This window comes from Sarcophilus harrisii, chromosome 1 (genome assembly GCF_902635505.1).
Source record: "Sarcophilus harrisii chromosome 1, mSarHar1.11, whole genome shotgun sequence".
Lineage (NCBI taxonomy): Eukaryota > Metazoa > Chordata > Mammalia > Dasyuromorphia > Dasyuridae > Sarcophilus > Sarcophilus harrisii.
In genome coordinates this window covers 56345054-56452491 of record NC_045426.1, presented here as the reverse complement: position 1 = coordinate 56452491, position 107438 = coordinate 56345054, and the positions used below count along the sequence as shown (strand labels likewise).

The 107438-nt window shown below is 38.0% G+C and overlaps 1 protein-coding gene across 1 annotated transcript; it reads right to left on the bottom strand.

Annotated features, from left to right (window-relative positions):
* Window positions 1-18320: 18320 nt before the first annotated feature.
* ALDH1L1 (aldehyde dehydrogenase 1 family member L1) lies at window positions 18321-87776 on the bottom strand. Its single transcript, XM_023498227.2, has 23 exons — window positions 87563-87776; window positions 74013-74155; window positions 73202-73436; window positions 71937-72102; window positions 69254-69355; window positions 67573-67662; window positions 66453-66590; window positions 64860-64985; window positions 63067-63158; window positions 57681-57828; window positions 55401-55520; window positions 54249-54376; window positions 48377-48527; window positions 46984-47054; window positions 45370-45475; window positions 42449-42536; window positions 37057-37150; window positions 31503-31602; window positions 27814-27912; window positions 24461-24626; window positions 23501-23606; window positions 22367-22566; window positions 18321-20102 (listed from the first exon to the last, which is right to left on the bottom strand). The coding sequence occupies exons 2-23, from the start codon at window positions 74137-74139 to the stop codon at window positions 20047-20049; spliced, it is 2709 nt and encodes a 902-aa protein (XP_023353995.1). The 5' UTR covers window positions 74140-74155; window positions 87563-87776; the 3' UTR covers window positions 18321-20046.
* Between the last annotated feature and the right edge of the window lie 19662 nt (window positions 87777-107438).

The window sequence follows — 107438 nt, the reverse complement described above, 5'->3', positions numbered from 1 at the left end:
GTATAATATTGATGTTGTGGTGTACAATGATCTCCTGGCTCTGCTCATTTTACTCAGTATCAGTTCATGTAAGTCTCTCTAGGCCCCTCTAAAATCATCTTCCTGGTCATTTCTTATAGAACAGTAATATTCCATAACATTCCTATACCATAACTTATTCAGCCATTCCCCAACTGATGGGCATCCACTCAGTTTCTAGTTTCTTGCCACTATGGAAAGGCTTCAGGCCAGTTCTAATAGACTTGTGATGAAGAGAGCCATCTGCACCTAAAGAGAGGACTATGGGGACTGAGTGTGCATCACAAGACAGCATTTTCACCTTTTTTGTTGTTTGCTTGCTTTTTGTTTTCTTTCTCATTTTTTTCCTTTCTGATCTGATTTTTTCTTGTGCAGCGTGATAAATGTGGAAATATATATAGAAAAATTACACATGTTTGATATCTATTGGATTACTTGTCAAGGGGAGGAGGTAGGGGAAAGAAGGGAGAAAAAAATTGGAACACAAGGTTTTGCAAGCGTGAATATTGAAAACTATCATTGCAAATGTTTTGAAAATAAAAAGCTATTATTTAAAAAAAAGTATCCATTAAGCACGTATATATTTGAGTTATTAAGTATTAAACTTGATTTTCCCATTTTGTAAAAGGCACATTAAAGATTTGGGCAAAAGCCTTATAAATAAGATTGAATTATGAGAGTTGGAGCTAGAGAGGACTTGAGTGATAATTTCATCAGACCCTCTAATTTTACAAATTAGAAAACTGAGACTTCTTGAGCCACAGTAACTTGTATAGAATCACATATGTTGTAAATGCTAGAATCAGGGATGCATTGATAATTTTTGTGTGCTTAGAACAAATTTATCTTTTGCATAGAAATGAACTTTTACAGCCTACTATATGGAAGCTGTTGTTTGGTTACTGCCTGACTCTTTAAAGCACCATATAGTATCTTAGCAGATACTAAAGTGGTTTACCATTTCCTTCTCCAGATCTTTTGCAGATGAGGAAACTGAGACAAATAATGACTTGTCCAGATCACACAACTAATAAGTGCCGGAAGCCAAATTTGAACTCACAGAGGTGAATCTTCCTGACTCCAGGTACAAGCAGTCTATCCATTGTGCTACCTAACTGCCTCATGGAAGAACCAAAACACTGTTTCCTACACTGATTTCAATAAAATGTTTCAGGTCTTAATACAACCAATAGTCAATGTCTTTTACCACTGGAGCATCTTGAGGTTCTCACCATCTTGGGGATCATAGATGCCTTGGAGCACTGGAGTTTTTAAAGCACCTACTATGTGCTAGACCCTACTAGGAATATAAAGACAAAAATCATGCTGTAATTGGCTAAAAGAAGCTTACATTCTTCTGGGAGAAAACAATATATATTCAGTTGGCTAGCTACAGAATATTTGCAGAATAAATACAATATCATTTGGGGGACAGAGTGTTGTCTATCTGAGAGATCAGTGAAGGCCTCCACTAGGAAATGACATCTGAATTGCATTCTGTAGAGGATGGAGAGAGATTTATCATATTTTAGGCATGAGAATAGCTCCCATAGAGAAGGGAGATGAGATATTGTGTTTGGGAGATAGATTGTAAATGCATTTTCTTGGAATGTAAGGTATGTGAAGGAGAGTTGGTTTGGAGCTGGATTAATAAAAGGGCCTAAAAAAGCTAAACAGTAGTTTATACAGTAAGCCCCAAAAGACTTAGTGCTGGTTTAATTGCTTAAAACAGCACTAATATTTTTGTCTTTTACTGTAAAAACAATAATCAGACTAACCCTTTAGGAATATAAGTTATTACTTTTCTCATTCTTTTCCTTTTCTCCTTTCCTTTGACTGCTCCCATATTCCTCCCCTACCCTTCCTACCCCCACAGGTGAGAGGGGAATTCTAAGGACATATTAGAAAAGGAAAGCCAATCAGGAATTCAGCTGTGTATGAATTTCCCCAACTTCCTGTCTGACTTCAACAATACCATTGGCTGACTATGGGAGCTAAAACCATTTGTTAAGCATTATTTAGCATTTCTTTAGATGTAAAATAGAAAAGCCTTAGAAGTTATTATTCTGGTTATTTATAGTCCAATGTCTAGTTATTCCTGAAATTGTAAAAGAAAAAAGGTCAAACAGATCTGACAAATCAGGGCCATGAAATGGTATGGAAAGATGCACATTTGCCTCACATTTAGTGGAAAGATTATCTGGAGTCAGAAGGTCTTGTTTTGAAATCTTGGCTCTGTTTCCGATTAGATATGTGATTTTAGGCTAGTCAGTTTCCTCCTTTGTGAAATAAAGTATTTGCATGAGATAATCTCCAAGGTTCCTTCTAGTCTGAAATTTTATTATCCTATGGAGCATAAGATGTGGAATTATTTTTGGAACCCTGACTTGTGCTGGCAGATGGGGTCTCAAGTGCTCAGCTCCTAATTATCCCTTCAGTCTAGAAGCAGCTCAGGGGGTGGTATTTTCTTGTTCTCTAGTTCATAAATGTGCCTTCCTCTTTGATTACGAGTGATATCTATTAGCCTGATTTAAATCATTTTTAGAAATGGATATTTACTATAGTACTATATTTAGTTATCTCTCCCATCCCCCCAAGCTTGTATCGTATAGAATCCAGGGGAAAGTGGGTCCAAGATTGGAGTACTTTATGGCAAAGGGATGATTCAAAGCTTTCTCCTTGCTAGATGCCCTTTCTCTCCTTTGTGGGCTTCTTATGAAACTCCCTTTACATATGGCATGGCTTCTGTCAGACCCCTTATTGAGTTGTGAAGATGCCCTTTTTCAGTGTCTCATTTGTCCCTGATCCTGTTCTGATACAGTCACTGATGCAAGCCACTGCTGTTCCGAAGTGCGGATGCTAAAAAGTCCAATTCTCTTGCCTTCTGAAGTTTATGAAATATATGAGGGATGCAGAGGGAGCTAAGGGTGAAACTTTCTGCTACTTTTCCATGCATCCTTCCCCCAAATTGATGCATCCTTGGGACTTGGCCAGGAGGTTTCTCACCCACATACATATGATAGAATCCTGGCTTTCACATCCTGTCCTACTATGTTACCCACAGAATGTTACCATTCTCCTCAGCGGATCCAAAAATCTTATTTGTTGTCATTTCATAAAATCCAATAATCATTCAGCACAGTTCCTATTGCATAGTAGATGCTTAACAAATGTTTATTGACTGACTGATTCACTGACTCCTTCCAAATTGATCAAGAAATTTGTCCTCTATCTTGTGTAAAACCTTTGATTAATTCATTAATGAACTTTAGGCCATATTTGTACCTAGTTCACATCTTTGATTTGAGCCATGCAACTGATATATATTCTTACTTATTAAAAAAAAAAAAGACTTAAATGCGGTACAATGATTAATTCAATCAACACCCCCCTACAAGACTTTTAGTCTCAAATCATCACATTATCTTTGGTGTTTTAAATTTTAAATAAAAGAACAATAAACTTTTAAGGGTTTGGGTTTTTTTTTTTTTGGTGAAAGTGATGGATAAAAGGCATTTTACTCTGTGGATGATTTATTTTCATTAGTTTAAGACTTATAGGAACTTGGTTACTTATTAACTCCTGGAGTTCAATTTAGTCTTCTGTAAAATGGAGTTCAGGCTTTTCCTATAAGCCTCACCTAGCTATTGTGAGATAATAGAGGCCTCAGTGACTCCCTAATTCCTATTGATTGAATTAATTATATAAATCCTTATCCCTTGCCTTTATTAAATCTTTTATCACCTCCTAAATCATCATTATTTTTTGAAATTCTAGCCCTTCCTAAATGATTCAAAACCCAAACCCTTTTTCTTTTTTACCAGTTTAATTAAACTTTTACTAAGCAATGACTGTTTGCAAGGCACTGTGTTGAATTAAATTATGAGAGAAGTATAACATGTAGATGCCACATTCAAGGCTCTTCCAGAATTTATATTCTGTTAGGAGGAGATGGAACATAGAAAATAATTATGAAAAACAGTCCATGAATCGCAAGCTAGTTAAGTGCTATTGCCCAAGACTGGGGCAAGAGGTACTTAACATTAACAAGGGCCCATGTTAGGTGACAGCAATGGAATCATTAATAGCTAGTATGGATATAGCATTATAAGGATTTTAATGCACTTTAGATATTATTTCAGTTGATCTTTACAACAATTATGTGAAGTAGGTGTTATTATTACTCCAATTTTACAAATGAGGAAACTAAGGCTGAGAGAAATTAAGTGATTTATCCAGAGTTACACAATTCACAAATATCTAAACCAGGATTTGAATTCATGTCTTCCTGACTCCAAATCTAGGACTTTAGTATCTTATTGTACAGCCTAAATCTCCTAATTTGGGTGGGGGGGGGGCAGGAGGGACATGGATTTGAGAGATCCTAGTTTTAGAATTGGTAGGACTTTCCTCATTAACTGAATATAGGAGTGGAAAGAACCAAAACTAATAGCCAAAGTTTTGAAGACTGTAACCCAAGCCAATGGTGCTGCTGCTGCTGCTGGAGACACAGTCAACTGAAGAAGACTTTTTGGAAAAATATAACAAACTCCTAGTATCTCTCTGCCTTAGTATGCCCCCTATTTCCCTATATTTCCCTGATTGTTCCCCCAAACATAAGTTGTGGGATCAAGGACAAAGAAGTAAGGATATTTCTTCTCACAGAGAAGAATTCACATCTACATCTGACAGCTACAAAAAAACCCTCATTTTCTCTTAGTTGTTTTCTTCTCAAGATTATTTCTCTTCAATGGGATCATAGATTTAGAACTTGGAGAAGACTTAAATATTCCTTCATCCAGTGTTCTCATTTTACAGTTGAAAACACTGAGACCAGTGATATTTGTCCAAGGTCACTTAAGTCAGAAGCAGAAGAGCTGAAATTTATTATTAATTATTAATTAACATTAATTATTATTAATTAAGGACCCAAAGTCCTTAGATTCTCCATTGCTCCATCTAGGAATATCATTTAAACTAATTTAGGAAAAACTTATTCCCTGTGTTTATTTTCACCAGTTTATCAACAGTGCATATGTTTTTCTGAGGGTCAAAAAGTCCTTCTTTTCCTTAGGGCAAGTTTCTTTTTCATGTCAAAAATAATATGAATGAATGGATCTTGATGCTCATTGGAATCATAGCTATGTGGCTATCAGGAATATCAGAAACCATGTAACGCAATCTCTCTCATATTATGAAGAGATTGAACCTCAGATAAAGGGATCTGTCAAAGTCATATATGTAGCAAATGGCATTGAGAGGATTTGAATTCAGGTCCTCAAATTTGAAGCAATGTTCTTTCTCCTTTATAACTCTCTTTCTTCACCTCCTGGATTATTTCAGTAGGCTTTTAGTCATTAATATTGCTTTTATAGACTAACTCTTCAAACAGAAGATGCCTTGAAATTTCTGATAGTAAAACCTTAGAAACTATATGTAACTGGGGTGCCTCAAGGGACATCTACAAAGCTTCAGCTGCACAAATGATGCCAGAAAGCACCAAAAAGTCATTGTGGGAGGGGTTGAAATGAGCTTAGAGGGAAGTTAGAGGGGCAAAGAGAGACACAATAGCCATTGGCACAGAAGGTAGGTATTTTAATGTGAGAAGATTAAAACAGTGAGAAGGTATTTAGCAGCCAGAATCATTCACAGACGCCAAGCAGTTATTAAGTATCTACTATGTGCTAAGTAAATTTGACTCTGAGAGTATAAAGACAAAAATTGATATAGTCCCTACCTTTGAAGAATTTACGTTCTTTTGGAAGTAGAAGATAACCTAGGATCTGGACTAATCAATCAACATTTATTAAGTACCTGTAGTGTTCCAGACACTGGACAATGCATCCAAGCTGGGACCAGAGTTGAAGAGCAATGTGGAAAGCAAGCTGTTCTTTGTGTCAATGATTATTTTTTCTTTCTTTTCTTTTCTTTTCTTTTCTTTTCTTTTCTTTTCTTTTCTTTTCTTTTCTTTTCTTTTCTTTTCTTTTCTTTTCTTTTCTTTTCTTTTCTTTCTTTCTTTCTTTCTTTCTTTCTTTCTTTCTTTCTTTCTTTCTTTCTTTCTTTCTTTCTTTCTTTCTTTCTTTCTTGTTTTCCTTTGGACAAGCTCCAATTGTGAGTGGAATTCTTCCTCACTCCTCAACTCCAGAGGTCATGTTTGGCTAGATTTCATATTTTTGTAGAAGGGACTTGTCAAGTGGACTAACCTGAAAGATTCACCTAGTTTTCCACTCTTCATTCCTCATACTATCTGGTGTCTCCTGAGTTTCCATGGCAACACAGGACCAATTTGCTGCTGTGCAGGTAAGCTCCAGAGAAGAGAATGAAACTCAGGAGATTTTAGATAGTATGCAGAAATGAGAACAGGGATATTGTTTCATAGATTGAAAAGGTAATCTTTGGCTAGGAGGATGGCTCAGGGAATCAGGAATAAATATTCTTGTTCTGCATCAAATAAGTCCCTTCTGTGGGTGGTCTGAGGGTGGGAGAAATAAAAAGAGAGGAATAGTGGGAGAAAATATAAGGAGAAACAGCAGAGCAATGGAATCCAAAGAAGCTTATGAAGTCTTTGAAAATGATTGCACCTGTCATTTGAATATGTAGAGACAGCATTTAGTTAAGGTTTTTAAGTAGTAGAAAGAGTAATTATTATTCCTGGTGAATGTAAGACTAGCAATAAACCTGTAATCTTTGGACAAAATTGATTTAGTAGAAGAGAGGGGACTAACCCAAATAATGGCACATGGAAAAGGACACAGCTGCAGTTATCTTAAATTATAGACTTATAGTTCTTACAACTAAAAGAGGCTTCTTAATCTGAAGTCCATGAATTTAAAAAAAAATTTTATTGATTATTTCCCTTGTAACTTTGTGCAATTTATTTTATGTAAATAAACGTTTTATCCTGAGAAAGGATCCATAAGCTTTATTAGATTGCCAAAAAGGTCCAGAACACATAAAAAGGTTAAGAACCTCCAATCTAGTCCACTTTTCTGTTATATATGAAGACACTGAGGTACGAAACAAGGGAGACTTGAATAAGATCCCAGAGCCTTTGCCAGTGACCAGGGAAAGCAGCTACCAAGGGCTATCGTGTCTCTATATTTCTTCCTCTTCCAGATATCATTTGGATTATGACTGGGATTGGTGCTTGCTCTGGGGCACAGAGTTGCCTCACTTTCAGTATACTTGTTCATCTATCAAAGTAGTTTTCCACCTGAGCTTTTTTTTTTTTTTTTTAATGCATATTTGTGCACAATAACCTTTGCTTCTGGTTTTTTCCTTGTTTATTTTCAGGGACTGGAAATGACTCAATAGTTTTCAAAGTTTCATTTGCATCACTCTGTCTGTGGTGAACAGAATTGCTCAATGTGTAAATAATGGGAAATTAGACCACAGTTGATTCATGTGTGTATTCATTGTCCCACTGTCCATGTCAAACATGAGGAGAGTCAATAAGAATATTTTGATATTTAAATGGATGAAGCAGGGCAACTTTCCAGTTCCTTCCCAGGAATTCAATTCAACAAACAAGTTGTCTATCTTTCAATTTATTTATAACATTTAATTTTTTTATATTTTGAATTCCAAATTCTCTCTCTTTAATCCTTTCTCACCCACTGAGAAGGCAAGAATATGATATCAATTATACATATAAAGTCATGCAAAACATTTCCATATTATTCAACAAACATCTTCTAAAAGTTTTTTAAAAACAGAGTTGCTGAACATGTGTAACCTATATCAAATTACTGATTGTCTAAGGGTGGGGGAAGGTGAGGGGAATGATAGAATTTTGAATTCAAAATGTTAAAAAATAATAAACAAATGTTAAAAAATATTTCAACATATAATTGGGGGAAAAAAAAAAACCAAAACAAAGTTGTTGTTGTTCATTTGTGCCTGACTGTTTGTGACCTCATTTGGTGTTTTCTTGGCAAAGATAGCAGAGTTGTTTGGTATTAACTTCTCCAGCTCATTAAAAAGTTTTAAAAAATATTTTTATTTAAAATTTTCTATTCCAAATTCTAGCCCTCCCTCTCCTCTTCTTCCCTGAGACGGTAAACAATCAGATATAAGTTATACATGTGCAGTTCTATAAGACATTTCCATAGAGTCATTTTATATAAGAAAAATGAAAGAAAATGAAAAATAGCATTGTTCAGTCTATATTCAATCAGTATCAGTTCTTTGGAGGTAGATGTTGTTTGTCTTTTGTTCTCCAAGAAGACCATGACATCAAGGAGGTGATATCATGACATGCAAATGAGTTGGATTTAAATGAAGGAGTACTGTGTAAAGTCATCTGCCTCACTTTCCCCTTCAGAGCCATCTGGGTCCAGTGGCCTGATATAAATCAAGACTACTGGAGATAACCATGGATGCAATGGGAGAAGTTTGCTATTTTAAGCTGAAGTCTTCAACAGTCTCAGTTTGACTGAAGCTGCACCCGTTCAGTAATTAGGGCTAGGTAGCCAATGAGGCAAAAAATTTCCTCTTTCACCTGGTTTTCCCCTGCACTCCCCCCTCCCCCCCAAAAAAAATAACTCTAAAAATAAATAAATCTGGAAGGGGAAGATCCTTAGGGTTTCTGGCCAAAGCAGAAATGATAGCTATTTACATTCAATCTGAGTTAATCAAGACCCAAAAAATGACCAAACGGGGCTTGATCCTAGGATCTATTGATGGCTAATGAGAATCAGATTGGTTTTGGTTTAAGGCCTGGTCCATAAGAAAGATATCTAGCTAAACTTCCCATGTATGATGCTATGATTCCAAATATATCCTACTAGTCTCCCAGTTTTGCAACTGCCTCAGAATCATCCTTAGCTCTTCACTTTCACTACACCCCCTCTTCTCATTTCTGATCAATCAATAAACATTTATTAAGTGTCTACCATGTGCTAGACACTGTGTTAAGGGCTAGAGATGTAAAATGAGGCAAAAGGAAGTCTCTGCCAAGGAGCTTAAAGTCTAATGGGGAAGACAACATGCAAGCAAATATATACAAAGCAAGGTATAGACAGGATAAATAAGACATAATGAACAAGAGAAGGCACTAGAATTAAGAGGCAGATAATATGCTTCATCATTAGTCCTTTAGGATTTTCTTAGATCATTATATTGCTGAGAAGAGTCAATAATTCATAGGTTTTTATTGAACATGTGTACATAGACCCAACTGTATATACTATATACTCCTGGTTCTATTCACTTCCCTATTCACCAGTTCATATAAGTCTTTCTAGGTTTTTCTGAAATCATTTTGTCTGTCATTTCTTTTAGCACAATAATATTCCACTACAATCATATACCACAGCTTGTTTAGTCATGCCCCAATTAATGGGCATCTTTTTGATTTCCAATTTTTAGTCCACAAAAAGAGCTGTTATAAATATTTTTGTATAGATAGGTTCTTTTCCTTTTTTGGATGTCTTTGGGATATAGACTTAGTATTATTGAATCAAAGCATAATCACAGTTTTATAACCCTTTGGGCAAAGAATAGTTCTCCAAAATGACTGAGTCAGTTCACAACTCTGCCAAGAGTATATTAGTGTTCCATTTTTCCTACATTCCCTCCAATATCCAACATTTTCTTTTTCAGTCATATTATCCTCTGATAGATATAAGGTGATAACCTGAGAATAGTTTTAATTTGTATTTTTCTTATCAATAATGATTTATAGCATTTTTATGTAACTATAACTTTGACTTTTTCATTTGAAAAATGCCTGTTCATATCCTTCAAACATTTATCAATTTATCAAATTATAAATTTGATTCAGTTCTCTATATATTTGAGAAATGAAGCCTTTATACTTGTTGCAAATTCTACTCTGACCCTGTTTTCAGGTTTCTTTATAATTTTAGTTGCATTAGTTTTGTTTGTGCAAAAACTTTTTAGTTTTATATAGTCAGAATTATCTATTTTACATTTTGTAATGCTTTCTATATCTTCATTGGTCCCAGATTCTTACCTTATCCATAAATCTGACAGATAAACTATTTCATGCTTTCTTAATTTGCTTATGGTATAACTTTTTATGTATAAATCATGCACCCATTTTAATTTTTTCTAGGTATATAGTATGAGATATTGGTCTATACCTAGTTTCTGCCATCCTGTTTTCCAGTTTTCCCAGAAGTTTTTGTCAAATAATGAGTTTTTGTTCAAGGCTTGGATCTTTGGATTTATCATATATTATTGTAGATATTATACTATATCAATGATATATACTATATATTATATAATACATATTATATATGCTATATGATATGCTGTCATATAGTATACTATATATATTAGAGTACATATATTATATATAATATAAACTATATCATATATAACTATTATATTACTATGATGTAATTTGTAGCTAATCTAATCCACTGATCCACCATTCTATTTCTTAGCCAGTATCAGTTTATATTACCACTTTATAATAGAGTTTGAGATCTGATATAGCTAGACTATCTTCTTTTGCATTTTTTTCATTGATTCCTTTGATATCCTTGAGCTTTTGTTCTTCTAGATATTTCTCTAGCTCTATAAAATGATATGATAGTGTGTTTGGTATGATACTGAATAAATAGATTCATTTATGTAGAATTGTCATTTTTATTATATTGGCTCAGTTCACCCATGAGCAATTAATATTTTTTAATTGTTTAGATGTGACTTTATTTGTGCAAAAAGTGATTTTTGGTTGTGTTGTGTTCATATAGTTCCTGGGTTTGTCTCAGCAGCTGGACTTTCACATAGTTTTATTGTCTATAGTTATTTTAAAATGAATTTCCTTTTCTATCTCTTGCTGCTGGATTTTGCTGATGACGTGGGTTTATTTTGTACCTTGCAACTTTGCCAAAGTTGCTTATAATTTCAATTAGTTTTTAGTTGAATCTCTAGGATTTTCTAAGTATGCCATCATATCATCTGCCTATTCTAATTTCTTCCATTCCCTTTTCTTCTCTTATTCCTATAGTTAATTTCTAGTATAATATTAAACATTTCTAGTATAATATTAAATAATAGAAGTGATGATGGGGATTCTTGCTTTACCTCAGATTATTACAAATAATGTTTGCTGATGGTTTTAGATAAATATTATTTATCATTTTATGGTAAGCTCCATATATTCCAATTCTTCTAGCATTTTTTAAAAAATAGTAATGGGTGCTGTATTTTGTCAAAGGCTTTTTCTGCATCTGTTTAGATAATCATAGGATTTCTATTGGTATTGTTATTGATATGGTCAGTAATGCTTATAATTTTCCTAAAATTGAACCAATTCCTGGTATAAATCTTACCTGGTCATAGTTTATTACCATGGTGATATATTGATGTAATCTCTTTGCTAGTTTTTTATTTAAACTTTTTGCATCAGTATTCATTAAGGAAATTGATCTATAATTTTCTTCCTCCATTTTGGCTCTTCCTGGTTTGGGTATCAACACCATATTTGTGTTGTGAAAGGATTTTGACAGGACTCCACTTATTTTTCTGAATAGTTTATATTGTATTGGGATTAATTGTTCTTTAAATATTTGGTAGAATTCGCTTATGAATCCATCTGGTCCTGGGGATTTTTTCTTAGGAAGTTCATTGATGGCTTGTTTAATTTATTTTTTCTAAGATTGAGTTATTTAACATTTTGTTTCTTTTTAATGTTAATCTGGATAATTTATATTTTTGTAGATATTCATCCACTTAGATTGCCAAGTTTATTGGTATATAATTGGTATATAATAAGTAATTCCTAACAATTGTTTTAACTTCCTCTTCATTGGTGGTGAGTTTACCCCTTTCATTTTTGGTACTGAATATTCAGTTTTCTTCTTTTCTTTTAAAAATCAAATTAGCCAATAGTTTATCTATTTTTTTGGTATTTTCATAAAACCAGTTTCTAGTTTTATTTATTAGTTCAATGGTTTTCTTATTTTTTATTTTATTAATTTCTCCTTGATTTTTTAGGATTTCCAATATGATTTTTAATTGGGGATTGTAAATTTGGTCTTTTTCTAGGCTTTTTTTTTTTTTTAGTTAATTATGCAATTCAATTTCACTGATCTGCTTTTTCTCTATTTTCTTGAAGCAATCAGAAATATAAAAAATTTCCCTAAGTACCACTTTGGCTGCATACCGTAGATTTTGATATTTTGTCTCATTGTTATCATTTTCTTTAATGAAGTTATTATTTATTTCTTTGATTTTTTTCCCCTTGGCCCACTTTTGTTAGGATTAGATATTTATTTTCTAATTAATTTTAACCTCTCTTTACGTTGCCCAATACTAAATATAGTTTTCATTGCATTATGATCTGAAAAGGATGCATTTGCTATTTCTGTTTTTCTGCATTTGATTGTAAGGTTTTTAATGTCCTTGAATGTCCTAATGTATGGTCAATTTTTTGTATAGGTTCCATGGACTACTGATTTCAAGATTAGCACTTTATCCATGGTGCCAGCCTTTCTTGCTAATATTAATTCTTATTGTTCTTATATTTGAAACATTAAGTCTGGAATAAGAGAACCTGACTTGAAATCTTGGATCTGCCATTTGCTAATCACATGATTTTAGAAAACCGCTTTGATTTTCTGGATGCTTGTTTTATAATCTGTTAAAGAGGGGTTATAAGTACTTGTCTTATTTACAAAGGCTTTGGTGAGGTACTACTAAAACAATGCACATAAAAATTTTTGTAGACTTCATTCTTCTTTCTTTTTTTAAAAAAACATTCAATTTTATTAATCTCCTTTGATTTTCAGGATTTCCAATTTGGTTTTTAATTGGGGATTTTTAATTTTTTGCCAGTTTTTTTAGTTACATGACCAATTCATTGATCTGCTATTGCATTTTTTATTAATGTAAGCAATTACAGATATAAATTTTCCTTTAAGTACCACTTTGGCTGTATCCCATAAATTTTGGTATCTTGTCTAATTTAAAGAGCTATCTACATGTGAGTGATTATATTGATCTTCTTTTCAATGTTGAATAATCTTTGCCCATGTACAGCGTAAGTAGACTTCTTCAATTTGAACATATTTGTATGACATAAATATGAGGTAGTAGATGGGGAGGTGGCTTCAAAGTCAAGAAGAACTGGGTTCAAGTCTTATCTCTGAAACATAGCCATGTAATCCTAGGTAAGGCACTTCACCATCTCATCCAGTGATGTCCAAATCAAATGAAAATAATAATTCACATCAGGAATCCTGCCGGCCTTACTCAGAAAGGCACATATTAATATTATTTATATTCTATTATAGTTTTATTATTTTATTAAATCATTATTATAAACGTTTTGGTCATGTATATTTATTGTGTATCTAATTTATATTTTAATATATTTAACATCTACTGGTCATCCTGCCATCTAGGGGAGGGGGTGGGGGGGTAAGAGGTGAAAAATTGGAACAAGAGGTTTGGCAATTGTTAATGCTGTAAAGTTACCCATGCATATATCCTGTAAATAAAAGGCTATTTAAAAAAATCATTATTATAATTGAATAATATATCAATATAAGCCCAAAATTAATTGTTGTTGTATTTTTATTATTTCATCAGATATTTCTCAATTTTATTTTAATCTGGTCTGGGCCTTACTCAGGAGTAGGTAGTTGCAGGTCATGGCCTCTGCTCTACACAGAAGGGAACTGGCAGAGGGAATTACTTTATCCAAGGAATTCCCCTATAGCAATGATATCACAGACCTAGCCCCTATCCCTTTAAGTGTAATAATAAATGTAATAAAGTGTACTTTAATGACTATATTATGTAAGTATGGCTCATCTAGTGAACATAATTTTCTTTTTGACTTATAATATTTCCTGACATCAAGATTAGAGTTTGAAGTGTTTCATAAACTATATTAGGGAATACTTCTCATAATAGGTGGGAATATCTTGTAAAATATGGACAGGATCAGGCCTCTTGGGATAGATCTCATTTTCTCCTATGGTTCTCTGGTCCTGGAGTTTTCTTTGGGAGGGTTATTTTAACTTCTTTATATTCTAGAGAAGCATTGAGCTACTTCATGGGTCAGTGGTCAGCTCTGGATCAGTTGCATGGATCCAGAAAAGTGTTTTAGCAGTGGCTATCCAGCCATCTGCTTGAATAAGGAGAAAGGCTGGATTTTTAATAGTCCTTTCAGCTCTGTGATTCTGACATTCAAAAACAAAACAAAACAAAACAAAACAAAACAAACCCCTTGCTATTTCACATTTTATTGAATATATGTCTATATATATATATACACATTTTATATACATATATGTGTATGCACATGTCCATGGAGATTTTGAAAACTGAAAAATTTTATTCTTGTGATATTTTTATTTTTGATTTATTGATAATTTTTATTTTTATGTATGGGAAATTTTTATGTATTGGAAATGTCCTGATTCTGCCATTAATTCATTGTATGACATTGGGCAAATTCTTTCTTCTCTTTTAGCCTCAGTTTCTCTATTTGTACAATGAGAGTAGTCTACTTGGTACAATGAAAAGTGCTAGATTTGAATCAGAGAACTAGGGTTCAAAGGATGCTTGTGATGCTATTTGTGTTACTTGGGAAAATGACTTAGTATCTTAGGTCTTTATTTCTTTTTCTTGTAAAAATGAGATTTAATTCAATGACTTCTAAGGCCTTCTTCAGCTTTCAGTCTAGACCCTATGATTCTAAAAATAATAATCATTTATTAAGGATCAGTAAGGGTCCTTCTGAGCAGCTACAGGACATCATAGTGCATAGAGCTCTGGACTTGGAGTCAAGAGAACTCCTTTTCTTGAGTTCAAATTTAGCCTCAGACACTTTCTAGGCTGTGTGACCCTGGACAAGTCACTTCACTCTGTCTAAGTTTTTTCATCTATAAAATGAGCTGGAAAGGAAATTGCAAGCCACTTCAGTATCTTTGCCAAGAAAATCCCAAAATTTTTGGATCAACAAAGAATCAGACAGGACTGAAAAACAATTGAAAACAATAAGAAGCATCCTTTTAGCTTTGCCATTTTCTGAGATTGTGTACTTTCAAAGTTGGTTTGGCTAAAGAATGATTTTCTTCACTTTTCCTAAGACCCAGTTTTTGTTTTTGATAATGTTGATTAGCTAGTTCCCTTTCTTGTTCTAGTTACGTTATTTTCCCCTGATTTGAGAACTATTTTCATTTTTGATGATTTTATTTCTAAATCTAAAAGTTGGAAGAAATGTTAACAGTTTTGCTTAATAGTCTTTGTTTTTCCCTGTGTTTCTACCTGTTAAATGTATAACCATAAGTTTGGGCTTATTTGTGTCTACATGAACACATAAGTTTGTGTGTAACACTTGACTTTGGGTGTATACATGCACATGGGTGTATACATGCTATTGTTGTTAACTTAGAGATCATTCCTTACCAGAAATTCTTTCAGTGTCTTGTTTAATTTATGTCACTCAGTTGTTGTTTTCTGAGTTCCTAGGTAGACTGGCAATAGTAGCACTCTGCATTGTAGTGTAGATATAGTTGCTTTCAATGCCTAGTTAGACCCAAAGATGCACATTCTGGTTCTGCTGCTTACTCTATAACTCTGGGCAAGTCACTTAGTTTCTCCAAGTTTCAGCTTCCTCTTCTGTAAAATCAGGGATTAGACCAAATGGTTTCTAAGGAGTTGCTCAGCTCTAAAAACTAACATTTATTGTGTTGTAGGGTCAGATATGACTTTGTTGTCCATGAAAATGACATTCTTCATCTTTATTCTTGTGTTTTTGTCTTTCTTATCTTAATTGGCAGGAAATATTTTGGGAAACACTCTAAGTTGAGCAGCAGACCTAGGTTCAAGTTCTGCGTTCCTCATTAACAATGCATGAAGTTGGGTAAATAACCTTGGGAGGTAGTACAGGTCACTGAAAGAACAATGCCTGAGGGTACAAAGAAATAGGGTTTAAATCCCTGCTTCATCACTTATCAGCTGAGTGATGCTGGGCTTTTCTAACTTAACTGCAGTGAGATACCTTTCTTCCTGAAAAATGGGAGATAAGATAATCCATTAATGTCTTTTGTCAATTCTTCCATTCCATGAATATTTTTGGGTCATGGGATAATAGATTTAGAGTAGGAAGAGACCCAAGAAAGCATCCAATCCCACTCCCTCATTTTAAGGATGATAAAACTGAGGGGGCAGCTAAGTGGCACTATGGCTAGAGTACTATCTTTGAAGTCAGGAGGACCCGAGTTCAAATCTTCTCTTAGACACTTAACACTTCCTAGTTGTGAGACCCTGGGCAAGTCACTTAACCTCAATTGCCTCAGCAAAAATAAATGAATGAATGAATGAATAAAAGATGATCAAACTGAGGCCATAGAATTTGATTGACTTGCCCAACATAGCACAAGAAGTAAATAGAAAAATTAAGACCTAGGTACTCTTTCTGATTCCCAATCCTGTCCTCTTTCAACTCCTCTGTAAAATGAAAGGTGTTAAATTAAATGCGAGATAGATTAGATGGATTAGAACTGTAAATATTTCTGGTTTCAATGGAAAGATCAAATAGGATATTCCCTCTTTCTTTCTTCCTATGAGTTCATCTAGATTATGGATCACTGATTGTTGGCTTAATTCTAACCTACTTCATTTATTTCATTTGATTATGCAAGTGCCCAATGATGTTAGACATAAAAAACGATTTATCTATTTCATTGGATATTTAGAATATAAATTTATTCAATAATTTCTTGGGTTGAACTTTGGGATGGGAAAAAAAAATGCTTCATACCAATCTTGAAAGACTTCAAGTTTACATCCAATGATGAATTACATATTTCTTATGTAGGACCAGTCTAGTGCAATTTAGAGACACCCATAAGAAGGTTGATTGCTATGTGACAATTTTTAAAATGTATTCATTTATTTAAAACTTAAACAAATTAGAAAAAGAAAGAGAGAACCTCCATCCAAAAAACAAACAAACACATTGCTATATGCTCAGAAGAACATCAGGGAGGATTCAAAATATGTAACAATAAATTTCCATTTCAAGAAAGAAACAGAAGATGTATTCATGACTGATTGTCTTTCCTTTGTTTCCTTGTAGGCTTTCTTTTGTTCTCTGCTAATGAATTTTTTACTTTATTCTTTTTTCCTCTTTCTTTCCCACCATTTTCCCCAAGCAAGCTACAGTTAAGCACAGATATATTTATGATTATCTATATATGTACACACCCCATGTGTACATAATCGATATACACACATACATATTTCTACATACATGCATAGATCCCCACACACATATATTTTCATATGCACATACACATACATACATCTAAAACAATTTTAATATGGCTGACATAATTTGAGTTCTCTCTCGATTGAATCTTTAAGTCTGACTTTGTCTGAGATCAATGATTACTGCTCCTATTTTTCCCTAATAAATTCTATTCCTGATCATTGTTACTGTGTTTGTGTTTATCTTTATTTCCTATCCTAACTCTTCTACTTTGGTTCTACTCCTTAATCTGCATTTTTACTTAACTTTTCCCCTTCCCTCCCTCCACTATGGATTCTTCCCTTATCTCCCCCCCACCCTTTTCTTTCTCTCTTTATCTCATTCTCATTAATCTATACACTTTATCCCACTCCTGTTGATTTACACACCCTCCTATACTTCACCTTCTCCTATTCCTCTCCCTTATTATTTCCATATAGTTTTTGGACTCTTCTTGGTATATAGATATGTATTGTTCCCTCTTTAACCCATTCCTGATGTGAGTAGGTTTTCAAAACTACCAGCGCCCTTCCCCCATCTAATTCCTCTGTGCTAGTTCTTGCTCTCACACCTCGTTTGTATAGCCTAGTTACTATTTTTGCTTTTTTCTAGATAGTTTTGCTTTCTAGAGTTATATCCTACTCAATCTACCAGAGCTTCATCTTGGCCAGAAACATGGCTCTTGTATATAGAAGAGGATTAGTTTAAGATATGATGAGAGGGGCTGAGATCAATGGACATTATTATAAAAAGTTTTTTTTCTTAAAGATATAAGAACTATGAAGGTTTGCATCCAAAAAAACAGGAGATGTCTTGAATGTTTTACATATATATAAAACCAATGTTCAAGATATAAACAATCTTCTTTTATGGAGTCTTTTTAAAAAATAAATTACTCATTTAGTATTTTATATTCCTCAAATTACATGTCAAAACAACTTTAACATTTGTTTTTAAAACTTTGTGTTCCGAATTTTGTCCCTTCCTTTCCCTCCCCCTTCCCGCATTGAGAAGGCAAGTAATTTGATATAGGTTACACATGTATAGTTATGCAAAACAGTTCCATATTAGACATTTTGGGAAAGAAAAGATAGACCAACAACAACAGCAACAACAAATCACCCCATCTCAAGAAAACAAAAAAAAAGTGTACAAAAGGTTATGTCAATCTGTATTTAGCTGTATTTAGAAACCATTAGTTCTTTCTGTGGGGATAGATAATGTTTTTGGGAATAGGCTTCTTAGAGAAGATTGAGAGGATGAGTAATGAGATAGTGCCTAAAGAATCTGAGAGAAAATGAGAGAGAGACAGAGAGAAAGAGAGAGACACAGAGAGAAAGAGAGAGACACAGAGAGAGAGAGAGAGAGAGACAGACTCAGAGACAGAGACACAGAGAGAGATTCTCCAATCTGGAAAGATGGGGTCCCTAGCCTCTGGACTTAGAAAAGTCACATAGATATGGATGATGACACCAAAATACTGCAAAATACTACATTTTCATTTCAGATGGTTATTTTCCTGTGTTGAACAATGGATTTGCATGATATGCCTTTCCAGAAAGTTTTCAGTGATTCCTTCAGTCTTCCCTCTTCTTTTCTTCTCTTGATTACATGGAGCACTTGAATTTTGATTCACACAACTTACCATTTTGGTTTATATACTCTTATACCCTCTAGTTGTTTCTCAAGTATTAATCTTGTCTTTCCATCTTTATTATAAGTTCCCTGAGGGCAGAGGTCATATCTTCTCTTTCTTCTGTATTCCCTTCAGTACTTCAAATGATGTTGGGCACATAGTAGATATTCAAAAATGACTTCTTGGTTGATTAATTTTTGCAAGGATTTCTAGGAAGGCCGAATGGCATAGTAGAAAAAGAGGTAGCATGTGAGCAGAAGATGTGGCTTTGAGTTTCAGTTGGAATAACCCCCCATTGTGTGACTCTTCCTTTTTTTAAGTCTCAATCCCCACATCTACAGATTGAGAAGGTTGGAATAGGTAATCTTTAAGGTCTCTAAAATAGAGGTCATCTAATGTTCTATGTTTTAAGGTCCTCCATTCTGACAGAGTATTCACTGCAAATAATTTTATTAGATCATTGCTCAGAATATGGTTGGAGAAAACCTAGAAGATCAGGAGGAGTAAAGATATGGAAACTATGCCATAGAGACTTCCAGTTCTGGCATTACATACTTTAGAGTTTCTTCCATCTTCCATTTTCTGTTTTAAGGGTTCTTCTATCTCCCATATTTTGTATTTATAGGGTTCTTCCAGCTCTAACCCTTTCAATTTCAGTACTACAATTCTGTGATTGCTTCTGTGGGACCATTAGCCTCCATGTGAATACCAGTGGAAAGCATATACCCAATATGCTTTTGCTCTTCACATTCAAATGTTCATTAGTGATGAGTATTTTTAGTTGGCTGATCTCTGAAGGCAGGATGCTCCTGGAGTAGGAAGAGGCTAGTTTCTTTTTAACCCTTCATCCCCAATCAAGAGAAAGGGCCAGGTAGTCCTTCAATTTCCAGCAAGTTTCTAGTTTGTCCCCTGAACTTGGGCAGGATTCCGTGTGGAAGGTGGGTTGTGTTTCTCCAGTGGAAAGGGAAGACCCAGGGAAGGGAGGACTGAGGTAAGGAGGACTTCACATTATGTAGGTGACTGAAAGCCATTCTTCTTTGTCTTTCCCTTCAAGGGAACTCTGACCCGGGTCTCACATTAGGAAGAATGGGAGAGAAGGGGAAGGCAGGGGGGTTCACTCACTGCTGGATCTGCCTCACTTTGAGTTTCTTTTTCAGTATTCAAAAGTGACTGTCTTGATCTTCAGGTATTCATTGAGAGCTGCTTCACCTGCAAGAAAATACGCACAAGTCAGAAGGAATCTTAAAGGGCATGTGGTTTAACTCTCATTTTATGGAGCAAGAAACTGAGGCCCAGAAAGAAAATACCTTATCTAAGGTCCTCTGAGTAGTAGTATGTCCCTTTGAGTCCACCTGCAGAACTCTTCCCAATTTACCTTTCTATTTTTCTCTCTCTCTCCCTCCCTTCCTCTCTCTCTGTCTCTGTCTCTCTCTGTCTCTGTCTGTCTCTCTGCCTTTTTCTCTCTGCCTTACTTTCTGTCTTTGTCTCTCTATCTCTATGTCTCCTTCCTTCTCCCTCCTTTCCCCCATCTCTCTGTATCTCTTTCTCCATCTGTCTCTTCTGCCTTCTTGCCCTCTCATCTCTTACTCAGGTGATGCTGAACTCTGGGTTAGGAAGAGAGTTCTTCTTTAATATCCAACTTGGGCAACACTAGGATTCCTCCCACTTCTACTTTTAACTGTTTATGTTCCCTCCTCCAAACTACTTTGTATTTAATTATATAAGACATATGTGCATTTACTAATTTTGTATTTATACTGTATGTGTGTGTGTGTGTGTGTGTGTGTATGCACATTTGGGAGTAAACATGGTTTCATTCTTTGTGCATGTATACCAAGTGCCTAGGACAATATAGGTGCTTAATAAATGCTTATTAGTTGGTTACACAGTACTGGGGCTGAATAACAATAGTTATATAACTTAGTAAATACAAAGGGTGAGTGTGTGTATATTTGTGTATGGGTATAGGTATGTGTGTGTGTGTGTGTGTGTGTGTATGTAAAAGGAGGTAGGGAAAGAGAAAGAAAGACAGACAGAGGAAGGGAAGAACAGAGGAAGGAAGGCAAAGGGGAAGAGAGAGAGAGAGAGAGAGAGAGAGAGAGAGAGAGGAGAGAAAGAGGAGAGAGAGAGAGAGAAACAGAGGGACAGAGAGACAGAGACAGAGAGAGACAGAGAGACAGAAAGAAAGAGACAGAGAGAGAAAGAGAGAATGAGAAAGAAGAGAGACAGAAAGAGAGAGGGAAAGGGGCAGAAAGGGAAGAGAGAGAGATCAGGGAAGGCTTCACTGAGGAGGTGACCCTTGGAGGGAGGCCAGGTCAGTCCCTTCCTAGCTCTGGACTTCCTTTTCTTGTCCAGGATAATCAGAGGTTGGGCCCAAATGGCCTCCAGAGTCCTAGTTCTGCTGTTCTCTCCTCACCTCTAACAACCACCAGAAGTAGTGATTTTCCTTATCTCTGCTTCATTGAATAACCATTGAGAACAGGTCTATGGGCCTGGCTCTCAGAAAAATTATGAAAATGGGCAGTTTGGGTTTCTTCAGAGATAATTGATATTTCCAAATGGTTTACAGTTTATAGAGCCCTTGCCTAACAACAACCTGGGGAAATATGAATCCCACTTTATGGATGAGCAAAATGAGTCCCAAGTGAAATGGAACTCTCACTGTAGGTCACCCAGCTAGTAAATGTTCGAGCTGGTTCTCGGCCCCGGGCCTCCCCAGCCAGACCAGTGCTGTCTCACCACACATCACGCAGCCTGTGATATCTTCGTACTGCACTCCTATCTGACCATCTGTGTCTTCTCCCGGAGCAGCAAGAGAGTAGAATCAGGAGATCTGGATTCAAATGCTATGTCTAACATTTATTGGCTTTAAGACCTTGGATTAGTCATTTGACCTCTTGGAATGACTCAGTTTATTCATCTCCAAAATAGGCACCATAATACCTCCTCATGCTCTATCTTGCTGTGAAGAATGGATTTATAAGAGCTAAAAGTGATATATGGGAATTATTATTATGATTGTAGGACATCTAGATGGTATAGTGATAAAGCTTTGGGCCTAAAGTCAAGAAGACTCATTTTTGTGATTTCAATTACCGTTTTATATACTTTTTAGCTGCGTGACCCTGGACAAGTCACTTAACCCCATTTGCCTCAGTTGGAAAAGGAAATGGCAAAACACTTTAGTATCTCTGCCAAGAAAACCCCAAAAGGGGTCACAGAGGGTCGACATGACTAGAAGAACTGAACAACAACAGTTATTATCATATAGATAACTCAAACAGTACACCAGAGGCCTTTGAGATAAAGGATATAATGGCTCTGAGGTAGCACTACTACCTGCATCTTACAGATGAGGAAACTGAGGCAGAGGTTAAGTGACTTGTCCAGAGCCACAAAAGCTGGTACCTGTCCAGAGACTCCAGATTCACTGCTGCTTCCACTAAAACAGAAGTGCAGCATCTTGTTATTACCTAAGTCCTTCCCGAATCCAGACTGCTTGAACCCGCCAAATGGGGCCGCCACATCTGTCTTGTTGTAGGTGTTGATGAACACAGTCCCCGCCTGAAGTTTATCACTGACATACAAGGCTTTGTTAATATCTTGGGTGAAGACCCCGGAGGCCAGTCCGAATTCTGTGGCATTGGCGCGCTGCAGCACTCCATCAATATCCCTGGGAAGATGTAAAAAAAGAAAATTTTATATTGCTGTAGCACTTTATGGTTGTAGAGCACTTTCATACTCCTTCTCTCATCTGATTTTCTCAACAGTAGGCAAATTGCTTCCAAATTAACCAAATAACCAAATTAATTAATGAAGGAAGGAAGGAAATAAAGTAGGGAGGAAAAAAGGAAAAAAAGGAAGAAAAGAGAGAAGGAAAAAAAGGAGAAAGGAAAAAAAGAAGAAAGGACAAAGGGAGCAAGGAAGAAAAGAAGGAAGAAGGAAGGAAAGAAGAAGGAAGAAAGGCAGGAGAAGACAGGAAGGAGGAAAGAAGAAAGAAGGAAAGGAGAGAGGGTGGAACAAAGGGACAGAGGGAGGAAGGAAGGAGGATAATGGAAAAGAAGAATATAATGAGAATGATTTCTAAGGAGAAAATAACACTGGGAAAACTTCTGAAGGCTGCACAGAGAATTTCCCTCCTATTCAAAAAAAAAAAAAAAAAAAAAAAAAAAAAAGGGAGGAGTATACGGAAAGAAATGTGGATTTGGAGTTTGAAGACAGTTCAGATCCTGACTCTATCTTTGTGACCTTGAACATGATCCAGTTCTCTCCTCTGTAAAATGAGGGCATTGGGCAAATTCATTGTTAAGGCTCTTTTATCCTACAGAAAGTGATATTAAGTTCTCCATTAAGTCTTCCTTGGCTCCAATCCCATGTTGGTTCCTATCTACCCCTAAGATGGTGAGTTCCATAAGACTTTAGGACCTAGAATGTCAGTGAAGATTTGAGTGGAAGAAAGATGCTCTGGGTGAGAGTTAGGGAGGAAGCTTCTATCACTCAGCCTATGGCAGTTTTCTCACCATGTATTAGGAGAAGTCACTTTCTTGTTCCAAATAAAAATGGCAAAGTGTCAGGAAAGTCAGAGAAAACCCCACAATGATTCATACCCATCAGGGAACCTGGAGATGATCATGATGGGTCCAAAAGACTCTTCCTGGGCCACAAACATGTGATCTTGCACATTGGTAAATATGGTCGGTTCAAAGAAAAACCCTATAGAGAGAAAAGAAAAGTGTTGGAATCATTTATTCATTTAGAAAACAATTATTGAACACCAACTGTGAGTAAGTCACTAAAAATAGGAGAGAACTATTCTCCTGATTCAGGACCATCTTGTAAAAAGGGTCCATGTCCAGAGGTTTCATGGCTGTGTTTATATTAGGAATGGTACTGTGGAACAAATATATATTGGATTCAGAGGACAAAGATTCAACCAATCTGAGTCTGCTATTTAGCAGCTGGTGCTCTTGAGAAAATCACTTTTTTCTACTTCATTTCCTTCATCTATAAAATGAAGGGGACCGGAGAACAAACATTTTAAAAGCCCTGTTATGCCCTAGGCATTGTGCTAAGCATATTACAAATATTATCTTATTGGATTCTCATGAAAGCCCTGGGAGGTAGGTGATGTTATTATTATTAACTCCATGGTATAATTGAGGAAATCGAGGCAGAGATTAAGTGACTTGCCCATGGCCATCTATTCTAGTAAGGTTTTTTGTTTTTTGTTTTTCTATTCTAGCCCAGCAGTCTAACCATTGTGCTACCTAGCTGCCCTTAATGTAGCAGGGGGGGTAGTGTAATGAATAGAGTGTTCAATCTGGAATCATGTAACTGAGGTTCCAATCCTAACCCTCCCGGTAACTAGCTGTATGACTCCTGGCAAGTTGCACCTCTTCTCAGGGATGGGTGAGGGCTGGATTTTCAGCTCTAACGCTCGATGTTCCAACCCCTTCACTCCAATCTTCCTTTTCTCTGTGAAATGGGCAGTTCTACATGGACCCAAGAATCTGTTTCCTTACTGAACGCAGTACAACAGTACAAGGTTATCTTGTTATTTTGCTTACCTGGTCTCGGAACTTGTTTTCCTCCATAGACTAGGGTAGCTCCTTCTTTCACTCCTTTCTGGCAATATTCAATCAGCTTTTGTAAATGGGCCCGATGATTCTGAGGTCCGTGATTGGTAGCCCGGTCCAGAGGATCACCAATTTTTAGCTTTTTTACTTCTCCTACCTGTTCAAGGTCAGGAACAGCTCAAATTTAGTCTTTTCTTCCTCTGGATTTCCCTATCTTCATCAATAGTTCCCCTGTTCCTCCCAGTCACACAGGCCTGGATCATTTTTTGAGACTTTTGTTATTTTCCCACTCCACCCCCTTTCCTGTCCCATCATTTGCCAAGTCAATGAGGCAACTGATAGATAGATACTGGATCTGGAGTCAGGAAGATGAGTTCATATCCCATCTCAGACACTTATTAGCTGTGTGACTCTGGGCACCTAATTGCAGCCTGCCTCAGTTTCTTCTACTGAAAAATGGGAATAATAATATTATCTACTTCCCAGAATTGGTGTGATGATAAAATTGAGATAGTGTTTTGCAAACTTTAAAATGCTGTATAAATATTGACTATTATTATGATAAAATCGTATTTGCTTTGCAAACTTTAAAATGCTGTACAAATGTTGACTATTATTATGATTAAATCTTATTTTCTATATCTGTAGGATCACCACCATCTCCCCTTCTTCATTTTCATTTCCACCAGTCCTATGAACTTTAATGCTTCATAATTTCTCATCTAGCACTTAAGATAGTATCAGAATTGATCTCTCTGCTTCCAATCTCTCCCCTCTCCAATCCACTCTATATCCTAAGGACAGATTAATATTTCTAAAACAACACTTTTGTCATGCTATACTCCATTGCTCTAGAATATTCCTTATTGCCTGCAGTGCAAATTCCAAATTTCTTAGTTTCCTATTCCAGTCCTGAACAATGTGACCCTCACCTAGCTTTTGGTTTTGTTTTTGCTGAGGCAATTGGGGTTAAGTGACTTGCCCAGGGTCACACAGCTAGGAAGTGTTAAGTGTCTGAGGCCAGATTTGGACTTAGGTCCTCCTGACTTAAGGGCTGGTGCTCTATCCACTGTCCTGCCTAGCTGCCCCCCCCCCTCCCCATATGTGCCATCTTCTCTTTATAGAATGTTAACTTCTTGAAGGCAGGAACTGAATTTTATTATAAGTACCTATCACAGTGCCTGGCACATAGTAGGTATTTAATAAATACTTCATTCATTCTTCTCTATGATCTACCCTGGCCAGTTTAGACAACTCACCAAATATACAAATCACCATGAAACCTGGTTTTGAAGTCTGACTCTGATGCTTACTAGCTTTATAACTATAATAAAGTCATGTAATCGTAACTTTTATCAAGGTTGCTTTGGAATAATAGCATTTGCACTGTTTATCTAATAGAGTTGTTATGGGAAAAGCAGTTTGTTAGATGTCTTAAAGGTTTTTTTTTTTATTACTTGTTAGTCAATGTAGGGATATGGTGTGTATGTGTGTGTGTGTGTGTGTGTGTGTGTGTGAGAGAGAGAGAGAGAGAGAGAGAGAGAGAGAGAGAGAGAGGGAGAGAGAGAGAGAGAGATAGTAATCATTGGGGAAAGTAAAAACATTTATAGTGCTCTTTTCTCTCCAACTTTATCTTTTGCTTCCAGAGAATTAGGCTTTCTTCTTCCTTGGTTGTTCTTCCTTTGTTTGGCTGGCCCCTGCACCTTCTAAAGTTGGTCCTCAGTCTGAAGCTTATTGCGGGCTGGATGGAATCTCACCTCTCATTCTTTAGCCAATGGATTTTATTTAACAGAGCTGTGAGCTTCTTGACCTTTTAAGAACTCATCTTTAGCTCTTTTTGCAAAGCAGCCCTAGGGCTCAACCAGCACTTTGGGAGCAGTTTGTTAACCATAAAGCATTACATAAATGTGAGTTATCTTCTACAACTACAGCCCTAAGCTTGTTGGAACTGTTATTCTCATATGGGAGTTTCCTTCTTTCTCCCCATCTATTTACCTAATTCTGATCCTTCCTTAAAGGTGGAATAAATTAGCTTTCATTCAATTAATCAAATATTAAGTACCTAATATGTACCATCCACTGTTATAGGTTCTGGGAATAAAAAGCCAAAAATTAATCAGATTCTGTTCACAAGGAGTTTACTGGGTAAGGGATGGAGACTGAGAAGAAAGAATATAATTCATGCACAGACAAAATCAATGCAAAGTTTATACGAGGTGATTTTGTAGAGCGAGAACACTTTACTAGCTGAAGGGTGTAGGGAAGTCTTCTTGTAGGAGGTGTCACCTTGAAGGAAGTTTGGAGATTTGAAGGGATGCAGGAGATGGTCCAGACTTGGAAAAACAAATAAATTAGTAGCAGACTCAGAGGCCAACATAATTCAGCAGCAAGTAAGAAGGAACACAGAAGGCATATGGGAAAAGCAATGAAGATTGGGCTTCATCCAGACATAAGTGGTGTTAGGATAAAGAGGCAGGGGATTTAAGCATAGAGGATGCAATATAAAGAGTCATATTGTTGAATGTGAGAAGGGAGGGGAGTAAATTCAGTGCAGGGATGATGGCGTGGGAGAACAGGAAGGGATGGAGAGTTTGGAGAGCATATTAAACAAGGGATAGGGAAGAGGTTGTGTGTACTCCAAGAGAAGAACTGCTGACTAGTTGATAATGGAAATGGAACCTTTATGAGTAATGATGAGATCAAGGGTGTGTGTGTGTGTGTGTGTGTGTGTGTATGTCTGAATGTACAGGTCATGAGAATTAAGGACTTTGAACTAGGAGGCCAGGTCCATCTCCTAAGCTGATCTCTCCATTCTGTGAACTCTTTTGTACTCTCATTTGAGACTTGACTGTAAATGTATATGTGTACATAATAGACATGTGTGTATACACATAATAGGTAACATTTTTCCCACCAGATTTCAATAGCCTCAAGGGCAGGCTCAATGCTTAGCATAGGGCTTTGTACATAATAAATGTTCAAAATTATTGGATTATTGATTAACAGTAATAAATGCTATTTGTTAAGCATCTACTATGGATAGATTACTGTTCTAAATATTGGGGGACATAGGTTAGATTTGACACTGTCTTTGTCCTGCAAAGATATATCATCCAGTAGGTGGGTGATAAGATAGTCCAAAAAGATGATTATAATAGACAGTGTAACATTAAGTGCGTTGGAGAAGCACCTAAGCATTATGTGAAAGGGAAAGACTCACAAATTTGTGGAGTTAGTGGGGACAGGGCTAGAAATCAGGATGGGCTTCTCGGAGGATGTTACCAGGACTCGGGCAGGATCCCAAATGACATGTGTCCACCTTCAAAGGTGGAGTCAGAACTCACCACTTTCTGGACAAACTGGTCATGAATTGAATCTTCCAGGAATAGGCGTCCTGCTGCGATGCAATTTTCACCTTTATTGAAGAAAACAGAACTCATCCCCTTTGGACAGAAGAACAAGTATTAAATCTTTGGGCAGATGAGAAGGCATTTCCCCATGATCTTTATCTGCCTTCCTCCCTCTATCACAGCAATGAGTCCATTTTCCAGGGCCCACAAACCACTTCATTGTTGGGAAAGATGCATAATTGCTATGTTTTAATTGGCGTCTTGTTTTTAGATCACCTTAAATAGCTGGTAGTACAACAAGTTAGGAAGACTCCTCTTCCTGAGTTCAAATCTGACCTCAGACACTTACTAGTTGTGTGACCCTGGGCAAGTCACTTAACCTTGATTTATTTTCTCCCTCTGTCTCTGTATATATACATACTATATATATTGTGTGTATATGTATGTATATTCATATTACATATACACTTACTATATATATATATATATATATATATATATATATATACACAAACACACATTCCTAGGTCTGTTTGTTTAGTAGCTGTGTGGCTACGGACAAGTAATTTAATTTCCCTGAACTTCAATTTCCTCATTTGTAAAATGGGAATAATAACACTTGTATTACCTCCTCCTACGGGGTTGTTAGGGAAAGTACATAAAGTGTTATAGTTACCCAAAGCAATCCCAATAGAATTTGGTCAGAAAATGCCATCTGCATCCAAAAAAAATCTAAGGAAACTGAAGGTAAATCAATATATGCTACATTCACTTCTTTTTTCTCTTTTTAAATCTCTTCCATTATTTTTCCTTTTTGCTCTGGTTTTTCTCTCCCAACATGATTCATAAAGTAATGTGTATTAAAAATAAATAAACTTACAAAAAAGTGTTATAGTTAAAGGAAATATTATAGATGGTTCCAAATGATGCAGTTTTAGGCTTTAATATTTAAAAGCACTGCACTGAGACTTTTGGGATACCCTATATTAATGCCCATTATTATTATTGTTCTTGGCTTGGTCTCTCAATGTCTCCTTTGATACTGCTATGTCTCTCATATTGGCTGTGTGACTCTGGAAAAGTACTTCATCTTTCAGTGCCGTAAGCAACTTTATAAAGCTGTAAGTCTCAGAGAAAGTGCCAATCTGCTTTGGTTTGGAGTTTTCTCACTTGGGATTCCTTATATCAATGAGATCACAGATCCACTCTGTAGCCTTATCTTTATCCCAATTTTTATTGTTATCAGTGGAAAGAGCACAGACTTTGCATCAGGAGGCCTGAGATTAAGTCTGTCTTCACCACTTACTAGATGTGTGATTTTGGCAAGGTATTAATTTCTTTGAACCTTAGCTTTCTCATAAGGAAAATGGAGATCAACACTTGTATGTCCCTCCCAGAGAGCTGTAGTAAACATCAAATTAGAAAATGGATATTCAAGTACTTTGTAACTGTAGAGTTACAAAGTTGTAACTGTAGTGCTAGGGAAATAAAACTTGTTACTTTTAATACAGCCAAACTAATGCTTTCTCAGCTCCCTCCTCCTCTTCCTTCAAGTACGCAGAGAACAGGATCTTGGGAACTCTGGAAGCTGCTCCTTTATTATCCCTCCTCTTCTCTACTGACTGAGGGAGAGAAAAGAGGGCTGGGAAATTTCCCATGGAGGAAAATAGGGCATGCAAAGTAACTGTTCCCAAATGCAGAGGAGCGTTAACCTCCTCTCCGCTGGTGAGGGTTAGATTTAGACCTCTGGGGGCTCTTCCAATCCTGAGTTTCTAGAATTCTATTACTTTCATTTCCCAGCAAGACTCAGGACTGGAGATCTCATTTCCTTTCTGCATTTTGGGAAGGAAGCATTTCTCCACGAAGGAATTGCAAGGCAGGCTGATTAACATTATTGGAGACAGATGTTGGACCGAGTTTGGACAATAATGAGAGCAGATCAGACGAGAATAGTCTTTGTGAGGGAGGCGCTAAACACGTTTCCTCCCACCAACTTAAACTACCCCTCCCATTCTCCTTTTATGCAGCCAACATGGATGAAAAGCAATGTTAGAAGACAAGATTGTCCAATTAGGCCACGGATTCACAGATTCTACAGTTGGAAACCAACTTAGGAGCCATAATGCAAACTCCCGTGTGGTGTAGTGGAAAGAACTGTGTCTCCAGGGTCTGAGGATCTGGGTTAAAATTTTGTTTCGATGCCAACTAGTTGTGGGATCTGAAATAAATCACTTAGATCTCTCTTGGCCTTAGTTTCCCCATCTGTAAAATGAGTCTCCTCTGACATCCCTTCCAGCTGTAGATCTAGAACCTAATGGTTTGGATCTAAGATTCTTTGACTTAAAATCCAATGTTCTTCCTTCCTATCATGCCATACTGACCCCTGATTCCAAGATCCATGCTTCTGTGACCTGGACTGTAATCCTGGTTTGGCCACTACATGGCTGACTGATCTAAGGCAACTTACTTTTTCTCTCTGGGCTTCTTTCTCTATTCTTAAACTGAATAATTTATCTTCTGATTTCCTCATCTTAAAATGTTTGTAATAGTTGCATTTACCCCCCCCCCCCGGGTTGTTGTGTGGATAAAGTGAGATAATATTTGTAAAATTTAAAGTACTATATGAATATTATTATTATTTTTATTTATTTATTATTATTTATGATGAGTTCCTGGATACATTTGGCAGAGAAAGAATGAAGCATTGATGGGATTGCTCCTTGGGGAAGGGCACTGATAGGAATCAGTTTAGTCTCATAGTCTCAACCTCTGCGGAGGTCTCTCCTGCCCAATGGATGGCCTCATCTTGCTGTGTCCAGTAAAGAAATTCAAGTTATATCAAACCCCTGAGGTTAAATTTCCCCTATAAATATGGCTATGACTCACATCATCCTTGCTGAACTTTTGGGTCAGTCCCAAGGCACTCTGCCTTGTGTATCTTTCCCTTCATCCTTCCCCCAAGCCTTATGACATCTTTTCTCTCATCCCTGACAATGCCTAAAATTTCTTTCTTTACTAACTATATACTCTCCCAAGTCTATTTCATATTTACCTTTCCTGGTGTCTTCTGTACCTCTTCATTTTGTCTGTAACCTTTTCTCTTAAATAAACTTATCTTTTACTAAAGAGAATGGTCATTGTGAATTCTTCACATGATTGAACTCCAACATTTGGTGCTCTCCTAACTCATATCATCTGGTGTCTACAAACCACATCAGTTGGTACTTCAATCACAATAATTAATAATAGTATTATTATTCTAGCTTAGCATTCTGTAAACTTAATGCCAACTCTATTGGGATTTGCTGTTTTTCAGTTATTTTCCAGTTGTATCTGACTCTTTGTGACTATTGGGGTTTTCTTGGCAAAGATACTGGAGAGATTTGCCATTTCCTTCTCTAGCTCATTTTGCAGATGAAGAAACTGAGGCAAACAGGATTAATTGATTTGTCCAGGGTCACACAGCTAGTAAGTATCTGAGGTCAGATCTGAACTCATGAATATGAATTGTCCTGACTCCAGGTCTTGTACTCTGTGCACTATGGCACCAGCAGTAGCTTATTTGGGATTTGCATACCTTATTTGTTTTCCATGCAGCCTCACTTGGGCTCTTCCTTTCCCACTTTGGGCTCCATCTAGGTCCCCCACATCTACCCCTATTAGTCAAAGATTAATGAAATTACCATTTGGACAGCCTTGTTCAGATCACAGTCTGCAAAGATGATGAGGGGAGATTTTCCTCCCAATTCCAGAGAAACCTTTTTGACATTACTTAGTGCACAGCTGCAAGAAAAAAAAAAAGAGAAGAGTAAGTAGGGCTGGGCTGGATTCAAGAGCCCTGGGAAATCTGGAAATCTTGCAAAAGTCAAACTGAGCCAAAGGTAAAGAACGCTGAGTCGGGATCACCCTAGATGGTGGATCCTGGCCCAGAGATACAGGACTCTTAGAAGCAGCTGCCTGTGTTGGATCAAAGTGTTGTTGCTTTTGGCCAAGGTTTATAAAGCAAGGAATGGATAAGAATCTCAAATTGTTATAAACACTGAAGGACCACAAAGCTGGGCTGCTGGAAATCTCAGACAACCTTAGATTGAGCTAGTTTGTATCTGTATTTATTCACTTCATATTTGTGCTGCATATATTTTTATATGTACTCATTTGCTTCTTGAGAGTAGGAATGGTTTCATTCTGTGTATTTTGGTTCCTAGTGTCTAACACAGCATTTAATGAATATCGGTTGCTTAAAATCACAGACATAACGCTTTAGAGGAGCCCTAAAATGAATCAGCAGATGGAGATATCAGCTGGATTGAAGTGTCTAAAAAGAAGCTTTCTTGCTGTTTTTTGAACCAAATAGTAGAGTGTCCTGGGTTTCTATTGGGATGCTGTGGTATTTAATGCTTTAAACAGTGACTTGGATGAAGGAATTGCTTATGCCTGTCACATTGCAGATGACAAGCTTGGTGGAATAGCTAACACGTTGAGGGACAATCAAAATCCAAAGATCTCAACCTTATTGGGAAGATGGGGGTGGGGAAGGAGAAAAGGGATTATAAAAGCAAACAAAACATCTGGTGGCATAGGGGATAGAATGCTGGATATCAGGAAGATCTGAGTTCAAATCCAGCCTCATATTCTTACCAGCTCTGTGATCCTGGGAAAATTACTTTACCTCTATTTGTCGCAATTTCCTCAACTGTATATTGGGAATAATAATAATAATACCTACCTTATATGTTTGTTAAAGGTTCAATTGAGATATTTGTAAAAAACACTTAGCAAAGTGTCTGGTACACAGCAGATGCTATATAAATCTTTACTCCTCCCTCCCCTCAGCCAATTAGAAAAATGGGGCAAATTTTAAAAGATGAAATATAATGGAAATAAAGAAAAACCTTATATTTGGGTTCAAAAATCAAATGTATGAGTGTAAGATGAAGGAAACTTGGCAAGACTGTCTCACATGCTGAAGTGACCTTTTAAAAAAAATACTCAGACCATAACATGTAGTTTATCTACATCCAGCCCCAAGCAACATTTATAATATATCATAATATAACAATAATTTTTATCAGATTTTTCTTTAGGGTACCTTTTTTCTGATCATTTACAACTCTACAAGCAAAGCATATACTTCCAAGTGCACGTATTTAATACAGGATTGACTATTTTGCATTTACAGCACTTAATCTGGAAAAGTTCAGTGACCCTAAAAATCTATCTACCTTTCTATCTTTCTATCTATCATTATATATAGTAACTGAGTAATGTGGTATTCCATTAATGCCAAACCAATGAGCCAATCTTCATTAATACTTTGCTGAGTGACCTTTTTTCTTACCAAGGCTAACTCTTCTACTTGACCAAGTAATCCCCTTCCTTCCCATTTCCCCCAATAGATTGTGCCATGCTTCACTTATTTTTAATCTCTATCTATCTACCGGCTCATTTTTTGTTGCCCACAAACATATCCATACCCCTATCTTAAAAAAGATGCTTCTTGACCTTCCATCTCTGATAAATATTATCCTCTATATTTTCTGCCCTTTGCAGCTCAAAAAGACTATCTAGGACCTCCATTTTTTCTTCCTCTCATTCTTATCTCAACTCCTTATAATGATTTCTGACCTTATTCCACTGAAACTTCTCTCTCCAGTCACTAAAGATCTCTTAGTTGTCAAATGCATCATTCTCAATCCTCATTCTCCTTGACACTGTTGGTCATTTTCAATTCCTTGAAACTCTCTTCTTTCTAAGTTTTCTGGATACCACACTCTCTTTCTCCTCCTGCCTCTCTGACCATTCCTCCTCAGAATCCTTTGCTGGATCCTCCTCCAGATCATACCCTCTAACCATAGTTGTCCATCAGAGTTCTGTTCTGGGCCTTCTTTTCCTCTCCTTCTGTATTATTTCTCTTGATGATCTCATTAGCTCCCATGAACTTAATCATCATCTCTATGTTAAAGATTCTCATATCTACCTGTCCTGGTCCAGTCTCCAATCTTGTACCTTCAAATGCCTTTCATATAGCTTGTACTTGATGTCCATTAGACATCTTAAACTCAGTATGTTCAAAATGGAACTCATTATTTTCTCTCTAAATTCTATCCACCTTCTATCTTTTTTATTATTGTAGAAAGTTAACACCATATTCCCAGTCCCAACCTAGCCTCAGAAGGTGTGAAGAAAAGTGTTATAAAGAAGTCTGCTCTTGAACTGGGTCTTGAAGGAGGTCAGGGATTCCAAGAAACAGAAGAATGAAGAAGGAGCCTATTTCAGTGATGGGGGGACAGCCAGTCAAAAGCATAAAGAAGAGAGCAAATAGGTCTCCTTCCTCTTCTCTCTCCCCTCCTCTTCCTCCTTCCCCTTTTCTCTCTTTCCTTTCTTACTCTCCCTCCCTTTTCCTTTTCCGCCTTTCCTTTGTCTCTGTCTCTGTCTCTCCTATCTGTCTCTGTCTCTGTCTCTGTCTCTGTCTCTCTGTCTCTCTGTCTCTCTCTCTCTCTCTCACACACACACACACACACACACACACACACACACACATACACACACACACGACAGAATGCTGAACTCAAAGTACGCAGATGTTGGTTTGAATCCTGGCTTAACAAAGTACTCGATCTTATAAGGCTTAATTTCCTTTTTCAAATGAGGGTAGTAATATTTATATTCCCTAGCTGAGAGGCAATGCAGTATAGTGAATAGAGTGGACAGTCTTGGGATGGGGAAGAACAGAGCTAGCTTGTGGTCTCTGGAACATCCTGGCTGTGGGACACTGGGAAATTTTCTACTATTCTTCCTATAGTTCAGCTGCTGATCTGTATTGCTGGAGGGAACTGACATAATAGGAGTTCTCCAACTCTATTGGACTCCTAATTCTGAAGGGGAAAACATGACTAAGTGTGAGCTGTTGCCATGATCACTATTAACATGCCATGCATGTTAAGGTGTCCTCTTCAGTCCAGAAGACTTTCACTTCAACCCCTGGACTCTGGCCATTGGCATCTTTGCTAAGTCTGTGGATTCCAGGAAAGGATTTCAGTAAAAATAGTGGTGGTATTAAATGTCCAACTGATTATTTATAACCTATGACCTATTGCGGGTTTTTTTTTTTTTGTACATGTTTATATTCTTCCTAAAACTATCACTTTAGTTTTAAAATAATTAACATGGTGATTTCTCTTTATGGAGGTAAGGCAGACAGTGTGGTGGATAGAGCCCTCACCCAGAATTGGGAAATCCTCATTTTGAATCCTCCCTGGTCATTTCACAGCTGTGTAACTGGACAAATTCCTTAACCTGAGTGTCGGTAACCTCACCTGTAAAATGGCCAGGAGTGCATCACCTGTGCTGCATTAGGTAGCATGAAATAATGTTTGAAAAGTGCTTAGTAAACTTTAAGTGCTCTGTGTAAATATAAGCCATTATATGATTGTAGTAGACAATGACCACAATGTTTGGAGATTTTCCATGAGTAAAAGCTGGAAAGATATGAGATACTTTGGAGTTGCTTGGGGATGGCCATATCTGTTGGTTAAATAGGTGGTTGCCTAAACAGGTTTCAGTAACCAGGAAAGGGAAATCTTTCTCCCAAATGCCTCCCTGATGGCTTACTGATGCCTGAGATGTCCTTCACAAGGGGAAAAAACCTTTTCTGAGAGATGCAAATAAGAAGGAAAATCTTTTTGAAAGAGGGAGTGAAGTAATATATTCACATGAATAAGTCAAAAGATCTAGGATTGAATTTTTCCCTAGATGATCTAATACTGATCATCTTTCCTTCCCTAGGATTTAGTTTTCTACTACTATGAAATGAGAAGATTGTATTAAATAATGTCTAAGATTACTTCCAGCTATATCATTCCATGTAAGCGCAGCTCAGAACCTCAGGGAAGCTGTTCAACCCTCTTGGCTATATGGTCCTCACTTAGGGATTTCTCTGGGAATCTCTGAATTTGCCTTCTCTTGGACTTTCCTTCCCAGATTTCTCCTGGGAATATTAGGATTTGTCTCATGTTTGGGGTAGCCATGATGAAGAAGAGCCCTCAGTTTTCACTTAAGCACTCAGGGTACTAAGACACTGAATATCTGACCAAAAAGGAAATAAATAAATAAAAAGGCAGAGGATTTTCAACTACTTTTTCTTCCCTCTCCAGGGATACACCTTCCAGGATCTTATACAAATAGTTCTCAAAACTTCTAGTACTGTATTGGGGGAGGGCTCTCTTATACAAGGGGATAGAATTTAGGAGCTCCTAGAGCAAGTGTTCTTAATCTGTGCTGGATTAAAAAAATTTTTTTCTTTGGAAATTGTATTTGAATATAATTGGTTTCCTTTGAAATCTTATGTTTAGTTTAATTTTATTTTGTTACTTTTATTCTAATGTTTTATTTACTTTTATGCATTTAAATAAATTATTCTCAAAATGGGCCCATAGACTTCACCAGACTTCCCAAGAGAACCAGGACACAGCCAAAAGGTGAAAATTATACCTGGCCATTCAAACAGTCATTCTCTCAGGTGGACACCACTGCCCAATTCTATATAGTCTTCTAGACTTAGATACCTGTGACGATCTTGCTGGACCTCAGTTTCCCCTTCTGCCTAATGGAGGATATAACTATCTATCCTTCTGACCTGACAGAAGTGCTGTCTGAGTTAAATAATAACAATCCCTCACATCCAGATGAGATTTCACAGATGAAAAATGCTTGACAGCTATGGAAACTGATAGGGGTTGTTATCCCCATTTTATAGATTAAAAAAAAGATAAGGGGAATTGACCAAGATCATAAAACTAGAAAGAGGCAGAGTCTGGACAAGTGCTCAGAAACTTTAAAAATGGATCTTTTCACTATAGTTCTTGAAAAATAAACTAAACCACATTTCCAAAATTCCTACACAAATACAAGATTTTGTTATTAGGAAGAACTGAGTTTAGAAGCCAAAAAGTAACCCAATAATCTTAGTATGCCTTTTTTGTATTGGAGTCAGCTCCTAGGGCTATGTGGAGCTGATTATTAAATTTCAGCATGAGCATTTATACCTCATAAATGGCTAAATGCCATAAATCAGGACTTGGTTGTTGTTGATCTTATTACTAGATTATTATTAGATTTGAGAGTGACAGAGAAAATGTTAACAGTGCAGATGAAGCTTAAAAATGTATTATGCCCTCAGAAAACTGGTTCTTCAATATATACGAGCATATCTGTACCCTGATTCCCCAACTTGCTTACCTCTTCATGATGTGTTTTCCAATCTCTGTGGAGCCTGTGAACCCAATTTTCCTTACATCTGGATGATCTGATAACCTCTGCCCAACTAAGGAACCTGTCCAAAAGAGGGGCAACAGTGTGAGAGAAAGGCTTCTGGAGGTCCCCAAGACCTCTAAATGATATAACCCATGGATTGACGAAGATGGGCTTGCTTTCCTAGCAATTTTGCTGCCCACATTTGCTTTCCTTTTGATCCTTACTTGACATTTCTCTTTGACTGAAGTGCCAAAGGAACCTTGATGTACAAGGTGAGTTTCCTTGGCCTACAGTGTAAAAGGGAGGCCGTTATTTCCCAATTTTAGGCTGCTTTCAACAAGAGAAATAGATATGCCAGGCCAAGTTTACTCAGCAAGCCAAACCATTGTTCCTCTGGCTCTCTGAGTCTATAAAGAATTCCCTGCAGATAGAGGAGAATTACTCTCATAATGAAAGGGTAGCTTAATATAGGATTTAGAGCTACAAAGGACAACAAAAGTCATTTCCTCATTTTAGAGAGGAGGAAACCAAACTTCAGACATGTTAAATACCTTTTTTAATATTGTACATGTAACAAGTAGCAGAGATCATTGGTCTCCGAGTCCCAAATCCTGAGCCCTTTCTTCATTATCTTACACATTAACAGCCCCCTCCCCATCATTAGCTAGATGGTTTGTCCCTAGTAATGAGAAGGAAGGAAGGAAAGAGTTTGTCATCTCCTCCACTCCTCCATAATCCCCCTAAGTTGGAATATTTCCCCTGAGTCCTAACTCTGACAGGTTTTGGAGAAGAGGTGTCATACACACGGGACCCACCACCTTCCTGAATATAGCCTAAATCGGATTAAAATGCAATCGAAAAATATTGAACAAAATAAATAAAAAATATAATAAAGCATAATTAACATTTTAATAGACTAGCAGGGATCCTTATGGACCAATTAGTGGCCCCTTTTTCCATTTGATATTATTGGTCTGCAATACAATGAACTTTATCAAAGATCTGGTTCCCCCAGAGCCCTAAAATCTTATATTTGTCTCAGGAGGATGGGAAGGCTTGGGAGTCTTGGCTGAGCCAGGAGCAGCCATCACAAGGAGAGTCAGCAGGCTACCTAAAAGCTTAGGATGGATTCTGAAAGTTCCCATGGTTGTGGTTTAGGATTTGTTCCAATATTATAATTCTAAGATTCTAAGATTTAGAGGAAATTAGAGGGGCCTGAGCAAGAAAACCCCTTCCCCAATAATGCATACAAATGTTTTCCAGGATCAGCCACAGTTGAAGACTTTAAAAGAAAGAGAAACCATTACTTTCTGAGTCAGCCCATTGTCAATTAGACACTGTGGATGATGGGGATCATAGGTCATAGATTTAGAGCTGAATGTTAGCTCTTCCATTCTAGAAGGTGGAACTTGGAATTTTTAATTTATAGTGGTTTGAAAATAGGCCAATGAATCAAGCACTGGGCTTTGAGCCAGGAAGAGCTAGCTTCCATTGGAACCTCTGACCCTTACTAAGACGTGTGACTATGGGCAAATAATCTGGCCTCTACTTCTACATCTGTAAAATGGGGATATGGGAACTGCCTTATAGGGTTGCTATTAGGATCAAAGGAGATAGTGGCAGCCAATATTTATATAAATAAAATAGTTATTAATAAATCACATTCATTATTATTATGTCATAATAATATTATTAAAACAATTATTTTGTTAATTATTAACTTTACATATTCACAATTTAAATAATTAATCAAAATAATTAATAATATTAAATCATATATTAATAATAAAATATAAAATAAAATAAATATAAATAAAGCAATATTTAACAGTCTGTGCCTGATGATGCACACCTGTGTACTGAGAGAACAGTTCTGATGCTCTGTCCTCTCAAAGGGACACTGTCACTTAAACCTAAAAGGAGAATTTCTTATCACAGAAACAATCCAAACAGAGGCAGCTATATAGGTCGCCTCTTCTGGATATTGTGGAAGGAAGGTTAGAAGAGAGACCCTCAGAGGCCCTTTCCAGCCCTGACATACACAAGAATGGTGCGGCATATGGCATTCTCCTCTGCCTGGAGGAGACCATGTAACTTCTGTCCTTCAAGGAATGGGATAAATATATCCTTCAATTTAACTCCTATTTCAAAGACCGGATTTTCTGAATGAGGCTGAAGGCAGAACACCGGACTTGGGAACCTGAGTTTGAATTCTGATTCTTCAATTTAAATCTTATATGGCCTTGGGCTAGTCGCAGTATCTCCAGGCCCCCTATTAAATGAGGGGTTGGACTTGGATCTTTCCAACTTGGATCTATGTTTTCAATAGTAAAAGAAACCCTCAGATGAGGAACTTTCTCTACCCATTGCAGGTTGCCACCTTCTTGTCTTAGAGAGTTGCCTAGAGCATTGAGACTTTAATACTCCTCCAGGGTCACACAGTTAATGTGTGTCAGAAGCAAGGCCAGGCTATCACTGGCTCCTACAATATGGCTCCCCTTCTAAACCATCTACAATATGGCTCCCCTTCTAATCCATCTCCTCTATGTTATTGTTCAGTCATTTCAATTGTGTTCAATTCTTTGTGACCCCTTTTGGGGTTTTCTTGGCAAAGATACTAGAATGGCTTGTCATTTATTTCTCCAGATCATTTTACAGATAAGGAAACTGAGGTAAACAGGGTTATTGATTGACCCAGAATCACACCCATAAGTATCTGCATAAGCCAGATTTGAATTTGGGAAGATTCCTGACTCCAGCCCTGTGGTGCTACTTAGTGATCCATCTTCTACACGACAATCTCTCAAATACTTATTAAGACAGATATGACGTACCCCTTAAATCTTCTCTTCCTCAGGATGAACATTCCCAGATCTTGTAACTGATTCTCATAGGGTTCCCCTTCTTGGGTTTTAATACCTCCCAGCTTGTCAATGTCCTCTCTCTCCATCTCTGTCTGCCTGTTTCTGTCCCTCTCTCTTTCTTTCCATCTGTCTCTTTATCTCTCTTTGATCATATCTCTCTCTCTCTCTCTCTCTGTCTCTGTCTTTTGTCTGTTTCTGTCTACATACACACACACACACACACATTCACACACATATTTTTGTATTTGTATCCCCAGTTTCTAACAGGGCAGAAAAATTAGGGATAAGGCAAGAAAGGCAAAATTTTTTTCCTACACTGTTCCTTGAGAGTTGAATTCTACATTGACTTCAGAGTCAAGGGTTCAAATCCTTATTCTGACACCTCTGTGATTTTAGACAAGTCACATCCTGGACCCTCAGTTTCTTCATCTGTAAATGAGTGGATTGCAATAAACAATTTGCCAAGGTCCTCTTGGTCTCAAATCTGTGATTTTCCATTAACATTATTTGTCATTAGGGCATGCTGCTGCCACCGCCTTCACCATGTGATTTGAGGCGAGTCAACTTCTCTGAATTCCCTTTCCCAGCCTGTAAGATGGGATAATTCCTCTTCCAGGATTGTCTCATGAACAACAAATTAGGTCATGGGTGTGAATGAACAGTACAAATAAAGTAGAGGTTCATCCCCATCACTGTTATTGTTATTACTCTTATTAGGGAAGCCAATGGCAGAACTGGGCACCGATCCCAGGACTCTTGGAGGCTTTTCCCCGAGCAGATGACCTGTACCTCCCTGCCCTCGATCCAGCAAATTCCCAGCCAGTGACAGAGTCAGGGCAGGTTGAAAAGAAGTACAGGCCAATTCTGCCGCCCAACCCAATCTCCTTTGGGCAGAAATCAGGAGATACAGAAGGGTGCTTGTGTGATGTCCTAGTTGCAATTTCAATTACCCCTTTGCTGTCAGGTGTGTTTGCAACTGTACCAGGTGAGAGGGAAAGAGTCATCGGGGGAACCACCAGGCCAGATCAGCAGGGATATCCCACCCACCCCCATCCTTCCACCGGCTCCTAGAGGGCTGCTAAATTAATTAAGGAAGAAAGTGAGCAGCTAGACTGTGGCTGTGGGCAATTCATCATCTATGTGTGGAGAGACAGCTATCATTTGGTCCAAGAAACTTTCAGTTTCAGGGAGAATGGAATAAACATAGGGATGGATTCTAGAAACTTCAGAGCTGAATAGAATCTTGGAGATCATTAGTTCCAGATTTATAGAGAGTAAATTGAGTTTCAGAGAAGGGAACTTACTGAACTAAGGCCACATTGTAAGTTAGTGGCAAAGTCAGGACCAGAACCCAGGCTACTGTTTCCTATTTCATTATTGCTTTGCCACATCTTGCTCTTTCTCTCGAACTTAGAACTGAGGTATATGATTGCTAGATGGGACCTTAGGAATCCAGCCCAACGTCTTCTTCTTACAAATGGGGAAACTAGAGTCCAGAGAGGATAAGTGCATCACAAGGAAGACACATGTCAGAATGTGGACTCAAACCTACGTCTTCCGACTACTTATTTCCTTGCACACAGCACCTAATACACCTCAGGTGCTTCATAAATGATCATAGGATCACAGATTTTGAATCACAAAAAAACCAAGAAATCATTGAATCGATCCCCTCATTTTTCAGGTGAGGGCCAAAGGGGTTAAGGTGACTTGCCCATCATCACACAGCTATTGATCCCAGTTCTTTCTGACTCCAAGGTCAGCACTCTCTATCCCTTGTCATACTGCCCCTGAGTATACATAGAAGGATAGGTATGATTGTACAAAAAAGATGGCCGATGAGAGTAGATGCAGATAAATTTACCTTGAGCTCCCAAAGATTTAGCATGACTTTGGATTTCTTTTACATTTTTTTTTTGCTGGTGGCTAACTTTCAGCTGTCTCTTCTTTATCCTATTATTATTATTAGTAGTAGTAGTATAGTAATAGAAGGACGAGGAGGTAATAGTGGTGATGGTAGGAGTAGGAGTAGTAGAAAGAAGAAGAGGAGGAGGAGAGGAGGAAGATAAAGAAGAGGTAGTAGTGGTAGTAGTATCATTGTCATTGTCATCATCATCATTATCACCACCCCATCCTCCTCCTCTTCTTCCTCTCCCTTCTCCTCCTTCTCCTCCTCTTCACTGTCACCACCACCACTATCATTATCATCTTCCTCATCTTCTTCTCCATCTCCATCTTCATCATCATCATCACTGCCAATACCACCACCATCATTATCTTCTCCATCATCATCTTCCTCATCTTATCATCATCATCATCATCATCATCATCATCACCACTCCCAGCACCTCCTTTTCCTAGTCATCCCTTTCCAAGGTCAGATTCTTGGTCTTTGGAGATATCAGACTCTCTGTAGGACTTTCAGATAGGGAAGCTGGCTAGGCGAGACACGCTGCTTTTCCTTCCTGAGAAGGGAGACAGAGAACGACCGCCCTTCCCTGCCACCCCCTTACCTGATCCGGGCAGCACATTCACCACCCCTTTGGGAATGCCAGCTTTCACGGTCAGCTCGGCAAATTTCAAGGCAGTCAAAGGTGTCACCTGGTGGTACAGCAAGAGAATTGCAGTCTCAGACCCACTGGCCATCCCTCCCATCCTCCTCTATTTTGTTGTTGTTGTTGTTGTCTATTTTATGCACCCGATGACTTTCCAGATGTCACCCACAGAAAAATGGAGCTCATTTATGATGTGATTAAATGGTTCCAGCTGACTAACCAAGCTCATCCCCTTCTCCTCAGCAGGATGCCCTTCTCCGGCTTCTTCATCTCTCCAGAGCCTTCCCATATTCAAGGCTCCAGGAATCACAGAACATTAGAACTTTGGTACAGAACAGTAGAAAAAATGCTGAATTTGGAATCAAGAACTGAGGTTCAAATCCAGAGTCTGGCATTTGCTACTTTTGTCAGAGGCTCATCTGATCAACCTCATGAAGTTATTACTATCCATATGACCTGGGGTATAATGGCAAATGTTTAACAAGTGCCCCCCCCCATATATTTTAAGTTTAATCTGTATTGTTAACATTTTATCATCAATTTTTTTAATTCTAGACAATCGCCAAAACAATAATAAATAATAAATCAAGCTCTGATCTGTAGTATTGCTGATTTAGATAAATGATAAATGTTTACCCTGGAAATTTAGCAATCAGCTCTTCCAGTGATTTGAGTGGACTCCAAGACAGTATACGTGACTTTTTCTCCAAGTCATTTAATTTCTCCAGCCTTCAATTTTCTCAGCTATAGGATGAAGGGATTGGCCCACATAACGACTAAGGTCACCTCTGGCTTTAACTGACTTTAAAAACCAACTAATTCTTCTTTTAGTAGGGGAGGAAGTAGAAGAAGGAGGTAACTCGCTCATGATCACATAACAAGTAATAAAGCCAGAATTCCAGCCTAAACCTTTTGATTCCAAGCCCAGTGTTCTTTCTACGACTCCATTTTTTTTCTTTTCTCACCTTGGAAGACTCCTGGATAGAGTAAATGCCTAAAGCATACTTAATGTCTTCAATCAATCAATTAACAATCACTTATGCATCTACTATGTATTAGCCATTATGCTGAATGTTAAGGATTCTGGGAAAGTCACTAACAGGTAGGAAATGGAGTCAGGAATGGAAGTATTGGAGGAAATTATGGATTCTAAGAGGCAGAATTGAGGAGAGAATTCATTTCAGAAAAGGAGTACTGCCTTTATAGAGGTACTGAGCTAGAAGATGATTGTTGTAGCTGAGGAACAGTAAGGCAGCTAGTTTGGTGAGAACACATGAAGGAGAGTAATATATGATAAGATTGGATAGTTTGGATAGGCTGTAGTCAAATTATAAATGACCTTATATTTATTTAAAAGTCATTTTTATTTGATCCTAGGAGTAGTTGACTCCTAGGATCAACTGATGATTCCAATGTAACCAGGATAATTCTTTCTTCAAAAATTTTCAGATTCTCTTCATTGCCTACCAAATTGGAGTTCAATGATCATGGGAATGATAAGGTCAGACATATCAATTTGTAAGTTGTTAGGAGGATGGATTAGTGAAACTTGAGGCACAAAAACAAAGCATGAGGCCATTGCAAAAGTCCAGAGATGATGATGACCTTAACTTAGGCTAGGTGAGTAGAAGAGTTTGGATCACAAGGTATTGGAAAGGGAGAAACATCAGGATCTGATGACTGATTGGACATGTGGGGGAAAGGAGAGTAAAGAGGCAAAAATGATGCTAAGAGTCTGAAAGATTGGTGGTGCCTTTGTCTGAAAGAAGGGAAGGGTTTTTAGGTTTTTAGATAATGAATTCTGTTTTGGAAATGTGGGGTTTGAGCTGTCTCTGGGACATCCAACTTGAAAGGTCCAATAAACAATTGATGATGTGGGACTAAAACCCAGTATATAGATCTGAAGAAACAAGGATGAGTCTTAGAAATATAATTATTTTCTTACAACAGCTCCAACCTATACTGATTTCTCTCTGTCTTGATCTATAATATTCCATCAGCAATACTCCATTGATTGCTATATCTTCTTACCTCTCTATTAGCATCCCCTTCCCTTCTTACTCCCACATTAATCTTGTGTTCCATAGTCTTGCTCAGAGCTGATGACAAATTAATCTTTTATTAAAGAGACAATACGAGGAAGAAAGAATGAAAAAGAATTCAAGTGTTCTATGTTTAACCATATTGGATTGCTTTCTTTCTTGGGAGGTGGAAAGGGAGAAAGAGGAAGAAAAATTTGAAACACATGATTTTATATAGGTAAGTGCTAAAAACTATCTCTGCATGTATTAGGAAAAATAAGAGACTATTTAAAAAATAATTTAAGTTCACTTTATGTTCTTGTCATACCAACTCAGGTAGGTAGTATATGTATTACCGTTCCCATTTCACAGATGAGGAAAAGTAGTTGTTTTTTAGTTTCATCGCTTCATAATCTTAGCTAGTAACTGGGCCAGAACTTCAACTCAAATCTTGACTCCAGTTTAGTGCTTTTTCACAACACTCTGCCATTTCCATAAATAATAAAGTCATAATACTACCTAAGTACTGGATCCTCTCCCTTGAGATAAACTGAAAAAATTTGGTACAAATAGATATAGCTGGATAGATGCCCAGGAAAGAAACAGGATCCCTGGAGTTAGCCTGATGGGAGAGATGGCTGGAGAGGAGAGATCCTCTCCCTGAGCTTAATAATAATTCAAGTATAATGTAATTGTCCTGATGGGCCAGATGTGCAGATTGCTCTGAAGAGTTCTAAGGTAGAAGGATTTCCATTAAGACTCAGATTTGAGAAATACCCATCATTATGATTACGTCCACCTTCCCTCTCCTCTCCACCTTATTGTCCTTCACAGCCCTTGCACCCTGAGGTGACTTACCTGGGCTGGCTTGATGACCAGTGTGTTCCCAGCCGCCAGGCAAGCGGCGGTCTTCCAGGAGAGCATCATTAGGGGATAATTCCAGGGAATGACAATGCCACAGACCCTAAAGACCAAGACAGTCAGGGATAAGTCCTGACCAAGCAAGGACCCTTCCCCTACCCGTCCTGCCTCTTTCCATCTTCCCTGTCTCCTCTCTGTGATCCTGATGTACCTGACAAGAAGCTTGACTTTGGATTCAGAAGACCTGGCTCTGGTTCTAAGTCAGCATGACGCGAGTTGAGTCATTTTGCCTTTTCAGGGGCTCATTTTCCTCATTTATAAGATGAAGCAGTTCAATTGCATGAAACTGAAGGCTCCTCTGCCAAGTTATCCTGCCTGTGGCCCCTCAGCTTTCTCATCTGTCGAATGGACTGGCTGGTCTAACATAATCCCCTTTCCATCTGACATGTGTACTATGATTCTGTTCTACAGGATAACCGGTTTTTAAATTTTTAAATTTTTTTTTCTACAGGATAACCTTACAAATATTTGAAGCTGTCTTTCATGTCCACATCAGCCTCTAAGCAACTCTTCTGAAATATTTGCTTTGCAAGGTTTCTGCTACTTAACTTGTTAATTTATTTATGCAATACTTGTTAATTTATTTAAGGAAGCCTTTAGTTCCTTAACCCAAGGGAATGAATGTCTAGAGATGAATGTGGTATGAGATAGGAAGCCCACAAAGCCAAGGTATTGTGCCTGGGTTTCCGGCAGCAATTTCCAAAGTTGCTTGTACCAGTGGAGACTTTTTCTGGCAAAATGATTGTATTTGAGCCCTAGGTCTTTTTTTAGAAGTATGAGGGGAATGGGGTATGTGTGTGTGGATCAGCCTCTCCAAATGAATGCTCCAGTCAGATGGCCCCAGAGGAAGCTACAAGCGTTCCTCCCGGGGGTGGGCTTAGCTTGATTATTCTGATTAGCTGCATCTTTGGAGAGCCAGGAGAGGCTCCTAGACACAGAGTTGAAAGGGACCTTACTGTTTGATCATCTTTCATTTAACAGATAAGGAAAGTGAAGACCAGAATGGTTAAATGAATTGCTTAAGATCATAGAGCTGTAAAGCAGCAGAGCCAGCATTTAAAAGCAAATCCCATGACCCACCAGTATTTAAAACTAAGTCCCATGACCCCAAATCCAGTACTCTGTCATAATGATATGAAGTCTTTTGATTTTTGATATGAAGTATTTTCTAGTCTGTTCTTTTCCTCTGTGCCCCATCTCCCCAGCCTCCACCTGTAAGTTGCCAGTACCTCTTCCCATTAAAATTATCTTTTTTTCTCTTGCGCAGATTTTTCACATATTTATATGTGCATGAATGTAAGTTCCTTGTGGGCAGGAACCATCTCACTTTTGTCTTTTTATCCCTAGTATCTAGCACAGGGCCTAGCACACAGTAGGTGCTTAATAAATGCTTGTTGATTCATTAATTGCACCACATTGTCTCTCACAAAAGTGGGGTCCACTAATTACGATTAGCATTGAGTAAGTCTTCAAATTTGACTAGGTCTTAATTTTCTGACAATCTTGCCACCAAACCCTCCTGTGAAAGCATCCCAAAGTGATGGAACTCACCCAACTGGTTCTTTCTTGGTGAAGGTCAGGTTGCGATTAGGCCTTGCTTGGTTAATGGGGATAGTGGTACCCTGGAAATAAAACACAAGGATGCATCAAGGTCTTATCCCTCCTCTCCCTACTCTCTGACCATCCAGGTGCATACTATCCATTAGATATCTCAGCAATTTGTTCTTGAATTGGGAATAAGAAGTCAGGCATCCCTTAAACTAGAATGTGTCATGAACTAGTACATGAGATTGTAATTGTAACCCCAACATTCTTTCCTCAGACTCTTAGGGGATCCTAAGCCAACTAGGTAGTTCTTTTTGCCTCTATCATATTCTCTGTAAAACAGGTATTATAAACAGGGGTTCTTGTCTACAATGCAGACTTTGTGGTTCCTTATTGGTTCAGCGGGAAGATAATCCCAGAGAAAGACTGTGGCCTCTGAGATTTGCAGGGGAATATGTAGTCATGGCAGCTGTGGGTCTGTTGGAGCAGAAAAGTAGGATTCCTGCCTTCTTCCAGAATGACTTCTTAGATTTTTCTCCCAAAGCTTCCTCCATTGGTGAAAGATGAGAATGGAATGTATACTCAAGGGGAGACTGACTCATTTATACAGAGAAACTATGGGATTCTATTTTATTCTATTTATTTTTCTAACCAGGCCATTTTTCTTCTCAAGTAACCTTCAGGAGGTTACTTCCATCAGAATACATCCTCATACAGTATAATTTAACATACTGATCGACATTCAATACTTTATGCAATTCTGCCCTCATTTCCCTGCTCCAAATCAGATTTCTCTAAACTACCCTAGCCTTCAACTTCTAGCTGCCAACAGTCTCTTCCTCTTCAAATTTCTCTCGATCCTTTCAGCCAAATGTAGTTTAGAGCTGCTGTAGCTTCAGACCACACTCATTATTTAAGAGAAGAGGGAATCAAGGTTCAGAAAGTTGAATGACCTGCAGAAGGTAACACAATGAATGATAGAACTGGGATTGGAAACTATATCCCAGGGTTCTGTCCATACTGCTGTCCATGACGTCTCCTTTACAATTACCTTACTTTTTCTTGTATTGTAGCTATTTTCATAAGTGTCCTCCCTAAGAGCAGGTCCTATATTACGGTCATCTTTCTATTCCTACTACTGAACCTTGTACTTAAGAATGGAGAGATTTAAAACATGGTTTAAACTCTATGAAAATGTCTTTCTCTCCTGGGATTCTCTGTCCTGAAAGGCAAAGGTTACTGAACTTCCATCATAGGCAAAGGGTAACTTGTGAGTCAACTGTGTCTTTCCCCATATCTCAGAGAATCCTTTTTTGGGAGGATCTTGACCTGACCCACGGGGAATGAGACTTTCAGAGAGGAGGTCCGGCTGAGGCTGCACGGGCCTGATGGATCCCACCTGAATTTTGTCACACCAGCCTGCAAAATAGCGGAAGGTCTGGATGGACATGCCCACATGTGTCTTCAAGGCCAGCGTGTATACTGCGCCGGAGTCGATGGACTCAATAGTGGCCAGCTCTTCCTGATGTTCCTCCATGAGATCAGCTAATCTGGACAGAGCAGAGAAAAAGAAAAGGAACGGTCACCTTCTTTTTGCTCTCCATCATCCCTCCACCATCTTGTTTTTCTCCATCTTTCATTGTTCAGTTCTTGTCCCACTTTTACCATGATCTCTCCTTCCTCTGAAACCCTACCTCATAATCTATGCCATACATTTTAAGGCTTAGAACTAAGTATGGAGGATCATAAATCTGGGAAGAACTTAGCAGTTCTTTGGCATCTAGCAGAATTTAAGCATCTAGCCAAACTCTTCATTGCCCAGGGTCACACAAGTGGATAGTGACAAAAACAAAAATATGACTAAAATCCAGATCTCCTAACTTAGTCTGGTGTTCTTTCCATTCCATTTCCATCTTTCCATTCCAAATACACCATTCAATTCTTTTAATTTACAAAACATATGCATGGGTAATTTTTCAACATTGACCCTGGCAAAACCTTGTGTTCCAAATTTTCCCCTTCTTCCCTCCCTAGATGGCAGGTAATCCAATACATGTTAAATATGTTAAAATATATGTTAAATCCAATATATGTATATATATTTATACAATTATCTTGATGCACAAGAAAAATCGTATCAAGAAGGGAAAAAAACTGAGAAAGAAAACAAAATGCAAGTGAACAAAAACAGAAAGAGTGAGAATGCTATATTGTGGTCCACACTCAGTTTCTACAGTCCTCTCTCCAGGTGCAGATGACTCCCTTCACCACAAGATCATTGGAACTGATCTGAATTATATCATTGTTGGAAAAAGCCACATCCACCAGAATTAATCATCATATAATCTTGTTGTTGCCAACATTATTCAATTTTATGCTGTTTTGAGATGTTTACTAATTCTGATTGTGTGAAGTTTCTTTTTGTATGGTAAGAATTCTAGTCTAGTAGGTAGAAGACCTGCATTCAAGTCCTGACTCCACTCTAGCTAGGTGACGTTAGCCATTTCCTCTTTTTCTTCATCTCTGATTTTGTGGAATGAGAAGAGATAATCTCTAAAGATGTCTCCAGTTCTGCCCAATGATAACTCTTCCCACCTTGATCACTAGCACTTGGAAGACAGATGGTGAGTCTTATACACTTTCCTTCCCACATTCTTATTTTTTTTTTACAGAAAAAAGACAGATCCATGAGGTTTGGAAGAGGCTGAATCTGAGATTAATTCTTGAGGGGATCCTGACATCTTGTGTCACAGTGAAAAGAGCACTGGATTTGGAGGACTTAGAAGGTTACTTTCTCTCTCTAGATCTCATTTTTCTTATCTGCAAAATGAGAGTTAGAATTCAGGGATATCTAAGGTTCTTCCCAGCTTTGAAGCCTAAGAGACATTTTTTCCCCTCATTTCAGAATCAACCTGCTGGTTGCTGAAGCCTTGGAAAGGAGGTCAGGCTGCAAGCTACCAAGAAATAGAGCGAGACTGAGAACTCTTTAAAAAATCATTTGTTAATTCCTTTTAAAATATACTTCATTTGTAAAAGGGTAGCTCTGACAATATTCTCTATTTCTATTGATTGATAATTAAATGTATATATACTTTATATACATATATAATTTGAGACTTTAGAGAACATCTAGCCTTGCCTCCTCAATTTTGCAGATAGAGAAAGCCGAGTAGGGGAATAATTTGTACAAGTTAAAGCAGAATCTCCCTTACTTCTTTGAAAGGTGGGAGACTATAGATGTGGAACATTGCATAGACCACTAGATATAGTTAATTTGGAGGAGTTAGTTTTACTGAACTATCCCTTCTCTTTTTATTTTCTGGTACAAGGGAAAATGACTCAAGGAGTGATGTGGGGTACTGATCGAAATGGGCAGCAGGAGGGCATATTTAGAAATGAAGGTGACATAAAATCAAAGGGTATCAATACGAATTCAAACAATGGCAAGAAAAAGCATCAAGTTAATGCTGTAGCCAAGGACTGAAGCAGGTTTTTCCCATTCATAGTTTAGTTTCCTCATATTGGGTATTGTTTAATTTATATTATATACATACACACATCTATATATAAATATTTATCATTTTATATTTTTCTATGAAAAAAATCGATTTTCCCTTCCTATCAACTTTCCCCTCCTTTACTGGGAACCCCCCCCCCAAAAAAAAATCCTTATTATAAACATGTATAGTCAAATAAATTAAATGATCATGTTGGCTATCCCTCTCCCCACTCCTCCTCCCCCTCTTTCTATTTCCCTTTGGTGTTTATATACACATGTGTACGTATACACACAAATTCTGCATCTCGGGTCCCTTTATCTCCAGGAGGTGGATAGAATTAATTATCATTGGTCCTTTGGAGGCTGCCTTCAGTAACTATTGGGAGAACATTGCCCTCTGCTGGACCTGCTATCCAAGCTTCACACAGTGAGATGACACCTTTTGCAACTGCAAGAAATGAAATCCGTTTTAACGTTCGCTGGAAATTTATTTAGACTCATTAAGAAGCAGTATTTAAATATGCGGAGATAATGCCTTGCAGGCTGCTTGAGAACAGGGCCCATGCTATACACCTGCTTGTTTGTCCCCCTGTGAATATCAAGGTCTCTCTCCTAGCAAGAGTTTGATAAAAAACTAATAGATTTCATTGATTGGTTCATCACATCAAGTGGGACACCAGGCAGGACAGGGCCTGAGCCACACCAAAAGGCAGCCTCTTTTCTCCTTAAAGCTTTCCAGAAAAGATGCCATTCTCCCTTAATAATGTATTCCTTCCTGTGCCCATTGTAGTTTTTTCTTAAATATTAATTGTCATTAATCACATCCCTACTTTCCCCCTCTCTTAAGTGGAAAATGGTATTCACTAAAGAGCATAAAAGAATAAGTAAAATTATAAATATATACATACATGTGCATATGTATATAATATAAATTGAAGGGTTTCAGGTATTGCTTTCCTGACTTATACACAACCTGTCTCAGAACTCCATTGCCTTCTCCTCTTCCTCATTTATCACACTGGTGCCCCTAAAACTTCCACTTGGGGATGAAAAGGACAAATAGATTTTCGTTCATTTTTTCTCTCAAGGGAACGGAATTTCTGGGAGTTTGAGGATTTCTTCTGGGGATAAATATAAATTATTTCGATACTGATGATTTGAAGTTGGAACAAGCAGAAGATGTTGATAAGTTTTCTCCCCCCTGAGTGAGATGATCTCTGAAGCTTACATAAACATCAAATGAAAAAGTGGTAGCCCCCCCATCTAGGCTGTCTTCCCTTATTAGGAGGTAAGCTCCTTGAGGATGGGAATTGTTTTGCTTGCTTCTGTTTGTATTGTCGATGTTTATTAGCACAGTCTCTGGTATATTTTGGGTTATGTGTTTGTATTTCATTCACCAAGAGGGCCAAAATGACATCACTAGGACAGAATCAATGTACAGTGTGTCTGGCCGTGGCTGACCAAACCAGTACAGGCTTGGAAGGCTCTACCACAGATCAGGCACAGAGAGTCCATGTAAACATTTATGGGTTGGAGATGATTTTACTATTTAGGTTGGAGATGACTTTAATATTTGGGTTGGAGGTGACTTTAATTAGCCCATAAAAGGTCAGCTGAGAGAGGGTATGTCTCTGGAATGCTGGAAAGTTCCCTCTCCAAATCCCCATCTTGAAGAGGCAGTCACTTGGGGGGAATGAGAGAAGGACCACTTTAAGCCCTGATCTTATTCATTTATTTAGACTTTTTTTTTAAACCTTAGGAGATTAATTGACAGCAAGATCCTCACAGGAGTGAAGCACAGGAAGAGGGAAGAGGAAGAGGGAATAGAAAGAAACAGAAAAGGAATATGGGAAAAATGCCAAAGTCTAATGGTGTGTCACTTCCTAGGTCTGTTCCTGATTCTAAATGTATACCTGCCTTTCATCTGATGCTAGTGTAAGCCTGAGATATTTTACTCAGGTCTGAGAAAGTAAGGGGGATGGAAGGCCCCTTGTATCATGGTAGAGATGAGAACTGGAAGGTATCCCTGAGCTCACAAGAATCAGGAGATTTGGAGCCGAAGGAGATTCTCGATTTCATCTCATTTAAATCTCACTTTTTACAGGGAAACCAAGATCTAGAAGGGGAACTGATTGGCTCACAGGCAATATCAGGACTAGAATTCAGTTTGACTCCCAATTCAGTATTCTTTCTAACACAACCCACTTTTCAGGGACGTTAGGAAGATCTTCTGGTCCTGCACTCCTTCCTCTATTCCTCCTTCATTCATTGGCTGGTGTTTGAAATTCTGTCCTTGTGAAAGGATTGCAACATGCAGTCACCATTGAAGGGGTCCCATTCTGGGTTGTTCTATACATGTCATTGTGCATTAGGACCTGAGACAGGATTTGTCAGTGAGTCTGGAAGGGAAGGTTTGGGGCCCTTGGAGGGGGAGGAGCTACATCAAGAAGAAACTCAAAATCAATCTCATTTGCTCCCAAATCTGCTCCTCCTGACTTTACCAGGTTTGTTGCCCCTGTTTGAAACCCTAGGGTTATCTTTGAATAACCATTGACATATCTTTGGATATGAAAGGAGATGGAGGGGTCACCAAATCCTGCATTTTTTCAAAACATTTTCCATACCCATCTCCTCTCTATTCCCACTGTCACAGCTCAGTACCACCTTCAGTAGCACCTACCTGGATCATTGTAATAATTGCCTGCCAGATTTTTCCACATTTATTTTTTCCCTTCTCCAATACTATCTTTATAATTCTCATCAACTTTATGTGTGTCTGGACATGGTATCCTTTGACTCAAAAGCCTTCAATGTCTCCTTATACCTTTTCAGTAAATTTTAAACTGCTTTACTGGGCATTCAGGCCTTCCTGAACCACTCTATCCTTCAAACTTTATCCCATTATTACTGTCCTTACATATTCTAGGCTCCAGAAAACTCAGACTACTCTTCTCGAACATCCACAGAGTTTTCCAGTCTTTATGTCTCTGCTCAAACTACTTCCCATAAGAGAATTTTTGTTTTTGCTTTCGTCTCCCTAGTGCCTGGCACATGGCACCTAGTCACCGCTTAATAAATATTTATTGAGTTGAATTGAATTATTTAAATTTAATAACTCTCACAACGCCTATCATAATACTTGAATAGTAATAGGAGCTTAACATAGGTTGTTGAATGATTGTGTTAAATACATGGAAATGGGGGACATGGAAGTTAAATCTCTCCATCCATAACCACAAGTATACGGCAGCCTTATTTTCTACTAAGCCCAGTTTTCTATTGGCCAAAGAAGGTCCCATGTAATGCAGCATTTTATCTTTTTTGTTCTGAAATTCTATTTAGAATTAACATTCAATGTTCTATATTTCAAAGGCCCTTTCAGTCCTAAATGTTCTATGGTCCATTCTAGTTCTGACATTATGTGCTTTAAGGATCCACCCACCTTTGACAGTTTATGTTCTAAGGGCCCTCCCATCTCTGACATTCTATGTTCTAAGGGCCCTTCCAGGGCTGACAGTCTATGTTCTAAGGGCCCTTCCAGCTTTGCTACACTGTGATTCTGAGATTCTGTGATTGGTTGATGGAAGTCAGTGGGCATTTATCCTATTTTCCCTGTTATTTTTCTCTGTGGATGTGGGCTAAACAACACACCCACTGATTTTACAGGAATAGTCGCTTCCTTCTTGTTGAAGGTAGGATTTGCACCCTCTTTTCCAATGCTTGGGTTTAAAGCCCCCACCCTCCTAGAGAGGAGTAAAGCTTTCTGGCTTACTTGTAGAGAAGTCGTCCCCTGTCTCTGGCATTTATCTTCCCCCACACTCCATTCTCGAAGGCATCTTTGGCCGTGGCCACGGCCTGGTCGACATCAGAGAGCTGGGCGAGTGACACTTTGCAGATGGCCTGTGAGGAACAAAGTCAGGCACAAGGTTTCCTGGAGGGTCCAAGACTCAGGACATCCATCACTAGGGGCACGTACACGAGCAGTGAGAGCACTTCTAATGTAAGTGCCCCCCGAGACTCTCATGATAGATGTACTGAACTTTACTTCAACCTAAAGCAGTCAGGGAAATTGGGAAGACCTGGGCACTAGCTCAGTGTCTTATCAGTTCTGTGATCTTTGGATATTGGAGACATTTCCTCAATTCTCATTTTGGTGTTTTAAGTCCTGTTTTCTCACTTCTGAGAAGGTGCCATCCACTTTGGAAGCAATGAATAAGACTGAAATCAGAAAGATCTGAATTCATATCCAGCTTCAGATAATTAATAGCTATATGACCTGTGAATAAATCACTTAAGCTCTGTCTGCCTTAATTTTTTCCACTCTGAAATGGGAATAATAAGAATGCATATCTCACAAGGTTGTTGTGAAGATCGAGGGAGAAATTTATAAAGTGTTTTTAGCACAGTGCCTGGCACATAACAAATGTTCCCTTCCCCTTTTCCAAGTTATTTAATCTCTCTGGATCTCAGCTTCCTCATTTGTATAATGAAAGGGCTTCTATGGCTAAATCTATGATTTTGTAGTCCTTTATTCCAGATAAGAGATGAAGTAATGCTCATAAGAATTGGGGTGGGTGGGAAAATAAGGTAATGATTGAAGTTCTATTTTTATTCTTGCCCCTTCCAGATTCACTTAGCATCCATAAAGCTCAGTTTTCATAAAATAAGCAAATGGAGGTCATTCCTCTTAATCTCTGGGACATCAGATATCTACTTCCAAAGATTTTTTTCATTTTTATCTCATTTGAGACCCCCAACTCTTACCCTCTTTAAATTAGGTGGGGCAGAGCTTATAATTTCCACTTTACAAATGGAGAAACTGAGATAGACTAACTTACTCAAGGTCTCAGAGTAAATAAGGGGTGAGATCTAGATCACCACCGAATGGAAGAGAAGAAAGGGTTTGGCAGGTCTGCCAACTCACAGTCCCATCTGTTGGGTTGATGGTTTCATAGGTTTTATCTCCTTCAGCATCCACAAACTTCCCATTGATGAAGAGCTGGTGAGGCATTCGGATAGTCAGGTTGTTGATGGATTTCTCCACCTGAGAAGGAAAGTGACTTATTGACTCTCGTTCCTCTAAAACCCAATATGAGATGTGGACTTTAAATCTCATTTGCCTTCTCAGACAAAAGGGATTGTTGCAATGGTAGCTGAGGAGTGAGGAAAATTTGTTTGAAGTTGGTTTGGCATTTTTAGTTTCTCCTGCTAATGATGCTGTGGTAACCTCCATCTGCAAAAATCCCCAGAATGCATTATAAACTCCAATAAAATCCCAACTCTATAACTTTGTGTCAGCTTGATGATTTATTGCACTCTGTAGAGTATCATCAATCACTTTGGTGTTGTATAGCAAAGACTTCCCTGTGACTGTGGAAAATGGAAGTTGGGAGAAAGAAGCCTCATTGGGGAAAAAAAAAAAAGTATCATCTACTTTTTTTTGTTTGTTTACTACTCTTTACCTACTCTTAGCTTTCTTGTCTCCCTGTTGTTGAAGGACAGAAATAGAATTATTCACACGGCCTATAGACCTCTAAGTAACCAGCATGAACTCCCCTAACTCCATGACTATCATTTACCCAATCAAAAGGAAATGCATCCATAAGATGCTTCTCAGATTTCCACATGGCACAAAGCTGGGAGGGAAAACCAACATGTCACATGGCAGTCAGTTTCTAAAAAGGATTTTGACAGACTAGAATAACTGGACTAAATCTAACAAAAAAGAAATGTAATAGGGATAAATGTAAAGTCATATACTTGGGTTCCAAAAATCAACTCCCTAATTTCAAAACAAGGGAAGAATGGTTAGCAGTTCATTTTTAAAAGATCTGGAGGTCTTAGAGGACTGCAAACTCAACCCAAGTCAACAAAATGATATAAAAACAACAAAAAATAATTTAGGTTTCAGGTTAGGGAAAAACTTGTTAATGATTAGAATGGGCTGCCTTGGAAAGTAGTGAATTTCCCCTTGACAGAAACCTTCGGGCAAATACTAGATAGCTACTTGTCACATATGTTATACAGGGGATTCCTATTCATACACGGAATGGATTAAATAGTCTCTGAGGTACCTGCCACCTTTGAGATTCTAGGATTTTCTCAAGAAATTTTCTCTCTTCAAGGAGAGAGAAAACTTCACTACAATGTGGTACAGTGTGGAATGGGGCTGGGGTGGGGAGAGGAGTGGATAAATTTGTGTTTAGAGGAGCTGTGTTTGAATTCCACTTTGTTATTCACTGTCTGTGTGACCTTGTTTAAGTCACCAGACCCCAGTTAGCTCATTTGTAAAATAAAGGGGTTGAATTAAATGACATCCAAAATCCTGTTAAACGCAGAAATGTACAATCTCAGGTGCAGAATTGTAGCTATTGTAGCTAATTGAATGTCAGAGCTTTGCTCTTAGCAACCTACACATTTACAGCCTGCCTGGAATACAAACTTTTAGATGGAGTACCTTGGAACTAGTTTTTAAGTGAGTTTGTATCAAGACAATATAACAATTTTCAAAATAACATATAGATAGAAAAAACAGTTTTCAAATAAAGTTTTCAAGTTATTTATCAAAAAAAAAAATTGCGAATAAAACAGGGCAACCTATTTTTCTACCTTCCATAATAATTTTTTCCCATGGCATCCTGGTTCAAAATTCAACCATTTCTCAAACTTCAGATCATTGGAGTAGCACAGTGTCAGCACAGATTTTTCTTCCTGTTTCATTCAATTAAATACACGTAGGATATATAAGTGACAACTAAGTAGCACGGTGGATAGAGAGCACTGGGCCTAGAGTCAGGAAAACCTGAGTTTGAATGTGGCCTCAGTTTCTAGCTGTGTGGTTCTGGGTGACTTATTTAATCCTATTTGCCTCAGTTTCCTCATCTGTAAAATGAGCTGGAAAAGGAAATGGCAAACCACTCCAATATCTTTGCCAAGAAAACCCCAAATCTGGGGTACTGACTGAAAAGGATTTATAAGGTTCCCCTAAACATATCCCTGCTTGGATGTTTCCACAAAATCCTTAACAGATATGGAGAATAAAGCCACGGAAGAAAGGGTTCTCAAATGCAGTTTTTAGCATTCTCCAGGAATGTTGATTTCAGCTGCCACTTTGGATTCCAAAAAAAGTGAATGTCATCATCACACAGGGTTTGTTTAGAAGGTTCCCCATATTTTTTGGAGGGGAATGTGATTTACCACCTACATAGTCTATAGCTTGTTCTTCTTCTCCATCTTCCCCTCTCAGTTTCCTAATCAGCATCTGAATGAAGTCCCCAAAGGCAGTTGCCATGTACACATCTTCATTCTCTAATTCCAGGCCATTACATTGCAATTTCACTTCTTCTACGAGCCTAGAAAAAAAAGAGATTTGAAAGCACATGATACATGTTCTTCCCATCCTTGCAGCTGCAGAAATTAAGACTAAACGCAAGACCGGCAAGATGGCAATGACCACCAGCCCCATCATTGTTCTTACTGGTATCGCCAGCCTCCTCATTCCCACCATCATGTTTTTCTGAGCTCTCACACACTATGGAACTATATTATGCTGGAATAATAGTTACTAAGATAGTAACTAATCAATAAAAACAGCCTGCTTAAAAGTTTGCAAACACATTAAAACATCTCATTTCTCATCTATCTCTTCTGTCTTTAAGGACTTTATGCTATAGAAGGAAGAAGACACAAATAAAACTATTAATCACCATGCAGATAATGAACAGAAGATACATAAATAGCAAATGCAAGTTAACAACAAAAACAAGCATTATTTGTTGGCAATGAATTTTTTGGGCAAAAAGAGATCTTGGTTAATCAAACTTTCTGAAGGAAGATCTGGACTAGAATTTAGAAAGAACTGGGGGCTGTAATTTAAGAGGGATTCTGATATAAATTTAAGCATGTGCTACAAGTAGGTGGTCAAGATGGTGCCAGATGGCTGTATCATGCAAGGGACAGTTGGAGAGTGCTTAGGATGGAGGAAAGAAGACAAGAGCATGGTCTTTGAATATCTGATGGATTACTGGGGAGAGAAGACATCTCTTTAAGCTAAAAAATGTACAGTGCTGGGTGCAGAATATAGCACTTGGCTGTGCTATTGATTGGGAAATGGATGCCAGAGTTTAGAATAGAACTAGAATCAATTTGGAGCAGGAGGGAGTTGTCACAAGGGACAGAGTTCAGAAATTTAAAGGAAGCAGAAATCTTTTTAAAGATGAGCACTGTCTCGAGATAGAATGAGCTCCCTAAGGGGGTAGCTGGTGGTCCAATGTTAGTGTATGGAACTTGCAGTTAGGAAGATCTGAGTTTGAATCTGACTTCAGACACTTAACTAACTTAACAAGCCATTTAAGCTCCGACTGCTTCAGTTTCTTCAGTTGTAAAATTAGGCTAATAATAGCATCCATCTCACAGTGTTGCTATGAAGAACAGATGAAATAATAAGGGCTTTCTAAAACCTTGGGGTGCTGTATAAATGATAGCTATGATTAATATTTATGATCCTTACTATTATAAAGTTATTGTTATTATTACATCTTTCTCATTGGAAGTATTCAGGTAGAGATGAGATGACTACTTGTCAGGGAAGATATATAAAGAAAGGTTCTTAACACATTCTATGTCAGGCCACCTTTCCCCTTTGATGATTTGACAAAGATAGTCTCATTTGTTCTTCTCAGAAAGAATGTGAAATTAATACTATAGTTAGCCTTATTTTACAGATGAGAAAACTGAGGCAGAGATTAAGTAACTTGTCCAAGCTAATAAGTATCCAAAGCCAGATTCAAACTCAGGACTTCCCGACTTCAAGTCTCATATTCTAAACACTGTACCACCTAGTTACTCTTTTCCCCCAGCATAATATTTTTAAATGCACAAAATCCCAAACCCATACTGATATATATGAGAAATAAGGATTATAAAAGGGGCCAATTATATTGAAATAATTATCAAAATATAAGTTCACAGATCTCACTTTAAGAATACCTGCTATAGAGATGCTTCTTGAATGGGTGGAAGGGAAATCATCCTTTAAAATCCCTCTGTGAATTATTGATTCTACAGAAGGAGGCAGAAGGATCAAATTCAACTCCCTCTTCTTAACGACTCAATGTGCTATCTTCTACCTCTTTCTACCTGTTATGCGGAATGGTGTACTGGGCTAGATCAAAGTAAACTAGAGGCAGGATGTCATGCTGGCCACTGAGACTGAGACAAAACAGTCAAGCTGTGACTTATAACTACAATTAATTTGTTCTGGAGTTCCAAGGGAGACCACCAGGAGGCAGTTCCTCAAACTAAATTCATTGGATTAGGAATTCAAAATGGCTTGGGGCTGGAGAAGGGATGGAAAATGAGACTCCCCATGGGAAAGACATCTCCATGGTCCTGGCAGGATTTCATTGTAGCCTGGAGAAAGATTTATGGCTAGAGGGAGAGGCAGCTGAGAGAGGTTATGCTTGGTAAGTTTATTGGTATTTTACAGCCCATAGAATAACACCATAAACTGTTGTCAGAGGGAGAAGGAAGAGAAGAAATTGCTTTTAATCTCCATTTTAATTTGTTTTGGTTTGGACCTGTGATTTCATCAATATGAGAAATCCCTGAAACAAGCAAAGAAACAAACAAACAAACAAAAATCTTCCTTCCAGTGAGGCGATCTTGTAATTTATCGTATTGGAGAATTTCCTGGGATCCTGAGAAATTTAGGCACTTGCCAAGAGTAACCATACAGCCCTGCTGGTGGAGGTTGTAAAGTCCGTGGGTAATAATTTGTCCTAGAGTACTGAGAGTGCTGTCAGGAGGCGTCTGAGGACTGAGTTGGGTGGCTCTATCCCCTTTACTATCCTGCCTTTTTTCCAATTCAGATTTTTAAAAATTTGTCTTTAAGAATATGAGAATACAACAGTCTGAAGAAGCCATAGAGATGAGTTAGCTCTCCTTTAATTGTTTTCATAAATGACATTTATGTAATATTTTAAGGTTTTAAAAAGCATTTTGTATATATTATCTAATTTGAGAATCATAAAAACCCTAAGAGTTAAGTACTACAGCTGTTACTATACCTATTTAATGGATGAAGAAACTGAGGTTGAAAAAGCTTAAGTGACTTGGCGATGGTCATATAGCTAGTAAACGACCACATGGGATTTAAACACAGATCATTCTAATTCTAGGTGCACTACTTTATGCTTGCAGATGAAGAAAAAAAGGAGACTTGGACAGAGAAGATGAATTACTCTGTGTCCTACAGGTACCAGGTAGTGGAAAGGTGAAGACTCAAACTTGGCTTTCAGTATCCTCCACAAAATGAGGAGATTGGACCCTAAAATTCCTTCCAACTTTCCTTTCTTTTAAGCGACTTGATATCTATTTTTTGCATATTCCTTTTCTTGATAAATACTGTTTTTCAGTGACTTGATTATAGCATATATCAGAGAGACTATTAAATACCAATTATAGCCATTTGAGTTAATAGTTTCTTTACTTTCTATTTAAAATGAAAATTAGCCCTGAGGAGAGTGAGAGTGGAAAAAATACTGGATTTGGAGTTGGAGGCCCTGCATATTAATCCCAAATTTGTCATTTCTTTACCTGTATGACGTTGGGTAAACTATTTACTTTTCTGGACCTCAATTCCCTCGTGTGTAAAATGAGGTTCCCAGATAACTTCTAAGGTTGCTTTCTCTTTTAAATCTATGATCCTATAAATATTGGGCATGTTTACTTAACAATAAACCAAGCCAGGCTTTTTAAGACATGACGTCTTTGGTGGAAGATAATCTTCAAAAAAACTATTAAACCACACATGAGATTATGTCATGGAGAACCGGCCAAAGGGTTATCTCTTTTGGATACCCTGATAAAAAACATTCCTGACCACAAGCATTTTTCCATGGGAAAATGTGGTTATGTCAAGTGAGAAAATGGATTATTAAGAGAAATGAGCATTGACCCTAGGAATTATTTGAAGAAACAAAGAACAACAATGTCATGTAATGGAAAGAACTTTGGTTTGGCAGTCAGGGATCAGAGTTTGAGTCTCCACTCTGCTGTTAACGTGCTATTGGATCAGTGTTGTCCTTTCTTTTGGGACTCATTTATAAAAATAAAAGAATCAGACTCCAAGATCACTATGGTCTTCCTGCTCAAAATCAGTAATTCTGTGTTCTCAGGTGCTGTCTTAGTCTAACTTTCTGTGGTTCTATATAATGGTGGACTTGGCAAGGCTTCTGAGGTCCCCAAAGAATTGATCTATTGAAGTAGATCAGGTGCACTGATTTCAAATGCTGATTCTACATGTGATGTTAGGCAAGTTGCCTTTTCCCTTTTGACTTTAGTTTTTCCATTTAAAAAGTGAGTAGATTGGACTAAATGTCCTCTCCGAGGTTACTTCTAGAGCTAAATCCATTCTTCTAAGATCTTCTTGTTCTAATTTATATGGGGGAGATGCCCTGTAACTGGACTTCTTGTTCATACAGATAGGGGACTGGGGAATCTCTGGATCCCATTACGGAAGAGAAAGGACTGAAGTGAAACATGAGAAAATGTTTGTAGCTGTCCTTTTTATAGTGGCAAGGAAGTGGAAATTGAGTGGATACCCATCAGTTGGAGAATGGCTGAATAAGTCATGGTATATGAATATTATGGAATATTATTGTTTTATAAGAAACAATCAGCAGAACGATTTCAGAAAGGCCTGGAGAGACTTATATAAACTGATGCTAAGTGAAGTGAGCAGAACCAAAAAAAAAAAAAAAAAACATCGTACACAACAACAACAAGATTATGTGATGATTAATTGTGCTGGACGTGGTTGTTCTCAACAATGAGGTGATTCAGGCCAGTTCCAATAGACTTGTGAGGGAGAAAGCCATCTTATTCAGAGCGATGACTCTGGGGATTCAATGTGGATCAATCACAACATAGTATTTTTACCTTTTTGTTGTTGTTGTTTGTTTGCTTGCATACTTTTCAACATTCACCTTTGCAAAGTCTTGTGTTCTAATTTTTTTTCTCTCTCCCTTCTCCTACCCTCTCTCCTAAATGGCAAATAATCCAATATCTATTAAATATATGTGAAATTCTTCCATACCTATTTTTCACAATTATTATGTTGCACAAGAAAAATCAGATCAAAAAGAAAAAAAAGGGAAACAAAAGAAAATGCAATTGCTTTTTTCTTTTTCACTTTTTTCCTTTTTCATCTGATTTTTCTGGCACAGTATGATAAATGTGGAAATATGTTTAGAAGAACTGTACCTTTAACCTATATTTGGATTATATGCTATCTAAGGGAGGGGGAAATGGAGAGGAAGGGGGAAAATATGGATACAATGTTTTGCAAGGATAAATGTTGAAAACTATCTTTGCATGCATTTTGAAAAATAAAAAGCTATTTAAATATTCTTTGTTGTAAGGGATGATTCTCTGGGAGGGAGTGAAGTGAAGGATGCAGGGGAAATGTAAAACCAAAAGCTATTAATAAAATTTTTATTTCAACTATGAAAAAAATGAAACATTATTCCAACCCTTCATCCCAAAGGTCTCCAAAACAAATTTCCCAAAGTCTTGCCCCATTTTCTCACCTCACAACATCTACAGATGCTGCGCCAGATTTGAAGAAATCAGTGGAGCTTTCGATCTCGGCGACATTGGGCAAAATCCTCTGCCAAGCATCCTGAAAGGTAAAGCCAGACAAAAGTAATTCTAACTCTAAAGGTTACAGAGAAATCTGGGTATCCAGCTGCTCATGTATTAGTATACACATGGGCTTTGGTACACAGGAAGAATGAAGGGACTGGTTGGATTGGAACTGAGAAATGGCATTGGGAAATGGGAAGAAATGAACATAAGCCTGCACATTTAACTGCCTCTCCTTCAATCTTTGGAACAAAGATCTGCCTTGGCTCTGTTAGTCTTTGTCTAGTATCTTTTGGTTCCTGGAATTTCAATTTTATTCCTCCCTTTGCCCCAGTTGCTCTAGTTGCTAGGCTCTTCACTGTTCTTACACACCCTGAGGACATGAGAGGGAAAAAAGGGCTAAGTTGAAGGGAATAATTAAAGGCATTTCTTTTCTTCTTCTTGAGTCATTTCAGTCATGTTTGGCTTTTTGTAACCTAATTTGAGATTTTTCTTGGCAAAGATACTGAAGTTTTCCATTTTCTTCTCCAGCTCACTTTATAGATGTGAGCTGGATTTTTTATTTTTATGGATGAGGAAACTGACATAAATAAGATTAAGAGACTTGTCCAAGGTCACACAGCTAATAAGTGTCTGAGACCAGATTTGAATTAAGGAAAATGAGTCTTCTTGACTCAAGACCTGACACTCTATCTGCTGTGCTACCTTTCTTTTTTACTCTCACTGCAATTACCCTTATTGAAGACCTTTTTTCCTTTCTTCTGGACTATTGCAATAATTTATCTGACCTTCCCATCTCCAATCTAAATGTCCAATTCCACCTACTACTCACCAAGTAATCTTCTAAGCACATCCCTATAATCATATCATTCTTCTACTTAAACTACCTCTTTTATGGAACCTTCCTTGACAACTCCTTCTTCACTACCCTTAGCTAAAAGTGACTTTATAAACTTACGTGAACTGATGTTAAAGTGAGGTGACTAGAAGCAAGAGAATACTGCACACGGCAACAAGATTATATGATGATTAGTTCTGATGGATGTGGCTCTTTTCAATAATGAGATGTTTCTAGGCAATTCCAATAGACTTGTGATGGAAAGAACCATCTATATCCAGAGAGAGGACTATAAAGATTGAATGTGGATCACAACATATTTTTTTTTTATCTTTTTTGTTGTTGTTTACTTGTTTTTTTTCCCTTTTTGATCTGATTTTTCTTGTGCAGCATAATAAATGTGGAAACATATTTAGAAGAATTACACATGCTTAACCTAGATTAGATTATTTGCTATCTAGGGGAGGGGAAAAGAAAGGGAGGGAGAAAAATTTGGAACACAAGGTTTTGCAAGGGTGAATGTTGAAAATTATTTTTGCATGTATTTTGAAAAATAAAAGGATATTATTTTTAAAAGTGACTTTATATTTCCCAAACCACTTGAATCTTTGAACTGTCTCACCCTCCCATCTATCGTAGTTTTTGCTTGTTATCCACCATAATGACTGCTTTCCATGATTTCTCATGATCCACTTCTAATCTATTAGGTGCCATTAGACTGTGAGCTTCTTGAGAGTGGGCACTGTGCTATTATTTTTTTTTTTACTATGGCATTCCTAGCACAATCTTTTGCACATAGTAGGTTCTTAATAACTATTAATGAATTTTATTGAAATGGAACACCATTGTTTGGGGATAACAACTAAGAGAAAAACAATCAGACGCAAATTTTCCTCTCACCCGAATGGCCTCTGCAGTGACCATCTCCTCTTCAGTCAGCTCTAAGGTGCTACTATCTGCTGATTTGAAGAAATTAGATGCTGGGATCATTTTGCCATCTTCAAGCTGTATGTTTTTCACCACCAGCTGCAAAAGAACAATTTTTACATTTACTCCTCTTCTATTTCAATTTGAATCACCTGGTCCTTAATTACCATTCCTCATCTGACAAATATCTCCGGGGATATACGCCAAGCACTCCCTTCTCATTTCCCATCACTTAGTCATCTTCTTGCACTATCTCCTACTTCACTCTAATCAATGAACATCTGTTAAGCATCTACTACTATGTGCCTGATGAAGAGGTGGTCCTCCCTATCCATTCCAACACTTCTATATGCACCTTGATCCCCTCCTTCCCATCTTCTCCAGCAAATCGTCCTCATTATCACCTCCATCTACTTAAATTGCTATTTGCTGGCTCTTTTCTTGGCATGAATAAACATGCCCATGTCTCTCTCCTCCCATCCTTGAAACATATTCACTAGATTACGCCATCCCACCAGCTAACATTCCTTCTCCCTCCTTCTCTTCATGGATAAATTCCTGGAGAATGCCATCTACCCTAAGGCACTCTACTTCTCCTGTGACTTTCTGATAAACCCTCTATAATCTGGTTTCTGACCTCATCATTCAATTGAAACCTTCCAAATTCTCTCCAAAGTTATCCATGAAGCTCTTAATTTCCAAATCCAATGGCTTCTTCTTAAGCTTCATCTTTCTTTACTTCCCTGCAGCATTTGACACTGTATTATCACTTTTTCTTCCCACTCTAAACTTTCTAGGCTTTACTGGTTCTCCCCTCCATGGCCCACTAACTAGATGTCCCCCATGCCTTTGGGAAGCCTTGCCCTGGGACCTCTTGACTTTTTGATCTATACTATCTCTTCGGCTCCCATTGGTTTGTAATACCATCTTGGGCAGTGTCCTGAAAAATAGCCCTGTACTGCGTGCTGTTAGTGGAGGGATTTGTTAATTCTGATTAGCTAAAAATGCTGAGTATAACACTGAGTAACTATCTTCAACTCAAAGTAACCGAAGAGAATCTATCCTCTTCCACCCCAACCCTTCCCTTCTTCTGAACTTCCTGATTATGGTTAAGGGTGTCATCATCCTCTGAGATGCCCATGCTTACAACCTTGGAAGTCTTCCTTGACTTCACTGCCTACAGGTGGCCAATTGGTTCCCAAATCTTATTATTTCTACCTTTTTTACATCTATGATTTATGTTATTTTCTCCTCACTCACACCTTTATCATAGTTCATGCCCTTATCACTTTTGCTAGGCTACTGCAATAGTCTAATTGGTTTCCTCTACTTAATAGGTGTTGGATCTCAGATCAAAAGACAGGCTTTCTGGCTCTAGGATCTCTTTCCACTACCCTGATCTCTCTCTCCCCTTTCCCTTGACTACTGCTCTATGTAGCAAGAAACTGGACACATTGCATGTGCCAGTAGAGACCTGTGGGAGTCCTTGAACAAGTTCTTAGGCATATAAGTATGGAAAACAAGTCCCGGACCAAAGGAAGAAAAGCACCGAATAAGGCTACTCACCATTTTGCCATCATTTCCAAAGAGAACAAGGCCTGTTTTGGTGACAACACCTGGCCGACTTGCTCCTGGAATGTCCAATGTCTCTCCCTCTGGCACAAGACCATTGTCGTTAAGGGTTGATCCAAAAAATGTTAGTATCTGGGGAGAGAACGGAATCAAAGAAAGAAGAATTTGACCTGTCATTTGGAATTCTGAAACAGATTCAGAAACATCTGCCAAAGGGTTTCTGCAAAATGTCGGCCAGATGTGGCCCTTTGACGTGGGATCGTTAAGTCTCAGCTCTGCCCTTGCCTCGCTATGTAATACTGGGACCTCATGTTAAAAAAGAGATGACTAAAAAATGATAAATTTTATTTTTGTTGTATTTTACAATTTGCAAAGCACTTTTCTCAGGACAACCTATGAAGCAGGAAATACAACTATTATTATGTAAGTAGAATATAAATTCCTTGAATCCAGGGACTGTGTCATTTTTATATTCAAGCCCCCAAGAATAGTAATTGTTTAATAGATACTTACTGATTATTATTTCCATTTTACAGATGGGGAGATTGAAGCTCAAGGAATCCAGGTGAGCTGAGCAGGATCACAAAGTGGTCCAACTTTGGAGCTGGGATTTGGACCCAGGTGACCTGGAGCCCCATAAACCCTAGCTTATGATAGTTTAATGAGACCGAATTCCTGTTGCTTGTCACTTGGGTAGACTGGGACATGGCATTTAGTAACATTGGGCCCACTTTGTGGTGAAAAGACTATGACAATCACCACTGACTGGGTGATTCCAATTAGGGTTGATTCAGATTAGCCATTCCAAATGGCTCATATCCACATCGAGATCTGTCCTGCTGTTGGAGGCCTGGACCTGTTTCTCCTGGTTATCTTGCCCTGCTTCCCTCAAAGCCTCTTTCTCCTCTCCTTTTTATTATCTGAACCTTACAACTCCCATTAGATTAACTCTTCTCTTATTGACTCTGGACTTTTGCTTTCTATCCCTGTGTGGGTCTCATCTCTTTTCCCAACTTCTTGCTATCGATGCCCTATTATGACATCTGGATTAGAAAGGAGATGAGAAAGTAGGGTCAGGACCAAGAACAGGTCCCCCAGCCCTTAACATACCTACCTGCCCATTAGCTTCTGTCCAGGCTCCAGGAACCTTGTCATTTCCCCGAATCCAGTTGTGGATAGCTTCCGCTGGCTGGTCCCAGTTGATCTGCAGAGATCATGGTAAATGGCAATTTACATTTGGTTGAATTTGGAAAACACCTTCCTCCAAACACTGCTATGAGGCAGGTAGTACAAAGATTATAATCTCCAGTCTCATATATGTAAAACTACTTGTCCACAGTCACTCAACTAATTGTCAGTCAGATGTGAAGATCTCCTGACTCCTTAGTCTAGTGTTTCCCCCACTGTTTGACACTGTCTTCTTTAGCACCTTGTGTATTTGGCTAATCTTTAATTCTCCTTAATTTCTCCTGAACCAAACCAAAGGTCATCATTCCAAGGAATCAGAGGATTATAGAACTGGAGCTGGAAAGAAATCCAACTCTTTCACTTTAGAGATAAAGAAACTGAAGCGCAGAGAAATTTAAGTTTTTGACCCATTTCTTTTGAGGTTCAGCTCCTGACTCTCTGGACCTTCACTACCATGATGACTCTTAGTGTGTACCTTCTCATTCCATCCTCAACCTCGAAATGTTCAGCTTTTATGTTTTGTCTTTTCCTATTAGAATATAATGTCCTTGAGGACAAGAACTGTTTTTCCCCCCTAGTAATCATATTTACAGTGCTTACCACAGTGGCTGACCCATATTAAGCCCTAATAACTACTTGCTGACTTATTGATTTCATAGTAAGTGCCTGAGGATTGAACTTGGAAGTCCAGCACTCTATGTAATGTATCACATAGCTGCCTCTAAGTGGGTTAAATATCTCCAATTTCTATCCCAACCATAGATGCTAATCACAGACATAGGAATGTGATGGACTGAAGAACAGGAAGGCAATAAATAGATGGCCTGGAAGAGCAAACGTCTGGGTATAACGCAGCTTCTACATTGTGCTGACAATTCTAGAGCCATTTGCAATGCAATCTTGGCCAAGTGATATCAATTCTCATCTCTCAGTTTCTTCATATGTCAGAATGAAATAATGTAAAGGGAAGAAGTATTAGGTCCTTCCTTGCCACTTAATGACTTAGGAGAATTGTGTCCATCATGGCAGCCATATAAGCCAAGGGCTGCTAGAAGCACACAGTGAGCATGAAGCAGAGTTGGAAGCTAGTTGGCTAAAGGTTTAAAAGCTTAGAATAACTTGAATAATGACAACTTGTTATTCAAGAGAACTAATTAGAATAATCATGTTGCTTTGCCAGTTCCTGAATGACTCCAGAGTGTATCCTTCACTAGAACATACCCTTCCCAGGTGTCAGAAGGTAACTATGAGCTCTCCCTCCTCTGAAAGAGAGAAATGTGTTTCTTTCTCTCTCTCTCTTTCTTTCTTTCTTTCTTTCTTTCTTTCTTTCTTTCTTTCTTTCTTTCTTTCTTTCTTTCTTTCTTTCTTTCTTTCTTTCTTTCTTTCTTTCTTCTGAGGCAATTGGGGTTAAGGGACTTGCCCAGGAGTCACACAGCCAGGAAGTGTTAAGTGTCTGAATCCAGATTTGAACTCAAGTTCTCCTGAGTTCAGAGCTAGTGCTCTATCCACTGCACCACTTAGCTGCCCTGAAAGGTTTCTTTTCTATGGAGTGAGGAGACAATGAATTCTATTTTGGACAAGCTGAATTTGAGTCCTTTGGCCCTTACCTTGGCATTTTCCTTCTTCTGTATTCCTTCATAAGTTGCCCCCTCTTCAGTTTGAGGTATTTTGGGGGCTTTGCCTTCAGTGATTAATCTTACTGCCTCCACCTGAGAAGAAATAAGTAAGGTTATAGTGACTTTTTAATAAGAGTAGTACATTTGTGGGTAGGAGAGATATCTCATAAATCTCCCATTGGCGTATTCCCTTTGGGAGGCTCAGCTCTATTCACAAACATGGGGATACTCCATGGGTACAAGGTACCAGGCAGTGGTGGTGTACTAGGGGACTGCTCTTAGGGCCAGGGCCAGATGTGGTTCTAGGGCAGATTGGTAACCTTAAAGTTAAATATCAAGATCATGGGGTTCATACTCATGCAAATCTGTTAGATGTACACAGAGGAAAAAGCACTATTTCATGGCCTCATATGGAACCTAAAAATCTTAGCCACAAACTGTCTTCTGGAGCTTTTTCCTTTGTGTGCCATCAGTGAAAATGGGTGTGTATGTGTGTGTGGCTCAAGACAATCCATCACTGCTGTCAAAGGAACAACACTTGCCTGTGCCTTGATGAGGATGAATTGGCCCTGGCATTACCTGCACATATAAAGGTTAGACAGAGCTTTTATTGGAGAATGGAAAACAGGGAGACTTATAGACCTCAGGGAAATGAGGAGGTTTCCCTTCCTTATGCTGACTTAAGGAAAAGAAAAAGAAGGAATTCACAAAATTGTATGGCTTTCAAAACAACTCAGACTCTCTCTTCTCTAGAAAAATTCTTCTCTCTCGCTGGTGGCACAGAGCCCAGGAACAGAAGGCAGCCATTGGTGGGTTAAATGGAGGTATTGGGGAGCAGGTCTCCACATAATCAGTATCATGGAAAATTGAGGGTGCAGACAGCATTCTTTCCAAAGTTCCTTTGAGGTAGAGAAATGATTTAGAAACTTTTTTTCCCCAATCACCTACTGTGATGATTACTTTTCATAAGTCCTCAGGTTATCAAGCAACAAAGACATAGAAATATAAAATCTCTAAGCTAGAAGGGGGTAGAGATCTATGAAATCAAAATCTCTTCTACTGGTATTTCCTTTACTGGTGGCTATCCAATTTTTTCTACCTGAAGACTTCTAGTGATAGTGAGCATGGGGAGCTTGATTCCATCTTTGGACAGTTCTATTTATTAGAAATTTGATTCTTATTCTGAGTTCAAATATATCAGGCTGGAACTCCCTATTTATCCTATTCTGTCCTTGGGAATACTTAGTCTACTTCTTTTCCTATACAGAATTCTACCAGTTAATTGGAGAAAAAGGTCTTTAATCTTAGACCTTAAAGTCTTTTCTTCTCCAGGCTTTACATCTCCAGCTAGATTTTTCAATTGTCCTACACAGAATGTGGCTCCACATTCTAACCAATTTGGTTGTCCTTCTAGAGTCCTTCAGTTTGCTAGAGAAAATCCTAAAATGAGGCAGGGGGAAGGAAGCATAATAGGCCAGCTGTGGTCTGACCAGCATGCTGGGGCGTTCAGCAACATGATTTCTCTATCATTCTAAAACTGTGTTAGTTAAAGATCTCTGTAACAATTTGAACTGTCCAGCAATGGCAGGGATATCTCAGAAGATAATGTTTCACATCCCTGGAGGTGTTAAAGGACAGGATGGAGATGGAATGGGAAGGATTTCTACACCCAAAGGAAGTTGAACTAAATGATTTTGAGGTCCATTCTGAGCTTTTTATAGTTCTATGTTGTAAAATATTACATAATAAACCACAGAGGCACAAAGCAAAAGACTGTGAGAAGTCCAAAAGGAAAACATTACTGAACAAAGGGGATTAGGAAGGTCTAAGGTCATGTTAGCTTTTTTAACACTCAGATCACAGAGGCTCAGAAAGTAGTTTATACACTGGAAGAATCACTTGGTCCCTCCAACTTTTTATACCACAAGCCCAAGGACAAATGGCAGGACTGGTTAAAAGAAACTCTCCCAAGGAGGATGTATGGCATAATGGTAACAGTACTGGCTCTAGAATCAATATGACTTGCATTCAAGCCTCTCATGCTATTGTTTGTGTCTATCCTGCTGCACACCGTGCTTTCACTAGTAATGGCCATCCCAAAGAGATCCAGCTGGAGTAGGATTCCTGTGGACCTTAATGTCTATCTTGCAGTTTAGAGGAGGTTGTTCTTCCTCCATATGGAGGGTGTTTCAGAAGGTGGCTGATCTCATTAATTACCATGCCAAGGCTGAACAAATTGTAGCGTATAAAATAGTTGCATATTCTTGCATTGTAAGCATTTATGAATATGAGGAATTCAGAGAATTGTGGGAAGGCTTATATGACCTTCCCACAAGGTGTAGCTTGAAATATATTGTGGAAAACAATATATAAATTATAATAATACAAACATAAAGAACACTATATGAAGCCCAACACTGTACGATTGTAATGACCAATGTTGGCCCTGGAGGGGAAATAATGAAATTACCTGCCCTCCTTTTCTTTAAAAGGATGGATATAGAATAGTATATAAACTGACAAGGACTTTGCACCTGATTTTGATTTACTGTTTTTCTTTGTTAGAAGGAAAATTTCATCGAGGGTTGGATGAGAAGGGAAGCATATATTTAGAAATGATCTATTTTTTTTAAATCAATAAAACTGTGTTTTTTTTTTAAAGAAAAGAAATTACCATTCCATTGACCCCTTCAGGGAAGAGGAACCGATTGTAGAGTGAGCTCACGGTGTCATCAGGCAGAACTTCACACTCCCTCTGGAGCAGGATGTCTCCTGTGTCCAAGCCATCATCTGCCCAGAATACAGTAAAACCTCCTTTCTGATCCCCATGAATCAAGGTCCTGGAGGCAGAAAGGGCAACGGCTCATTGTCAGTTTTACAAAACACCTTTTTAATACAACCCTGACAAGTTGAACAAATGTTAGTATAACGATTTTAGTGATAAGGAAATTGTCTAGCAGAATGCTAAGAAGAATGGAGAGTGTGCCATCTACACAAAGAGACTGGCTAAGAGGATCAGGGACAGTTAGCTTGTAGAAGAGAAGAGCAGGGGGAAAATGGTAACTCTTATTAAGTTTGAATTTGAAGAGTGGGCAGCAAAAAGAGAGATTATACTTATTCTGCTTGGCTCCAGAAGGTAAAACTTGGAGCAATGGATGCCTAGTACATCGTAGGCATTTAATAAACCTTTGTTGATTAACTGATGAGTGGAAGCTGCAGAAAGGCAGGTGATTCAGAATAGGCAGACATAGGGTGTAACCTGCATCATTGGTGGGAATAACCACATTGAAGAGATCCTAGGTCCATTAAAGATCATTCCAAATAAAACTATCCCAAGGTGGAATGGGACACTTTGGGAAGCAGTGGGTTTTTACTCAATCAGCGTTCTCAAGTGGAGGCTGGCATTTGTCAATTTAATTTTTGTTCAAGTACAGACTGGACCAGATTAACTCTGAAGTCACTTCCAACTCTGAGATTCTTTAATTCTTATCAAGCTTGTAAGTGCAGGGCTGAGATCTGCATTCAGATCCTTTTAGCTCCAATTTACTGTCTTTCTATTATACCAACTGCCTCTCACTTTAGGTGTTCTCTTGATCTTGGTTCTATCTTAAGCAATTAAAAATGCACAAACATTGATTTGCTAAGCATCTAGCATTTACAGAGTAGGTTATGGAGAAGATACAGACTGCATATAAGCTATTGTCCCTGGAGTTTATAATCAAGTAAGAGAATAATGCATATAGACACAAATTTCCTTCTCTCTCTCTCTCTCTCTCTCTCTCTCTCTCTCTCTCTCTCTCTCCTTTTCCCCTTCTGCCCTTCTCCCCCTCTCCTCCTTTCCCTCCTGGTACATCTTATATCATCCTTCAATGGAGGCTGTAGTATCAGACCTACATGGGAGGGACAGGTGTGGGCTGACCCCTGCTCCTCTCCACTTACCAGTTAATAGCGGAAGCTCCACGATGTCGGGGCAGGATCGATGGGTGGTAGATGATGGAGCCATGTTCAGGTGCATTGATGACCTCCATGGGGATGAACTGGCTGCAGAAGGGCAGGACGTTCAGCTGGGCTCTCACAGACTTGTATTGCTCCACCACCTCTGGCAGAGCCTTCCCTTTCATCCTCCATCGGGGAAACTTAAACACCGGCACGTGGTCCTTCTCTGCCTCTAGGGCTGTGGAAGAAACCTAGGGATGAGGGACTATTCCACCATTTGATTTCCTTCCCTTCTATCTTCCTCTCCCTCTCCTCTGAGAAAGCCCTTTTGTGCCTCAGGACAGATGTAGCCACTTGTAGCCCAGCTAAGCACACTGGCATGGGGTACCAAACACAGCATCCCTACATCACAGACAGATCAATATGTGTCTTCTCACTAAATGCTATATTGATTAAATAATCCATTGGCTTTTCCTTCCATCATGAATTATCGCTCCAAGCTTGCTGCTCAACACCCCTTACCAAGATCACCCTTCATTCTCCATCTCTCTGTTGGTGATTATTGATTTATCTAGACCTCCTCTCATCATCTGCTGCTAAAGATCTCCAACCTTTCCTACCCTGCTGGGCCTGTTAAGCCTCCCAGTCCTGACCACCTCAGGTCTGGCCAGTTTCTCAGCTGACCAAGCCTGGTTTTCACATGATTCTGATTCCCTGGGAGGCTGTCTCTTGCCAGCCCCAAAGAAACAAAACATTCCCAGTCAGCAAACATTGCCTGAGTCCCCTGGGGGGTGAGATCCCAAACTTGGCTTACCCAATGGATCGGCTTTTCCATCCTTGTCTGGAATGGTGAATACGCCCACCACCTGATGGCCTTCTTTCCGAAGTCGGGAATAGACCTCTTGGCCAAAGAGGCTCTGACCAATGATAGCAATCCTCATGGCAGTAGCTATGGACCTGGAAGGGCAAAGCCACAAAGTTAGGGCTGGAGAGTGGTGGTGGATAGCTATTCATTTATATGTGTAACCAGATCCTTAAATCTAAATGATTCCGCCAACCAGCAAACACTTGTTAAGTACCTACTATGTGCAAGTCAATGGGTACTGGGCCCTGCTCTCAAGGGGCTCACCTTCTAATGGGGAAGATGAGATACAAACACCTACAACCAAAGAAGACACACACAGGATAAAGTGGAAGTGATCTCAGAAGGGACCATTTATTCATTTTCTTTTGACAAAATAGATACTTCCCATTTACTGTTGTTCATTCACAGTGGTTTGCCGTTTCTTTCTCCAGGGTATTTTTATAGATGAGGAAACTGAGGCAGACTTATCCAGGATCACACAGTTAGTGTCTGAGGCCAGGTTTGAACTTGGGAAAAGAAGTCTTCCTGACTCCAGGCCCGAGCATTTTATCCATGATACTGCCTATCCACATCCAAACAACCAGAATCCACAGTCCCTGACTAGTTTGTAATTTTAAAAATTTAAAATAAACTCCCTAATAGATTGATTGGAACTCATAGTAAAAGTCACTTTCTGCTTTTATAAAGGAGGGTTTGTTTTGTTTTTTAACAGTTAACTGGCTACACCATCCATCATATCCAATCTAGATTTACTGCCATTAGCACAGATTTCATTTGCATTGTGGTTATTATGGGTATTATTTCCAACTCTATATCACTTTCTGTGATTCCCTGAATTCTTCATATTCATCATCCCTTATGGCTCAGCAATATTATATTACATTCTAATAGCATAATTTGTTCAGTAATTCTTCAACCATTAAGCATTTTTTTGGCATTCGGCTTTTAGGAAAGAAGGAAGGAAACAAGCATTTATTAAATGCCTAATGTGCCTGTGATATGAACTCTAAAACAGCTTATTCTCAGGAATTGCTAAAATGAGACCATCCTGTTCACATTATCAATCATAATCACTTTTCTCAGACTGTCTTGTTAGCATCGAATGAAATGAAGGCAGAATCCATTGTTAATCTACCTATCCTGTCTCTAGCTTCTGAGACTGTCCCGATTAGCATTAATTTAGACAACGAAACCCCTATCTGTGCCTTCACTCCTTCTCTCCTCTGAGATGTCAAAAGCCATTTCCCTAAAAGCATGTTGCTTAATCTGTATGACTCTGCCCTGCTTAGTTATATTTGGTTGAGTCCATGAGCCATTTCACGTAATAAATGGCAAACCTTTATAAACTGTGATGAATACCTGACTTGATTGTTTCATATTGCTAACCATTATGCTATCCCAAATATACTTCATAATATCACATATTATCACATTGTCATATAAATGCATTATAGATATTATCTCATTTAATTCTAGGAGGTAGATGCTATTATTATCATCCTGTTTTTACAGATGAGGAAACTGAGGCAGATAGACGTTAGCTAACTTGCTTGGTGATAGATGGCTAGTAAATTTCTGAGATGAGATTTGAGCTCATTTTTTTGACTCCAGACCTAGTGCTCTGGGCTCTCCTCACTGGAAACCTAGTTATTTCTCCCTTTTTTTATTATAAACATAACTATGACTATTTTTGTATAGGAAGATCTTTTCTTGATCTTTTGAGATACCTAAGGTAGGGGTTATGATTTAAAGGAAGGGCATAAATAATTTGGTAAATCCAAAAATAACTTGCATTATTAATTCCAAAGTAGTTGAACCAACAAACAACTCAATCAGCAGTGAAATAACATGTCTTTTTAAGACCAGAACTGGCAACTGCCTGAGGGTTATCTCCATCTAGATGTCCCATGGGCATACCAAGCTTAACATTGCCAAAATGAAAGTCGTTCTGCTCAGCTTTAATCCATCCTATCTTCCAAATTTTAGTTGGGGGTTACTGCTGCTATCCTCTCACTCACTCAGGTTTTTGCCCCTACTCTCTCTACTTCTTCCCTGACCTCTCCTATCAGTTACCAAAATTGCTTATACCCCAGCCACTCTAATTCCAGTTCTCCTCACCTGTGTCCTGGACTGCTGTAGTCATTGACTAATTGGGTCCCCTGTTTACAGTGTCTTCTCTCCATCCTCCACAGGTTGCCAAAATAAGCATCCTAAAGCCCAGCTCAAAAAGTTCTGGTGGCTCCCTGTTGCCTCTAAGATCAAGATCAAACCTCTTCTCCAACCTCCAGCTCATCTTTTCAGCCTTATTATGTATCACTCCCTGTCACCTACTCTCTGATTCGGTCAAAGTGGCCTCTTGCTCCCTCTTCCACTCCGCTGTTATATTGTCCTTTGTGTAAAGTCAGTTTAATTTTTACTCTGGCTTCTCTGTCAAATGACAGTCTTGCTAAACAAGTATCTGGAACCCTCCCCAGGGGAATTAGTATGTTAATGGGGGTCAAAGTATTAAATGGAAGCAGATTACTCAATTATCTAGTTAAGTTAGAGCTAAATTCCTTCTGGTTCTAACAATCCATAGTCCTATGAAGCTATTTCTTTCAAATAGGATTTTAAGCCGGGAGATAAGATGTCCTGTATGAGAAGCAGCAGCCAAGTGATTGTATCTGGACCCTAGAATATTTAGGTGGAGTAACATGTAAGGAAAAAAGAAAGATAAGAATAAGTCAGATGACCAGGGGCTTTAAATTGAAAAATTAATTGTCTGATCCAGGAGTAATAGAGAGCTACTGGAGTTTGAGTAAAAGAATGAAATGGTTCAAACTATATTTTAGGAAAATTGTGAATGTCACATTAGCATCTGAGTGGAAGATACATTGGTGTTGGGAAAGAATTTTTCAAGGAGACCAGTTAAAAGATTGTTGTAAGTCTCTAGATAATGAATGGAGCAGAAATTTTGTGAAGGAAAAAACTAGAAAATTTAACAACAAAGTGACTATGTGGGATGAGTTCATGTAAAGAGGTGAGGAGGACACCAAGGTTGAAAGGCTGGATGCCTGGAAGAATGGTGATATTGGGGAAATTGAGAAGAGAAAAGGATTTGAAGGGGGAGAGATAATGAATTCTCTTTTGAACATGATGAGTTTGAGATGCTTATGGAAAATTGATTTCAAGCTGTCTGGTTGATATTAGAACTAAATTAAATCAGGGTTAATGTCACAGTTCTGGGAATCATTTTCATAGAGATAATTAAACCTATAGATACTGATGAGATTATTAAGTCAGAGTAGAAAGAAAAGAGAAGAGAGGGCTGAATCTAGGAAGAATAATCATCATTAGTGTGTATGACATAGTGTATGACAAAGATTTAGCAAAGGAGGCTGAGATGGAGTCAGAGAAGTAGAAGAACCAGGAGAGTTATGAAATTTAGTGAGAAAAGAGTATCCAGAAGAAGAGTGATTGGCAGTGTCTCAAAGGTTGCAATGTCTCAAGAAGAAGGGTAGCTTCAGGGTAGTTTGAAGCTCCTTTTTCCAGACCTAGCAGCAATAATTAAATCAATAAAGAGCTTTTTTTTAAAGGCTGGGGGAGATATGGACATCTTTGCACCAAACAGGAAAGGAGTCAATAAATAAGGAAGATTAAAAATTAGGGAGAGAGGAGGGATAAGAAAGGGAGGAATCAGGGCAGCTAGTTGGTATAGTGGACAGAGCACCAGCCCTTAAGTCAGGAGAACCTGAGTTCAAATCTGGCCTTGGACAACACTTCCTAGCTGTGTGTGACCCTGGGTAAGTCACTTAGTCCAAATTAACTCAGCAAAAGAGAAAGAGAGAGAGAGAGAGAGAGAGAGAGAGAGAGAGAGAGAGAGAGAGAGAGAGAGGGATCAATTGTGCACATAGAAGGGTTTGCTTTGACAAGAGAAGAATCACCTCTTTATGTAAGACAGGGATGATGGAGGACATAGACGAGGAAAGCTTCTCAGTGATGTGAAATGAGGAACAAAAGACTTCTCTGTCTGGTGAGGGAGGCAGATAGAGAAAGAGCTCAAGGTGCTCCCTCACGGTCTAGGCTTGTGTTAGGAGGTGGTGAAGTAGATCCTGTGAGGCTTCAGGTATCCAGCACTCTCTCCCACTGCCTCCTTCCCAAACTCCTTAGATCTAGTTCCAAATAGAACCTTAGTCAGATCTTTTTCTAGCTTCTTCTTCTCTGGTACTTCCCTTCCCAGGATGATTTGCATTTTAAACCAGTTGAAATCTCACCTCTGGTAACTGTTTTGATGCTCATTGATCTCATCACAGTTAATTCTAGACTGCCTTTGATTGTTCTTTAATGACTTTCTGGGTTTGGTTTGTCTATTTAAATAGACTACAAACTCCATAAAGATTAGGACCTCCTCTGTCATGGTCATTCAATTCAATTAAAAAAAATCCAACAAATGTTATTTTAGCTTTTTATTTTTCCATCAAAGGCATTCTAGAAAACTGCTACCATAATACCACCAAATGGGCCTTCCCTTGTAACAGAAAAACAATAAAGTAAAAGGAATATTCATAGTCACTATATGTAACATTGGGCAAGTAACCCGAACCTCTTAGTAGCCCAAACATCTCTCTAAAAATGTAAGTTGCATTGATGGAGGAAGTATCCCGACCTGGCAAGTTCCTTTATTGATGAAATAATAGGTCCACTTCCTATCCCAAAGATTCCTAGTCAATGTTCTTTCCAATATAATACGATTAAAAAGGTTCCAGGAAGATCCCTTCCCCTGCTCTTCACTCTTCCCCTCCCAGTCATGCTGCCTAAAATTCCACCATTGGAAAGTACTTTCCCTTGGTTAAGTATCAACCTTTCCTTGAATATTCTTTAAACTATCCTAAGAGGAGAAACCTAAAATTTGATCTCATTTCCACTCTTTTTTTTATGGCCTATGAAGTATTTTCCCTATGCCAACCTTTTTTTGGTAAGTAGTAAATACATTCTTATCTTCATTTAGCAGATTGAATTAGCAAATTGAAACACAGAAAGGTTAAATAACTTGCCCATGATTCCCTAAATTGGGTTTCCTGACTCTAAAGCCAGCATTCTTTCCACTACACCTTTAGCCCTATCAAAGCCATTAATGTCTTAGTATGAATAGTTAATTGTCTCTCATTGCATGCCCTGTGCTCAGCATAGTGCCTGACACACGGCTGATGCTAAATAAAATTGATTGATTGATAGAATTAGTTGATCCTTTCTGTGAAAAGAAGAGGCAGAGGAAAATAAGAAGGCACCAGAGAAAAAGTCAATACAGAAAGAAGTGGGAAGAAAGGTATAGGATATGGGCAATGATAACATTTTGTTCCAGTCTATCTCTACTAACTATTATAGGCAAAGTCTCTACCATTGATTCCTAAAATATCTTATAGTGACCTGCTGGGAAAACTAAAAAACAGTGCAGTGGAAATGGGTTTATGGGGTGGAGCTGAGCTAAATTGGAAGGCAAATTGGAGTCAATCAGGAATGGAAACACCATGGCAAATCCTGAAGTTTAGTAAACTCAAAATCTATATAAAGTTCAGGAAAAGGGTCCTCCTTGGTAGCTAGTCAGTGCAATCTGGAATATCAGTAGATATTTACAAAATGGATTATTCAGAAATGGGATGAGATGGAAAAATCGATAATAAAAACATCCCTGAGCATTGATATGTCACTGGGTCTGATACAGATATAGATGGAGGAAACCCCAGGGATGCATTCAAGAGACTCAAATATAAAGTGGGATAAAAATGACCTGACATGTCAAGAAGCAATTGAATTAACTTCCAGCTTTTCTAAAATTGATCACAGCTAAAGGAGCAGCTTCATTTGTGTGCTCCCAAGCCGTAGTGAAGAAGGAATCATCGTTGGCAGGGATGGAGCACATGAATTTTAAAAGATTAATGAGTTTTTTAGCGGAAATAAGAGAAGTGTGACTGGAGATATGGAAGCTTTTTATTATTCAGGTGAGTCAGGACACTAAGTTGGATTGTGGGACTTACTGAGACAGACGTGGCACTGGTGATGGCATAACATGCCAGAAAATAACTGTTGAAGCAGATTTCTTATATGAACAATCTACAGCACCTGGCTATTATTCTTGGAGAAATGCTTAAAATGGGTCACAGGGTTATCCAGTTACTTTGCACAATGCTGAAACTGTGTGTTCCTAAGCCTAAGCTCATGTAAATCTCAAGTCATTTGGAAGGTTGCCACAGAATTGGAATCTTACTCCTTAGATGTTGCTTTTCATGCAAAGAAGCGGGAGGCATAAATTGTGTCTATTCTTGTCAAGGAACTATATATATTTTTTCCACTAAGAAAATCCATGCATTTTAATTTGTATACAAAGCCATTAATATGAAGGATAGATTTATGGACCAAGTTTCCATGCTAATGTAAATCTAACACCTTGAGCCTCTTATAATTCCCTGGAGGAGAGGGGAAGAAAAGGGTGTGAAATCCCCATTTTTCACATTTAATAGAGCCAGTACACATCTATGTCAAATTCAAGTAGTTGAAGTGGAAGCTAATTAGATGTTAATATGCTGAGTGTGTAAAGGAAAAGTGGATAATGGCATTTGTTATAAGACAAAACTATCATAACTTAAAAACTTTAAGAATAGTTAAAGGTCTAATTGGATAGAGCACTTTTCTTTGATATAATACCATGGATTTTGCAGTTATAGAAAAGTATATGCATTTAGAATATGTTTTTACTTCACAGTAACAGGCAGCAGGGTATGATAAATACAAGGATGGCTGGGGAGTTGGAAAGACATGGTTTGAGTGTGACACACACTAGTCATGTATCTATGGACAAGTCATCCGGCACATCACTGCTTAGGTAATGAATGTTTCCTTTCAGATCAGTATAAGTGGAATGACCTTCCATACTGGGAATTTGCCAGATGTGGAATCACTCATCCAGATCCCAATTTTTTGAATGAGTTTATAAAACTATGCATCCGGTTTGGCAATTATCAATGCTGTAAAATTATCCATGCATATAACTTGTAAATAAAAAGCTATTAAAAACAAACAAACAAAAAAAAAACTATGCATCCAATTTTTGGTCAAACTAAAGGAATAAAAATAATAATAAATAATAATAAAGACAGGAAAAATAATGCTTTCTGGAACTCTGATGGAATTAATATTATTGCTACAGAGGCTAGCCGCAGCAGGCTTTCCCTCACAAAACTTGTATTTGGAAATAAAGAAGACCCAAAGATGATATTTTCTTAACATTCCTTTTTTACATCCTGAACATAAATGGAACATAAAGCTAGGGCTACTTATCTATCAAATAAAAATAATTTTGAATATTTAATTTAGAAACCAGAATTCTATTTGGGAGAAAATAGTGAGTAAAAACTCAAGGTCACTTATGGGTCATTCTTAATAATAAAAGGCAAGCAGGATTGAAAAGCTAAGAGGTTAGAAGGTAGTTTATTCATTAGCATAAAGTGCTTATCCCAAATAGATCAGGTGAGCTCCCTTATATGTCAGCAGAATGGCATTTAAGTAGATGTTATGGGAAAAACTAAAGTGTGACAGCAAACTATTTGAATTGAAGAGATGCCAAACCACTGAAAGCTACACACACACACACACACACACACTTGTGTGTACAGATATATATATACACATATAGAGATACACATGCATATATACATATATATATACATAATACACACTTGCATATATCTCTATGCATGTTCACACATATACATACACATATAACACAATATACATATCTATCTACATATATCTATTATTTATATCTATCTATGAATGAAAAAAAAAACAACTCGAAGTCTGATCAGCTTGGCACATAGCAGTCAGAAAAAATGTGATTCTTAAGTGGAAACCAAACGAGGCAGGAACACAACTAAAGCTTTAGACCAAAGAAAACCTGAAGAAAAAGGTGTTGCTCCCAATGTTTTCAAGAAAACAATGAGCAGTCTCCAAGTCCAAAGACTGAACTCAAACTGCCACAACCCCAAAGTTTTTCAAAGGTGGTTGAGGACATGGCAAAATATTGGTATCTTATGTTGAAAAAATCTGTATGTGTTAAATTATTATTATTATTTTTTTTTTTTTGCAGAGGAGAAAACTGAGGTTGAAAGTGACTTATTTAAGATCACACAGATAGCAGCCACAAAATGAATCCTGCTCCCAGAATGTTGTGTTCTTTACACTGTACATGCTTAGTAAATTCTTTCCCTTTTCCAGACTAGCACAAAGTCACACATTGATTAAGCACAGAACTGGAATAAAAATTCCGATCTCTTGATTGCTAAGACAGGTATCACTTAATTCCTCATTGAATTTTTAGTAATTTTCATTTTACTTGAGGCTAAAACCCTCAAATTTACCGGTACAGATATTCATTCACCTTTCACTCATGTATGATGCTTCTAATTTATGTAATTTAAATGCAGCGTGTAACTGTAATGGTACTTTAGGATTTTTGTGTGATTACTTGTATAATAAACATTTGTTACTTTAAAGCAGTTTTTTTCCCCCTGAGGCAATTAGGGTTAAGTGACTCACCCAAGGTCACACAGTTAAATATCTGAGACCAGATTAGAACTCAGGTCCTCTTGACTTAAGGGCTGGTGCTTTATTCACTGTCACACCTAGCTGCCCCAAGCTCTTGACTTTTAAATATATCTATATTTACATATAGATATTATCAAATATAAAATAGATTCATACTAGCATTCACACCATATTCCAAAATAAATTCCAAATGATATCTGGAATTATCTAAACATTAAAAATCACAGTATATAAAAAAAGGCAAATGGAAGGTTATAATTTTCACAGCTCTGAATAAGAGAAGGCTTTGTAAACATATGTAGAGTAGAAGAAATTATAAAAGCTATAATAAATATTTTAATTATGTAAAATTTAATTCATGCATAAACAAAATCAATGCAGCTAAAATAAAAAGACACAGATGAAGAAATCTGTGCATTAAGCATCCCTGATAAAAATCACATCCCAAACTTTAGGATTACAAGTCATTTTACTAACAAACAGGAATTAAAGGATAATAACAAATATTTCTCAAAAGAAGAAAGCAAATAAGCTATTGACAATTATTTGAAAAATATTTAAGTAACTAATGAATGAGAAAATACAAAATCTAAAAACTCTGAACTATCAGCTTATTCTTATCAAATTGGCAAAGATGACAAAAAAATGGAAAAACTTAATATCAGGATGATGAAGCAGAAGAAGGTTGGATTTGTGGGTCACCTTGGTACTTGATTTCTGTTGACTGTTGGTATCTGGATCATGGCAGTGTGATCTAGTGGGCTTGAATACTGGTCTTGTCAGTAGCTTCATGACCTTGAGTAAGACACTTTACCTTAAGGGTCTCAGTTTCCCCACTTGTTAGATGGACTCTACTCACCCCATAGGATTGTCGTGAGGAAAACACTTGGCAAATTATGCATCTTTATTTATGAATGTTAACCTGTCCCCATTCTTAGGGGCATTTACACCATTGAAAGGGAGTTTAATATTTGACTTCATTTTTTCTCTTGAAGCTCCTTTTATTTGACACAGACTGATTTCTCAAGTGACACACCATCCTAACCTGAGCAACTCTGGCCTCAGAGTGCTCAAAGGGTGTGCCAGAGCAAAGGTCTGTGTCTCTTTCCTCTTTCCAGAGAGGCCCTTGTAAGGACCTCATATCATTCTTCCTCCCTCAAACTAGTTTCTGTGCCAGCCTAGACAAGGAATCTATTTCCCTGTCCTGGTTCAGGTATCCTGAGAGGAGTCGGGAGTCTCTGACATATCTGGTTGATATGTGACCTTGGTCAAATGTTTTCATTCTGTAGAGCTCATATCCTCGAAAACATCTAGCTGGACTAGATCAAGGCTTCTCCAACATGGATGGATTTCAAGGGGGAAGTCTGTAAAATTCAACTTGGATGGGAAAAATTACACCTTCACTTTGATTTTTTTCTTTTATCACTCTATGAATTTTATTTTGGGCATTCAAAAATATTATTTTGAGACAGAGTTCAATGCTTCCCCAGAGTACCAAGGGGGACCACAACACAAAGAAAGACCAAAAATTCCTGCACTTGATAAGATTCTGTAGAGTGCTGTAGTGTGGCCCGAGTCAGAATATTAAAATCTAAGTGGTAAATTTTTAATATAATAAATAAAAATACAATAGAACATTGACAATGGGAGTTGGTCAAAAAAGTGGTCTGTAGGGATTGTTACATATGATTTAGTAGTCTCCATTTCTCTTTGAGTTTGATACCATTGGATTAAATGATACCTAGGCCTCTTATTCTAAGAATCTATCATCTTTTATAACCTTTGTGAGTCTCTGTTTCTTCATCATAAAATGGGTATTGGGATTTTTGAACTAGAAGGTGCTCTTCAAGATTTTTGTGGTTGAGTTGCTTCAGTAGAGCCTAACTCTCCATTGATCCTTTTTGGAGTTTTCTTGGCAAAGATCCTGAAGGGGTCTGCCATTTCCTTCTCCAGCTCTTTTTACAGATGAGGAAACTGAAGCAAACAAGATTAAATGACTTGCCCAGGGTCCCACAACTAGTAAATGTCTAAAGTGGAATTTGAACTCGGGAAAGTGAGTTTTTCTGACTCTAGGCTCAGCACTCTACCCTGTGGCTCCATCTAGCTTAAGGTTAAATAACTTGCGAACTAAACAGGCAGCTCTGATGCTGAAAAATAAATAATATTGAATTTAGAGTGACATAAGTCTGGATGATTTGTGACTTTGGGCAGCTCTTATCTCTTGAGCCTCAGCTTCTCCTGTAAAAACAGGAATAATAACTGTATAATATCCTTTATCAGGAAGTTTTGAAGATCAAATGAAATCATGTAAGATACAATGATATTATTACCTAAGACTGAGATTTGATTCCAGGTAAGGCCTTGGAACCTAAGTTTTTTCACTACTTCTTCCCTTCTGGGTCTTCCTCGCTTCTGTCCAGGGAAACTAGAAACTCATTCAAGAGTTCTTACCTTAGGATCTATGAACTTGTAGATTTTTTTTTTTTTCAGGCTTGATAAAATTTAATTCAAGTTAGTTGCTTAACAGAATGAGGGTCCTGTCATTGTAGATTTTTTTAAGAAAACATTTTGATGACTAATTCAATATGATTTTTATAGTTTCATAATGTATAGTTTTATAATTTTAATATAGGTTTCCTTTGTTTTTTATTTTTAAAAATTAATATATTTTACTTCCCCCTCCCCCCCATTACATGCCAAGGTATCCTTTGTAATCCTGCAGGTAGGGTGGACTAAGACTTTTGGAGCACTTTGTATTTATGCTTTAAATAAATTATTCTGAGAAAGAATTTAAGTAAATTATTTTGCGAAATTATAGGTTTCCTCTGACTGCCAAAGGAGTCAGTGACACAAAAAAGTTAAGGAGCCCTACTGTAGACCTTCCCCTCCAGTGGTACTATTCCTTTCTTCCAATCAGAAAAGACCCTAGTCCAAGATCTCTCAGACAGCTGGCCAATCAGGATTAAAAGGATTTCCCCAAACAATGCTCCGGACGTGGCTGTCTTCCAGGGAGAACTGAGCAGAGTTAGGAAAACACAGACCTTGGTTTTATTTTCCTCCAAAGCAACAGTTGAAAGATGACTTTTATTCTGAGCAACTTATCGGAATGAGGCTTCCAGAAACTTTGTGAATCCATGAAAACAGCACCAACCTGAGAAGCTGGAGACTTGGCTACTGATATGACAATGGCTTCCTGAGTGACTTTTGGCAAGTGTCTCTGAGCTCCACATTGCTTACCTTTCAAAGCAAAGATTTGGACTAGAAGAGAGCAAAGATGTCTGAATAGGAAGGTAGAAGAATATAGGAGGACGTGCGTCTTAGAGTCTTGGGTTCAAGACGTGGCTTTTACTCCCGTGTTGTATCTGCCCCCTAAACTAAATTCTGGCTCGGATACTTATTACCCCTTATGGTTTTGGTCACAACACTTAAGCCTTCTGGGCTTAAAATGTGGACCTTGGATGATTTCTCAGATCTCTTCCAGTTTAGGGACAGTGGGCATGTTGGAAAGACCATGAAAGTAAATTCAAATCTTATCTGCGGAGTGAGGCAAATCACTTCCTCTCTCTCAATCCATTTCCTCGTCTATAAAATGGGGATTAAAACATTTAGTCTGCTTGTCTGATAGAGTTGCTGTGAGGAAAGAACTTTGTATAAATCTCAATCCTCAATATTGGTAGGTGGACAAGTGTATGGATAAAGCCAATCAGGTCCTTCCTCTGACCCGTATTGATTGTATGATTTTGGGGCCACTCACTTATCCTTTCCACACCCCAGGCAACTAAAACTTGAGGTTGCAGATTAGAATTGGCAGGACTTTGCTCATCGGGAATCCTCTTGGGTTGTTCAGTCATGTCTGACTCTTCATGATCCCATTTGGGATTTTCTTAGCAAAGATACTGGAGTGATTTCCCATTTTCTTCTCCAGCTCATTTTACAGATTAAGAAACGGAGGGAGACAGAGTTAAGTGAGTTGCCTAGTGTCATACCTAGGCAGAATTTTAACTCGGACCCTTCTGAATCCAGTGCTGGCATTCTATCCAATGTGCTTACCTACCAGGATGTCAAATTTTTTATTCTTTTTTTTTTTTTTTTTTTGACATCAGGATTCCTTTGTGTGCTTGAAAATTATTGAGGAGCCCAAAGAGGTTTTCTGTATATGTGTTGTATCTATTGACATTAGAAATTAAATCATTTTTGCATTATTATGAAAATAGTTTTGACCTCACAGATCTCCTGAAAGGGTTTCTGGGATCCTAAAGGTCTTTGGACCAGTTTAAAAAACATCTCTCTCTCCGAATGGTTTCTCAGGTCCAGACCAAATAAAATAAAAATGCCTGTATGATTAAGTGAACCCCCACATACTCATCCTCTCAGGGATATATGATTGAAAATAAGAAAAAGGTTTTGTCAGGCTTTGCCTTCGAGCGGGTTATGGGTGCCGCTCGCACCTTCACAGACTTAATGCAAATCCGTGCGCAGGGGCATGGGAGCGAAGTTGAGAAAATGCTCTGGGAACGTAGGAGAAGGCTGTTGGAGGTGGGTGTCAAAGTGAATGGGATGAGGGAGAGCTTCAGGAAGGAGGAGGCAACTAAATTGAACCTCAACATTAGCAGACAGATAGAAACAGAATTTAGTAGTTATTTCCAAACCAAACAGCTTCAGGGAGGGCCTTGAACTTTGGTTCTTTCTATTTCCATTACGAGAAAGTCAAGCACTTGTTTCTTTAGACTGACCCCGGAAAAAAAAAAAGGGGGGGGGGGGGGAGAGAGTTGGGGGTTTGGGAACCTGGAGAAAAGAGCGCTCCTTCCCACCCACCTCCTCCTCCGCTTTCCGGCCAGACGCTGCTCCCAGGCGGCTGAGAGCTCCCCCGGAGGGGAGAGGGGATCCTGGATCTGGGGCACGGGCGCCTCGGGACTCACCTGGAGGACGATAGGGGACGTCTCCCGCGGGCAGCCGCCGGGCGGAGGGAGTCGGAGGCAGGCGGAGAGCACCAGCACTGTCCCAGCCGGGGGCCTCCCTGCAGACAGCTCCGAAGTGCCTTGTCCCCGCAGCCTGGGCGCAGTCGATGGGCTGGCACAGGGGAGGTGGGTGGCTGGAGGGTGGAGTCTATTTATAAACGCTGCTGTGCTAGCCCGAGTTCCAGGCTCCTTTTATAGGTGGTTAAAGCTTAACCTTATAAGAAAGACGGCGTAAAACTCCGGAGGAAAACCCAGGAAAGCTTTCTTGCCTTTTCTTTTTGTCTTCTTTTCCCCCTTTCCCTCAAGAGAATAGGCTTAGGGATCCAGGAGCAGGGGAAACGAAGATATGGGGGGGCGGAGGGCGGGATGGGGGAGAGAGTCCTGATCTTGGAGTCAGAATTCTAGGATTTGAGTTTTGGTCCAGACACTCACTCAGCAGCGAGCCCTGGATTCTCTCCCCCAAAGATATTGGACAGATTAGGTCCCGCTCTGGGACTCCCTTGTAAAATGGAAATCTTGAACTAAATGATCTTCTAGTTCTAGTTCTAGTTCTAGTTCAAATCTCTGAATAATTCTTAAGAGGCTGCCAGCAATTTTCCGTGTTCTTTCCTGCTACCTATTCTCTCTGCTCTCCACTTTAGGGGACAGAGCTAAATCCCATGATACCATCGCACCTATACAGGGTGTCCCAAAAGTCTTAGTGCCCTTTTAAAGAGAATTGCTTAAAAACGAAAGATTATTGACATATATTGCATTACTTGTCATCTAGACGAGGAGGTGGAGGGAAGAGGGAGAAATTTGTAACACAAGGTTTGCAGGGGTTAATGTTGAAAAATTATCCATACATATGGTTTGAAAATAAAAGGTTTTAATTTAAAAAAAGAAAGAAAAAACCCCCTAAAACTTAAAAGTAAGAACTTTTTTAAAAACAAAAGTCCCACTTAGACTTTTGGGACAAACTGTTTAACATTTGGAAGTCTTGTTCCTCCTAACAACCCAGTGAGATAGGTTTAGCACAGTGCCTGACCCACAATAGGTGTTTAATAAATGTTTATTGATTGATTTATTAAACTATTATCCCTGTTTTATAGATGACAACATTAAAGTCCAGCGAGGTTGAGTGATGTGTGGAATGTCACGCAGTTAATAAATAGTAGAGAAATGCATTTTCCTCTAACTCCAAATCTTCTCTCTAGCTGCTGTACTAGTCAGGAGACTTGGGTTCAAGTGGTAAAGAGTTCTGAAATCGGAGTCTGGAGAGACCTACTTTCTGATCTGGCTACCAACACTTTCCGAGTGCATGACTATGGATGAAGTCATTTAACTTCTCTGAGCCTCATTTGCCTCATCGGTAAAATGGGAATAATAATACGTGTTGCACTGTCCCCCAGGTAAAATTTCAGTATTGTTCCTGGTGACTCCCAAATCTTAGCATTTTTTTAAGTGTTATTTTTTTGCACCATCATTTTCTAATTCATCTGCTCAGGGAGAAAGTATGTTACAGCAAAACACATGAATATTTTATCTATGTCTGACAGTATGGTCTGTATTGCATTTTGTAGTTCTGGGACATAGTAGACACACTATAAACGCTTATTCCCTCCACTCCCTTTCCCCCCTTCTCTTCCAAAAGGAGTGGTTATGTTTCCACTACCTGTCCTCTGGAGTTAAGATTGATCATTATCTTGAGTCCTTGGTCTTCCTTTAACTCAATGTGTGCCATTGGATAAACTATTTCATCCTCTGAGAGCTATGATTTCCTTATTTATCAGATAGGATAAAGACTTCTCCAAACTATTTTACAGGGTTGTGAGAATCAGGTAACAAAGAAAGTAAAAAAAGCTTTTAAATCTCAGCAAATGTGAGATGATGATACAGATCTGAAAGGAAGAATGGATGAGGAAGGGGCAAGGTTAAGAGCTCAGATCTTGGAATTATCTGGTCTGAATTCTTGCAAACTGACAGATTTTAACATAGCAAATACTTTACATCTTTCAAGTCATTTAATACTTACAACCAAGTAAGGTGATATTATCTCTATTTTACAAAGTGGGAAACTGAGGCACAGGGAAAATTTAGTGATTTGTCCCAAATAATACATCTTATGTTTTTCTGTTATATCAGGTGGCCTTTTTTTTTTTTTTGCATTTATCCAATAATAACAGATGTTAAAGTCATTTGTTTTCTTAAACTCATTGCTATGTTCCAAACTCTAGAGGATAGGGACCCTACATTATTCATGTCTTCCCTCCAGTATCTTACATGCTCAGGGCTTTGTATTGAGTTCAAAAGAGACTAATAATTTTCCTGAAGAATATAGTATGACCCTTTTCATAGTACCACATGATTGAGAACTAGTTTCATAGTACCATATGACTGAGAACTAGAAACTACTCTCTAGCAGTGTGACTATGAATAAATCACTTCAATCTCAGCCTCCTCATCTGTAAGAAAGAAATGATGATATCAGTAGTACTTACTCTGCAGGATTGTTGAAGCTCTCCAGTCAGAAAATGAGAACAAAGCTACTTTGCAAACTCTACTGCCACTTATTATTTGGTCTGCCCTCTTATTTTTAAAGACAGGGATATTGGAGCCTGCTAGAGCAATTGAAGCCTCCAATAATAGGACAATTACTTGCCTAAGATTGTATAGATATTCAATAATGGAGTCAAGACTGGAACTCATTAATGATTTTTCTTATATTCATATTCCTATGACCTCAGATTATTCTGACTCTGGAGAAAAAAATTAACAGCCTTGATACAGGGTTGAAACTCCAGAGCAGGGTGAGTCATGATTGTAAGACATTGGAGTCTCCTGGTCCTTCCACAACCCTCTTCCCTAACTAAAAATTGCAGTCCCCCTACCCCCCACTGGCTTACCAGCAAACAAATGGCTCTGGGGAAGCTATTTGTACTTCTTGTTCAAGGTCAGATTTCCTGAGGAGGATGGAAAGACTAAATGAAAGGCAATCGTTTGCTTCTCTCCCTGCCAGATCTCCATCTGACATTTATGAAACCCAACAGATGTCCCCAAATGGTATCTCCCCCATCCAAGAGGAGATGAATGTTTGACATCCCTTTGAGTAGACAAATCTGGGATGTGTTTCTCCCCTGTATTCCACTTGACAGCTGTCTACTTTCTGTCCACAGTTTACCCCTGTATTTTTTTAGACAGCTGTCCACAGTTTACCCTTTTCAGGGCTTTTTAGTCTTTATATTTATATTTATTTTTCAGAGAGTCTCTATTCCTGAGCTTCAACACCCACTAAATCTTACAGGATCATAGCAACATGAGATTGAGAGCTAGAAAGGTATAAGAAAACTGGAATCCAACATTTTTATTTTATAGAACAGAGAAACCTAGGTAGAAGGGACATCAGAGGCCATTTTATCCCTCCCTCTCTCATTTTATAGATTTGAAAACCGGAGGTCACGCAAGTAGTGAGCATTTGACGGGAGATCTGAATCCTGCTTTGTCTGACCCTAGAGTCAGAACCATCACATCACTTCGTCTCTGAGACATCTGAATCCCAGGAAGGGGAGGTGACTTAGCCAGTAAATAGCAGAGCCTGAATTTGAAACCAGGACTTATGCTTTAGATCTAATTTTCTCTGCCATACTGACTGCTCTTTCATTAAGGAAATATATTCAAACTCTAGCCAGCTTTCTCTTAAGGAATCTAGTTGACACAGTGGATAGAGAACTGGCCCTAGAAATCTGAGTTCAAATCCAGTTTCAGATCGTTGGGAAGTGGTTTAACCTGTCTGCCTCAGTTTCTTCTTCCATAAAAATGAGGATAATAATAATATCTATTTTCCAGGCTTGTTGTAAGGATTAAATAAGATAACAGAGGTTAAGACAAACCTGTTTATAGACACTTCCAATGACTCATCTGGACTATTATAATAATCTCATGTGCCACACAAATTAAGACCCCCTTTCAATAAAAAGTTATAATAAAAAAACGACTTAAGACCCCCCTGCATTCCCAATCTAGTGCCACCCAACTTTTTAATGCTTAGCTCAGACTGGCCTCGTACAAGTTCTATATTCCAGCCAAGCTGGATAATCTGCTGTCCACAAATAGCTCCCAAAGTCTTCCTCTTCAATGCTGTAAATCCTGCCCAGCCTGGCTGAATGCCTCTTCCATGAAACTTACTTAGATCTTCCCTGGTGGGACATGAATGACTCTCTCCCTCAGTCCTCACTTAGCACTTTGGAGCTTTGCTCTGGGTTCTGCGTGTGGAGTATTTGGTTTTCCGTCCCTCTGCTGAGCTTGTCTTGTAATGCTGTATATGACACATAATCATGTTTGTGTCTTATCGCCTTGTTAAAACGTCTTGGAACCTTGTGTTCCTTGGCTAAACCTCGTGTATTTCCCGATGCTTTGCGCCGTGTTTGTACACCATACGGCAGCTAGGTGATGCGGTGGATAGAATGCTAGGCTCGGAGTGAGGACGTCGCATCTCCAAATCTGGACTCGGACACGAGCTGTGTGATCCTGGGCAAGTCACTTAACCCTGTTTGCTTCAGTTTCCTCCTTTGTAAAATACACCGGTGAAGGAAATGGAAAATGTCTCTAGTATCTTAGCCAAGAAAACCCCAAAGGGGGTCACAAAGAGTCAGACACTCTTGATGACTCAACAATTACAAATGGTGAGTGCCTTGTGATCCTCTGTGCCTTGGCTAAACCTTGTATTTTCCCCAAAGCCTAACACCATGTTTTATAAACAATAAGTTCTTAATATTGATGCTTGTTTTAGGCAGCAAAAGTAATATCAGCTGGTGAAAGAGAGGAGCCAGTTGGTGGCAACATCATGGGCCAGAAGGCAGTGGATAAGTCATTTATCCGGCTTTGAATTCAGAGTCACTTGGGATGGGTGTAGGGAGTGGAGTGTGGAGACTTTGGGCCACCAGATCTCCTGTCCAGTCTCCCCCTCCCCTCGCCCCAACACTATCTCAGTTTGCTTTCAGGAAAGATCCCAAGGAGGTCACTGTATATCATCTCCCCAGCCCATAAGTCAGTTCTTGTTGAGAACGGCTCTGTTTAGAATTCTTGTTCCCCTTGGAAGGGAAGGGAACTAATACTGAGTTATAGTTCACAGCTGGGAGCACTGCTCAAACTGGTTCTCCGCCTCAAACATTATGCATAAAGGGAAGAGAGTTAGCGACTGAATCTATGATTTATTGGTATAGGGAAATTCCAAGGGAGGAAAGCTCCTTTACCCATGTCTATGATTTAGTCTTACTTGTTGAGCCAATAGTTTCAAACCCTTTGCACTTTAAAAAATGATCAAGAACCCTGCCAAAAAAGTTTACACAGGTCATATTTATTGACATTTACTGAATTTGAAAATTTGCAAGTCTTAGTATTATTTTGAAAAGACCCCCTGAGAGTGTTTTAGTCCCAGACCACACTTTGAGAATGGCTAAGTTAATTGAACATGAGTGGGATACTCCAGTGCTCCCTTGGAATTTGTTCTTAAATGGAACTGTTTAAACCCAAAGAGAGGCAGTTCAGGATAGTGAAAATAACTTCAATTTTGCTCCTGAGTTAGAATGCTAGCTTTGCTCTTAAGCTCTGAGACTGTAGATAAAATACTTATAGGATCCTAGAATTAGTGCTGAAAGAGTCCTTAAAAAGTCATCTGGTTACCACTCTCCCCCTCCCCCCAAAGGTTACAGATTATTTATTTTTTAGTTGTGCCCAAATCTTTGTGATCCCCTTTGGAGTTTTTGGCAAGGTGCTAGAGCAGTTTGCCATTTCCTTCTTCAGTTCATTTTACAGATGAGGAAACTGAGGCAGAGAGGTTAAGTGACTTGTGCAGGGTCACATAGCTAGTAAGTGTCAGAGGCCAGATTTGAACTCATGAAGACAGATCTTCTTGGATCCAAGCCCAGTTTTCGATCCACTGCCCATTTTATAGATTTGAAAACTGGAACAGAAATAGGCTAAGTGACCTCCACAATCACACAGGTAGCATGTGACAAAGGTAGGATTTGAACCTATAACTTTTCACTCCAAAGTCAAGGCTCTTTCTAGTCAGTTGGGCAGAAAGCATCTATTAAGTGCTGACTGTATACCAAACACTATGCAATGTAAGCTCTGATGATGTAAAGAAAGGCAAACACAGTTTGCATTCTGGGATCAGGGCACAACCAGTACAAAAGCCCATAGGCAGGAGGTGAGGTTCCACATTTTAGGAACGATGAGGAAGCTTTTGTGACAGAATTCCACAGTATATGGATGGGAGTTAAGGTATAACAAGATAGGAGAGGTAAGAAGGGGGAAGGGTGGGAAGGACTTTGAAAGACAAAGGATTTCATATTTCATCTTGAAGCATTTGGGGCTGATTGAATGGGGTGGAGGTGACATGATCAGCTATGAGCTTTAGGAAGATCAGTTTGACAGCTGAGTGGAGAATGGATTGGTGCATGAAGAACTTGAGTAGGGAGTGTAAGTACTGAGCTATTGTAATAATCCAGGTATGGGCGAGGAAGGCTTGCCCCAGGATGGGTGGAAGTGTCAAAACCTTTTCTGCATCTCAAACTGCTTTGGACTGAAATAATTGCTGGACTCTATGATCCTCCAGGTCTCTTCTAGGTCTGTCCCTAAACAAGAAATATCACGTAACAAACACAAATTCAGCATTGATTGCTTGCAGTGCCTGATGACATAAACCAACAGGGATGACTGAACGTACATTTGGTGCCCAGGAGAGGTAATGAAGCAATCTGCGGCGTCCAAGGGAGGTGGGCGGGGAAAGCTTGCTATTGGAAGCACCTCTAGAATTGGGCATAATGAGCCAAGTTTATCTATGAAACTTCTTCTCAATGTTTCTATTGTATAAGTTCGCTGGGAACAGATCTGGTCTGGGAGTCAGGAGATCTGGATTCAAGTTCTGATACTAATTAGCTATGGTTCTGACTTTGGAGAAACTACTTCCCCTCTGTAGGACTGTTTCCTCTTTTTTGCAAAATGAGGGAGTTAGACTTGATGTGCTCTATGACTCTCTCCTCTCCTTTTCTCCACTTTTTCCTTCTTCTCCTCCTGTTTTTGTTTTTATTGTTCTCCTCTTCTCTTTTTTTTTCTCTTCCTTCTTTTTCTTCTTCTTCCTCCTGAAATTATTCCCCCCCCCCAAGCCACACACTTCTCAGGGTATTTTATATTTTGAAATTTCATTTTTTGACATGGAAAAGGCATTTCTCCTTCCAGATAGAGCAGTAGAAAAGTGTCATCCACATTTCCTTCCTTTCCTTCTAATTTCAGATTTTCAAGGAGCTGGAGAATACTGTGAAGTGTAGCATCGTTAGGATTTAGATCCAGAAGATCTGGCTTCGAGTGCTTTATGACCCCTTTGATTAAAACCACTTCCTTTCTTTAGACCTCATTTTCCTTACCTGTATTTTAAGGAGATTGGATTAGATAATCTCTGCAATGCAATAGAATATAAATTCCTTGAGGACTAGCGTGGCTTTGATTTTGTTCTTGTATTCCTATTGGCTGATACAATGCCTGCCATATAGTGGTTGCATGATAATTTTTGAATGAATGAACAAATCTTTTCCAGCTCTAAATCCTACTATTCTCCATGTCAGGAGTCTTTCCACTGCACCAGCTTCTTGAAGATGATCCTCGCTTGGGACATTGGTCACATTTACCGATGTAGAGTAAAGAAGGGAAGGGAATATACATTTATTAAACACCTACTATGTGGCAAATCTACAGTAACTCTCATCCTGGAGTTGCCCCAAGGGGAAGGGGAAGGACCTTCTGGATTTTCAGGTACATCCTAATGTCATGGCTAGCTTAGCACTTGATTTTGGAATCAGAGAACCTGGCTTTGAATCTGCTACTTGTGTGACTTTGAGTGAGCCCCTTCCCTTTTTAGTGCCCCATCTGTAAAATGAGAATGTTGGACTACAGGATGTCCAGGGGTCCTTTGGAGTTCTAGTGTTTGTTATGATCCTAGGTCTCTGGGACAGATGGGATGGAGACAGAGATGCAGAGATTGAAGGATGGAGCAGAGCTTTGTATCCATTCCCACACCTGGTCTGAAGGTGATGGAGTCTGCTGGAGCGGCTGGTATTCCCAACAGAGGGCATCCCAGCTCAGGGAGGAAAGCTGCTTGGCTTATTTTGTAATAATGACTCAGCTTCCTAAGTTAAAAATCAATAACCTCAGCGGCTGAGCAAAGATCGACTTCCTAGGGTCTGTGCCCTTTGTGAAATCAAAGCTCAGGGCTGGGGAGGATAACCCATACCAAGGTTTAACCAGAGCCAATGTCTTTGTTTTAACTTTGGGGGCCTGGGATTACCCTGAGATCTGCTTCAAAGGCATTAATTAAAATCACAATGAGCTCAAGTTTCGTGTCCTACAGATGACATTCAGTGATTATCCTCAGCCTTAATGGTATCTGCAAACCAAGTCCTATGGCATTTACTTTCTAAGTGTATGTATGAGTGTGGGTGGAGATCAGGGAGTCCCTGATCCTAGAGGGAGGCCCTATGTTTTAGTGCAAAACACAGATGAGGTGGGGTGATTTGCCCAAGAACAACAAGCTGTGACACTATTTGATTTCAGATTTTCTGGCTCCCAATTCTCTACTCCTTCCACTGGACCAAGTTTCTTCTTGATGGTGATTTCTCCTTTGGGAAATGTTAACATTTCCTTATGTTACTGCTGTTTATTCTTTGTTCTCGACAAAAGACGGTGACATTAGGGAGGTGATGATATACAAGTGAGTTGGATTTAAGTAAAGAAGGGCTGTGCAAAGTCACCTGACTCACTTTCCCCTCCAGAGCCATCTGGGTCCAGTGGTCAGATATAGATCTGGATGACTGGAGATATGTCTGTGAATGAGTCAGGGATGCAAAGAAAGGCATGGAATTCACCATCAATTCCTTTTATTTCTTCCTCCATTTCTATCTACTAATTTCCCATTGTGTCCATTCTGATAATATAATTTTAAAAAATAAAATAAAAAACAGAGGGAAAAAACACAAAACAATTCAAAGCTAATAAGTGGAACTAAGAGCTGATTTCCCCCCCTAAGGCTTACATGATTTATCCAAGATCACAGAGTTAGGAAGTGTTAAATGTTTGAGATCAGATTTGAACTTAGATCTTCCTGACTTCCGGGATGATGCTCTATCCACTGCACCATCTAGCTGCCCCTAAGAACTGATTTTTAAAAGTTCAATAAAATTGGGGAAAATGGCAAACAACAGTGGGATGTGGGGAGGGGGGGAAGAAAGGAGTTTGTAAATAAAATCAATAATATTTGAAGTGGAAAAGATTATGACAAATAAAAACAGAAAATGTTAATTGCTGTTCTATGCTGACTAATAATAGAATTTCCCTATCTAGGGAATGGGAAGAACTCACTCTCTCTCTCTCTCTCTCTCTCTCTCTCTAAAGCTTTTTATTTACAAAGCATATGCATGGGTAATTTTTCCAACATTGACCCCTGTATAACTTTTTGTTCCAAATTATCCCCTCTTTTCCCTTACCCCTTTCCCTAGTTGACAGGTAGTCCAATACATGTTAGATCCAATATACATATACATATTTATACAGTTATCTTGTTGCACGAGAAAAATCAGATCAAGAAGGAAGAAAACCTGGGAAAGAAAACAAAATGTAAGCAAATAACAGAGAGAGTGAGAATGCTAAATTGTGGTCCACACACTGTTCCCATGGTTCTCTCTCTGGATATAAATGGCTCTCTTCATCACTGCACAAGTGGCACTGGTTTGAATCATCTCATTGCTGAAAAGAGCCATGTCCATCAGATTTGATCATCATATACTCTTGTTGTTGCTGTGTACAATGATCTCCTGGCCCTGCTCATTTCACTCAGCATCAGTTCATATAAGTCTCTCCAGGCCTTTCTGAAATCATCCTGCTGGTCATTTCTTATAGAACAATAATATTCCATTACATTCACATACTATGACTTATTCAGCCATTCTCTAGTTGATGGGCATCCACTCAGTTTCCTACACTACAAACAGGGCTGCCACAAACATCCGTGCACATACAGGTCCCTTTCCCTTCTTTAAGATCTCTTTGGGATATAAGCCCAGCAGTAATACTGCTGGATCAAAGGGTATGTACAGTTTGATAACTTTTTGAGCATAGTTTCAAATTGCTTTCCAGAATAGTTGTATTAGTTCACAACTCTACCAACAATGTATCAGTGTCCCAGTTTTCCCACATCCCCTCCAACATTCATCATTATCTTTTCCTGTCATCTTAGCCAATCTGAGAGGTGTGTAGTGGTATCTCAGAGTTGCCTTAATTGGCATTTCTCTGATTAATAATGATTTGCAGCACTCTTTCATGTGGCTACAGATAATTTCAATTTCTTCATCTGAGAATTGTCTGTTCATTTCCTTTGACCATTTATCAATTGGAGAATGGCTTGAACTATTATAAATTTGAGTCAATTCTCTATATATTTTAGAACTGGGGCCTTTATCAGATCATTTGGATGTAAAAATGTTTTCCCAGTTTATTGGAGAAGAACTCTTAATACTTTATGAAGGACAATGAATTGTCTCTCTAGGGCTATTGTGGGGCACAGTCACTCTTTTGTATTAGTCCTATAAAATGACAATTGATTTGCATGGTTCACACAAGGAATGTAGTGGCAAATGTTAAACAAACACTTTAGTTTAATTTGCCTTCTCAACATTTTCTCTATCACTTTCTTCAATCTACACAATCAACAAAACAATAGATCAAGCCTCTTGAAGTGTTTATTGACTTTTGAGGCACAAATATTCACAGTGAAAATTTAACAAACCATTGTCCACACTCTTCATAAGAATATGCAGTCAATGGAGGCTGCCTCTTGTAGATTCATCAAGCAGGTCTTCGATCAAGCCTCTATTTATTATTTTCTATCTCTTAGCCCTTGATGACTTTGAACATCTCTTGAATGGTTGACTTCATGTTTCAGCCTTGTCTTCACATGGGCTCCTTGAAGCATGGAATCAACATCCTTGTTCTCCAGTTTTGCTCCTCTTTTTTCTCTTCCTTCTTTTTCTTCTTCCTCCCCCCCCCCCTCTCTCTCTCTCTCTCTCTCTCTCTCTCTCTCTCTCTCTCTGTTTTTCTCTCTGTTTCTCTCTGTCTCTCTCTGTCTCTCTCTGTTTCTCTCTGTCTCTCTCACTGTTTCTCTCTCTCTCTCTCTCTCTCTCTCTCTCTCTCTCTCACACACACACACACACACACACACACACACACACACACTCCTTTTCTCATTCTCTTTATTCTCATCTCTTTCACTGCCTTGCTCACTACATAGTGCTAACATCTCATGTACAGTAGGGTATGGTGTAAAGAATACATGTGTCGAGATCAAAGGACCCAAGTTCAAATTTTTCTTCTGAATACTTATTAACTCTTGAGCAAATCACTTGGTGTCCCTTGTTCTCAGCTTTTTTTCCCCCTAAGGCAATTGGGATTAAGTGACTTGCCCAGGGTCACCCAGATAGGAAGGGTTAAGTGTCTGAGGTCAGATTTGAACTCAGGTCCTCCTGGCTTCAGGGATGGTGATCTAAGTACTACACCATCTAGATGCCTCTGATCCCAGCTTTTTTATCAATAAAATAATTGGGTTGGGCTAGATGGCTTTCGAGTAACTTTCAAGCTTTACATGTATGATTCTATTCTTTTGTACTTGAATGAAACAATTTATTATTAATCTCTTACCATATGATTTGAATTATTTAAGTACTGGGCATATACGCACAAAAGCAGAGATAATCCCTACCCTCAATGATTTTATATTCTACTGGAACAGATTACAAACATAGGGACTGGTGATTGGAGATATGATTCTATTTTTTTAAATAGTATTTTATTTTTCTAAATACATGCAAAGATAGTTTTCAACATTCACCTTTGCAAATTCTTGTGTTTCAAATTTGTTTCCTCTCGAATTTGTCTTCCTCTTTCCATCTTCCCCCCTTCCCAAGATAGCAAGCAATCTGATATAGGTTAAACACGTGCAGTTCTTCTAAATTTATTATTATATTATTTATTATTTATGATATATTATTATTATATTCATCATGCTGTGCAGGAAAAAAGCAGATATGATGCTATTCTATTTTTGTTTTTGTAAATTTTTATTAATTTTATATTTAATTACAAAACAACAGAGGAAAAAATAACATTGACATGCACACAGCAGAACATAGGAGGAGATTCAATATAAAACTATAAATTTCCATTTCAAGAAACTTATATATGAAATACTACACATTGTTTGCAAAGTTGTTCATCTTTGCTTTGCCCCCTTATAGGTTTTTTATAGCTTTTTATTTTTAAAATATATACATGGATAATTTTTGACATTCACCCCTATAAAACTCTGTGTTCTAATTTTTATCCCTCCCTTACCCAACCTGAGTCAGCAAATGATCCAGTATATGTCAAACATGTGCAATTTCTCTATACATATTTGCACAAATATATGATTCTATTCTTTTAAAAAATGTAACATACGTACTAAAAATATATATCATAGCATCATTTTGGATGCTTAAAAAAGCCTGAAAACAAAACATGGTCAATGTTTAGAGAATGGATGACCAGATTGTGGTATATGATTATAATGGAATGTCACTGTGCCATAGAATATGATGCATATAGAGAAATCAAAGAAGCAGAGGAAGTCATATAAAATAATATAGGGTGAAAAAAACAGTCAAAAGGTCAATATACACAATGATTACCCAGAGTAAATAAAGTTGGCCCTGAAAGGAAGCAAACATTAATCAAATACGCCAGTCAGTGTTAGTATTGTAATCTCAAAGTTAAAGGCCACATTCCTTCATTCTGTTAATAATCTATAAACTAAAAAAAGTGGAAGATGGTATGCTTTCGTTAATTTGGTATTTTTCTAAACTGTACTTTGGAGGCATTTGGGATTTTTATTGCAAAGTATCTTCATCAAAATCTATTTAATTATTCTAGTCATTTTTCAGTACTGTCTGACTCTTTTCTAATATCTAGTTCAGTACTCTCTCTGCTGGTCCTACCTAGCCATCCCTTTCCCCTAGACTAACACTACTTAAAGAAGTAGATGTAATTCAAGTCCAATAGACACTCATTTTTCAGTCTTGTCTGACTCTTCATGACTCTATTTGGGTTTTTCTTGGCAAAGATATAGAAATGGTTTCCCATTTCTTTTTCTAGCTTATTTTACAGATGGGGAAACTGAAGCAAATGGAACTAATGACTTGTTCAAAGTGACCCAGCTAGGAAGTGTCAGAAGTGTCAGAAAGATGAGTTGTGCCTGCTGCTCCACCTAGCCACCTCTTTCCCCTAGACTAACACTATTTAAAGAAGCAAATAGATATATTTCAAGTCTAGTATATATTCAGAGAGTAGAGTGGGTCAGCCTTATAGTCCCAATTTCCCATTCTTTCACAGGCAAGAATCGAAATCTTCCACGGAAGGAAGTGGGAGAGATATCTACTCACACTTTTCTTTGAGCTGCATTTAGATAAATCTTTATGGCTATACATATAGATAAATGCTATATTGATCAACATTCTTTTATAATAGGGTTTGATCTATGCACCTGGAACACAATAAACATTTAATAAATACGTGTTGTCTTCGACTGACTGATAGCAACAAGTCTTATTTCTTTCTTTTATTGATTCTTTTAATGCCCAAATTTTATTTCCTTCCAGTCTCATAGAATTCACTTGTGCAGTGGAAGAGAGAGGGAATATACACTTACTTGTGCTCCTGGTCAAGTCACTTCATTCTGTTTGCCTCAGTTTTCTCATCTGTAAAATGAACTGGAGAAGGAAATGGCAAACACTCTAGTGTCTTTGTAAAGAAAACCCCTAATGGGGTTATGAACAGTGGGACACAACTGCAATGACTGAACAGCAGCAACAACCAAATATTTGTTGGTTGAATGAATCTGTCATCTATTAATCCCTTGGTTTTCAGTGTAGTCTGGCGTACTCTTGGAGGTCCTCAAGATTGTTTCAGGGAATCAAAACTATTTTCATAAAATAAAAATTAAGGCATTCCAATTTCTAATATGGTAAAGATTAATAGCTATAACCCATATAAATAAAATTTCTTTGGGGGGGGGGTATCCTCAATAATTTTTAAGAGTAGAAAGCAGTTTTGAGACCAGAATCAAGGATTTGGAATTTATATGGATTCAACAAATATTGTCTTAAGGAGAGAGGTAGGATTTTGTAGTAAATAGAGGATATGAATTGAGGAAGAATTAGAAATTTTGTGTCTTATGCAAGTTATCTTTGTGACCACGAGATCGCTTAGCTTCTTGGAATGACTCTTAGCTTGCATGGATGATGTGACAAACTGTATTAGTTGAAGGGTTTTCCCACAGTGCACGGCACAGTACTAGGCTCTGGGAATGTAAAGACAAAAACATGACACAATCTTTGCCTTAAAGAACTTCTGGGGATAGGCACAATGTTTCATACTTAAGGAAGTATAATACAAACTAGGAAATGATGGGACAAAGTATTTGAGAAAATTAAAAAATGGAGAGAATGATTTCTGCTGGTAAGGTCAAGGAAGACTACATAGCTTTTTCCAGTCACTACCTGTGGATATGCCTAAGGGTCTATTCAGGAGCCTCCTCTCTTTTATCTCTCTATCCCCCTCATTTAACAAATCTTTATTTATTATTTATGTTAATATTATTATTATATTAATATTATTTATATATCATATATAATTTATATATTAATGTATTATTATTACATATTATTTATTTATTCTTTTTTGAAGCAAGATGAAAAAGAAATAATAAAAGCAAGAATCCTCCAAAAAGAAATTATCAGGAATCTTCTACTGATACACTTGCTCATCTCATCCATCTCTAGGATATATAAAGAAAGTCTGATCATTTCTCAAATCTAGATAGAATTTTGGAGTGGACATCTCCATTGATTTGACCTAATACTCTCATTCTGGAAGTTGATGAATTTTTTTTATATCATTGTTTACTTTTCTTTTAAAATCTATTACTTATTTATTTATTTTTAGGCATTAATTTCTTTTTAGATTTTGAGTTTCAAATTCTCTCTTTCTCTCCCACCTCCTCTCCAATCCACTGACAAGGCAAGCAATGTGATATCAATTACACATGTGAAGTCATGCAAAACATATTTCTATATTAGTCATTTTTCAAAAAAACCAAGAAAAATACAATGAGAAAATTCTCTCTGGAAGTAGATAGCATTTTTTCATCATGAGTTCTTTGTAATTGTCTAGGATCACTATATTTATCCAAATAGCCAAGTTTTTCACAGTTGATCATCATTACAATATTGTTGTTATTGTACATAATGATCTTCCATTTCTTCTCACTCCACTTTTCATCAGTTTATTTTAGTATTATCATATTTTTCTGAAACTAATATCTTCATCATTTTTTACAGCACAATAGTACTCCATCACAATCATATGTCACAACTTGTTTAGTCATTCCCCAGCTGATTAGCATCCTATCAATTTCCATTCTTTGCCACCACAAAAAAGAACTTTATGAATATTTTCATACATGTAGATACTTTTTCTTTTTCTTTGATCTCTTTCAGCTACAGACCTAGTAGTAGGATTTTTTGAATCAAAGAGTATGCACAATTTTATCCCCTTTGGGCCTAGCTCTAAATTGTTCTTCAGAATGGTTGAATCAGTACTGTACCCCACTAGTATACCTATTTTTCCCTCATTCCTTTCAACGTTTGTCATTTCTCATAGGTATGAGGTGGTACTTCAAATTTTACATTTTCTAATAAATAGTGATTTAGAATTTTTTTTCAGGTAAATATAGACAGCTTTCATTTCTTTTCTTGAAAACTACGTTCATGTGCTTTGGTCATTTATCATTTGGGGAATGACTCTTACTATAAATTTAACTCACTTCTATATTCAGTATATATTTAAAAATGAGTTCTTTATTAGAAACTTGTAAATCAAATTATCAGGAACAAGTTTCAGAGAAACTTATAAACATTTTTAATATTACTTAATTTTCTATAACACCTTTTAGCAAAATGTACTTTCCCTGCTTATTCCTTTTAATTCTCATTTTTTCTTTTGCTTTTTCTGAGATCATGATTGCTCCTCCTATCTTTTGTACTTCAGCTGAAGCCTAATAAATTCTGCTCCAGCAATTATTTTAATTCTATTATCTTTCTGCTTCAAGAATGTCTCTTGCAAACAGTATATTGTTAGATTCTTGTTTTTAATCCATTTTACTGTCTGCTTCCATTTTATAGGTGAGCTCATCCCATTCACATTCACAGTTAAGATTACTGTGTTTTTCCTTCTATCCCATTTTCTTCTGTGTTTTCTTCTCCCCCCCTCTTTTTATCTTGTCCTTCTTCATTTCACTTTGCTGTAAAAGTATTCCCCTGTACCTCTTTCATGTGAGAAAAATTTCCCCATTCTATCTCTCCCTTCTCCTTTCTCCCAGTGCATCCTCTTTCTCATCACTTCATTTTTTTTGGAGTTTATTCCAACATAATTGACTTACATCTATGCCCTTCATAAACTCCTTTTAACTGCCCTAATAAAGAAGAAGAATGTAAATAGTTCAACTGTCTAGAGACTCTTATGATTACTTTTTCTTGCTAATTTTTTTTTTTTACAATTCTCTTGGGTATTGTGTTTGAATGTAAAATTTTCTATTCAGGTCTGGTCTTTTCATCAAGAATGTTTGAAAGTCCTCTATTTCATTAAATACCCATTTTCTTCCTGGAAGAATTATACTTACCTTTGCTTGTTAATTTATTCTTGGTAATCCTAGTTCCTTTGCCTTCCAGAATATAATCTTTCAGTCCCTCCATTTTAATGTGTAAGGTGCTCAGTTTTGTGTGATCCCAACTGAGGCCCTACAATATTTCTATTGTTTATTTCTAGATATTTGATGTACTTTCTTTTTGAACTGGGAGCTCTGGAATTTGGCTGTAATGATCTGAGGAGTTTTCATTTTGGGATCCTTCTGAGAAGGTGATCAGTACATTCAATTTCTATTTTCTCCTTTGGATTTAATATTTAAGACAGTTTTTCTTGATAACGTCTTGAACTATGAACTCTAAGTTCTTTTTTGTATAATAATTCTTAAATTATCTCTGATTTATTTTTCCAGGTCAGTTGTTTTCCTGATGAAATATTCCACACTTTCTTCTATTTTTTCCATTATTTTGACTTTCTTTCCTTGTTTCTTGTTTTTTGAAGTCTTCTTTTTGAAGTTTCTTGGTCTTAAGAAATAATTTATTTCCATTTTCCTAATTCTAATTTTTAAAGAATTTATTTTCTTCAGTGAGCTTTTGTACTTCCTTTTCTATTTGACCAATTCCATTTGGTCAATGTCTTTAGGGAATTCTTTTTTTAAGTGAATTTTTGTTCCTCCCTTTTCATTTCTACCCCCCTTTCCATTTCATGCTCATTTGACTCATCCTGTTTTTTAAGGAGTTGTTTTCTTTAGTGAATTTTTGTACCTTTTTTACCAAGCTGTTTAATTCTTTTTTCATAATTTTCTTTCTCCAGTCTCATTTCTTTTCTCATTATTACTGGTTTAGTTTTATCAGAAATTCTTATTGGGCTTGGATCCAATTAGCATTTTTTTTGAGGCTTTGTTTGTAGCAGTTTTAACATTTTGTCATTTTCTGAGTTTGGAACACAGTCTTCCTTGCCACTGGAGTCAATTTGCCATTGTTCTTTGCTCATTTTCTCCAGTCTATTTCTTGACTTTTAACTTTATGTTAAAGTTGGAATCTGTTCACCTGAGTAGGTAAGCACAATGCCAAGCTTCAAACTTTTGTTTGCTGCTGTTGTAGAATTAGATCTTAGGGCGTGAAGAGAGGTATAGTCATTGCTCTTCTGGTCTGTGCTCAGGTCTTTATCCAGGAATAGTTCTGAGGGGTCCCTATATCTATAAGCTAAGTACAACTTCTTCCCTTGGAACAGAGGCCCAAAACTACATGTGGTCAATAGAACTGCCATCAGTGCCCATGATTTGAAAAGGTTTCCAGTAATCTCTTTCTGATCAGTTGTTCAACCTCTTTATTGTGTCTGCTCTGAGAGCTTCTGAAGGTGATCCTGTTATGTTGGGAAGAGTACTGAATCTGGTGCTAGAGAACCTGGATTTGAATCTTGGCTCATCTGATTCTGCTTGTATGACTTTGAACTTTGGGAGTATAATGAATTCGTTCTTAATTTTCTCTTTTTTAAAGTAGAGGTGGGTAATGTTTAAAATACTGCTCCTAACTCTAAGCCTGGTGAGTTCATAAATCTGAGGTAGGCAGTGGGATGAGCTAACTGGGAGTCTCTTGGTGGAGATGTCAGAAAAAATTGACTGGAGGGAATGAGTTTAGGGAAAAGGAAGAAAAAGAAGCATAGAGATTCTGGCACAGAAAAAGAAGGGGGAAGAATAGATGGGATTAGGATATGGGACTGGGGGCTAATAGCCGTTTTTTGAGGACCAATAAGACAGAAAGAATTAGGGAAGACAATGAAACTAGATTTGATCAATATTGAGAATTGTGGGACAGTTAGATAGAAGCAGATTGGAACATGGAATAATTAGCAAAGAGAAGGTCAAGTGAGGATCAAAGAAAGTGGGGAGTTTCATCTGATTGTAGGAATATTTCTTCTGGGAAGGAAATGGAGAAGAAATGTTGCCAACCCCAATCTTCCTAGACACAGATTCATCACTGTCACCATAAACAAAATATGGCAAGTTCTAAATTAATCTGGAACTACGAATCCTGGCATGATGTTACCCCAAGAAATTTGCATAATAACACTAATAATCTCATATGTTGCCCTAAGACTTTTAGGACATCCTACATTCTAAAACCTATATCATACAGTTGTAGGAATGAGTTAATATATAAGATGCAAAATAAGGATTCTATATCTGCAAAATGTTCTACATACACTGAATTATTTGATTTGAATGGCAATTGCATCATCATCCTTATATTACAGATGAGGAAATTGAAGTTTCCTTCCAGAGAGGTAGCAGGACAGTAAATATAGCATTGGCCTTGGAGTCAGAAAGATTTGGATTTGGATTCTGCCTCTGACATTTACTGGCTATGTGACCATGGGCAAATCACCACCTTTCTAAATCTCAGTTTTCTCATCTGTAAAATGGAGTTAGTTAAATAAAAGTCTTAGTACATTTTTATGCTTATAATTTAATTTTTTTATTTCCCCCAGTTATATGTAAAAACATTTTTTGTTATACATGTACATTCATTTTTCAAACATATTTCCTTATGAATCATATTGGGAGTGAAAAATCAGAACAAAAAAGAAAAACCACAAAAGATTAAAAAAAAGAAAAACAGAAAAGGAAAAAAGGTGAACATAGCATGTGTTGATTTACATCCAGTCTCCACAGGTCTCTCTCTGGATGTGAATGACATTTTCCATCCAAAATTTATTGGGATGGCTTTGGATCACTGAACCTCAGAGAAAAATTATGTCTGTTATAATTGATGATTGCATAATATCACTGTTAACATATACAGAGTATTCCTGGTTCTGCTTGTTTTGCTCAACATCAATTCTTTTAAATCTTCCCGGGACTTTCTAAAATCATTTTTTGTAGAACAAAAATATTCCATTATTTTCATATACCACAACTTATTCAGCCATTCCCCAGTTGATGGACATCTACTCATTTTCCAGTTCTTTGTTATCATAAAAAGGTGAATTTTTATACTTATTAAAAACTTTAATATAGTATCGAAGGGGCAGCTAGATGGCACAATGGATAGAGCGCCAGCCCTGGAGGACTTGA

Coding starts and splice junctions, on each gene's coding strand:
- ALDH1L1 (XM_023498227.2), bottom strand. CDS start 74,139: ATGAGGATTGCTATCATTGGTCAGAGCCTCTTTGGCCAAGAGGTCTAT. Junction 73,437..74,012: donor TGGAAAAGCCGATCCATTGG/GTAAGCCAAGTT, acceptor TTTCTTCCACAG/CCCTAGAGGCAGAGAAGGAC. Junction 67,663..69,253: donor AGAAGAAGGAAAATGCCAAG/GTAAGGGCCAAA, acceptor TGATCTCTGCAG/ATCAACTGGGACCAGCCAGC.